Below are 135,139 nucleotides of genomic sequence, written 5' to 3'. Positions count from 1 at the left end.
GGCGATATATATATAGGAGGATGCTGCTACGCTTGATGAGTAACGTTTGACGAGTACCGATGAGAATCGTTAATGATTAATACCATTAAATTAATTTATAAAATGCTAAATTATAAAGTATTACAGGTATAATTATAAATTAGTTAAAATATAAATGTAATTTAATTAAAATATAATATTTATGAAACATTAGTTTTTCGGATAAACTATATCCTTGATCACCTAACTATTTACCCTTTTTACTTTAACCACTGATTTTTTAATTTTGTCAATCGGGTCACCTAACTATTTAATTATAGTCAATTAAGCCACATGTCGTTAAATATTAACGGAGGAGATGATGTGACAGTTAATAAAATTTGTATAATTACTCATTTAATCCTTATTACTTACACATTCTATTAATTTGGTCCTAACTTTTATTTAATTCAATAAATTTAATCCTCAATACGATGGTGACATGTGTCACTGTGTGATTGAATGTTTTTTTAATATTTTTTATTTAATAATTTTATCATCCAATCAAATGGTGTCACGTGTCACCAATTAAATGAATAAAAAATAAATTAAATCAATAACTGCAGCTGGTGGAGACTGAACCTATGACACAAGCAAAAAAACTATGCACCCTAACTACTAAGCTAGCTAAATTAGTCTAGTATATGAAACATAATATATATAATTTATAATATAGTTAATGGTAATAAATAACCTTATAAGGACTCAAACATGAAATAATTGAATAGTATGAAAATATAATATATATGCATAAATATTATAATTTCTTAATAAACAAATGTGGTTAATTAAATTACATTTAATGCAAAAATTAAAATAAAAGTGGATTCAATATGTTATAATTGAAGTGCATCATTTTACATATTTTCAATTAATAAATTTTCTTTATTATTTTAATTTTGTTGAACTAAATATATCATATTTTATATTTTAAAATATTATAACATCAATCGGATTCTAATCTTATTTAACAACTCTATATTAAAATAGACTAATTCAATAAAATCAAGTTTCCCATAAAAATTTCTTCTAATATATAATGAATAAATAATAAAATATAGAATTCTTACTCTAACCGGGATTGACTGATATAAACAAGTCAATGCATAAACTAAAATGTTTAATATGATAAGCCCTCAAATATCAGGAAAATTCTAAGTAAACGAAACTCTTAGTTATATTTCAATTATAATATATTAAAACTACTTTATTTTTATTATTTCATTAAAATGATTTAAAATATAAATAAAATACAATCACATATTAATTAGTTATAATATATATATATCATATTATCGTATTATTCAATTATTCCATGTTGGAGTTCTTATTAGATCATTTTCCTTTTTTTATCGCTATTAGTTATATATATTATGTCGTGATAAGTTTGACATTTGATTGGTGCAGCCTAGTGGTTGGGGCATTTGTTTTTTCTCCTCATGTCTTGGGTTCAAACCCCACCAATAGCGATTATTAATTCAAATTATTTTCTATTCATTCAATTGGTGACATGTAGCACCATTTGATTGGATGGAGAATCTATTAAATTAAATAAATAATTTAAGAAAAAAACATTCAATCACATAGTCACACATGAGGATTAAATAAAAGTTATAACCAAATTAATAGAACGTGTAAGTAATGAGAACTAAATGTGTAATTATATAAATTTTATTAACTATCATGTCATCTCCTCCATTAATATTTAACGGAAGGTGGCTCGATTGACAAGATTTAAATAATTAGGTGACCCGATTGACAAAATTAAAAAATCGATGGTTAAAGTAAAAAGCGTAAATTGTTAGGTGGTCAATGATATAGTTTAACCTAAAAACTAATGTTTTGTAAATATTTTATTTTAATTAAATTACATTTAGATTTTTAACTAATTTATAATTATATATAATTTAACGTTTTTTAAATTAGTTTAATGATATTCATCGTTAACCGTACTCATCTACGCTCGATGAGCGTTGTAGAATTTTTCATATATATATAAAGACTTTTAGGGGTATTTGGTTCGCGAAAAAATCATTATCAAAGGGAATAATTTTTCGGAATTGTATTTTCACATATGGTTCACAGTAAATATTATTACCAATAGTAATAGTTTTTTGTTAGAATAGTGGAAATGACATTACTTCCAAATTCTTAGATATTACACAATTTCCACAACTTTGGATAAGAGTAAACCTAAAATAATAAATTCTTTTCATATGAATCCTTTGTAATTCTTATTCATCATGTTTTACTCAAAATTATAAAAAAAATCATATACAAAGGGTTTGATTTAATAAAATACTAATAAATTTGAGTTGTTAAAATTATTTTATATTTTTAATACTTGAATTTTTTTATAATTTTATGTGGTGCAAAATAATATTATTATAAAAATATAATTATTTAATATAATACTTGACTTTGAGTTATTAAAAAATAGATCTTATACATTAAAAAATTGTTATATTTGTTCACTTGATACTGCATAATATTTTTTATATTATATTATATTTTATATAAACAAATATGATATTTATGAAAATTATTTAACTAATTATATTAATTATATATGTTAAATGTATTGTTTTCTGAAAAGTTAGATAGTGTAACTATTAAAATATTTCTATGAATTTTTATTTAAATATTTAAGTTTAACTTGTTGAAAAGAACTATTATAATGATACTTTGGTAAAATATACATCCAAATATCGTAACCTCACAATCCTTCTAAATAAACCAAATGAGGTAATATAATATTCTTAGAGTAATATTGCATTACAGTAATCTTATACTCAAAGATAATCTTAAATTCCATGAACCAAACGTCCCTTTATTGTAATCCTTCGAGGCTCATTTTTAGTTTCACTTTTGGTAAAATTATGCTTTAGTCTTTGAACTTCTTATTTATAATATATATGACTCATTTAAATCCAAAACTAACGTGATGGTTACTAATTGCATACGAATCATAATACTCATTAATTCATGTTTAGTTTTGTTTTTACAAATTGGATATTTCATCCCTCATACTCTAAAGTTTTTACAATTTTATCCAAATCTTAAATTTGACATTTCTTCACTAGAAATAAGGCATTATACCTCAATTTGTGAAATAGTATAATCTATTTTAATAATGAACTTGATTTTGTTATTAAAACAATATAAAAAAAATATTAGGATAGCATGAATTCTAATACTAAGATTTTCGAGGTGTTACAATATTATTATTCATTAGTCAGTATTAATACTGATTTCACATTCTATTTTTTAATCAATGTTTTGAACACACTTAAATGTCGATACCCATATAACAAATATCGATATTTATATTTAAATATCAACACTTAAACTTTTTTTAAAAAAAAATTGTCTAAAGAGTATTGACGCTTATCTATCATTATGTATTAATCTAATTTGTGTTTATATTTCAAATTCTTCGTTACAATTTTCGAAAAACAATTTTCTTTTTAAAAGTTAAATTAAAATTTAAAAATAAAACGGCATTACATGTTAAATCCATCGACTTATTGAATTATATCAATCAACCATGCCAAATCTACAATTTTGTAACTTCATGGCCCCAGTTTGGTCGTTTTAATATAATTGCATGAATAATAAAAATAATACTAATATAAATTCATGAATGCTTGGTTTGGAAAGTAGGTTCTTAATTATTTTAAGATGCTTCCCTGTTTAAATCACTAATCTCCATATTACTTGAATAATTTTGGTTGACTTCCAATTGTTTTTTAATTTATATAATTTAGCCTGGAGCGGTGCAACTCCACAAGTACCTAAACAATATTAATATTATATAATCTTTTCTTCTTAAAAAAGCAATATTATATAATCTTGTATTTATAGAACTTCTTTATCATCTTTTGATAAAATTATTGTTATAATTTTTATTTTCACTTTAAAAGTAAAACCGCATATAGGGGGTCAGAATGCGATTGATCCGAGTCGAATTAGTTGAGGTGACGAGTTTTATTTGATTTTTTTAATTGAATCGAGTTGATTCGTTTAAGTTTTTGTCTAAATTTAACTATAAATAGTGATAATATTATGAAATTATTTGATCCTAAATTAAACGGTTTTCTATAACTATATACTATATATACATATATTTCATATTTTTTATATGCGATATACATATATCATTTAAAGTTGAGGGACTTAATTCGAACTTGAAAACTAATACACTAATTACTAAAAATTTCAAGTTATTCAAGTTTTATTTCATAACTCGACTCAAAACTTAAAAAAATTGAGTCGAGTTTATAAAATTATGAGTCGAATAAAAAATTTTAATAATTTTTTCGAACCAAGTTTTACTCACACTTAACAACACATATGACATCAGCCCATGAAACACACACACACACTCTCTATTTGACGAATTTTAAATATAATCTTAATCTTACCTAGAGATGAGGGAAATAGACTCTAGATAAAGCAATGTGAGTACTCTTAATGACTCTAGAAATCATAACCAAATATTAAAAAAATAGTTTGATCAACCGACCAAATGTGATTGTGCTTCCCTTTATCTATTGATTTTCTTATAAATTTTATAAAGACAAAGTGAGTTAATTTGTGAGAGAAGCATAATAATAATTAGATTCTAATATATTTCTCCTATTCCATCTTAATCATTTTCCACATTCAAAGAACGTCCCATCCACGACCCAAAGGCAGGTGCAACCACTAAAATTCTTCATAGTTGTCTTAAAATGCAAATTCTTTTATAAGCGGCTGCCTTTAACTTGCACATTAAGACTTTGTCAAAAAAAAGTAAGAAGGAATTTCGTATACTCGAAAAGACAAGCTGTCATTTGCAAGTCTTCATGTTCATAAAACAAACTCCAACCGTTAAATTATCAAGAAACTAATCAAATGTTACCCTTCTTATTGAGAATGCATGTTCTTGTTCTTCCATCTTTCTCTATATATATAAAACCAATTCCTAATTCATCATCTTCCCATTTCTGTTCCACAGTCGATTTTAGTTCCAAAAATCACCTTTCATGGCAATGCTGAAGACATTTGTATGTTTGGCTGCCACAGCCATGCTGGTTCAGTTAGTCATGACTGCAACTTACACTGTTGGAGGTGCTAATGGAGGTTGGGATTCAAGCACTGACCTACAATCCTGGGTTGCATCTCAAAAGTTTTCTGTCGGCGATAATCTGCGTAAGTCACCTGCACCTAGCTATCTACATACTATATGTTTATTAAGGTGAGTTTCAGATTGACATACCTATTATCTGCAGTTTTCCAGTATACTCCGAACCATGATGTGCTTGAAGTTACAAAGGCAGACTATGACTCGTGCCAGGCAAGCAGCCCACTTCGAACTTATAGCGATGGCAACACCGTTGTGCCTCTTACTTCTCCTGGGAAACGGTACTTCATCTGTGGAACACTTGGGCATTGCAGCCAAGGGATGCAAATTGAGATAAACACTTTAGCAACATCTCCTTCAACTCCACCATCGGCGTCTCCTGCTTCTAAAACTTCTCCCTCACCGGCAAAAGCTCCGGAATTGGCTACTGGCAGTTCATCTCAATCACCTGAAATATCTCCTTCTGCCACACCATCTGTGTCCCCGGTTCCTGAAACGTCTCCCTCGCCGGCGAAAACCCCAGAATCAGCTCCTGTCAGTCCATCTCCGGCTGATGTTACTACAATGGAAACACCTGAAACTGCTTCTTCTCCCAGCGGTCCACTTCCCTCACCGGCTAACAGGAATAGATTCCAGACATGCCTCACATTCGGATTTGGCTTTCTGCTGGTGGTGCTTTTGTCCCTCTAAGCACCTTAGGTTTCCTTTCTTCGGTAGAACCTTCAAATAATATTGTCTCTGTGATTTTTCTCTCTTTTTTTGCTGTCGTATCCTGTGTAAGGCTCAATTGTCTGGTTCATTTCAGAAATGGATTATTAAAATTATACTATACAGAGTTTTGCAAATATTTTATAAAAAAATATGAAAAGGTTCAAACAATTTTTTTTTTTATAGAAAATCCACTGAATCTTCCTATAATTTATTTTTTGGATTCTTTGATCTTCCAATATCAGAGCATATTCTTCCTAACTTCAACGTTAGAGCTTTATTAGTTTGATCTAAGTCTTTTTTTCTCTAAATTTGGGGTTTAATATTACGAGTTTTAGAGAGATTTTAAAAAATATAAATTAATAAAATGGTAGGAAACGAAGAGATAACTCATTGATAAGTGGTCAGAAAATACATTAAAGAAAGACAATGCAATATGAATGAAACTATTAAAGTTTCATCTTTGTATGTGAAGATGAAAGTAGAAAAGAAAAAAAAATGAGATGGACAACACGTGATGTAAACAATAAATTGTCTATGTTACTGTACTAATTTTGATTTAACATGTGTGAATGGTCAAAATAAAAGTAATTAAAAATTTGGATGATCAAGCTGAAAATTATTAAGTTAAAGTGATGAAAAACATAATTTACCTCTTTTTAAAAGTCAAAGAAAACAAATTTATGAAATAAGAGAAGATGAAATTAGAAAAGGAAACTTGAGATGTAAACAACACGTTATTTTTATTCTCTGTCAGTATAAAATCGTCCACGCCACCCTATTATTTATTATTTAAGAAGTGTAAGTGACCAAAATAAAAGCAATTAGAATATTGAATGATCAATTGAAAATTAATAAAGTTAAGAGAAAAAAAATATAATTTAAAATTAAAAGAAAATATATATGGAAATACGGGGTATCGATCCCCGTACCTCTCGCATGCAAAGCTAGCGCTCTACCATCTGAACTACATCCCTGTTTTTCTTAATGTCGCATTGTTTAATGTAAATCAATTTTTATACTCTGGAAGGCGCACTAAACTCGAGGAATCTGAAAAATGGAAGAAACATAAAAGCAGTTTGTTGAAACGTTTGGAATTTTCCTCAGTTTTGGGTCCCATCAGTTCTTTTCCGCTGGGTTCTTGGTATGGTGAGTTTTAAGTAACGCTTCCCCCCTTTTTTTCATGGTATGGTGAGATTGCATGCTTTCCCCCTTCACAAAATGACAAGTTAAACATTTGTTTGATTATCTGAATTAGGTGGTTGGGTCATTATTCAAATTTTAAAATATCCTCTTTTCTGATTCCTGATGTTTATCTTCTGTATTTTTTTACTGTTTTTATTATGATTTTACGTTTCGTATTCGCTTGCTTCAACATTTTCCGTTAATTTTCATGGTTTATGGTTTAATTTTATGTGCAATGAGCTATTGTGGGGTTTAAGAACTGTCCAGTTCAATAGAAAAGTGGATGATTGCATTTAATGATGATGGTTATCGTAGAGTCAGATATTCGAATATCTTAGTCATTGGAAAACTGGGTCTGCTCCAGTTTGCTTTTCTCCCTTTCTAAATGTATACTATTTATTAATGAAATACTGGGTCTTTGAATTCTATGGTTTACTTAGATGAGAAGTAGAATTAAGGAATTATAAAACATCCGAATCTAAATCCTTCACAAGTGAGCTACGACTCTTAGTTATATTAATGTTTTGACAATTATCTCTTATAATCCAAATCTTATCCGATCTCGCTTGTATATTACCTGCATGTAAATCTCTAAAATTCCTATGAGGAAATGGCTTTATGGCCTTCCAAAGTTATGTCTTGCCTTTAACTTTGATACCGAACGTGGATTCCGTTGGTTGGTCAAATGGTACTTATTTTGTTAAGGATGAATATTCTTTTACAATTTGTACGACTTCGTTATGGAAATGCAACGCTGAGCATGTCAATCCGTCGGTTTTTGTTGGCAAACATGGTTGCAATGCAACTTCTTGGACAACTTCCATCAATGCCTTGAGCCATTCTGATGGTATTATTTTATGTTTGCTTTAATCAGACTCTAATTTTAGGTTTGCATCATTTAAATTTATTTTCGTCATAGTTAACTTCAAGAATATATACAATTCAATCTGGAAGCTTTGTCAGGCCAAAGAAAATCCCCTAGTGATTATGAACAAGGGACTTTTTCTACATTTGTCATATTACCATGCCTATTTTACCCTCTTGCATAGCCCCAAAAATTTAATCCATATTCTTCCCTTCTTATATAAACTGCATTTCTCTTAGTAGTCTACACCAATTTTTCTTCCTTCTTCATTTTCTCATCTGATTTCCTTTGATCATGGGTCACAAGAAGAAGAAAATTGACAATTCTTGGTCTCGTCATATGACTTATATAAAACGCAGGGATAGCATTCTCAAGAAGGCCTCTGACTTATCTATGTTAAGTAATACTGATGTTGGACTTATGATGTTTTCTCCTACAGGGCAATTTACTAGTTTTGCTAGCAAGGGAAGGTGATGAAGAGTCTCTAATCGATAATAATATTATTTATGTTCTTCTTTCCATATGCTTGTGTTTCCAAGTTCTAAATGCATCTTGTGATAGAATTTTTCTCATGCTCTCTATAGGATTGAGGATATCTTTCTTCGTTTCTTGGACTGGTGTGATGAATGTGGACAGTACGTTTTGATGATCTTTGCTATTTTTTCCCATAAACTGATTTCACAAATAGTGAAGCTAAGGGTTTACTAATACATTTGCATCTGTCCTTGTCTGTGTTCTGCCCCTGGTTATCCCCAATTATGTCAGACCACTCGAAAACCATGAGGTAGCATATCCCTCTTTCGTGCTCTCCTTCGCCCCATTTTTTAAGACTGTTTTTGTCTTCCTACTATGCTGTATATTGCCTGTGCTTACAGCTCTTGCGCAAAAGCTTGAAGCATTTGAAGTATGAAGCAGAAATACTGGATAAAATAGGACGGTAACATGTTGTCTCTCTTTCACTCCAAACATGCACATTCCTTTTTATGCTTTAATTTATTTCTATCTCACCATCATTCTCTCCATTTTATCGTATGATCTATCGGCTGTTAACGCAATGCATGTTCAGCATAGAGGTAAACAAACTCTGAATAACTTGCTGTTATTTTGCTCTCTAAAAATGGTAGTTCCCATAACTTTCCAGTTGTCTTTTTTGGTTTCATAGGAACTTGAGAGAAAACTATCTGACCTCCACCGAAAGAAATCTGAAGCTGAGGAAAAGATGAGGTCATTATTTTCTGCATACTTATCATCACATTTTTAATGAGTTAAGGCTGGGAATTTTGACAGCTACTTGTAAAAACTTTGCTTGTTTGATATGTTTTATGTTTCCTAGTATTATTGAAAAGTACAGGTCTTATAATCCTGATATGATTCCGAAGCTCTCAATTTCTGAAGCTACTCATCGACAGCAAATTGTTATGGACGCAATTCAACGAATTGAGAAGTTGAAAGTGAGTATATTTTCACCAATGAATTTTCTCCTCATTTAATGAAGTTTAATCTCAGCGAATTTTATCCCCTTTAGCATGAAAAGCTGCTTGAGAAAGAGATTTCGCCTTCAAATCTGAATAAAGTCGAGGTAACATAACGAAAATGGGGGGAAGAAATGGGAAGGAGTATTTTCGACGTATGGTTAACAGTTCAAATATTGTTGCATGCAATAATTCCTTCCATGTTTGATTCATAGATGCCTGCACTAGTGGTGGGCTCAAGTTCGGCAGCGGCAGAAGTTACAAACTTGGAAACACAAAGGTATAGAATTTTGGCTTTTGCATATGGTTCTATGAAATTCTAAACCATAGTCACATGGATCGCGGTACACTCCGGTACAGGAACGTGGAACGGGATCGCAATTCGCTAGGTCCCTAAAATTAGGTACGAGGGGCAGACTCATTTCGGATCGCTCCGGTACGATGTATCATATAAATTGGTACGATGTACCAATTTCTTAGGTTGTTATTTTTCTACATCAAATTTTATAAGTAACTTCAAGACTTCAAATATCTTAGAGTAACTTTAATACTATAGATTTTATTCAGTAACTTCAATTCTTTAAAGTTGAAGGACTAAATTTATAATTAAACCAATATTTTAAACAGTAAAAATACAACAGTAAAAAGAGTTGGTCTGGGTTTCTGAAATATTAACTATACTTTTTTTCTTCTCACACTTCAACGCTTCCTCATCTTCCTTTCTTTTCCTTCTCTAAGATGGCAGTCCATCTTCCTTTCTTTTCCTTTACCAAATTACCTATCAGAAAAATCTGTCGACTCTACCGTCGACTTGCAAGATCGGCCCTTCCACCGTCTTCATTACCGCCCCTTCTCCTATTGAATCCTTACCCCTATATTTGTTTCTTTGTTTTTGTTGTGATGAGCTTTTGTTTCCTTTGCTTCTGCTGTGAGGGCTTTTGTTTTCTTTGGTTTGTTGTGGTGGGTTTCTTCTTTTTTTGGTTTGCTTTCATAGGGTTTATGCTTCCATTATTTTCTCTATGGGTTTTTGGTACACTAATTTCACCGTTTTGGTTCGCGAACGAACCGCGAATCAGAACGGACGAACTGAAACGAGATTCGTGGGACGAAACGCGTTCGTACCACGTTTTGGATCGCAACGTACAGTGCGTAGATCGTAGGCTATCGAGCGATTTATGTAACTATGTTCTAAACCATCTTGAATTTTTTTTACAGCCCGTAACTCATGAAATCATGTTTAAAAGTAAATAAAGGAATCTATATTGTCAGCTCAAATGTATGAATGCTGAATAAGTTTTGCCGTTGTATTATATAGGAATCAGTTACCAGATGATAGCAACGACAAAAACATCGAAGAGCTGGAACCTTCGACAAGTTGAGGACATGGCAGCTAGCGAAGGTCATATGTCTTGGAGGCATAAGTTTCGAGGAAAAGTGCAGCATCATTGTGGATAGACTAAGTAGCCCGAAAAGTTTATGGTTTTCGTAAAAGTAAACATGGTTAATAGTTTTAGCCTAGTCAAGCAGTTCCCTTCCTCAACAGTGTTTGGGTTTAAACCTTAAATATCCCGTTACCCTACCTTAGACTTCTTTTTATGTAAGGAATAAAGAGAAACTTATTAGTGTGTGCCAGTAGTAGTTCTTGCAATCTTGTACTCCTTGTCTGAAGTCTGAAATTTTGGAAATGGCAAGATTTATGGTTATTTTGAATATGCTTTTTTGTAGAATATTGATGGCTCGCGTTGAATTATTCTGACCTTCTCACCTTTGCCACGACCATGTTGATCGACTGAAAAAGCTCCCATGGCCATACAGATTAGGTGATTACATGGGAATATTTTCTCAATCAATAATTGTTTTGAATTTAATCATTTCAAGTAAATTAATAAACATCTAAACACATTATGGATTCAATAGTAAAAGGAAATATTATTTTTCTACTCAAATTCAAGCAACTATGTTGATAGTTTTTTAGCCAAATATGAGCTGGTTTATACCCTATTTTTTCTACTTCCCCATCAAAGGAATCCTAGAGACAATAAAGAAATCTAAAGGAAGATAAAGAAAGAAACAGTAAAGTAGAGAGCACTGTCTTGACAAAAGAAGCTTTTTGTGGTTTCTTATAGCATTACCAGCTAATCCATTTCAATGCACATGCTTTACAACTTTAACATTCTTTATATATCTTTTTCCTAAACCCTTTCTCCCCACCCCTCCACTCCTCTAACAACTCACCTTTTGGCTATCAGTCTTGTAACCCATCACCCTTTGCATTCTAAAGAACCAAAAATGGTTAGATTCGGAGGCGTTGTGGTTTGTCTTTTGATAGTGGCCATGGATGTTGGAGCAGGCATCCTTGGCATCCAAGCTGAAGCAGCACAAAAAAGGTCCCTTGAAATTGCCAAATATTGTTTGTAAACTCTATCATCAACTTACTAAATCACGAGGTTTTTTACAGGTGAAGCACCTGAGGCTGTGGATATTTGAGTGCAGAGACCCCAGCCGTGATGCTTTCAAGCTAGCGTTGGGTGCAGCGGCGTTGCTGACTCTAGCCCATGTTATTGCTAACCTGCTCGGCGGGTGCATGTGTGTTTGTTCTCAGCAAGAGTTCCACAGATCTTCCACTAATACGCAACTCTCGGTCACATGTCTCATCTTCACTTGGTAAGACAACATATAATATCTAAGTTTTCTTCAGTTGGTTATTCATTTTACGATCTAAAATTTTATTCATGTACATCCTATATACTAAAGTCCAATATTATTAAATATATATAGGTTCATCCTGAGTTATATTTTTGGATCCGTTATTGCGTTCAAGCAGCTCTAACCCGAAATAATAATATTTTATGTTTTTTTGGGGGTGATCAGGATAATATTAGTGGTGGGATTGTCGACGCTGGTGATAGGGATTCTATCAAACGAGAAGTCCAAGGCGTCGTGTGGCCTGACGCACCACCATTTCCTGTCGATCGGAGGGATATTGTGTTTTGTTCACGGGCTGTTTTCGGTTGCATATTACGTTTCTGCCACTGCAGCTAGTGAGGGAAAGTAAGAAATGTCATCTCTGTAAAGCAACTTTTTAAATTTATTTTATAAACCCACAACTTTAATGATGTGTCACTTTCGTCCTACACGTAAAAACATTTGTAAAATCATCTTTTGATGCCACTATTAATGACCGCTGATATTGCTAAAAGCTTCTTCGTCTTTCTTCATTTTATTATCCCCTCTTTTTGGCAATCATTTAAGTTTACATATTTGTCACCATTTACTCATGGAATTGCTTTTCTAAAAATGACAGCCCACGAGCATTATATGAGATATATAGGAATGAAAATGACAATGAATCGTAGTTTGTTTCCATTTAAATTTTGTTTTTATTGTGCAACATTAAATTTGTATTAATAGATTGTTTGATGATTATAAAAATCATATTGGATGGGTTGATATGGAAAGACAAAAATGGACCTGATAGTTGAAAATTTGATACCGAAATTGTCAACTGATTATCACTTCAGTGTGGCGTCTCATGAACATCAAGTACATCACCTACAACTTTGAATTTGTTTAAAAAATCAATACTTAATTATATGTTGTTTATCTAAGGATATTTATTTAGTGTAGCGGTGAGACTGGTTTCGTTACTTGGACTTCTTTAGTTCGATAAACAAAATTGAGGAATAAGCAGGCCCGGCCCAATTTATGTGTTAGATGGGCCTTAACCCATGGCGGTATGTTTGAGGGGCACCAGTTTGCATTGGCGGCAGTAGCAGCCAACAACCACGTGGCTGCAGCAGTAGTCCATTACTTATACGCGTGACGTTCAGCACCTGGGTCCAGCCCATCTGCCATTGCCGGTCGAAATTACTAATGTTCGAAGGTGGAGACGTAAAAAATAAACATCACAATGCAAGCTTATAAGTGAAGTTTAGCAATTAAATAATCCCGGAAAGGAAAGAGAACCCCTACACCATTATTATATTAATTATTAATTAAAACAATAAATGATCCTTAAACTAATATTTGAGTGATGAATAATGTAAGAAATTACAATCCAAATATATGCTTCTTGATGTTGCGGTTAAAAATTTAGAGAGGTTAATTAATTACTTTGAAGAATATAGGGAAATTGTGTTTAACAATGCTATTAATGAAGCTAAAGAAATAGCATATAATATTGGGGTTGAACCTCAATTTCCTAAAAAAACGCATTTCTTATAAAAAAAAACAATTTGATGAAATTCCAAATATCGAAAGGGAACAACAATCTTCTCAATAAACATTTCGAAAGGATTATTTTATTATTCTTGTAGATATGACATTTGTTCAATTGAAAAGTAGATTTGAACAAATGCAATATTTCGAGTCTATATTTGGTTTTTTGTTTAATGATTCAAAGTTAATTTCATTACTTGATGACGAACTAAAAAAATGTTGTTTAAATCTTGAGTCCAATTTGACAAATGGTGAAGAATTTGATATTGATGGAAAATATTTATTTATGGAGTTACAAATTTTACAGAAAATGTTGTCGGAACAAAGGTGAAAGTCCATTGACATCTATTCAAATAATAGAGTTTGCAAGAAGAATGGATATGTTCCCTAATGTGTTGATAGCATATTGCTTCTGCAGAAAGAAGTTTTTCAAAATTGAAGCTCTTGAAATCCTATCTTCGAAGCACAATGACTAAAAAATGAAAGATTTACTTATATTTTAGATGATATTTGTAGCCTTGTAGGTTTTGGTTTGTATTAATATTGATATTGTTTTACTATAATTTCTATTACATTTTTGTTTTAAAAAATATTATTTATGTTTTGTCTATTATACGGTACAAGTATAGGGAAAAAATTATTATCTCGCCCAAGGCATTAGAACTCATTGGACCGGCCCTGGGAATTAGTATATTTTGTTATTTATTTATTTTATTTTATTTTAAATTATCAATCAAGAATTAATGATATTTTTGAATCTCAATTTTACCAATATATTAAATAATTATTTTTATGAAAAAATTGTACATATATCAAAGAACATGTTCAAAATAATTATTTACAGACTAAAATTTGGATTTTAAAATATGGATGAGACTTAAGTATTTCGGAAGATATTTAGGTATTTTAGATGAGATTTGGATCACACTCGCATCAGGAACATACTTTAAGTGATCCCACAAAACCAATACTAAGACTTGAGTTACTCTCGCATTAAAAACGTACATTTGACTATCCTACTCCTCTAGAGTATTTGAGTGAGCCTAGGTCACAAGAGTGTTAGAGCAACATCCGACTAGCATGCATTATGTTCCTTGACACGACTCTGAGGATATTTGATAACCCATCGCATATAACCAACGATCGTCATACACAAATAAGTTGGGTTTTTTTTTTATCGTTTCTAGAGTGTCAAACAAAGACATTAGTCTTCTGAAATTTTACCTCTTAATTTCTTATGTTTACCACATGCATATCATTAATAATCACATTATTAGTTAAGTTCACACTTTCAAGATTACTATTGCTCTACTGTAACATTTCTAGATTCCACGCTTGAGTCTCATGTTAGTAGTCAATCATATTGCTAAATAAGCTCTTGGTCAAGAGTTGTATGTTCGATCACATATTATTAGCTTCTCATTCTCAAGCTATCCTTTTTCAACTCATCACACAATCTAATATGCTATTTGACTCTTCTCGAGTCCTTTTCGATATCTTGAAGTCCACTAATCAATCATCATTGATGTATCGATACCAATACATGAGTATTAGTACATACTCATGGCTATCGATACTCTCCTTGAGTATCAATATCAAAAACAATCTTAAAGTCCACTAAAATACCCTTGATATCGATATCATAACATGAGTATTGATACTAACTCTACGATATAAATACTCCCATTGAGTATCCATACCAATTTAAATATCAAAGTTGCCCATAAATTATCATGGTATTAATATCAAACTCCTGGTCTCGATACCAGAGGAGTAGTATCGATACCAATTTATTTATGAATGCATACTCCTTTTAATTTTCTTTCAATTATTTCTTTATTTATTCGGTTCTCAAAATTTTTATATATATGTATTACTCGTATTTTTAATTAGTATATTTATTTCTCTGTTTTTTAAATATCATGAAAAGTGTGTTAAGTCCATAGCATCTTTTCTTTATATATCATGTCACTCAAAGTAACGACGTGGTATAATAGTTCATATGCACACATATTATGAATCTGAGTTTTCTTCGATTCACACTCCATGCATAATACGAAGGATAAAATCTCGGCTCTAAAATCCCGTATAAACACCTTAAGAATACAATATATATCCTATTGAAGAGTTCATCATCAACTATCTAACGAATCACACTTCACAAATTTCTTTTGAAGAAATCGAAAACACCTCTCCACACTGACCTTATTTTCACTTAATCAGAAAAGCAAATGTCAGCAAACATCACCATTTCCGAGTTCACTAAAATGTCCTATATGAACCTGGATCGAGGGAAACAAACAACATCGAATCAGTATACTTTTGCAAAAAAAAATGTAATAAATATAGAAATAAAAACCATCGAGGGAAACAAAGAACATCGAATCAGTATACTTTATGCAAAAAAAAATGTAATAAAGATAGAAATAAAAACCAAAGGGGTGAAAATTGCAAAGCATATGCAAGATGATATGAGTAACATTGCAGGGAAATAGTCACAAGTTAAGTCCTTTGTCCCAGTGGGTTGTGGGGAACTGGTCCAATTTGTCTTTACTAGGGGCATCACGAGCAATCAAATTACATCACATTTACATCCTGTTTTGTGGAAGGGAAAGGTCGCCATCAAACTCTAAACTCAACGAAACAAAAGAAATTTCCAGTTTAAATTAAAACAAATAATTAAAAATTTCTTGGGTTTTTCTTAATGGAAGCACAGATTCGAAAAAAGGATGGCCGGCTGAGCACCTTCCTTAACCTATTTTCACCCTCTTTTATACATACATACATACAGCCACTGCTATTAGTAGACGAGCGCAAGTGAAGATTTGAGAGTGGAGGAATAGACTAGTTAGCAATTTCCCAATTTGGCTTATGAAATATTAATGACCAAAATGATCTTTTTAAATAATTGAATGACCTCTATTGTACTTTACCCTTGAATATTTTGGCTGCATATATGCCTTCATGGATAAATCATTATGTATAGCGATGGATCTAAAAATATTTTTTAAGTTAGACACACGTTAATAACATAAAATTTTTAAAAAAAATAAATAAAATTTTAAAATAATATCATTAGTAAAATAAATAAATAATCAAATAAATTTAAATTTTAAGATAAACATTCAAGGACTGTTATTATATATAGGCTTAAAGTTAATCTCAAGTCTTTCTTCATCTCTCTTTCTATTTCTCTCAACACATTAAAAACCCTAATTAATTTCCTTGCACCTTGGTCCAAGTTCATCAAAACCTAATTATTATTTTTAGCTTTATCTAATTTTAGATCACTTTTTAACAAAACCCATGAAAACTCAGGTAAGAGGAAATGGTGCATCCATTTACCGTCAAAATCCTAGCCTTTTGAACACGCCTCAGGATTCTATAACTGGAGCACTCGAAGGATGCCTTGGTAGTGCCCTTGAGAACAACGATGTGACTTTGGCTCAGCAAGTCATGTGGGTGCTTAACAACGTCGCTTCCTCCGTCGGCGACACGAACCAGAGGCTCACCTTATGGTTCTTGATGGCACTCATCTGTAGAGCGTCTAGGGTTTTCCCCATGGCCATGGATTTCAACGGCGGAAGCATGTTTCAGAGGAGGCTGATGACTCTCACCGAGCTAGCCAGGTATGTGGATTTAATCCCTTGGCACCGTTACGGGTTCTGTGTATCCAACAGTGCCATTTTAAAGGCCGTCCAAGGATGCACGAAAGTTCTTATATTAGATTTTAGCATCACTCATTGTATGCAGTGGCATACTCTACTAGACGCACTAGCTAAGAGACCCGAAGGGCCTCTGTCGCTTCGAATCACGGTGCGTCTTGAGGCCACAAGTTCCTTCTTTGCTCAACATGCCGCAAGAGAAAGTCGGACACCAATTGACGAATTTCGCCAAGTTTAAGGACGTGCCTTTTGAATTCCATGTCAAGGATGACCCTTGTTTGTTCAGTGCGAATCACTGTTGACTCAGTTGACTATTCCCTAGCTAGTCCTTAGGGAGGACGAAGCTTTGGTCATAAACTGCCAAAACTGGCTACGCTATTTGTCTGATGAGACAAGAGGGCACGGTTTTTCGCTGCGAGATGCTTTCCTCAACATAATTAAAGGCCCCAATCCTAGTATTACAATTGTGGTCGATGAGGATTCTGATTTAAGCGCACCAAGCCTCAGTTCGAGGATCACAACATGCTTCAATTATCTTTGGATACCCTTTGACGCATTGGATACATTCTTGCCCAAAGATAGTTCCCAAAGGCTTGAATACGAATCCAATATCGGTCACAAAATCGAGAACGTCATCAGTTTCGAATTGTCGCAACCGTCTTTCGGTTGAGTTCCGGAATTGGGCTTCGACTTGAAAAATGTGGATTGGAGTCGCCACCGATCATTTATTTAAAATAAATGGGTTGATCGGATACCCTATTTCTTACCTGATCTGCGTCTTTCCAAAGATTTGTCGGGTTCGGGAGTCGGTTACGGTCAAGGAAGGATTAACACCCTTGAATCGTCCTTTCGGTACTACGTAATTTCCATTTGTCTTTGATTAAGAAAATTGCAAGTTAAATTAAAAGGTAAAATTTGATCCGAATTACTTACCCTTAATGAGTTTACGGAAATACCCTTAAGAAATAAGATTTTAAAAGAAAATAATAATAATAAAAGAAAGTAACAAAATTAAAGAGTAAACCAAGGAAATAAATGAAACCAATAATAATAAACATAAAATAATTGGATGAAAAAAAAAATGAAATTGAATAAAATAAAATAAATGAATATAAAATATATATACAAAAAGAATAAAAAAGTAAAGTGTTTTTTTAAAAAAAGAAAAATAATAATAAAACAAAGAAATTAAAAATATAATAAAATAAATAAATAGTATAAATAAAATAATAAAAAATATATATAAAAATAAAAATGTATGTATATATAATAAAATACTAAATAGTAATAATATATAAATAAATGAAAAAATATACATATAATATTAACTAAAAAATAGTAATTATAGAATATAAAATAAAATAAAGTAAAATATATATATATATAACGTTAGGAAAATATAGTAAAAAACATAGTAAATAAGTAAACATAGATAAAAATAATATATATATATATATATATAATAGGAAAAATATAATATAACGCAAAGAAAAATAAAAAAATTATAATAAATAAATAAATAAAATATAATTAAATATATACATATATACATATAAATATAAGGGTTAAATTAAAATAAAAAATGAATTATGGGTCAAAATTAAAAGTCAATCGAAGAAAAAAATGACAAAACACACGGATCCACACGATCCGTTTATAAAAATCTGAATAGTTTTTCAAAAACACAAGCCTCGGGGACTAGATCTACAAAAATAGATCTCGAAAATGCCCCCGTGCATCGACCAAAAACACTTCTCTCAGTTTTCTTTCGAAATCAGAACACAGCAAGGGTAAGGAAAAATAACATGCAAAGGTATGAACTTTACCTTTCAAAATATAAATGCTTCGAAAAATGGCTACGAGTTGCTTGTAATTTTTTGCTTGGTATTTCGTATATCCTCCTCCGAATGTGTTACAATAGTGAGTTACAATGACTATTTATAATGCTTGTGGATCATATCTTTAGGAGTTTAAATAATAGTAGAACACTATCCTATTTTTAGGAGTTTGAATCCTAGTAGGACGAAAATGTGTGTTGATAGCTGCCCCTCTTTGCCCATAGTCGTGTAACGGGGATAAGGCAAAGATTAAAAGACACACTTTTCGTTCAGTGGAGTTGAAAATTGAATCTGATGTTTCAATAACTCCCTGTCGAATTGAGTTACGAATGACTCCTCCATCGTGAAGTCGAGTTCATCTTGAAATGATATGAAATTGAGGCCGTATTTCAAAATTTGAATCAGCACGTGGCTTCCCGTTGCCCTTCGGTATTCTTCTCGGTTTAAAGACCTTGGATCGAAATCGAACTCAAAAATCTTCATTGACAGATAGCTTTTTCTTGACTTAAGCTATGCTGCTTGAAAATGGTTGCTTGTCACCTAGGCACGGCTAACCCAGGTCCTCTTCTCGACTTGAAAACCTCGACTGCAATCGGAAAGTAGTGCGATTGATGTGTCATCGAGCTGAATGGAATCGAACTCTACAATTTTGATAGCAGATAACCCTTCTAGCCTTGAGTTATGTTGTAAATGATGTGCCTTGGAGCTGAGCGTAGTCGAACTCGAAGATCTTTGTTGACAGATAATTCTTCTTTGAATTGGATATCCCTCGTCGTGAAGTTGAAACTGCAGGTGGACCCTTCGTCGTGAAGTTGAGCCTGGAATTGGATATCCTTCGTCGTGAAGTTGAAATCCAAGTAAGTAGCATTGTTCCGAGTCCAATATCCTCCATCATGAAGTTGAAATTGGCTCTGGAATCGAGAAATTGTTTGTTGACAACCAGCCGTCCATTCGTTGTGAAGTTGAACTTGTGTTGTCTCGAGTCCAATATCCTTTGTTGTGAAGTTGAAATTGGCTCCGAAATTGGGAAATTGTTTGTTGACAACCAGCGGTCCCTTCGTCGTGAAGTTGAACTTGCGTTGTCTTGAGTCCAATATCCTTCACTGTGAAGTTGAAATTGGCTCTGAAATTGGGAAGTTGTTTGTTAACAACCAGCGGTCCCTTCGTCGTGAAGTTGAACTTGCGTTGTCTGGAGTCCAATATCCTTCGTTGTGAAGTTGAAATTGGCTCTGAAATTGAGAAGTTGTTTATTGACAACCATCAGTCCCTTCGTCGTGAAGTTGAACTTGCGTTGTCTGGAGTTCAATATCCTTCGCTGTGAAGTTGAAATTAGCTCCGAAATTGGGAAATTCTTTGTTGACAACCAGCGGTCCCTTCATCGTGAAGTTGAACTTTCGTTGTCTGGAGTCCAATATCTTTCGCTGTGAAGTTGAAATTGGCTCCGAAATTGGGAAATTGTTTGTTGACAACCAGCGGTCCCTTCGTCGTGAAGTTGAACTTGCGTTGTCTCGAGTCCAATATCATTCGCTGTGAAATTGGGAAGTTGTTTGTTGACAACCAGCGGTCCCTTCGTCGTGAAGTTGAACTTGCGTTGTCTGGAGTCCAATATCATTCGCTGTGAAGTTGAAATTGGCTCTGAAATTGAGAAGTTGTTTGTTGACAACTAGCGGTCCCTTCGTCGTGAAGTTGAACTTGCGTTGTCTGGAGTCCAATATCCTTCGCTGTGAAGTTGAAATTGACTCTGAAATTGGGAAGTTGTTTATTGACAACCAGCGGTCCCTTCGTCATGAAGTTGAACTTGCGTTGTCTTGAGTTTGAAATTGGCTCTGAAATTGGGAAATTGTTTATTGACAACCAGCGGTCCCTTCGTTGTGAAGTTGAACTTGCGTTGTCTGGAGTCCAATATCCTTCGTTGTGAAGTTGACATTGGCTCTGAAATTGAGAAGTTGTTTGTTGACAACCAGCGGTCCCTTTGTCGTGAAGTTGAACTTGTGTTGTCTGGAGTCCAATATCCTTCGCTGTGAAGTTGAAATTGGCTCTGAATTTGGGAAGTTATTTGTTGGCAACCAGTCATCCCTTCGTTGTGAAGTTGAACTTGTGTTGTCTCGAGTGGCACGATATCCTCCGTCGTTGAGTTGAAATCGCGGATGGCCACTTCATTGTGAAGTTGAGCCTTGACTTGAATATCCTTCGTCGTGAAGTTGAAATCCAAGTATTGTATGTTACGGGTGGACACAATTCCCTTCGCCGTGAAGTTGAAACCGTAGAGACCCCTTTATTATGAAGTTTGGCTTCGAGCTAGATATCCTTCGTCGTGAAGTTGAAATCCACTCTCGAGCAAATTGTGTTGTTTCGAGAGAAACTTTCAATCTGTCAAGTTGGTCGAAGTGTAGCTTCTTGCTGCTGAGTTAAGCAACCAACATGAATCTTTAAAGGTGTTTTTAAATCGAGTATCATTCGTCTTGAAGTTGAAACTTGACTCTAAAATCTGTAAAAAAATTATGTATGTGAAAAATGATAAATATGATGCTCTAAAATGTATGCATAAGATGCATGTAACATGAATTGGTTATATTTTATCTCCTGAAAAAGGTCTGATAATTTGCATTAGGATGTTGAATCCCCAAATGATACCCCAATATCAAAAAATGCCCCAATATTTGATGTTGAATCTTCAAAGATGCCCCAAATGTTCCTTATTTCTTGCTTCAGCATTGATTCTGAGCATGAGTTTTGTGTCTAAGAGTCACATGTCTTTACCAAGATCCACTCTAGAGACTGTCTTGTTTGAAAAATGATTTTCTTTCTCTTTTATTTTCAATGTTCTGAAAATATCAATAAAGAGTTTCGAAAATGTTTAATCAAAGTTTTGAAAATATTGTCTCTTTCACGGTTTTACAATTGAGACGAATCATAAAACTAGAGTTCATTGGATATCAAATGTTTAATTACAAGTTGATCCTTCAATAATTATAGCTATTTGACACGTGCCAAGATCAAAGCTATCTTTGGAAATGGTTAAGTAAGGAAAAGATAAAAAGGTCTCAGTTATTGTGTTGGTCAAAGGTTTGACATTTGATGCTCAAAGGTTTGGCATTTGATGCTCAAAGGTTTGATGGGGTGATTGCATGCCCTCTACTGGAAGTGTTCTCCGACTCCCGCTTTCATAGTCACATTTGAATTGTGCGATGCCTTATCAAGGAATTTGTGATCGCCTCAGTTGCACAATTTTTATATTCGAGCCGTCTTTTCAGGTTTTCAACTCGAATCATCCTTTGGTTTCAAGACGTTATTCAGGATTTACGTCTTGAACCCCCCTTTGTTATTTTTCTCTACCATGCATTAATTACATTGTTTTTTGCAAACAAAGATTAATCCTGATGGGCGGAATGAAACTTGAATATATTCTCTTCTGTTTAGAAATCCATGTATGATTAGAATGGACTTTTAAGGCACGTAATTTAGGCCAGGGTTCATGGTTATGAAAGAAAATGATAAATAGGCCCAAACAAGTGTTTCAGGGTGTTGAACCAATGATCAATTCATTCTGATGCCTTCAATCTTTCTCAAAATTTTTCTCTCTCTTGATGCTCTATGATCTTCGAGTGAAGTGATTCAGTGATTCGGGAATGATTGTGCTTGATCAATCTCATAGTTTGAAGCTTGATGTACCATTTGTCTTTAGGGAATCTTTGCATGCGCTTTTTTGTCCCTTTTTCTTTTTGATTTTTGTTCTTTTTTTTTCTTCTTTTTTGCTTCTTTTCTTTTTTGTTTTTTTTTGTCTTTTTGTTTTGATTGAATCTTCGCACTTGGCATTTGGTTCACCTTTTGGTATCTCATCTGAATCAATGTCTTTGCTCATGTGAGCATATTTCTTCCACCTTGCCCCCAGTGTGGAGGGAGATCCTTGGTTAGGGTTGAATCAGAAGAAAAATACTACAGGCTCAAAAGGGGACACAAGGGATATATTTTCTCCTGTTGTGAAGGGATAAAGAAATAAAGTCGTTCATCATTTCATACATGTAAATCTTCACAGAAGAGGTATCCCCAGGGGGATAGATTTTCAAGATTAATTCTATTCATATGAAAACAATATAATTAATGTATGATAGAATTATTTCGAATGAATTCTTCTTTTTTCCCAGATGTCTCAATGTTCAGGCTCCCTACGAGATGCCCCAAGTTGGTTCTTTAGAAGAATGCTCATGTTAAAATGAACAACTCAATGCCTTGGGTTTTAATGGTAAGAAAGGTTATTTTTTAGCCTAAAAAAGACAGTGGTGTGATCTTATAGACTCAAAGAAAGGTATGAGTGTATCAAAAAGATAAATGCAATGTTCAAGAATTTCAAAAAGATGTAATGTCAAAATTTTATCTTTTGGTAATGACCACGAGTTATTTTGGGCAAAGAATCAAGGTATTTTATTACGGGGTTTGAGACAGGTAAGAAAGGTCTAATCTTTCCATATGTCAAAAATCTATAATTCTTGAAGAATTAAAAGAATCATTAATTCATTTAATATTCGAATAACTAAATATTAAAATTTGTTCAATTCCTTCACCTTAGAAAGCAGTATAAATTCAATCATTTAAAAGATTAAGCAAACATGAAAGATCAAAGACGTGTTCAAACAAAACAATCCTCTAAGTGCAAATGGTATATGCCATGCCCCCTTCTTCGGCAAGCGCCTTACAGTTTTCAGAGGAATGTTTAGGGCTTCTTATGTGGTAACAGCTAACAACTTCAACATTGTAGCCCTTAGGATATGGGGATTCTTTTCTTATATCATCTTGGCAGGCTTTGTTCTACAATCAGCTGATCAGGCTCCCACTGTATTGTTTTTAGTTTTTTTCTTTTGATGTTACAATCTTGCTTCCATGTGGTGTCATGTGGTTAAAACCACTTCATCGAATCCTCCATGAAGAAATTTCATGTTTATGAAAATGCTTAAAAATGAAATGTAAATGCACAACGCAAAATGAAAAAAAAATGCATGAAATGTTCGAGACATTGATCCAGAAAAGTGCCCATTATTATAAATAATCCTTATTTCGACAAAAATGTTTTATCTTGTAAGAGAAAAAAAAACAATCAAAGGTACATTCGGACTAAATCATCTAGACCCCGAACAGCTTCCAGCAGGTTGACAAGTCTTCTGTTTTCATATGTCACTGGTTGTATGCCTTGTTGGACCACTCCAGCTTCCCTTGCCAGGCCGTGTAGATGGCGAGTTGCCTTCTGTACTCGATCCAGGAAATCTCGGATGACTGCGCCTCTGGCCTTCACCCTTTGTTGTGCTTGCTCCCAACGGAAACGCCACTGCAAACCCCCGTCGAATGGCACTATCTGAAGGTCACTCGCTTGCTTTTTGAAGCTATTGCTTTACCATCTTTCTCATGTTGTTTCTCCAGATCAACCATTTGGATTCTCAGGAGTTGTCATTGACTTTATCTTGGTACCCCTTTCTCAAGTCTTCAAGCTCAAAATAGACTCTTTTCTGCTCAATTTTCAGTTTGTTTGCTCTATCTTTATGAGAATCGGCATCTAGTTTCCATTGATAACGTTCAGCTTCAAGTTCCTTAACTCTCTATTTTAGTTTATTATTCACAGCTTCAAACTCTGCCTTGACTATCTCAAGTTCAGAAGGGACAGGCCTGAGATGTTCCTCCATGGTCCGAGTGTCTTCACAGTCTAGCATCGAGATGCTATCATTCTTTCTCAATCTTCGCCACTCCATATAATCCGGAGTAAGCATATCTCTGGCAGCCACGACATTCATCCGGGATACTTTCTTTCATGACTCGGCTGCCTCTTTGATCCTCTTCTTATAACTGTCACCGTGGTACACAAACTCTGATGTAAATAATCCGTATGTTGCTGGGATAAACTGACGTGCCCCATACTGTCTAAGTGCCAACAACAGAGCATACCCAACTGCACCCCAAAGTCCAAGTAAGGTCATAGTATCAGAATCCCCAAATCAGAAAAGAACATCATTGAGGAACAACCAGGGGGCACTCCAAGTAATATCCCGGTCCTGAAGATGATTGAAGACATTCATCCATTCTTCCTTCGAAGCGCCTTCATGCCATTTCATAGTGATGAACTCTCCCAATGGTGAATAGGTAGTGCTGAATCGGTGGTAGGCAACCCCGTTAGTATTCCATAAGTGGTTGTGAATCCAGACTTGAAGGAGCTGAACACATCCAATGAACCTTCCTCCATCAGTTCTTCTGCAATGATTAAGAGACCGAAAGGTCTTGGCTAAGATGGTCGGCACTGGGTTGACTCGCCTTGGAAGTTGTTCAAATAGTTCTACTACGGTTGCGTCGATGCACCCCAAGGTCTTCGGAAAGATAATCAAATCGTACAGACCCAGTGCAAAAAGATCTATAGTCTTCTATTCATCAGGGTGGTTCTTCATTAGTTTTTTTATATGGATCCACTCGATTCCTTCCTCGCTACCTTTGTGTCGGAGTCGATCAGTCACCCACTTTTCATCAACCCCTGCAATCTTGGCCAGTCCGTTCTTTAAAGGTTGACCCTTGATATATTTGATATATGCCTTCTCTAGTATGATGCTTTCGCAGTATAGTAGTGTGATATTCTCTTCGATAGTGGGCACCATGTCTTCCCGGTTAAAGGTGAAGCAACTATATCCCGGGTTCAAGAATTGAATCAATACTCGGAGCAGGGGCTCATCAGTCTTGACATGAAGTAAGATGGCAATATCACCATATCGTTAGCTGAACTTTTGCTTTTGTCATTCTTCCAACTGTCCCAAATGTTTTGCAACTCTTGGACATCATTCTGTTTCAGGCTGATAGAGGCATAGCTAACCAGCTCTAACACGTAGTTCCCCTGAAGACTGTCTCCCTTCTTTTTCTGAGTCATCTCGGACCATAGTCGTGCCTCGACGTTCTTAATCTTTTGTATTACAACACCTTTGTCCATTAATTCAGATTATTTTGTGTGTAACAAACGCTTTTTAAGTATCAATAGCCTCTTGTTATGATGCAAATGCTAAAAAAACAAACACAAAGGCAGAAATGTTAGTAAATTAAATAAATAAATAAATGACGAAAGGAAAAAAAGACATGGTTAAGGTAAAAATATCCTAGGTTTCGGAAATGTGGTTTCGGGGTAGGCTCTAATTCTCCATGGTCTCCCAGTTTAGGTTCTAAAAACGGTACTCGAGTTCTCCTTGCCGGTGCCCCCTTGGGCTTGCCAGACCCTTAGTCCTAAACCCATCAAAGGCTTGTGTGGACTAAGTTAAACTTGAGGGGACACATTCCCTTGTGCCTGCACGGTGAATAAATTCACACGAAGACATAAGGTATATGAATCTCGAAGGCTACTAGCTAGGCCCGCACGGTGAATAAATTCCCACGAAGGCGTCGCTTTCACCCCCACTTAAAGCAGGGTTTGTATCTCGGGTTTAGAGCCTTAGATGAAAAATCTTTAAGGACTGAAATCATTAAAAAAACGGTCAGTACAACTATTTACTCGAAAATATAATCAAAAGTAAGTAATAAGGATTGAAATGTTACCTTAAAATTTAAACTTACTTTTTTCATTAAAAAGACAACTGGAAATTACCTTAGCCTGACTCACTTACCTATCTCCCCAGCGGAGTCGCCAAGCTGTCGTAACCGTCTTTTGGTTGGGCCCCAGAATTGGGCTTCGACTTGAAAAATGTGGATTGGAGTCACCATCGATCGTTTATTTAAAACAAATGGGTTGATCGGATACCCTATTTCTTACCTGGTCTGCGTCTATCCAAAGATGTGTCGGGTTCGGGAGTCGGTTACGGTCAAGGAAGCATTAGTACCCTTGAACCGTCCTTTCGATACTACGTAATTTCCAGTTGTCTTTGATTAAGAAAATTGCAAGTTAAATTAAAAGGTAAAATTTGATCCGAATTACTTACCCTTAATGAGTTTACGAAAATACCCTTAAAAAATAAGATTTTAAAAGAAAATAATAATAATAAAAGAAAGTAACAAAACTAAAGAGTAAACCAAGGAAATAAATTAAACCAATAATAATAAACATAAAATAATTAGATGAAAAAAATGAAATTGAATAAAATAAAATAAATGAAGATAAAATATATATACAAAAAGATAAAAGGTAAAGTGTTTTTTTAAAAAGAAAATAATAATAAGAGCAAAGAAACTAAAAATATAATGAAATAAATAAATAGTATAAAAAAATAATAAAAATATATATATAAAAATATAAAATGTATGTATAATATAATAAATACTAAATAGTAATAATAATAAATAAATGAAAAATAAATATACATTAATATTAACTAAAAAATAGTAATCATAGAACATAAAATAAATAAAGTAAGAATATATATATATATAACGTTAGAAAAATATAGTAAAAAAGCATAGTAAATTAGTAAACATAGATAAAATAATATATATATATATATATATAATAGAAAAATATAATATAACGAAAAGAAAGAAAAATGAAAAAAAATAATAAATAAATAAATAAAATATAATTAATATATACATATATACATATAATGTAAGGGTTAAATTAAAATAAAAAATGATAGGGGTCAAATTAAAAACCAATCGAAGAAAAAAATGACAAACACGCGGATCCACACGACCCGTTTATAAAAATCCGAATAGTTTTCAAAACACAAGCCTCGGGGACTAGATCTACAAAAATAGATCTCGAAAACGTCCCCGTTTATCGGCCAAAAACACTTTTCTCAGTTTTCTTTCGAAATCAAACACAGCAGGGTAAGAAAAATAACATGCGAAGGTATGAACTTTACCTTTCAAAATATAATGCTTCGAAAAATGGCTACGAGTTGCTTGTAATTTTTTGCTTGGTATTTCGTATATCCTCCTCCGAATGTGTTACAATAGTGAGTTACAATGACTATTTATAATGCTTGTGGATCCTATCTTTAGGAGTTTAAATAATAGTAGAACACTATCCTATTTTTAGGAGTTTGAATCCTAGTAGGACGAAAAGGTGTGTTGACTCAACCTTCCATTTTGTGAAGACACCATTAATGAAGTTAAATCCCTTTTAGATGAACATGCTAGTGGATGGGGCATGAAGAAGGAAGAAGATATATTGGTTCTCACATGGAAAGGTCACAATTCAGTGTTCGCCACGGCCTGAGCCTCGACCGAGTTGGAGGATTGAAACAGGTGTGGACATAAGACCAAGAAAAACGTCAGTGGTCCGGTTGACACAGCAGGGACAAAACAGGGGGCTGTTTCTCTCTGTGTCGAAAGGCTTCAAATGGGCATAAGACAAAGGAAAATGCAGAAATTTGTGGATAAATCATGTTTCATACCATTTACCATCCATCTTATTTGGTATAAATTAGGCGACTTTAGGTAGTTATGTATTTGGTTCAGAAAAAAAAAAAGCAAGGAGAGAAATGTACAAATATGAAATATAATTTGTCTTTGTATGCAGATAAAAGCCGCTCTCTTTGTCTTAATAGATTATTATTTGGTTCAGTTATGGTATATCTATGTATACTATTAAAGTCTTTTAAGATTGAGAAGAAACGTAGTCCCTAGGGTTTTTTTTATGTAGAAGGATTTGTAACTTTTTTACGTGCAAAAATTACATGTCGTTTTGAGGAGGTTGCAACCACCATACACCAGTAGTTACTAAAAGCATAGAGTTTCTAACAAAGAGAACCCGAACAACAAAAACTCTAAATCCACAAGACAAACAATAGAAGAAAAACAGCATGAATAACAGAACAATAAAACTGCAGATTGCCTACAAAACGGAACACTGCTCCAGAGTAATTTTAATCAGTGGTCACACACACGCTCACATCCACGATGAGGTAAAGGTGTTGAAGAAGCTGATTCACTACCACGCTTTGAACATAGATTGTCTTTGCGTACCTCATTTTGCAAGGTAATCAATCTGTCACTACATTATAGTTTCTACCGAGATGAACAAATTGGATCTTGTCAATCTTGCGGATCAGTCGATCAATATCGACAAAGGTCGACCACTAACTCTACGGCCGTTGAAGTGGAATATCAATCCAATTCATAGTCATTTTAGAATCAGATTCTATCAACGCCGCCGCCTTTCCTGCAATATAGTAGGACTAATGAATTTTGAATACTTTATCCGTATCGAGTAGCACCAAAATCTAATTGTTTTTCATTTTTAATAAAATGAAATATTTTAATCTAGAAAACAACGATTATAGATTGGCCACTATAATATAAGCATATCATTCAAAGATGCACAACTGAAAAATCTTCAAGTAGGCTCGACAAAATTGGCCATCAGTTCTATCGTATGTCAATTATTCGTGGATAAATTGGAGTCATGGGTACCTTCCTCTGAGAGATATGACTCTCATCTTGACATGTTGTGATTTGAATTAGGAAAAATATGTCACGTTCGACGAGCATAGTTGAGCACAGTTAATGATGAATTATATTAAATTAATTTATAAAATATTAAATTATAAAATATTAAACGTATAATTATAAATTAGTTAAAAATTTAAATGAAATTTAATTAATTTGTTTAATTCCACATTTAGTCCTTATTACTTACACGTTCTATTGATTTTGTCATAACTTTAATTTAATTCAATAAATTTAATCCTCGATCTAATAGTGTCACTGCGTGATTGGATGATTTTAATATTTTTTTTTATTTAATAAAGTTTCCATCCAATCAAATGGTGTCATGTGTCACCAATTGAATGAATGGAAAATTAATTAAATCACATTTAATGCAAACAAAATAAAATAAGAGTGAATTTAATATGCTATAATTGAAATGTATTATTTTACACATTTTTAATTAATAAATTATCTTCATTATTCTAATTTCATTGAACTAAAATGTATCATATCTTATATTTTAAAATTTTAAAACGTCGATCGGATTCTAATCTTATTTAACAACTCTATATCAAAATAGACTAATTCAATAAAATCAAGTTACTCCTAAAATTTTCTTCAAATATATAATTACGTAATAAAATATAAAATCTTACTCTAATCGGGATACAAACAAGTCAATGCATAAGTTAAAATACTTACTACGATAAGGCCTCAACTACCAGAAAAATTCTAAGTTAATGTAGCTCTTAGTTATATTTCAATTATAATATATTAAAATTATTTTTATTTTAATTTTTTCATTAAAATGATTTAAAATATAAATAAAATGCATTCACATATTAATCGGTTATAATATTTGTGTATATATATCATATTATCGTATTACTCAATTATTCTATGTTGAAGTTTTTATTATGTCGTTTTCCCTTTTTTTTATTACCATTAACTATATATATTATGTCTTGATAGATATGTCATTTGAATGGTGTAGCCCAGTGATTGGTGTGTTTGCTTCCCCTTCTCATGCTTGGGTTCAAACCCCACCAACAATAGTTATTGATTCAATTTATTTTCTATTCATTCAATCGGTGACATATAGCACCATTTGATTAGATGAAATTTTTTATTAAATCAAATAAAAATATTAATAAAAAATCCAATCATATAGTGACACATGTCACCATCTGATTGAAGATTAAATTTATTGAATTAATTAAAAGTTAGAACCAAATTAATAGAATGTGTAAACAATGAGGACTAAATGTGAAATTATAAAAATTTTATTAACTGTCACGTCATCTCCTTCATTAATATTTAACGGCATGTGGCTGGATTGACAAGATTTAAATAGTTAGGTGACCCAATTGACAAAATTGAAAAATTGATGGTTAAAGTAAAAGGAGTAAATAGTTAGGTGGTCAGTGGTATAGTTTACCCTAAAACTAATGTTTTATAAATATAATATTTTAATTAAATTACATTACATTTAGATTTAAAACTAATTTATAACTATACGTTTAGTACTTTATAATTTAGGGTGTTCATCCACGCTCGACCAATGTTGTAGAATTTTTCTATGAATTATACGATGATAGAGATGCTTGTAGTTTTAATACTACGTTCATGATGCACTTTGCATGATCTATAGCCTTAAGAGTGTCTAGAAATGCATGAATTAAGTTACTTCAGTGGTTAAAATTATGGTTGTTATCCTTAGAGGTCATTTGTTTGAATATCATAGACTGTAAGAGTATTTGAATTTTCATTGTCAAATCAAATGATTGAGAATCCTCAGAACATATATTACCTTGTAATCACCCTGAATTAATAAAAAATTTGCCTAAAAACTCTTTCATGTCTTAAAATATGTTGTTCCATGCTTCATTTCATGTCCTTAAATGAATGATTCTAGATTCAATTAAGTTGTTCTCATGTAGTAAATTAAGATCTAAAACTAATTTAGTGCATGAATTCAGCAAAAGTTTGAAAACTTCATAGAGAAAGTTTTGAAACCTTTGTTCAGAGTGCTAAAATGAACTGTTCCAACCTAAGGGTTTCGAAACCCCCTCTCACACTCGTCAAATATTTTATTTTTAACTCCAAGACTATAAGTTCTTTGTATACGTTCACAAGTTCCGGTTGCATTCAAATAAGCTTGTATGAATGTTTTCACTCAAATTAGTATAATTTACTTCTTGTTTTCTTAATGACCTCTTCGGTTTAATGCGAATCCTAAATGTATACTAATTGAATTGACCATAAGTTTTCTAAACGCTTTAGTTGTATTCTCCAAGACCAAAGGTTTTAGTTTCTCACTCAAATTGCTAGAAATTAGTTATGATAGATGTTGTGATATTTTTTTTTCTCATGTTTGACCTTTGGATCAAGTAAGGGATGCTAAACGATCACCTGCTTTAACCACTTTTATCTCTTAATTTTATAGTAAATAATATGATGAGAATAATTATTACACAAAGTAATAATAGAATCATTCATCCTAAACGATGACTAATGATCATGTTTCATTTTCATAAATCATACTTCATTTGAGAGGACATATTTTACTCTTTAACGAAGATATAATTTTGTATCAATAATTACAACTATGTCATTCATGATTTATACACCAACCTATCAACTATATCGTCCAAAATCCATTTGTATTCTCGAAGCTATTTCTTCTTCCCCTAAAATGCAGAATGGGATGGTGCTGTGGTGAGCCCAAATCACGTAGACTATGAATCTATTGGTGGGTTTGATAGAATCAAAGAAGCTTTGTATAAGTTGGTTATTCTTCCTCTTAGAAAGGCCCGAGCCTTTTGCTTACGGAAAACTTTTGGATCACTAAAAAGGGGTGCTTTTGTACGGACCACTGGGGACAAGAAAAATCATGCTTAGTTGCTTACTTGCTTATCAAAGCCATTGCAAAAGAATCTGGGGGTGTCTTTACCAGTGTTAGAATCTCAAATATGATGAGTAAATGGTTTGGCATCGCCCTAAAACTAGGTAAATATGGTGGGATTTCTTTTAATCCTTGTTATTCAATTTAAGGCCTCCTAAAATTATATTAATGCTATTATGATTTTTTAAAAGTTTAGATGATTAAAAAAAATATATTTATTCTTATTTTCTTCAATTATTGATAATATATATATCTTGTAAAATCAAATTGATTTTAAAATTAACTGAATAAAAACTCAAAAATCAGATAAAACTAACATAACAACAATGAAAAACTGAATGTCTGCACGTATGTTTCTGCAAAAGATACAATCTGACAAAAACTATCCACTAATCAGGTTTTTATTCTTGGAGAGTGTCTGTCAGTAGGGATATGGAAATGGCAACTCAAATTGTGTTTAGTTGTCAATCCGGATTTAGAACGTATAGCTTGGAGTCTTTATTTATCTCACCTACAGATGATTACCCTATCGAGCAGGGATGATGGCAGAATCTTACGATAGAAGAGTAAATTTATTAAACTCTAAAAAATAAAAATATATTATAAATTAAAAATTATAAAAATATTTAAAATAATTATTAATTTAAAATCATTAAAAAGATATTATCTTTCGTCGTCACCTTTCAATTCATCCCTAATATATCGAGTACACCCATACAAGATTATGGGGCTATGATTAGGAATCATTGGCGAAACATTGTGGGGGCCAAAGAGATCATTGGTCATCCCTTTTATGGGGTCTCAACCGAGTAGGTATGCCAATGTCAACCATGTATAGGATCTATTGGCATGGTAGAATAAAATAGTCTTATTTTCAAGCATTTCAATATTTAGGTAGAGAATGGAGGTATGATATATAGTTATCAGTTTGAGCATTTTAACATCTATAGGTAGTATTTCTGTTATTTTGTTTTCGCATATATGTAAGGGGCGGACAGTAGGCAGAGTTTGGACTGATCCACAGGTAAAAGTATGTGTGTAAAGACACCATCGAGGGTTACCCCTACAACGTAGTCAATGGTGTGGGGTGAGTATAAGCAATGTAATCCGATGCTTTTTAATAACAAATTATTTTTTCTCAACGAGAAGTTGAGGTCGACTATGTGTATGCGCTATGCCCCACGATCTCGACCCTTGGCTTGGGAAACTTTATGTTTGAGATAATATTAATGCACATATGGTTATTTATTGGATATATTATCGAGGATTAAGGTTGACTTAACTTGGGAAGAGCCCCTTTTTAGGTGTCTCACAGACTAAAAACCTAGTTGAAAATGTAAGTCCGAGACACTTGGTATCAGAACAAAATAGTTCGTGGCAAACAAAATGAGTTCCTTATTTTCTTTGAGGATTCACGATGAGCACTTCGACGTTAGAGTAAGCAGGGGAGACAGAGTTCATACCGAGCGCTTCTAAAGGGGAGTATGCATGATGATATGATCTTACGTCGAGCGTTCTAAGGTGTGGAATAGGCAGGGTGTTCTTGTTTCGTGCCGAACGCTTTAACGTTGGGAGTAAACAAAGAAGATAGAGTTCATGTCGAGCGCTTCCAAAGGGGAGTAGGCAGAATATCTGATCTTACGTTGAGTGCTCTAACATGTGGAGTAGGTAGGGTAGACAGTGTTTATGTCGAGCGGTTCTATAAAGGTTGTAAGCAGTATGATCTAGTCTAATGCCGAGCGCTCTTGCGTGTAGAGTAGGCAGGGTAGACAAAGTTCATGTTGAGCTATTCCATGAAGGGAGTAGGCATGATAATATGATATTACGTCGAGCTCTCTAGTGTGTGGATTAGATAGGGTGTTTTAATGTCACGTCGAGCGCTTCAACGTATGGAGTAGGTAGCGTAGACAGAGTTTATGTTGAGCTGATGCTTCATTGTAATCTCAGTGCAAGAATGCTTATTTTTGTTGTTAACATCGAGGCGTTAATTTTTGTGGCATGGGGGTGCTGGAAAGTTTGTGTTATGATAATTTATGTTTACATTCTAGTGGGTCAGTAGACTAGAACAGAATTGAAAGTTTAAAAGTCGAATTGGCGACACTACAAGCTGAGATGATTTTGGATGATCGAGTTAAAATGATTGAGGTAGCTCAAGTTCAACTCTCATAGTCATTAAAGGAAGTTAAGGTTGAAGCACTAAAGGCTATTAGTTATGTGTTGGAGGCGTTCGAGGAAATCAAAGCTCAAGTCAATTTAATTCAACTTGTTGTGGGTAATATGGGTTCGGGCTCTATTGATATAAGACAAAGAGTCAAGGTACCTGAACCTTAGCGGTATAGGGGAACTAAGGATGCCAAAAAGTTGGAGAATTTTTTGTTTAATATTGAGCAATATTTTAGAGTGATACAGGCTAACTCCGAAGAGGACAAGGTCTCTATGGCCTTGATGTATCTTGCAGGAGATGTCAAATTATGGTGGCGGTCCAAGTTTGATAACAGTGTGTGTTCCATCAACTCATGGGATGACTTGAAGAAAGAATTGAAAAAAACATTCTTTCCAGAAAATGTGGAGTGTAATAAGCGAAAAATGATAAGGGTACTAACACAAACAGGGACAATTTGTGAATATGTGAGAGAGTTTGCGACACATATGTTGGCCATTTGAGACATGGTTGAAAATAAGAAGATGTTTTATTTTTTGGAAGGGCTAAAATCGTGGGCTAGAACAGAGATTCCAAGACAACGGGTAGGAAATGTGATTGAGGCGATGAATGTTATTGAACATCTAAGTGATTATACCAATGTTGCGACTAAGCGAAGATGCCCCTATCAAGAAGAGGATAACTTGTTTAGGGACGATGGTGATATGTATCTAAGTAATGGGAATAAGGTGGCTAGAAGAGATTGAGCTTCAAGTTTGGGAGCAGAGAAAATACATTTTCTCAATCCAACACTAAATACATCAAGTTATAGGTACAAGCAGAATGGTGAGAAACTGGGGCAATCTTTGGATTCGTATCCTATGAACGAATATAGGTAGAATGGGGAAAGACCAAGGCCACATTTGCTATTTATGTAAAGGCTCTCATCGGTCGACTGATTATTTGCATAAGAGTGCATTCAATGCGTTGGTGACACACATTGAGGGATGAATAGCAACAAGAACCGCCTGAAGAAGATTGTGACAATGGGATAACTAGAATGAGTTCGATTCGATTCTTATGTGTTTTTCAAACTAAAGTTAGCAAGTTGAGGAAAAAGCCAGGTAGGGGCCTCATGTGTGCGGACCTTGTATTGAATATAATAAATTCAAGGTCTTAGGTGAACACTGGAGCAACCGACAAATTAATCTCACCTGAAGAAGCTAAGTGGTGTGGGTTGAAGGCTACCAAGGAAGTAGGGCACATAGAGACGGTGAACTTGTCCGCTGTGTCGATATGTGGGAGCGATAAGAAAATGAAGATAAAATTGGAGTATGGGAGGGGGATGTTGACTTTACCATCTCTCATATGGATGATTTTGATGTTGTGTTAGGTCTGGATTTTAGGATATGAGCACGAGTTATTCCGATACTTTCTACAAGTTACTTTATGCTGTTGGGAGAGAGCCCATGTGTAGTGCCGACAACCTTATTGCTGAAGATGGGAAGGAAAAATGTTATCATATAAGGAGTCCTCGACTCAACGTCAAAAGGGAAATATTCAAGTAGCACTCATCGATAAGGAAATCGACTAATTGGTTGGGGTATAATGTATTGGTCATCCTTTTTATGGGGCTACAACCGGGTAGGTACGCCAATGCCAACCATGTATAGGGTCCTATTGGTAGGGCATAATAAGCTTATCATCTTTTATATTTCAATGTTTAGGTATAAATGGGGGTAGGAAATATAATCCCCAGTTCGAGCATTTTAATGTCTACATGTAGTAATTCTTTTTTTTTTCGTATATATGTAAGGGTAGATAGTCGGCAAAGTTGGACTGATCTATAGGTAAAGGTATGTGTATAGACACACCATCGAGGGTTGCCCCTACAACCTAGTCGATGGTGTGGGGTGAGTATGGGTAATGTAATATGATGCTTTCTAATAATAAACTATTTTTCCCAACGGGAAGACTGAGGTCGGCTTAGTAATCTCTATGGTGGTGATAATACTAATGCTCATGTGTTTATTTGTTGGGCAGGTCATCGAGAATTAAGGTTGTCTTGACTTGGGAAGAGCTCCTTTTCAAGTGTTGAACGGACTAAAATCCTAGTTAAAAAGTAAGTCTGTGACAACTTTGCCCCAACCATTTTTTTTAATTATTAATTAATATTAAAAATATATTTTTAAAATATAAATAAAAAAAATTATTAGGTCTCTCAACTAAAAAAAGTGTATAGAAAATAAAATATATTTAACTCCACTATAATAAATTTTTAGTTATGCCCTTATGATCATAAACATAATTATAAATTTATGTTTGTGAGTGAATATCTAAAATTTTAGGAAGAGACGAATTTATAAAATTTATACCTAAAATTTTATAGAACAAAAATAAATTATCAATTAAAAATATAAAAATTTTAAGTCTCTCGACTCCCATCCTTCTTTTTCAATTCATCCCTAGATATAACGCGATCAAGGCCAGACAATTCCACTGACATAGGAACTTCATATGGATGCATGGTGAGGGTAGTTTTGTTACAGATTTTATGGAGCTGGATAAGAGTGAGCCCCAAAATCAACAAACATGGAAATTGGAAACGTGCGACCGTCAAAAACTTTCCACTTCGGCCTTCTCATTTGTGTCATTGCTTCAAACTTCCAAGTATTGTAGCAGTCACCTCACCTAACCTCGCAGCTTCTCCCAAGCATTTCACGTGTGCACAGTGTGACAAGGTCGAGCAAAAATTCGACTCAATACAAATTAATTTTGAATTATAAATTTATAAATTCGATTATTTTTTTTAATTTTGAGTTGGATTGCAAATAAAACTTAATAATAAAAATTTAAAGTAATTAATAAATTAATTTTTAAATTTGAGTCGAGTTTTTTGACTCTATATAATACATGATTCATATATAAAGAAATATATATGTATTTAATATTATTATAGAAAATCATTTAAGTTAAAATCATATAGTGTTATAATATTATAAATATTTATAATTAAATTTAAACATAAATTTGAACAACTCAACTTAATTAACTTAACAAAATTTCAAATAAAATTTGAGTTATAAAATAAGATTTATCGACTCAAATAGTACATTTTTTAACTCGATTAAACTCTATTCGATCAAACATTCATCTTTAGCGACAACTCCCTCCTTGATCACCTTTATCAAAGCACCTCTAAGTTTCATCTACACACCTCTACAAATTCAATTCTTTTTATATTTTTAATGAGAAATTAAATTTGAATATGTTGAGATCAGAAAGGAGATGATGGTTTTGAATGATTTATTAAGTGGTTCGAAAATCATTGGCTAATCGGAGATAACAAGTTTAGGTAGAGAGTCGGTGAAGGAGTGGGGTTATAGGTTAAGAATTATAAGGACACAATTAGACTTTGGTAAAAGAAAAAATTATTATTTAAATGAAATTTTAAAAGATCAAATTATAATCTTATACGCGAGAATCATTAATTTGTTCATTGATTATTTATATTATTTTATTTTATGTAAATTTTAATTCTAATATTTATCTTGATACTATAATAAAAAAATGGAAATTCTATACGTTATTATCACTACTAGATAGTCCGGTGTCTCTGCCTCTATTATTACTTATAAGGTATTTCATTTAAATAATTTGTGTGCATCTTTATTTATTTTTCTCGATAAGCGATCAAGCCAATCGTCTGGTGGACATATATTGGAAAACGCCGAATGCGTTTTAGATTTTCGATTGAGAGCGCACAGTTCCATAAGTGTAGGACATGTCCCAGAATACTTGATTTGTTTCTCTTGATACCAATGTCATTTTGACACACACAAAAGAAAAAAGAAATCTCATCGCAATCGATAAGACATGTTCACTTGAACATGCGTGCACTCTACCACCTTATTACTGCGTCTGAACTGCATCCACTGTCCAATACTTTATTATTTTTGGTTTCTTTTTTCATTCATTATTTGACAGCAGACTGTCCAAATAGGTCCCAACAATAATTACTACTTCACTTGTGTAAGAAAAGCTTCTCTGAAGATTTTTATTTCTATATGGTTTTGAAATTAAATGGAACGCCAAATTTACATTCAATGAATGGATATTTACGGTGATTTTTTTCAATAACCTAGTCAGTAAAAAATTGTTTAAATTGTACATTCGAAAAATTATTTGTTCGAATGAAATAAATATTATAATACACATCAGAGTTACACTGGGCTCTTCGCATCTCTCCAATGTCGCATGGAATACCATACGACTCTCCCCTCTCCAGATCACCATGCGTCTTTCTTCAATAATAAATTTATTATATATATAACCAAGTAAAAAATCAGCCTATATAACAAAGTAAAAAGTTTATATTACCGCAAAAAATCACCGGAAAGATGCATGGTGGTCCGGGAAAGGAAAGTTGTATAGTGTTTCATGTGATCCTGGAGAGATGCGGAGAATTTAGTACGACTTCAACGTATACGATAACATTCAACTCATTTAAATAAATAATCGCTCGGATGCTCTATTTGAATAAAAAAAAATCGACTACATTATTATAAAAAAAATAACGGATATTTACTTGTTTTGCTTTTGCATAGGTGTTTTTACGATACATGAAAAAAGATTTTACGTACAAGCTCATCATTTCAGATCCCTCTCCGTATATCTTTTCTGCAAACAAGCATCATTATTGGATTCGAAGGCTCAAATCATCAGTTTTTTTTATTAATTCTTTATTCGTGTGAATGCATAAAATTATTATTTAATGAAAAAATAAATATTTACATTATATTTTTTACTCATTTTAAGTGTATAAATTTTTTTTTATGTTTGAAGATTTATTAGATTTTTGTGATTTGAAGTTTTTGTTCAAAAATTTTAACTATAAAAAATTATTATTTTGATAAAACAAATAACCTACTTCAAAATTAACCTCATTACATAGTCTTGAAAGAGATAAAAATATTAATACATTGAATTTTTAAATTGATTTTTGTTAATTTCAAGAGAATATAATGAAAAAAATACAATTATATGAGAAAAAAAGATGAGTGAAATATGACCGATGACAAGTAGTGTTTGACTAATAGTAATGTTTGGAAAGAACAATGCCAAAAATTAAATTGTTTAAAAATTCTGAGGCGATAAAATATTAAAGTTTAGTGCTTAAAATGATGTCCTTTTGAGCGTCAATAGTCATTGCCAAAATAATATCGTTTTAGTGTGGCATACAACGTCAATAATTATTAATCATGTCTTGACCTTTTATGACTTAAAGATAAAGTGACATAATTAAATACAAACTAAATTTGGTGTTATATCGATAAAATTAAAAATTTAATGATACAAACGAGTAAATAGACAATTTTCAATGGTATTTAGAGTAGTTTACACTAAATGTATTATTTTTCAAAAAGTTCCAAAATTTTTTAATCTAAAAAATAAATTTTAAACTCATCGACCATCCATCTTCGATCGTGCCGTTATTAAACATCCACTCACCCTTATTGCTTGCTCTCTAACTAGTCGTCGTCCTTGTCAGTGCCCTAATATCCTAAACCCGAAAACCCATATTTTCCCCATCCAGTTGTACGTTTCCACCCGTCCAAATTATCTCCGGCTAAACCCTTAATGAATAGGAAATGACCTTAATTTCCCTGCAGTCCAAAAGCATAGTTGTACCAAGCAAAATTTCATTGCTCGGAGCTAATGCTTTGGTACGACAGGTGTACCAAGCAAAGGGGCTTGGTTCAATGCGACAGATGCTCTGATTTTGTGGGATTGCAACGATAAGGGATGACGGAGGGGGTTCGGCAATTGTAAGGGTGACGGCGACAACAGTTGATGATAGTAAAGGAGTTCAGTTTTTTTTTTTTTTTAAATAAAGTTCTAACAAAATTATAAACGTAACACTGTCATATAATAATTTTTTACAACGGTGATATACCAAATATTTAAAAAATAACGTTAAAATAACTACTATAAACAAAAAAATAATCCAAATATAAAATAAAATAAAACATATCATGCATTACATACATATCAACTTGAAAATATATGTGAAATAAATGATTAAAAGTCCAAATACAAAGACTCAAAATAAAAAGTAAATTTAATTCCCAAAGTAAAAGTAGAGTCCCATGTTGCCTTCACATCACATGTAACACATTTATTTCATTATTTACGAATTCCATAAAAATACAATCGCACGAGTGATATATAAATTTTACATAAACTTCAATGACTTCAGTGATAAATGAATTATTATTATTCTTAAAGATTATAGGTTCGATCACCAACAATACCAGTGATATGAGCCATTAATATCAAATGATGAACATATAATACGTTATACTTACCTTATATTAATAAAGAAAATCACTACTTAAAACATATTCTTTCATATAACATCTCATGCTTATTTATTGTCATTTTAAAATAATTAATTTTAAGTAATAGTATATCATATGTACATATAAATAAAGTCAACACATTCTTTCATTATTGACATAGTAACTCTTTTTTATGTGTGAAACGAAATATCAACTTATAACATCAAACACTCGGATCTCCTTATGTCGTACTTAAATTGTAACTAACATTTCCAAATTAAACTCATCATTTCTTTATTGTGATACGTCCTACAAAAATCATGATTTTCCTTTAAATCATTTCATAGCACGTATCATAATTGTTAACAGTATATTTTCCAAGGGCAAATATTCATTGATACATCACTTTTATGCTAACAAGCACCTATCTCATGCTTTTATAATTAAAATTATTTCTCGACATGATATTCATGAAAAAAGAAGAAGATTAAAATCATGTATTTTCATGCATAATCATTTCTGAACATGCTTTTCATAAAGTTAACTTTCTAATAAAAAATAATCCAGTTTTAAAACCTATTGGTTTCAGAACTTAAAATAGCGATTTAGATTATTCTTAAGCTATCATACTTTCTACAACTGTGCTAATGAGCAGTATCATAGACTACTCATTGAATCAACTTTAGCTCGTGTCAAGAACTTAATTGATCTTCATTTTTCCCTTTGATTTGCTTGTGGGACTTTAAACACACACTAGAAATCACATAAACACGTCATTATCTATTGAAAATTACTCTAAACATCACCAAAATTAAAGATCTAGAGAATAATCTTAAAAGACCTTAAAATGTATTTTTCGAACCAATCAACCAACCCCCAATTTTTCTGTCATCCGATCCTCATTGCTGGATGGTCATATCATTGATACTTTTGTTTTTCGGATGCCACATACCGTCAACTATGTTTAAAATTAGGTGGTTAAAAACTCTCTCTTTTAAATTGTGAATTCAATGGCTATTAAAGGTAAATATTTTCTTTCATTGTTTAAATGAGAAATGTTCAAATGGCACACATCTCAAGCCCTTATAAGATTACATTTCGTTGGAATGAAACTGCCCCCACAACTTTGAATTTGAAACTTAAAGACATGGAAATGTAACCCCACAGTTGTAGTGTCCAGCTGGCTGTGGCATCTGCAAAGTTTTTTTTCAACAAAAGCCAAAGAAAGGGCTTTGGAATATCGAATAGTAGCGAGCAAAGAGGGGGTTTTTTTTTTTTTTTTTAAATTTCGAACACATACTGCCAGTGACAACTGGACAGCTAAGAGCAACAGCTGTATTTCTCGTCGTGGCTTCCTTTCATTGCATCAAAATCTGCAAACGGTCACTTTCGAAACCCAGACAACTCCTGCCACACTGCTCTGCCTTGGTCCCACCTAAACTATTGGAATAGTAACGGTTACGTTTTTCAAAAATGTTTCATGTTATTTGCTTCATGAACCCTCGAATTATAGCCTATTTTTTTAAATTGGTCTCAAATTATACAACATTTGGATCGAATATTTAAAGTAAGAATCAAGTCATTCTATTATTAGTCCATCAATTAGCTTTCACATAAATGTTTGCTCAATTTTTATATACAGCAAATTTAAATTAAAATAATTTATTTTGTAGAGATTAATTATGAGAGTGATTCTCTTAATCAAAATTGTTTTATCTACAACATTATGATTTGAACTCCTAATTACTTAATAGAATTAACGTCTCATCTCGCTAGATCTACATATAATTGAAAAATAAAATATATCATTATCTTAATGATTAAGTGATATTTGTTCTATGTTATTCATAATTGTAATTCGAGCATTATCTCAATTATAAATATACTTACGATAATCAACGGTTGTTTATTTAAGAATTATTATTTCAATTGTTTCGACGTAACATGTCAAAAAAGTAATCCTCTTACACATTATTTGATGCTTCCTACTTTTTTCTTTAATATTTAATATTTTTATATTTTTATTTATTAAGAAAATACTTATTTATAATTTTACTTTTTTATTGTAAAATATATTTTACATCAAATTCAAAATAACATTTAAACTTTGAGGTTGAAACTAATTTCACTAATTGACCTAATTAATAAAACATATATATTCTTAAGATTTTTATGGTAAGAAAACCACAAGATTTTGAAGTCTAAAGACCAATATAGAATCTAAACAGTAGCATGAAGATATTTTCTTGATTTAACCCAGAATGTATATTTGAAAATCTCACGTGGATAAAATATCTCACGTGACGTGGCTTCTGATGTGGCCATTGAAATGGGGAATCCTGCCCCCATCTGATCCTTTCGAATGAAGCCAGTCGAATTTTTGGCTATAAAAATGAGAACCCACTCTCAACCTCTGAGTTGAAGCTTCACTCATCTCCTTCTCCCTCCCTCTGTTTTTTCCATGGCTGTCTCTTTTAAATTGTCTGCGACTATTGCTTTCTTTGTTGGACATACATTTTTGGGGCTGGGTAGCTCAGCGAAGTTTGATGAGCTTTTCCACCCTGCTTGGGCTAACGATCACTTCATCAATGAAGGAGACATCCTTAAGCTCAAACTTGATAACTTTTCTGGTAATCTTCAAATTAAAAGTCCCTGTTTTTCATCACATTTGCATTCTGGTGCTGCCCATTGAGCTATCAAATTGTTACTCTTCTCATTTCTGCATGATATATACTTAAAGTTTTGTTCTTGTAAAGCTAATGAACTTTGTAGGCTAATGAAAATGTTGGGTTGATGATATTAGGTGCTGGATTTTCGTCAAAAAGAAAATATTTATTTGGCAAAGTTAGCATGCAGATTAAGCTTGTAGAGGGCGACTCTGCTGGGACTGTCACTGCATACTATGTGAGTATTGACTTTTGATATCTAATTAAACAGTATCAGAACAATTAAAACATGACTAAAACCGATAAAAATATAATTGAACAAGATAAAAAAAGACTGTACGATGGGTGGATAATAACTCAGTTGCGTACGTATGGAAAGTAATAGCCGAGGGTCCCCCATTCAATAATATATACCTATCTAATGAACAATTTTCCCGGTTGAAGACAATCAAAAGCTGGGCTTTTCCTTTAATGTGCGGGCTAGTAATACTATCAGCTACACGGTTCTATTCGCTCGTGACTCACTTTAAAGTCAAATTCATTTTCATTTATTTAGCCTTGTCCCCATTGTGGTCCACGACACCAATGATGTCCTAGTAAGGTGTCTTTGTTTTCCCAAAGCTTTAGTTGGACTGTGTTAATCTACTGCGACTTGCATGTCTCGCTCAGGCGTTTCATCAACTTATCATTAAATTGACCTTACTAGATTCATGGGGTTGATAATGATTTGTTATTGACATGATGTTTTCTTTCAACACAGATGTCATCGGATGGTCCGTATCACAACGAGTTCGATTTCGAGTTCCTTGGCAATACCACCGGTGAACCTTACCTTGTTCAAACCAATTTGTATGTGAACGGTGTGGGCAATAGGGAGCAAAGAATGAACCTTTGGTTTGATCCCACCAAGGATTTTCACTCTTACTCCGTCCTATGGAACCAACGCCAAGTTGTGTGAGTATATAAGATATATACGTAGATACGATATTTTTATGTTCTGATTGCCCTCTTTGTTTGGTGAACTGTAATGGGATGGTTAAAAGTCGGTTCCTTTCGTGTTAAATTCTGACACTTTGCGGTTTGCAGAACTATACAAAGGACAGACCTTTATAGAAGGAGCCACTTGTGATATGTGATAAGAGTTGTCGTTCATGTATTGGCATTAACATGGGCATTGTGTTTGAACTGTAGCATTCACTGTATTGGGGACCTAAAACTCAATTCATCTTGGAAATTACCTTTGGATATTTGCATTGTTTTTTAATGGGTTTTGGAGTTGTTTTGACGTATGTATCTGTTTTTTTTGGTACCAGATTTCTTGTGGATGAGACCCCGATAAGGGTTCACACTAACATGGAACACAAAGGAATTCCATTTCCGAAAGATCAAGCCATGGGTGTGTACAGCTCGATTTGGAATGCTGATGACTGGGCCACAAGGGGTGGCCTAGTGAAGACTGATTGGAGCCATGCCCCGTTCATTGCCTCCTACAAAGGCTTCGAAATTGATGCGTGTGAGTGCCCAGTGTCGGTGTCGGCCGATGAGATTGCCGACAAATGCAAAAGCAGCGGCGAGAAGAGGTTCTGGTGGGATGAGCCTACAATGTCGGAGCTAAGTTTGCACCAGAGTCACCAGCTGGTGTGGGTTAGGGCTAACCACTTGGTGTACGACTATTGTTCCGACACTGCTCGGTTCCCCGTCATGCCTGTCGAGTGTGAACATCACCGCCACTAGTTGTGCGTGGCTTTTAGGGGCTCTTGGGTACATTGTAAAATACGTTATATGGCCTAAAACATGTTATCCCATGTTTTTATATTTTGATTCTCGCTTAGGTTTCTACGTTGTATGATATTATCCCATAGTTAATGGTATAAATCTTGCGGTACATTAGTTATTCAATTATTATTATTTTTTTCGTTTTCATTATTTAATTTTTAAAAAAATTATATCTCTTTTTAAATTTTAGTCGCATAATTCATTAAAAAAATAACAATGATACCAATTAAAAAATTGTTCGTACTCTTGCTCTAGAGTGGGACATGTTTAAGACAAAGCTAAAATACTCACGAGATGTCATATGGGGGGGACCAAAGAATTAAATAATGGTAATAAACTCTGGCGTTATGCAACCCCAAAAGGAGGGTTATGTGAACCCTATCCCCTGCACCATCCATGATTTTCAATCATGTTGTGGAGAAAGCACTCCTTTTTGATGGTATGAGAGTTTTGAAGCAAAAATCACATGTTTTTAAGACAGAAACTAGAGACAACATTGTTAAAGCCGGTGTTGGATCAGTTTGTGTAGGGTCGATTGATGGGAGAAAATTAGAGCAGAAAACGTTAAGAAGTAGGTCGTTGATAGTAACACTTGTTTTGGATTCATTTCACAAAGTCAGATTATCTGTTATCTTATTGACTCTTAACCCTATAATTCCTCGGGAACAAATAGATCTCGAAATAATTCTACTCCTTTTGAGAGCTAGTGGAAATAATAAAAGAACCTTAAATCATCTCATTATGTGCCATTTACAAGCCAACTATTACAATTATTAATTGCATGATGAGCAGATGTAGGATTTTGTTATACTAGTTCCTTGGTAAAGTTATACTCTAATATTGAAGCATGTTACTCCTCAAAGAAAGTCATCATGATACATTATGTTGATGGGAATAAATTTGGTGTCGTCCATCATTGATAATTAACCCCTTATGATTTAAATGAAGAATTTTGATCAATGTCAGAACGATCTTTGGTTGATATTTTTTTATATAGAAGAAAAAGTGTAGAGAAAAGTATATCATTTTTTTCTTTAACTATAGTATAAATATCTCTATTTTAGAGTAGTTGGTGTCAAATTTATGATCATCATAACTATCAAATTTTTTTAACGAATTATGCATAGTTATAAAAAATTCAATCATAAAATTGTGGTCATTTAAAGAATACAAGACTATGGATATGCAATAAAAGAAAGTATTATTTTCGTGTGATGTCTTTCTCAAATTATTAAGGTAACATTAACTGATTTGTATTTTATGTATTATCGCAATGGATATTTATCGGTATAAAAGATAAGGCATCAAATACAAACCTAAATATAAAAGGGTGTGTATCCCATACAAATCATGTTGTATGATGAAAACGTGGGGCTAGCACACCTACAATAATTTTTGCCCTTCCCCATGATGAAAATGCTCACAATTGTCCATAAGTTGCACCATTAACTCGTTAAAGACGAGATTTAGCATGATGGGTCCTAATTTTTAATGGCCACATAAAATATCAACGTAGTTGTCAGTGACTTCATCTTTTGTATGAGTCAATGAACTAATAAATCACCTTTTAACATCATTGATGCTTAATCTCAATAATTCGAAGCACTGATCCCGTGGAAGAAAGAAAGAGGTAAAGGAACAAATGTGATGGCTATCTACCTCTGGGCCATTATTAATGATGATGGATGGGGGTGTAAAAATAAAAAAAAGTTGAAGTGGCTGCATTTGACAGAATCAAATGATTTCCTTATGGGACCCCTCTTGGTAATACAGAAACTTTGGAGGCAGTAAATGTTACACCTACCCACACCAAAGGTGGGGAAAATTATTAAACACAGGGATCGAGAATCATTGCAATGTCAACCTCATCAGGGTTGCAGTCTATATCCCACTGATGTAGAACAGCTATCTGCATTTTAGCAGCAGCGTTTAACAGTATAAATAATGACCCCATTTACAGAGTTTTGAAAACTTTACCGGGATTTCTGGTTTAATCTCTTAAATTACAGAAATTGAATTGTATTTATGATTTAAAATATAAAGGCCCTTTCTACTATATATGAATGAGCATTTTATCGAGTGTATAGGGCCTTTCTACGTTTTGAGGGATAGCCCGTTTGTCAGATTTGGTTTGGGGTTTTGACCCATCAATTATTCGTTTCTCCTTTTGTAAGGACTTTAATTTCGCAAGAGCGATCCCGTTTTACCTGGGAAAAAAAAAACGCAAATAACCACGAATAGTTGTAAGTTGTAACTTTAACAAATGCTATTTATATAATAGACATCATGTCAAAATTATTCTCAACATTTAATCAAATGGCTATTTTAACTTTTTTTTTCTGAAATATTTTAATTTTTAGTTAAAATAGTTCATATTGTATTTAAATCGTTAGTTAATTATCAGTTAATGTGTGTTGCTAATGTGACATTCTACATGTATATAAACAGTGATGAAATTATAAATATTTTTAGGTGTGTGTATATACATATTAACAAAATAAAATTTTTATATGTAGATAAACATAAATAGAATTTTAGGTTGGCACAATTAATAAAATAGATAACAAATAGAGAGAAATTCAAATTTTAAGGTGATCAAGTGTGTATATGACAATATACTTAATGATGTGTTACATATCACATCATCATCTTGGGTGATTTAATATATGCTATGTTATCATAGTGGATAGTTCGTCACATGTTATTTAATTATCCTAGGCGGCATGACATATGACATATCATCACCTTATGTGGTGTGACATATGTCACGTCTTTACTTTGAGTGATATGACACATGCTATGTTGTTACCTTATATAGTGTGACATATGTTATATCATCATCTTGAATAACGTGACATATGTCTTATTATTGTCTTGGATAACGAGCCACGTGACAAGTTATCACTTTGGGTAACATGGCACATGTTATATCATCGTTTTAAGAGACATGACACATGACGTATCATCACTTAAAGTAATGTGACACACGTTACATTGTCACTTTGAGTGTTGTGACATATGAAACATCATTTGGGTGATGTGGCATGTGACACGCTAATAATTTAACACATGTAAAAATTTTATGTCAGTAACAACGTTAACTATTAGTCAATTAATGATTTTATTTCAATAAAAAATATTTTAAATAAAAATTAAAACATTAAGGAATAGAATACTGTATAGGAAAAAAGAAAGTAAAATAATTATCCGGATAAATATCAGAGCTAATTTTGATACGTTTAAATAAAGATAATAGATGGTAAGCATTGTGGTAAAGATGCATATAGGATAGTTGGCACACAGCCAAAAATGACAACCCCACGCTGCACAAGTTGTTCAAATATTGTGGCTCTAAATGATGCCATATTTGTTGTGAATATGTTTGTTGATAATGCTCCATCAGTACAGCAGAGAGACAGAAGTAGTCCGCATCGATTTCGCTTTGTAACAACCATAGTCGCCATGGATGATCAGTTTTTGTTTTGGTTCACCAAGTTTGATATGGTTTTGGCCAAGGCTTGAGGTCATGTCCGCAACATCATTATCTGCATTAAATGCAATGGAGCATCATGCCCTCAACTACATGTTTCATCTTCAACCGCAACTGCTAAGATTGCCTGGACCATTTTGCTCTCCTGCTTTGGTTTTATGCCAAAAGTTTATTCCTTTTTAAACACATCTTTAAGAACCCCTTGGAGTTGGACATTGTTACGTCTACCATCACAACATAATCATAATGCGACCACAAATTGAGTGACGATGCCAATTTATTGTTATAATTCAGTTGTGAATTTTTATGGTTGCGACTTGCCACATGAGATATTTATGAGCTCCTTTGTCAATGCCATCCTTAGGTATGAATGAATTGAGTGAGTTATCGTCTATAAAATTATCATATATTATTTTTTTATTTTTTATTGATAATATATTTTTATCTTCCTAAATTTTTATTAGATCGTTATCTCCTAAAAAATTTAAAATTCATTTTTCCTAGTATAGAATCGTGTGTATGTTCCTATCGTTAAACATGCAGAGAATTATGATAGAATGCAGACCAAACAAATAAATCAAATCAGGATTTACTCCCCCAGTCATCGTTTTCTTTCTTTTTCTTTGATTCTTAACTTCTTTAAACCTAAAAACTGAAGACCAGAGTTTAGTTTAACGAATGATTTGATAGAGACCAAAATTGCTATTAGAGCAAGAAAGTTGGATGGGACAATACGTCTTCCTGGTTACATGTAGTTGTACTTCTGCTCAAGTCTGTTTCTGAGATTTTGATAACCCTCGGGTAAATAAAAAATTAGACATCTAATTAGTGATTTAAATTATAGTTTGCATTTGTGTCTTTGGTAGCATTGTGTTTGGTCGCATTGTATTTATCGCTATTGTGAACATAATTGATGATATTGTAGTCACTACAATTATCAGGATTGTAAATTTTCAATAACATATGCTATTATGGACATAACTGTTGTGGATATCGTTGTTTCGGACGATGTCGTCGCCACTACATAACGATCGTAGTTTTAGTTACATACCGTAATTTAAGTTATTGTTCACAATAACAAGTGTTGAAAAAAAATTTAAGAGTAGATTCATAATAACAAGTATTGAAAAAAATAGGTTCCTAATAACAAATATTAAAGAAAAAGTAAATTTTAAGAACATTCTCTTAATAAAAAATATTAAAAAAATTATACCTCTAATAAAAAGTATTGAAAAAATTAAACTCATAATAACAAATAAATATTAAAAAAAATTAAATTTTAAAAGTATGCCCCTAATAACAAATATTAAAAAAATTAGACCCCTGATAACAAGTATTGAAAAATTGGATCCTTAATAACAAATGTTATAAGAAAATATTGGCAAAAAGTTAGACAGTTATACAAATATTAGAAAAAATAAATTATAAGAATATATCCCTAATAATAAAATCTAGAAAAAAAATTGAACCTATAATAATAAATATTGGAGAAAAATTAAACATTTTTATTAACGGGTCACGTAACCAAACTAATTACATTCAACTTTTAAGCTACTAAAACTTAAAACAATAACGTAAGTGATCAAATTTTATATTTTTAAAATTTGATTAATAAAAGTTTATAAATATGAAAACAAAGTGACCATTTTTGTAGTTTACCCAATCTTTATAGATTTAGTCTCGACTTTCCCTTTGGTGGTGGCACAAGGGATTGAGGTTTGGTGAAAAAATGGTAATTAATTAGGTCGCAACACGGCCCTACTTCTCCTATGAATCCCCAGCTGGACCGCAAAACCAAAAATATCAATCCCAAACAGTTTTTTCAATGTATATAACCCTAAACAGTAACAAACCCAAATCCCCTGCACCTAAAAAAAACAAATCCATGAAAGCAAAAAGGAAGAAGATGGGCAAAACTCACGAGATATTGTTGTGAAAAAAAAAAATTCACGTGATAATATTGTCTAAGAAATAATTGTTCAAATGGTGTGAATTATACAGTGCATGGATTGGTCGCCATGCAAGCCAAACGAGATTATAGGTCGCCATACACTCGGTGCGACCTTGTAGGTCGCTATGCAAGCGGCTCGAACTCTTCCGTGATTCTGCTGAAATCATGACAAAGGTGGCTCTGCCTCCCTCACCCCTGTCTCCCTCATGCATACAATAATGAAATCACGACAAAAGTGTTCTATACGAGCTGTGGCGAGAGGATGAAGCTTTGCTACGAGCTGTGGTGAGAAGATGAAGCTTTGCATGCGCCATGCACGTCGGAAGAGGTCGCCTGCATGCAGTGGGGAGCAGGCGAGCATGCAACGGGGAGCAGGGCGCAGGCGAGCATGCAATGGGGAGCAGGGCGCAGGACAAGGTCGCCCAGCGTGCATGGCGACCTACCATGTCGCCTGGCGTGCATGGCGACCTACAAGGTCGCCCGGAGGGCATGGCGACCTATGCTAGGAAGCTGTCACGCCGTAGGTCGCCCGAAAGGCATGGCGACCTACGGCCAACACTGTGCAATTCGTCCTATTTGAGTAATTAATATTGAGAGTATGTTATATCGTTAAATAAAAAATTCGAGAATGTTATCTCGAAAGTTTTGCCGAAGAAGATGTTCTCACAAAATAATTTAACTTGGGTCGGTGGGTGGAATACAACTCCCTGGACCAATATAATACTATACTACTGCTCTCCATATGCTCACAAAATCCAGTTTTTGGAACTTCTCTCATCTTTCCATTGCACAACAATCAAAAGCCCAACCAATAAAAATATTGTTTTTAGACTTTACATAATTCAACCCAGTTGTTGTCTAGCGTCATCTTCTAAAACTTGCACATATTACTCACCATGTGTCTTTCCCTCCAGCTTTCACTTTGCCTAGGTTGAAATAAAACGTAGACACTCTAACCGACACCCATTCCCCCAACCTATTATTTTTCTTGAATAAATTATGTATTTTATCACCCACATGTTATTGTAGTTTTATTTTTATTTCTCAATTATTTTATTAAAATCATTTTTAATGTTATATTTTAGATCTATTTTATTCATCTGTCACTAAAAAATTAATAATAATATTGATATATCATATCATTATTTAAAAAATAAAAAATTTACTACATCAATAATTTGTTCATTTTAAAAATATCAAAACGAAACTAGGAGAATAAAAAGAGTGATTGAATACGTTCTTTTATTATTTTCTCTCTTCCCAAACAACCAAACCCTATCTTCTTTTTTCCGAACGTGATTACAACAATAGGACCCACACACCAAATCCTTAACCATTCACTCTCTTTATAAATAGATTCACCAATCCACATCAAATGAAACATCGCCGAAGGAGTCGAACGACACTGTTCCAAAGTTCAACGTTGCACGATTATTTTCTTCACAAAAGCATGGGTTGGGGCAAGGTTGTTTTAGTTTGCTTGGTTTTGGTGGAGCTGTTGCTTCTCCATGCAACGGCTGACCAAGAATCCGAGGTGAAACTGAAACCTTCTGAGGTTGATAAAAAGGATGAGGCAGGGTGGGTGATTTCTAGGGAAGCAAATCGTGAGCCTGCTGAAAGTCCAGCGGATGAGAGCGGAGAGGCTGAAGCACCGGAGATTAGAAGGCTGGGAAAACATCATGCATCAGATATGTCAGCGGCAGGCGGTGGTGTCATCATCGGCGGGATCTTTTTCACTGCTATTTTCGCATCTGTTTTTGCCTACATTCGAGTTACAAGAAAAAGGGTATCATAAATCTATAGGCAGAAATAAAGGAGTGATTTTGTTTCATCAGTAGAATAGGAGGTATCTGTAATGTTATGTAAATATCATATTGAAATTGCATCTTTATAGCGTCAAATTCTGTTATACATACATACATACATACATACATATTATGCAGGCGAAGTTTCCTTTCAAAATCATCGAGTAAAATATTTATTTTAACCGTTTCTATTTAGGGGTACAGGATTAAGGAATGATAACTCTTACTCTTAATACCTAATGATTTAGGAAAGATAAAAGATATCAATTAAAAACTTTTAATTACTTATTTTAAAAATTGTTAACTATTAAATATAATTTTTTATACTTAACAGCAAAGTGTATTAACTTGGTGGAAAGGGAAAAGGAAAGTTTAACTTTAATTAATTATGGCAGCACTATAGGAAAAGGAAAGTTTAATTGACACACAAACTTGGTGGTCACCGTATATATTATACACGGTGCAATAAAAGCGGCAAACTGCCAAAGGTTGTTACCATGGCGCGTCCCTAAATAAATTGGTCATACAGCAAACAATTTATAAACGAATGTTTAGCAAGTTTAAACAGAACTAAAATCTCTATATTATTTTTGGTGATACTCTAATTTTTTGAATTACTTATTAGTAGCCTATATATTAATTATTATTAATCAACTAGTCCATCGGTCTATTATGAGGGCGACCATCCTAATCTAATTTGTAAGATTTAAACCCTGACTTTATTTAAAAAATTTAATACCTCATCATTTTAGACCGATTGATTGTTGGTTGATAATTCTCAAATTTGATAATTTTTAGATGGTTTATATATATATATATATACATATAATTTATATAAAGGCTTAAATGCATCATTGTCCCTAAAGTATATCATTTATACCGAGTTGTACCTTAAAATATTTTTTGAGACGTTTTGAAACTTAAAGTTTAAATCGTTATCTTATTTCCACCAACGGTTAACTATGTTAAAAAATATTAAGGGTAAAATATATATTTAGTCACCCAACTATTTATAATGGACTGTTTTATTCACTCAACTATTTTTTTGGTAACCTAATTATTTTCTTTTTCAAAATCATTCCTGAACATGTAGAAAGAACAACATGGTCATTAGCAATTCTTCTTCGTCCATGAATGTCCAACACTCACCATTAAAAATTAGACAATTTTATCAATTAAAATCAAATACAAGTTAACAAACCTTAAAAAAAGGCATGCAACTCTTTTCCCTTTCATTTTCTTCACCAAAACTTAACTCCACTCTCTTTTTCGCTCTTCAAAACCCTCCTCTAAAACTCGCCTTTCCAGTGATGCTTTTGAGGTTACAAGAGTAAAATTATCCCTTTGCAAATTAAAAAAAAAAAATCTATTCATATTCTCGTGAAATCGTCACGGAACTACATGTATATTCCGTCAAAGCAAACATCGCATTGGGTGTTGAATTGATTGATTTATATAATCCTCTTCAAAGCTTTGACACCTTCTCTAAATGAATATATACTTAAAAATTTTGTATATTAAACCTGGAGAGTAGCTCCTCTATCTTTTTCTTTGAAAAACAAAAAGTGTGTTGAGCTAGGCAGCCACCTTTGCTAAACAAAGCCTCATGCCTTGTCATCTAATTCAAAGAAAGAAAAGAAAAAAATGTCTCAAAATCTTACAAAACCAAACAACAGCTTCACTTGAAAGAGATCGCCGCTATGTACTTGTGGATTCCTCATAATTCTCGTCGTCATAGGTTTCTACACTGTCCATCACCCACCCAGAAATCCCAAACATACCTTCATTTTCCACCAATTATTCCTCTCTTCTGCCTCCAACTACATTGTCTCCTCCTACCTTCCACCCTCATCTCGCCGGCACCAAGCCTTCCCTCGAAACCATCCACTACGTTAAATTCCACTTTCAAAACCTTTGCTTCGAAACCCACTGTACCATTTCAGACCCTTTTGTCCTACCCTCCATCTCCATGCTTATATTTCAATGTATTTCAGTAACGACACCAACATAATTGCATAGTGATGGTTAAAAAAGATGGCGATTTAGGTAGAGACGCCGTTTAGGGAATAGCCGCATAGTGGCGGGTATATTGTTTTAGTGATGATTTTGAAAAGAAAAATAGTTTGGTGAACAAACAGAACAATAGGAATAGTTGAGTGACTAAATATATATTTTACCCTTGGCTTTTTTTAAAAGAATTAATAGTTTGGGGCAAATGAGAAAACAAATTAAACTTTAAGGGATAAAACATCCCCAAAAAATAATTTAAGAGTAACTCGATATAAACAATATAGATATTGATACATTTAAGCCTTATATAAATTTTGAATTAAAATGTACTTTAGTTTTGGTAGTAAATTTAAATTAAAATCAATATTTTTTAAATGTATTAACTTTACATTTTCTCTAAAATTTAAAGTGTTGATAGGGCAATTAACGGTATTAATATAATAGTTTAAATTGTTGATTAGATAATTCACGTATAAATGATGACATGATTGAATTTAAGAGTATAATTAATTTTAGGGTAAAGTATAGTAATGGTCACTGAACATTTCTGAAGCTTGCATTTAGGTACCCCAATTTTTAAAACTTGCAATACAGTCCCCCAACATTTATTCCGTTTGCAATATGGTCCCCCAACTTAAATAACTGTTAGAAAATAAGGGTAAATTATATAAACGGTCATTGAACTTTTTAGGCACTTGAATTTAGGTCCCCAACTTTTAAAATTTTCAAAACAGTCCCCCAATAATTTTATTTTCTTATTAAATATAGATGTATAGAAAATATAAATGATTCAATTTATATTTAAATGTATGAATCATTTATATTTTTGATATATTTTATTTTTCTTGTATAAACTAGTATTTAAAATATGTTTATATTTTAATCAAAATATTTCAATATACGAATAAAAATATATTTATATAAATGTATATTTATATTTAGATGTATAAATAAAAAAATATATTCATATATTAATGTATGAATCATTTATATTTTTGAATATTTTATTTTTAATAAGAAATTAAAATTATTAATTATATTAGAAATACTCAACTTAAGATTATATATATAATCATGAATTATAAATATGAAAATATAAATATTAAATTTAGTTAAAATATATAAATCTTAAATTTATTCTTTTAAAATATTGTATCAACTAATATTTAAAAAATATATTAAATCTATCAAACAATTTATCAAATATAATATTTTTTATTGTAAAAAAATATAATATTTTCCCATCATTTATTGCTTTCAAATTTTTTGCCGAAGTTCAAATCTCATTATTTCCGTTTTCCATTATATTCTTTTTTTCTGGCATTGGTCATACTATTAGTATATGTATTATTGTATATCTCTTAACACAAACGATGGTGTTAGCTTAGTGGCTCCACCCTGTATCTTTCATTTGCGTGACTCAGGTTTGAGTTTGCCCAAGACCCAAATTTTACTTCTTTGTAACTTAATTTCTTCTAATTAGGTGGTGACAGGTGTCACCAATAACATATATCATGATCATGTGTTAACATATGTCAGATCTGGTTAAATGATTAATTTATTAAATTTTATTTAATTTAGGACCAAATTGATAGCATATATAAATAATTAGGTGGTGACATGCGTCACCAATGACACGTGTCATGATCATGTGCTAACACATGTCAGATCCTAATTAAATGATTAATTAATTAAATTCTATTTAATTTAGGACCAAATTGATTATATAAATAATAAAGATTGAATGTATAATAATGTCAATTCCTTTTAACTGCCACTTCATCATTTGTATCAATTGGTAACGACTAGTGGCTTAGTTGAAATAGTTAAATAATTATGTTGTATGATTGATAAATTTAAAAGATCGATGACAAAAGTAAAAAGGGCTAGATAGTTAAGTTGTCAACCTAGTAGTTTACACTTTTATTTATACGTCAAAATAACATTTTATAAATTTAAAATTCGAATTATTTTTAACCTCTTCTATATCCTAACTACTTTTTTAATTAAATTTTTTTTTCAACAGATAAGAATTATACTATTATATTTATATAAAAAATACGTATCACATGAAATAAGATGAAATAAATAATAATAAATCTGACATAATTGAATTAATTGAATTATTTGGAATTTAGGGTTGAGAATGAAATTGAATTACTTTGGAAATTGGGGTTTAGAATGAAATTGAGGACTGTTTTGCAAGTTTTAAAAGTTGGGGGACCTAAATTCAAGTGTCTGAAAAGTTCAATAACCTTTTATATAATTTACTCTAATTTCTAACGGTGGTTTAAGTTGGGGGACCATATTGCAAACGGAATAAATGTTGGGGGACTGTATTACAAGTTTTAAAAGTTGGGGGACCTAAATGCAAGCTTCAGAAATGTTCAGTGACCATTACTATACTTTACCCTTAATTTTAACTAAAATTTTAAGAATTTATTTACTTTTTAATTAAAAAATTAAGAATAAAAGAAATAGTATTAGAATATGTAACAATGGTTGGTTCAAGTGGTAAGTAGTTTGATATACAGAAAATCCCTACTAGGAGACTCACCCACCAAAGTCAGGTGTGCGACGCGAGTAAGTCCGGATTAGTGAAGACAAAACCTTAGAATCGGGAGGGAAACCATAAAAAAATATTAAAATTATTAGAATAAAAATATTATCAAAATAAAAAAAAATTATATTTATTTAAATTTCATTTATTAAGGTTATTTAAAGTATTTTTTAAAAAATAGATTGATTAGAATATAAAATCAAATAAAATAAATAAATTCATCCTAAAGATAATATAATATATATTTGAATTAAAAGTAATTTTAAATTATTTAAAATCCATTAGTTAGTCGAGTGATAAATGATATTTATATTGTCTTTTCTTATAATACTTCTCCGTTTAATGAAAAATTTTAATATAAAATTAAACCATAAAACTTTTAAAAATCCTAAATAATGATGCTTTTCATTTGATTTTAATGAAAATTTCTATTTTAAAAAATAAAGTAAATTAACAGATAATAAAATTTTCCCTTTTAAGTGTGTAATCGAATCTAAATAAAGATATGTAAGAATATATCAAATCTAGATTTATTAGAATTAAAATAAAATAAAGTATAATTTTAATATTTAATCTTCAGTCAAATGTATATTTTTATTAATTATATGAAATATTTATTTATCATTAACATTAAACTTTTAATATTTATTATAACAGTGTTTTATTAAATTATTGAATGAAAAGCTGAAATTAAATTTTAACCTATACAGTAATAGAGTTTAAAACAAATTAACGGCATCACTAACATGTAGCTAAATAAATAATTATTTATTTGACCTAATTTTAATGCAAACAAACTCTTACGCCTTTATCGTTATCTCGTTACTTCACTCTTTTGAAAAATTCAAACCCTAATCTCTCAACACAGATTTCAGTGGAAGGAGAAGAAGGAAAAAAAAAAACAAAAACAAAACCATAGTTTCAATGGAAACAAGAGCTGCGAAACGAAAGAGGTTTTGGTTTGAAAGCGAGAATGGGATCGACAGGATCAGTGATCTCCCAGATGTTGTTCTCCATCAAATTCTATTCCATCTCCCAATCAAAACCATAGCACAAACAAGCGTCTTATCAAAAAGATGGAGATCGTTGTGGATATCGTTTCCTGATCTTGATTTCACCTCCATTAATACAATTGGAGTTTATTCGACGAAGGTGAACCCAGCGAGTACGGTGAAACGATTATTAACACCACCTCATTCTTTGTCTAATAAACGATTGGACTTCATTAGCCAGGTATTAGCTATCCGCGACAAGCATTCCGATCTAAGGATCCTTCGTTTCCGTGCTCCTTTGAGTTTTTCACGTCTAAATGGCTTGATCCGTCTTGCCGTAAGGCAAAATGTGCAGGAATTAGACGTAGAAGTCACCACCGACGATTACTTTAATTTCCCACGAAGCGTTCTCACCAGTGAATCCTTGCGGGTCTTCAAGTTGAGATCTAGTTATCCCGGTTTCCGGTTACCGCCTCCCTCGGTTATGAAAGGCGGTTTCCGATCACTCCACACCTTATCTTTGTCTCTCGTCATCTTATACACCCAGCCCTCGCTTTCGGATTTGTTCACGGATGCGTCGTTTCCTCGGCTCAAGAAATTGAATCTCGATACATGCTTTGGGTTGAAACATCTTAAGGTCAGTTGCTTGGTCCTCGAAGATTTGACACTGGAGAAGTGTTTTCAGTTAATTGGGCTGGATGTTTCGGGTGCAAGATTAAAGAGATTGAGAGTTGCAAGCTGTTTTGATGCAAAATGTGGGGAGAGTTGGGTGAAGATGAATGCTCCAAGCTTGAGAAGTATGGTTTGGGAATATAATTCAATAACGGAGAACAGCTCGCTGGAGAATCTGATATCGGCGCACGAGGCCTCCATTGGTTTCTTTGTAGTCGGTGAAGATCTCAGTGTAACAAAGATTCGGAGTGTGTCTAATCTTTTATCAGGTCTCTCCAGACTCCACAGCCTAACGCTTGAGAGCGAGTGCGTTGAGGTACATTAACTTCTCAATTCATGGATTGCTTATTGCACGTACTGATACAAGATTTGATTCGAACCTGAAAAGTTATATTAAAAATTTAAAAGATACAAGATTAGATCATAGTAAAAAAATGTAATAAAAAATACCTTAAAATACTTGGGGATTTGAAATTTCCAGATAGTACGATCGTGCCCCATAACACCCTTCGATCTATGTTTAATTGACTATCATGTTTAATGGAGTGTACTATCTAAGGAGTAAATTTCATGCATGTTAACTATAATGATTAATGCATTGGCAGATCATTAATACTAACATCAGTAAGTGTTGAGTACATTAGTAAGAAATATTTTACTCTCACGGAGAAAACACATGTTTAAACTTTGGAGATGATGTTATTGGAAGGGAGAATCACAGTCTCGAACATTACACAAGTATAATGAACATAAAAGATACTAAAAATTATAATAATTGATACCAAATAGATTAGATTTAAACCGCATGGAACTTATATATAGGGATTATTATGTAGCAGGTGTTGTCAAGCAGGAATTACATTGCAAACGTAATACATCCATTCAACCATCTCAAATCTCTGGAACTGCAGACTGGCTTCAACAGAGATAACGTCCCCAGTTTAGCTTATCTTTTCAAGAGCTCTCCTACGTTACACACTCTAATTCTCAAGATCCTCAATGATTACAAGATTGAAAGAAGAGTAACTGCCCACAAATTATTATCTTCTTTTTTGTTTTACTTCATGTTTAATTTAATCACATGGTTGTTCCACCTTTGTTCTTTTTTTGTTTTCACTCATTCAGAAATGGAATAAGGACTTGTGGGACATGCCTACCTCTGAGGAAGAACAATTCTGGGAATCCCAAACCCACGCTTTGAAACCCTTGCTAAACCACCTTAGTGTAGTGAAAATCCATGGGTTCTTAGAATGTGAGAATGAAGTTAGCCTAGCAAAGTTCTTGTTGAAGCACGGGAAAGCCTTGCAGGAAATGACCCTTTTCTCGGGACACTGCAACTACAGAGATTCCCTACGAAGACAAAAGATTAGGTCACAAATGATGGGATTTTCGCGGGCCTCCTCTAATGCAAAGATTCAATTTCTCTAAGCCTTATTTGCTTGTATTAACCAATCAAGGTCCTTTGAATTATGTGGGAAACAATGGATGTTTGATGTAGATTTGCAGCATCAATGGCATTGGCAACTTTATTGTGACTTCTACTAGTTTCTTCAGCAATTGTTGCATTAAACATTTGGTATTAGTAATGAATACACACAAAGAGAAGATAATAATTGCAGAGCGGAGGAAGAAACAGAGTTATACATTTGACAATAAAAGAGAAGATCATTAAATTCCTTTACCAATATTGAAGTATGCATTGTGTTAACTATTAAGATATTGTAACGAGTAAAAAGGGTCTTAAGTTAACATAAAATCATGTTAGAATCCAGCAGTTTTGAGCTCTTGTTCGAGTATTTCTTCGAGCAATAAGCGGGACTCTTCCATCAATCCGGGGCTTAATCTGAACATCAACACACAAAATTCCATCTCATTGAGAGCCCCGTCACCATCAAGATCGCCTTCCTTCACCATGCTTGCAAGCTCGTCATCTCTCAAATCTTGCAAGCCAAGCATTGCCGCGTTGCTCTTCAAGCTGGCCGCAGTGATCACCCCTTTGTCCCTGTCCATCAACACCTTGAAACCATTGCACAATTCCCTCATCAGCCCGTCTCCGCCCAGCTTCTCAGCCATCGCCGGCAATAAGTCCTCGAAATCGGGTGCTGTTTTACTAACCCCCCGCCATTGAGTGTTGCTAAATGCTAAATTGCTAATGACTATGATTATCCGCAAAGAAACTAATAAGTTGCTACTTTCTAATGTATTGAGATGCATTGGGGTTTATATAACAAGGGAGATGATAGATGAGGAAATTAAAGAGGTTTTTTCCTGGAAAGAAGATGGATTATGTTTTCCTTATGTATGACAGCGAAGGAACACGATTCTTTACTTCGGATCAGCTGATTCATGCAAAGCTGGAAAATAAAATAAAAACAAAAACTCTGCTTCGGGGAAGCTGTTGTCCGCACTATTTTCTAATGTTACTTAACCAAACAGGGTCATGTGTGAAATTTCATGGGTAATTTACTAATTCATGACTTAGAGCCTAAGGACTTTCCGGTTGAGAATAATATGCTACATCTTTCTTGGTAGCACTTCAGAATGCACGTGAACATTTTTAGTATTATTTTTTATCTGCGTCAGATAGAGGCAGCACATCCAGAATGCATGTGAACATTTTTAATATTATTATTATTTTTAATCTCAATTTATCATTAAATAAATAATAAATTGAGATCTAAACAATTGAATAGTTTAAACTACAGTTAAAAAGTAATAAAAAGGAATTTTGTCTTTGGAGGTTGAATTTGGTGTGTGTGCGATGTCAATTAAAAAAAAATATTTTTAACAAATACTATCTTATAATTACTTAGACTGTTCAAAAATAAAATAAAATTTATTGATTTGAACTTTGAATTATCAATTATAATAGAAAATAAAGTCAACTATAAAAATAATAGATAATACGTAGCTTTTCTCATGTGTCACGCATGCATGGATGTTGGCATTAATTAATGGAGAATGGTCTTATTTTTGCACATGAAATGTGGACGGGAAGGGTATAAATGTGGTGCCCGTATAAAAACATCCATAATTAGATAAACCTAACTTGATTTATAAGTGACACAATAATTCCCAATCATGCTTTCACATTTCCCACAATTGAACAACTAACATCGTAGCCTTTGTATGTGTGAATACGCAGTAACATTCAAATCTTGGGCAAATAATTAAACGATGACATTATTGATATTAATGATATAAACAAATATACAAATCAATATACATTTAAAACATGAGCACCTTGTGCTATACGATTACGGAGAGGAAGTTAGACAAGTGAAGGCAAGTACATGACATGTGGAGAACAAAGGAATCGCATCAATAGCAAGCTCCGTTCAAAACGAGGCCTTAACACAACAAGGGTCATCTCACCAATATAGAAAGCAAAATATTCCTTCACTAACCTTTTATTAGGCCTTGTGCATTAATAGTGGGGGAAGGGGGTATCTTTGATCATCATCTTCAAAAGAGAGGGGTAGTCCTAGACATCATATAGGCTTGAGACACCAGGTCAATATGACTGAAAGAAATTAACCAAGGAAGAGAGTGTCATAACTAGCATACTCCACTCAATACTTCATGACCACATGAGTAGTACTCCAGCCTACCCCCAATGAAGTCTTATCAATGGAAGGACACGTTATTGTGATTACCATGAGCAGAGAGGATAAGGTTGTGTATTCCTCGAGGGTATTATGGGGACAACAGTCAGGATCACCTGGACAAGTGAGACTTGAAACTTGAAACCTTCAAAATCCAACGCCTCATTGTTAACTATTACTAATATAAAAACAGAAAAACAAATGATGTCATCCCAATTTTTTTGCATAGTACAAGGATGAGAACCGTATTTTGATCAAGAACAATAACAATAATGAGAGAGCATTCTCAAACTATCGACATTCTTCGATAGAAAAAGTGGTTTCACTATTAGTTTCTGCATTACTGAGCTGTCAGAAAGAGATTTCATTGTCAGGTAAGCTGGCTGTTTAGGAATGGCAGGGCTTAAATTTTGGGTGCCAAGCATGAGCACAACATCGGCCATGGTGGGGAGCTCACTGGGATCTTCCTGCAGGCATAAAAGCCCAACATGTACGCACCTTATAAACTCACTCGCATTGCAACTCCACCGTATTGTCTCATCCATTAAATCCAATGCCTTGTCCCCTTGCCACAGTCTTCATCCCTGGACCAAAATATTCAGAGCTGCATTACTTGGCAATGGTATGGGGAAGGAAATTAGTCAAAGATTAATTCATATCTACTTGCATAATCAACAAGGCTGGGTGCATTTTCCACCTGATAAATTATCATGTTCTTTTTTCCGCTAATGATCTCGAACATAACTACACTGAAGCTAAAAACATCGGATTTTACCGAGAAAAATCCTTCTAATGCATATTCTGGCGCCATATATCCACTTCATTTAGCCACACTCATTATGATTAAATTCTGCCTTTTACTCACTTTGTTCCCATTACTATAACTGTGTTTGATTCGGTTTCTTTTCCTTGGATTATCCTCCCACGGCCGAAATCGGATATTTTCGGGTTCATCTCCGCATCCAATAGTATGTTACTAGTTTTCAAATCCCTCTGAATGATTCTCAATCTGGAATCTTGGTGAAGATAAAGCAATCCTCTAGCGATTCCCAAAATGATGTTGAAGCGTACCGACCAATCCAATTGCTGGCTTGATCATGATTCACCTTTACCATAAGATACATCATTCATCCCATAACATGCCTTCACGTACATATAAAATGAGGAAACAGTGGAGGTTATAGTGGCTAATTACCAAATAACAAAGAGTCTAAGCTTTTGTTGGGCATATATTCATTGAGTAGAATCTTTTCTTCTCCTCTTATGCAGTATCCCAATAGTCTCACAAGATTCCGATGTTGAAGTTTAGCGATAAATTGACCTCGTTCTTAAATTCCTCCAAGCCTTGTCCTGAAACACTTGAGAGCCTCTTTACAGAAACTTCTTCACCACCTTTGTTCTCCATGTGTAAACCGAAGCTACAGCGCACAAAATGGTCATCCCAATTGGCAGAGATATTCCAAGGATCAAAGGGAGTGGCTTGCTTTTATCAGGAGACCTTACCAACTGTCCAGCTACTGCAATAATAGGGAAATTGCAGTAAATGTAACACAGGTCTACGCATCAAATTGAGTACTAACCTTGAGACAATTCAAAGCCGAGCCATCCCAATGAAAGGTTGAACCGCAAAGGCACCGTCTTCGTCCATTTCCCGTTTCATTACAAGTTGAATGCGGCCAGTCCTTGCAGTCTGCAGATGGAGTACAGATTGGCTCCGGCGGTGGCTTCCAACTAATTTGTACATCAACCATACCATTTAGTGAAGAATCAGAAGTTGTCAAGTTGCCAACATCTCCTCTGCAGTTGCTGATCACATTGAATGGTGATGATCGATCGAACTGCAAAATTCTGCTTGCTAAAGAATGCATAGCATAACAATTAGTTGCCTCTTCGGTCTTCACTTGGATGATAAATGTCCGTGCGTGACGATTGACTGTAACGACACTATAGTTGCCATTAGGTGCCATGAAACTTAGTCTGTATTGTTATTACAGTAGAAACTAAAGTACATTGGATCACCGCATTTTGGTCCGGTACTTGGGGGATAAGGGACCATGTTTGTGCCACAAGTCTCACAATTTTTAACTGTTGTTTGTGCAAAGTAGAAAAGACAGTAAATCCAAGTTGAGTATTTTTCCATTGCTCATTGGTGCAGAGTAAAGTACCAGACAGACAGCGCTACCAGTGCGTGGAGATCGTAGCTGCGTCTTGACCCTCCTGAAGATTTTCGAGATCCCCGACTATATCAAACATGAAGTAGTGGAGTCTCTCTGGCCAACAAATGAATAAGGCTGGCACTGGCGCTTCTTGAGGCACTCTTCCCTGCATTCTATTTCATCCTTTGCCTCACATGATGAGTCTGAATCTTCCAATTTCATTCTTTTAAACGTCAAGAAGTCATTGCCACATGATGATTTATAATTTCTGCAGCAACCGTCCGAAAAATATCCGGCATACCATTTCTCCCAGAATTTAGGTTTGGAACCCGGCAAACATTTGTGGAAACCTACTGTTGCCCGTACAGATGCCAAAGTTGCCACAAAATTTGAACTTACTACAAACATTCTTTGGCTCCAACCATATCAAGGACCAACTTTTATTGTCTGTACCCAACTGCCAATACTGCAAATAACCAGTAGAATTTATCACCATTCTTTTTCTTGGTAAACTTTTATGTTACCCTGGCTAAAATTCATGAATCTCACTGTTGCAGAAGACAGTTCATCTGATTTATTGATCTTCTTGTCTAGTAAACTTGTGCGTCACCCTGGATAAAATCCAAGAATTCGACTATTGTAGAAGGCAGTTCATTTGATTTAACGATATGACATGAATCAAGCTTACTTGACCTCCAGTAAATGTGCTCTTCTCCACTACACAAGCTGCTTTCTCCCTTGTGGATCTTGCTTGAATGGGAAGTTAATAATGATTTACGTACTAAACTTGTAGTTATCCATTTTTTAAAAGGTGATATTTGATTAAGAAAATCTAATATATTTACAATAATTCGAGGGGGGATCACGGGCGAGTGCAGCGCAAGTCCGCAAAATGGTAAAATCTTAGCGGTTATTAAGATATCTTTTTGCCTTGGCCAGTGATCATCAAGATTAAATACGAAGCAGCAAATCAAGAGAAGACAGCGAGATAACACCAGCCGTACACGCAATCGACCCGAATCAACACCAATCCACGTGGCTAATCCTTGGCCCTGAAGGAGGAAGAGAATCTGAATCTCGGGCGATCAACTAACGACACGTGGCAACACGTGAGGGTTCTAACCGAATGAATGAAAAACATAGCAGAGCAGAGAAGTGGTTGTGCACAGCCACCGCTTAATAACAAAATAACAAAATATTTTCCAAACAAACGGAGGAAACGAGCCAAAGGGCGAAACAGAAGGTAAAGGGAGCTAAATTTAATGCCACATATAAACAATACATTACAACATCTGGCTCATCTTCCCACCACACCCCCTTTACCCCCCTCACTTCCCTTTCTTTCCATTTCCGCTATTACTTTCTCCTCTTCTACAGTGCCCTATATCACAATTTTACCCCTATTTTTATTTTCCAATTTGATTATTACATATTAGATGAAATGAAATAAAAATAAAAGAATTTACTTGTAAACAAGTAAAGACTGCAAAGGAAAGACTGCACCAAATAAGATTTATCAATGACTGCACGTGTAATATTTGTGGTGTTGTTATGGAAAATCGAAATCATTTGCTCTTTGATTATCCAACTGCTGCTTCTCTTTAGGCAACAATCTTCTCCCTTAGTGGTATGAATGGTTTACATAATCACTACTTGTCATGGAATGATTTCTTAGTTTGGGCCTCTATGTTTTGGAAAGGTAAATCGCTGATCACTTATATCTTGAAGGTTGCTTCCACCGCTCTAATCTACATCCTATGGGAGGAAAAAAACAAAAGGATCTTCAAAGATAAATCTAGAACTTTTGAAGAACTGCTACAAGCTATTAAGGAAACAGTTGGTTTGCAACTAAAGGTAGAAACCTTATTTGATGTGTAAATATTACTTTATGTAGAAATTGAGGTATTGATTGATTGTTGTTTATTTTTGTATGTAGGACAATCTCTGTATTCTGAACACTGATTTTTTATAGTATGTTTTTACTATTTGGGTAATAAAAATCAAATTATCCAAAACAATAAAAATAAAAGAATTTACTTGTAAATAAGTAAAGTATACAAATAATCTTTAATTACATAGTGTTGTTATTTTTAATTTTTTTATTATTTAAAGTTACAAAATCAGATTATAGAGTGTTATTTTATTGAATCATCGCCCAATTATTTATATGTTCTAAAATTATTTTTTTCCGTTAAAAAAATGACAGCTGCCTAAGTTTGATGTTATCCGTTGACTAATATATGATAAAATATGATCTAAAATCATTTAAGTTGTATTTTATGGATCAACTCTCTGTTTACATTACACTATCAAGCTAATACTTGAAATATTATATTGTCGAGATAGTGATTGAAAGTAACAATAATACCATCACACATAATTAAAATATATTTTTATTATATTTCAATCAATATATTAACTTCCAGTTCATACAGTTATTTTTTAATAAAAAAATAAATTTAAAATATATAAATAATTGAGTGATAATTTAATAAATATTAATAGTTTAGGACTAAATAAAATATTCCTTATACTCAAAATATCATTCTATTCTTTTAATAATATGATTTAATAAAATAATATTATAATTAGGACGCCTTTTATGTACTTTATCTCTTGTAAATTTGTTTCTTAATAACCATTTCGAATGTAACAAAAAGGAACACAAAGCAAAAGGATAGAAAATTCTTGATTGGATTATTATTTTGTTTTTAAATTTTATTCAAACTTATGAACTTAAATAATGTAAAAAGGTGGAAAATGTTAGTTAAAAAGACTGTGCAAAGGTGAAAAATGTATTTTTGTATAAACAAAAAAAATAATTAAATTAAAATAGTTGTATTTTTTTAGACACAATGTTATGTAAGTGGTGGTGGTACTGCCAGCTTGGTTGGTAAACTGCAAGTATTTTAATGGTAAATTTGTAATTTAGAGCAACAAGAGGGCTGTTTCTACAAATCACTGCAGTTTGATGTTTCCATTCTCTTCCTTTCCAATCGTCCATTCTCTGCATATATACAAGAAAGAGAAAATTGTTGTCAAAAAAGTTATTGACAAAAAATATTCTCTTAGAAAACGAAAGAAGAAGAAACCGGCAGATAGGCCAAGCCAAAGCATCTCTCTCTGATTTTGGTTGAAAGGAGCGAAATGAAGAGCTGTGAGCTTTGCGATTTGGTGGCAAGGACTTATTGTGAATCGGACCAAGCGAGTTTGTGCTGGGGCTGTGATGCTAGAGTGCACGGAGCCAACTTCCTCGTGGCGCGGCACGTGAGGTGTCTTCTCTGCCACGCGTGCCACTCTCTTACGTTGTGGAGAGCCGCCGGTTCCAAGCTCGGTCACACGGTCTCCGTCTGTGAGATGTGCGTCAATGGCGGTGATCGAGAGGGCAGAGAAGCGGAAAATGAAGAAGACGAAAGAGCTGTTTCTGATAACGACGCGGAGGAGGACGGAGACAATCAGGTGGTGCCGTGGTCCACAGTTGCAAATACCCCTCCGCCGGCTTCAAGTTCATCTGGTAGCGAAGAATATTCCGTTGGCAGGAGAGAGGACTGTAAATCAACAAATTTGTTTCCGTTGAAAAAATCGAGAGAAAATGCTTCAGATCTTCGTTATCATGTTGGTTTTTATTTTTTCTTTGTTATTTCATTTTAAATTCTCATTCTTATTTTCCTTCTCTGTGTTGTTTAATATTTTTCTCCGTTTTATTTATTTGTCATTGTTATTTGCAGGACGAACTGGATCCATTATATCCTAAACGGAGATACGGTTACCGTACTGTTTCGTCGACTCCGTGCAGAGTGGAGGATGAAACCGTCGACGAGGCCGTTTCAGTTGATTCTATAAGGATGTTAAAAGAACAGTTGATCAAACAGGACGATGCCGTTCAGTTACTGTCCGATTCGAGTGATTCGACAGACACGGCGAGTACATAGTCATTAAGGAGTAAAAAATAGAGCCTAAAAAAATCCAGTAAAACTTCTTTAAACCTGTTAGTATTAGTAAGTGCCTGGCTGTTTGATTGAGTTGGATTGGCCGTGAGATTTCTGATGATCTAACCTATTCTTAACGATAGTCCATGATTATTACTCTCTGATGGGATTTGTTTACCCTGTTTTGATAGTTTTGTGTGCTGATTTACCGAGAAGAATTTTACTTGTTTGATCTCTGGGTGAGATTTTGTAATCTGACTTTTTACCATTATGTCATGTTTATTGGATTATCGTCTCCAGCCAACTGTTTGTTTGTAATGTTGTTGTCTTAATGATATTTGTTAAAATTTTAGGAGTAAATAAATTTATTAATTTTTAAAGAATAAAATATTTAAAATATATTTTAATTCAAGACTTTTAGGTGCTCGATTATCCTTTTTAACCCTTTGTTGTCTATCTCTAAATGTAGAGGAAAACGAAGGGGGTTTGATGTTATGCACTTAAATTTGCAGTATTATCGGTTTCATATAAGTTAATATTGGCAACAGCGGACGAAAATTGAGCTGAGCTTGCCTCGTGCCTGCTGCACTGCAACTTCTCGATCGCTTCCAACGAAACCTCTATAAATAACTTTCTATATATTAAAAATAATATCCATACGAGTCTAACATTTTGTTTATAAAAAATCTAACGATTTCATATTTTTTTAATCACACTAAACTAAAAAGTAAATAATTATTTAAAAAATAAAATTTTAAAATGTATTAATCGAGAGTAAAAAATCTTCAACCTATTTATAAGTGGCAAGCATTAACTTGGGTGCCACGTGTTTGAGTATTGCCCCGCAAGCTCATTTCATGTATCCAGAGGCCACAGCCATGCGATTTGAGCTAGAAATATCTTGAGTCTAGAAATATTTTTTTAAGGGGAATATATTTATATATTAATTATATACTTTTTTTTATAAGATGAGTACGTATAGTTAAAAAAAGAAATAATTATTTGAAGAGATGATGTGTATATCCTCCTTTCTTAGTGTATCCTCCTCTCGTCATTACAAGTAATTTTTTTTTTGTTAAATAAAGGTCGGTGGTTGAAATGAGGAGAGAAATATGTATATATATCATGGTTTTAGTTGTGAGTCATGGCTTTGTTTGTGTTCAAGTTACGAGTCATGGTCTTGTTAGTCTTCGAACTCGGTATTTGTTCAACAAGGAGTAGAGGGAAGATATTTTGTGACAGTGTTAATAATTTTGTAGGAATATGACACTCAAACTTCCACAACCATGAAATTTGGAAAGGAAGTAATACAATTTGGTAACTTTGTGACATAGAGATGTATGGGCTGCCAATCGCCATCACATAAGGTGGGTGGGGGAGGCTTTCTACTTTACATTGCAAAACTATAAAGTAGAAACTATATTTACAAATGGAATAATCAAACCATAAAAGGAAATTGTCATAAAATATGGAAAGAATAGTTGAAGTGGTGGGGGCATTGGCGAATTAGCAGTGGAGATTTCTTGGATTCTTGGGGTGGAATTTGTGGTGGTTAGAAGTGAGTATTGGAATCGAAGAAAAAAAAATCAAATTAGCTTTTTTAATATCATTTAAATTTAATTTAAAATTAATTTCAGTTAGAGTGATATAATTAAATTCAAATTGAATCAAAAACATTCATTCAAGCTCTTATTTAAGTTTAAATATAATTAGTTATAATACCATGGTACTAGTTTGTTTTAATTTATATAACTCTTTGTAATCATATATATGTTTGCATAATTACGTAAGATTTGTAACATTATTCAATAAATTAAATATATCTAAAACTATATGATATACTTAGAATATTATTTGTTAAAAAAGATATTTTAAGAATAAAATATTGGATAAAGGAGTCAAGAAATTGGTAAGAAGAAAAAATTGTAAAGAGTTACAATCGGATGACTAAATTGAGTAAAATATAAAGTTGAGATTAAATTAACTAAAAAAGAGAAAATTTGTTTTCAAAATGAAAAATTGAAATTACGTAAGTATTCTATAGTGGTAGAGGAACATGTGGGGCTCAAATTTGGTAAAAATAAACTTTCAATGAATGAGGAATTAAGAAACAAGGAAACCATACAAAGCTAAGTGACTAAATTGAAAAAAATATTAAATTTATTGAAAAAATTTGAAGCTACATAGGTGTTATTCATTGATTGAAGAGGATGTGGTTCGAATTTGATTAAAAAACCGAATTCAATTTAAACTAAAAATCCAAACTAAAATCTAAATTCGATTCAAACTTAAAATCCAAGCTAAAGATTAATGGACTTACCACACAAATTGCAACAGGACTGTAAATTAGTCGAGTCGAGCTCAGGTATTGCTAAGCTCAACTCAACTCAAAAACTCAAGAGCCTAAAATCGTCAAGCTTGAATTGAACTTAAAATCAAAATTTGAAGCTCAACTCGGCTCGAAAGCTTGCGAGCTTAAAATTTCAAACTCGACTCGAGCTCGAAAAAACTTGAACTCGAAACGTTCTCAACTTAGCTCGATTGAAGCTCAGACTCGAGCTTGAAAAATCTTGAACTCTTCTCAAACTTAGTTCAATTGAAGCTCAAACTTGAGCTCAATTCAAGCTCGAACTCGAGTTTGAACTTGAATCATAAGTACATGAAATTCTTATGTTGTATTAAAAAATAACATATAAATGTTAATATTATTAATAATTTGATTTAAAAAGGGTAAACTATATCAGATACCACCAAACTTTAGGCATTATATCATTTAGAATATTGAACTTCGATTTTCGTTTCAATTATACCACTGAACCGTTAAATCATTAACGACATGATGACGTGGTTGACGGCTACCGATGTGGTAGACGGCTATCAACGTAGACACCTCACCAAAATGACGTCATTTTGATATGGTTGTTAACGATTTAACATTCCAGTGGTATAATTGAAATGAAAATTAAAGTTCAGTGCTATAATTGACAAAATTGAAAGTTCAATGGTATAGATGATACATAGCCTAAAGTTCGGTCGTATCTGGTGTAGATTATCCTTTAAAAATTAAAAATTTTATATATCATTTTTTTGAGTTGCTGTCGAGCTTTTTGAGTCGGGTATCAAGTAACTTACTTTGACTGGTAGAACTCGAGTCGAATCTAGTTCAAGTTCATTCGATTCAAGTGTTGACCGAATCGAATTCGAGTAACTCACGATCTATGTCATCTTATTTACCATCCTAACTGCATATATACATATTTTAAGATGGTGAGATTGCTATGATGAACTTGGCATGGTTTTTAGTTCAAAGAACATAATTGTCCAAACAAGAATCGGGTAAAACACTCCCAAGCAGTGCTACTACGAAGTGTTGGTAGTTGGACATTGTTCTCGGCTGGAGTCCAAACACTTAATGATATGAATGAAGAGAATAACCATTAAGGAGAAAGAAATGTCAACATCCTCCAATTCCAAACCCAAACAATTAATTATACATTAGAGGTGAAGATATCCAAATGTGGATTACATTTATTCAACACATTGGTGCCAAGTTTCAGTGTCAATATATACTTCATTCTGCCGCAGGCAAGCAGTGTTTTAACCTCACAAAAAAGGAAGCAACCTAAGTTCCAAAACTAAAAAAAGAGTAAATAAATTAACATGTAATTATGGTTTACTGTTAAGAAATTCTAAAATTATCCTTTTTCTATTGTGACCTTAGTTTCTATAGTGCTCACATCATTTAGATTTTCTGATATTTTTTTTTCTGATACATGTATCACTATGAATCTTGGTGGAGTTTGGACAACCAAAAGAATTTTTACATAATATAGGGTCCAATAGAATTATACGTCGTGTTTGAACCTCATTTCATTCTTTTTCATTACCTATTGCGAGAAATCATATTTATGTACCTTAAACATTTGTAAAAGTCGGAATCAATGTATCTTTTGTAACCAATGCTGATATGTGAACATACGATTATGCATGACAACATTGATACTTGAGAACTTAAAAGAAGTCACAATCGCACCACCCTTCTTATAGATTTACCTTAAGATAGTTTGCTTAAATACCTTCAAGATGTCCTAGCATCTTCGTAATATGAAACGAATCTTATGTACGAGAAACACTTAAAACCAACATCCCTTTGAGACTACAACTTTCTTTAGTAGGTCTACTGCTAATTTTATATATAAAATATTTTTTGATTCATGTAATTAAGGGCTTTTCCCTTAATTTCCTGAAAATATGATTTTATAAAATATTTTTAAAATGGTGATTTTATGGGTCTTCATTGTATATAGTAGTGCTTTAATTGATTCATTGTCATTAAATTTTAGATTTTATTATAAAATGGACGCAACTCCATTAACTGTTGTTAAAAAGGTGATATGATATACTAAATTAATGAAAATTATTCCATTTGATCTTTAATTATAACTAATATACTAAAGTGCTAGCATCAGAAAAATCTGAAAAACACTTTTATGTCCTATACTTGCATCAAGTCGTAGAGAAAATACGCAAAATCCTCATAATACATGTGTCAATAGGCAATGGCAGCTCAAATCCACACTTTTCCATGGGTGGTGGATAACCATCTTGGTTGTAGATATTGTCTGCAACAAAGGGCTAACTCCAGAGATCTTCACTGCTTTGAGCTTCGTATATTTCCGAAGGAACACAAGCATCTTCTATAATAACATTAAAGCCGGACATACAACTACTGTCCGAACTAGAGGACAATTCAGTAGCTGAAAATGTTGCTGGAGACAGAAGTGAACAGTCTAACATCATGTTGGCAGGAGCATCAACAAGGATGCTTTCAGCTCCACTTTCTCCAAAATTCTGGGTGGCTTCACCTGGAGACAAGTAGAGCCGCCTTTCACATCGGATGTTGTCAGATTTTGCATTGTACGCCTCACTAGATGGGAGTGCCACTGATTTTTTTATTTTGTTGTCTGTTCTTCCAGGTAAGCTTTTGGCGGTGGCGATGGCGATGGTGGACCATCTGTGTACATAAGAAAACTACGTCAGAGATTGTTGCTTAAAATATTCTTGAATTCGCAACATGATTACATAAGAAATCTAAGAAGAAAAAAAAATCTATCTGTTTTGATATCCAAACGAAATAAAGAAAACATATATAAATTATGTAAGGAGAGGGAAGTTTCTATCAAGGTAAAATGAATCCTCCAATGGTCTTCGCAGCAGCATCTTCACGTTCAAATCAAGAGTTAACATTTTGAATTAAATTTATGTTGTTATATTAAACCTGAATAATTTACAAATACAAATATTTTATTTACACATAATTACGACAGAATTAAAGTAGGTAAAATAGAATTTGATATATGCAGCTTACCCCCTTATTTATTTAAATAAATATTTTTAAACAACTGTAAATGAAACACCAATTTTTTTATATCGCTTCTATGGTTCACTGGCATATTATTTTATTTAAGCTATTATTTTCTTTGTTTTAACATAATGTTTATATTATTTAAATTTTTCCTCATATTTAAAATTTATTCTTATATCCTCGTATATACTATACTAACAATCATATTAACAAAATTAAATTCAATTAACATATTTAAATTATTATTTATAAAAACTTTTTTAAAAAAAGAGAAAATATCCACCTAATATAAAATTACTTTACCACTTTTATTCTCGTCAACATTATCAATGATCATACATCATCAACGTCAACAATCTTTTGTATCCAGGGACGGAGTTTAGATATATGAAAGGGGATGTTATCCTTTCAAATATTTTGGTGACTCGGGTGCAAGCCATTAGTGCCAGTGGTTTTGGCTGGAGTTTATTCATATTTTTATTTTATTAATGTTTGTATATTTTTAATTAATTTCGTTCTTAGTTTGAGAGCCATTTTGATCGTTTTTGTATCAATTATTGACTATAATCGTTTATTCTAATGTTAAGTTAGAATACTTATTTTTTTTTAATAAAATAATTTTTTGTCGAACGAGAAAAAAAATAACTTCTATTAGTAGAGTGTGAGAAACTATCTTTATAATTCCTTTGCTAACCAAAGCATCAAGATAACATTATAATCCCTCCTCTAACTGAAGTGTGTAGATAAAATTGTAATCTCCATCAAGATATTTCCCTTGAGATGTCTTTGTTGGTAAAATGAATTCCCCGACTAATATACTCGAGATGCGAGATCACTTAGAACATATACTACTTTATACTAATTTCAAATTGATCAAAAGAAATGAAAAGCAATTTTATGTCCTATACTTGCATCAAGTCATAGAAAAAATATGCGAAATCATCATAATAGATGTCGTCAAAAGGCAATGGCAACTCAAATCCATAGTTTTCCATGGATGATGGATAACCATCTTGGTTGTAGATATTGTCTGCAACAAAGGGATTATTCCAGAAATCTCCACTGCTTTGAGCTTGGTATGTTACCGGCGGAGGAAGACAAGTATCTTCAACAAAGGAGGGAAACTCAGTAGTTGAAGATTTTGCTGGAGACAAAGTTGAACTCTCCAAGATCATGTTGGCCGGAGTATCAACAAGGATGCTTTCAGCACCACTTTCACCTTCAGAATTCTGGGTGGCTTCACTTGGACAACTAGACTCGCCTTTCACATTAGATGTTGTCAGATTTCGCTTTCCACGCTTCTTTAGATCGGAGTGCCAGTGATTTTTTATTTCGTTGTCCGTTCTTCCAGGTAAACATTTAGCCATGGCGGACCAACTGTAAACACAATTACGTCAGAGATTTGTTGAATTCTCAAGATGACGATTACATGCTTGCATAAGGTTATTGTAAATATTTTAAGTGACCATTTAACTGGATCTAACCTGTTTCCAAATTGTTTATGTAATTTGATGATCAATGCATCTTCTTCTTCAGTGAAGTTCCCGTGTTTTACTTCAGGCCGTAGGTAATTCATCCATCTTAACCTACAACTCTTTCCGCACCTTTCAAGACCTAAAAAAATACAAAACAAAAATTATTCTATGAACATGATCAAGAGATTATTTACATGAATCAGTTAACAATTAATTAGCTATTAAACGACAACTAAATTAGTTTTTTCTCTCAGAAAAAAGGACAAATTAGATGAAGATGATTGCGTAAGAAAACCAAAACAAAATCTATCTCTTTTGATCTCCAAAAGAAATAAACATAACAAACGCTAAATCCTTAACCAGAAACACTTTCTTTCCGTGAAAGAATGAAACTATACCAGCAATTTTAGGAAGTTGACGCCAGTTCCTTTGGCCATGTATCTCGACAAAAGTCCTTAGTTTATCATCTTCTTCGGACTCCATTCACCTTTCTTTAAGCCATTTTTATCATAGAAGGGAGCTCTCACCATCTTCCACCACCTCTTCCTTTCTTTCGGTTATAGTAATCTTCTCTCTTCAAGCTGCAAATACCCTATGGCGATTATCTAGATCTGGTGTGTTACAGATTAAACACAATGCAAGCGGGCCTTCATTATATACCCATAGCCCTGACTGAAAAATAAAACGTGTTCAGATTAGTGATAGACTTGCGGCCTTTAAATTAATGCTACCAGTAATTTTATACAGATCTATTTAGGTTCTAGAGGATATTCTGAGAAGTCTGATCACATGAAATGACACAGAAGATGCATATATATATTATATGCCATTGGTAATTATATATATATATATATATATATATATATATATATATAGAGAGAGAGAGAGAGAGAGAGAGAGAGAGAGAGAGAGAGAGAGAGAGAGAGAGAGAGAAGAGATTATTGAAGTAGAGGGAAGCTTCTTTCATGATAAAGAGAATCCTCCAATGACCTTCGCAGCAGTGTCCTCTTATCCACTCATGCATTTAAAAATGCTTCCGAAATGAGTTCTTAATTTTGTTTCAAGTCTCTGTGTTCCTACCTTCTTTGTCAACGTGCAATTTTTTGTTCCTGTACATTTGTCACCAAGTTCAAATAATGAAAAAAATCGTGTTTGAGCTTCAAAACTTAAAGCTATACTATGCTAAAAATGTATTTATCGAACGACTTTAGTGATAAAAATGAATGTTATTATCTTTAGAAATTTCAAATTCGAGCAGTTACAATTATAATGTATGCACATTATTAATAATTAAAAAATTTTGAACATATATTTCATTATTATCCTCCTAAATTATTCAAAAATAAGCTTTAAGTACATTCTATATGCAATTTTATTGAACTCAACTCCTTTGATAGTTTGAATTTTACTAAAAGAATATTAAATTAAATCTAATTTTTTAAAAAACGAATTGAATAACTTACCACCAAAAACGTCTTATTTACTACGACCATAATGTATATAGCATATATTGGGATATATGCATCTTTACTCTTTAATTTCTTCTGTAAATGAATATATCCACAATTTTTACTCTAAATTCTCTTTTGTCCCTTCAAATGAGTTAGTGGTTATATTATCTGAAACTTAAATTTATTTATCAAAAGCTTTCTAAAGAAAAAAAATGTAAAAAATGACTTGGCAGGTCGTCGTCATCATCATGATATGATCATAATAATAATATAATCTGATGACTTATTGAAGAGTAATGACAAACAAACAGAAGATGGCAGACAGATCTGCACGATACTGGTTTAAGAGGTAAGTTAATTTAATCCTACGAGGATGAACTAATTCAATTCCATTTATTATTTATCAACTCAATAAATTTCATTTGAGTAATGCTATTTCAATTCTATTATGCATATTTTTCCCCTTTGTTTTTATGATGTAAGAGTATTATATTTTATTGAACAATTCGAAACCATGTATCAATTTATATATAACCGGCCAAATTTATATTATATTTAATTTAAAATAGATTTTTTTATATTTTTATTAATAATAAATTTAAAAATAACGAGTTAAAAATATTGACAAAAAAGTCAATAAAATACAGATTTAATGAGACTAGAAGAATAATGTTTTTAACTTTTTATAAGTAAAACTTTCAAAAAAAAAAAGCAAAAAATATATAAATATGATACATGCGACTTTTTAATGACCACTACCACGTAAATATTTTTAAAAAATAACTTTTAAAATGTTAAATATCTTCTTTGATAAAAAAAAAGTAATTTAAACAAATAAAGTAAACAAAGATTATAATTTATGCACTTAATTTTGTTTTTTCATTTAAGTCTATATTATATCTAAATTGACGCTAAGAAAGGAAACGTGTATGACCTAATCACCTGACATCAGCTGCGCTGATCTAAACCCTTAGCACGAACAATATTTTATTTATTATTATAAGTATGATTAGTTGCAAATTGCAATATTACATTACTAACATTTAATTTCACAGGTCGATGTGATTAGTTTTGTTTTTATATGTCAAATTATTTATATGGGAAAGTCTATAAATAATCGATTTAATTTAAGATTAAAAAAATAAAAAATTGACGCAGTCGAAAATATTATTAACGTGTATAATATTTTAAGTTGATGGTAACCTAAAATATTATGAAAAATTTAATATTTTAAGTTGCGCCTAACCTAAAATGTTATTTTTTATAAAATTTTTGGTCGCATTCATCTCCGCCGTTTTTATCCTAAAATCACCGGGTTGTACCATATAACTACCCCAATTATATTATTTTATGTGCGATTAGAATTTTTTTTATGATTTATATATTTATTTATTTATTTTGATGTTGCATTTGCATTTTTCTTTTAAATTATATATAATTATTTTATTTATTTTCTTAAAAAATAAAAATTTCACTGATTTATATTAAAAATCACTATTTACTTTTATATACATTACTTGAATTATTTAAATTTTTAATCATTAAATCAAAAGATATTAAAATTTAAGCACTTAAATATATTTGATTTATATTTTTTGTATGTTTACTAATATTATATTTTATATTTTTATATAACAATTTTTATCACATGTTACAATCTCATCAATGGTTAAACTGTCATATCATCATATAAATTATAAAAATATATTAATTTAAATGTAGGATTAGATAAAGACATGAATATTATATAAAAATATAAAGTATAAAATAATTTCTCCGGTAGTGAACTGGTGATATAAATTAATAATTATCGTTGTTGGTCTGCACAGTATTTTAGGGATAAGTCGATGCAAGTAAAACAAATAAATTAGAGCAGTTTGTATATATACATTATCCTTAAATCTTAGAACTCAAGAGGTATGAGCCAATAGAACATATCCTGTTCAAGTAAGGTCTTAACATTATCCTTAAATCTAACCAAAAACAAAAACAAAAAAGAAAGTATATTTGCAAACATAAAATATTTAAAATATTACTTAAATAATTACTTGAAACAGTTCTCAACATCGTCATATATGGATTTGGTCATTTTGTTTTGTTTTTTTTATTGTTGACATATATTTTGATATCTTCGAAAAATTCTCAAAATATTCTTTTTCAATTTGTAGTGGCTATTGTTTTCTTTTATAAGTCAGTTGAATGTGTATTAATAATTCAAAGCATGGCTAATGCTGGCATTAGATAATGAATAAAGGTCATTAATCATCATATGGAAGTAATGCATAGACGTCATTGCTGATCATACATGGTTTTACTTAGAATATTAAAAGGAATATCGTTTTATTTGGTAAAATTGGTCCAATAATTTAAGCGGATTAATTATTTGGCCCAATAAATTAATCCTAAATTTATTTTGGAATTTACGTTAAATGCTACTATATAAGACAAACTCATCATGCCCACATGGCGAGTTTGCCTAAATATTATTTTTAGATGGATCTAGGTATGTAGACCCCAAGAAATCTAGTATTATATTAATTTTCTTGGAACTCATCATGTAGGCGTAAAGAGTTCCATTGAAATATATTAATTTTTTTAATTAAAATATTTTCTAATCGTTACATGAACGTTGAGCAATGAGTAGAATCCAAACGGTCATATTGGAACTCGTCATGTAAGTGTGAAGAGTTCCGTGTGATTTTGAATTTTATAGTTGTTTATGGCCGTTGGGTTTATTTTTATAAATAGGAGTTTGGATTTTAAGGTTTGTATTGTGATTTGTTGAGCAGAAAAACAATTGAGAGATTTCGTATTGATGATGTTCATATTTCCTCAAATTGAGCTCACTGTGGTAAATTTTTTTTTTATATTTTTAAAAGTTCAAATTACAATATTAATGTTGTTGTTTTGAAAATCTTATTAATTGTTTGAAATTTATATTGTAGGAAGAAGAACAGGACATTCGCCATCGAGGAATGCAAAATGATGAGCCACATCAGCGGACTGTTATTTATCTACAACAATTCGGATTGTATCCTGCCACATTTATTCATGGTTTTAGGGTGATGCATGCATTGATTCCAACGTTGATTGAACGTTGAAAACTTGAAATTCATATGCTTCATTTTTCTAGTAGTGAACCAACGATTACTTTGGAAGTTGTGGGTAACCAATTCAGTGTTTTGATAAATAGTGTGACATTGGTGAGACATAGTAATTACAAGTGAGATGAGATTTGCGAGCGATTATTGGGAAAGGTACCACCAAAAGATGTGACAAATGGGTTGCGGGTATGAATGATGTTGTTGGAGAGTGAATTTAAAGTAAATGAACATTCTATCGAGAAAGAGATGATATTTGTAGCCCGAGCATATATTCTTCAATTGATTGGAGGGGTATTGTTACTAGATAAATTCGGGAATTTGGTGCACACTTGGTATCTTCCAATATTAGAAGATTTCATTGAGTGTAGTCAATATAGTTGTGGTTCAACAGTTTTGGCATTTTTTATCATGAACTTTGCAACGCTACAATCGTGATAATAGGTCAAAAAGTGGATGTAGCGGGTTGTCTAATCTTACTTCAATCGCGAGCATGCATCTCTTTCTGTTTTTGACGTCAATTACAATAGCTCTGATTGAGTTTCTTCTAGCTGCAAGGTAATTTTTAAATTTATATTATTAATTAATATATTTAGATATTGGATTTAATAATATAATTGTTAATTTGTATTTATTATGATGTTTAGATGACGACATATAATTATCAATACAAAGTTGGCGGGTTCAACGGAAATTGATGTACGAATGAGGATCGATATTGTCGGTAGACATGTGGTAAATATTCCAAATTTTTTGTATAACTTTTAAATTAAGAGAATTTATTTTTAATTATACTAATGTAGTATGTTTACAATTTAATTGGAATCTTTATTATGAGTCAGAGATCTAACGATGTCTACCAGAATTCTTTTTTGAAGGATTAGAGATGTGGTGTGCCATAACGTCGTTGCTGAGATCCATGTCGTGGATAGAGTATTGCGATAGTTTGGGTCCCATCAGCCGATTCCAATGTAACTCTATAACATCGATGAACTCCACAAAACTGATATGCGTGGGAAGTATATTGCATACATTGAGCAATGGAATGAGAGGTATTTATATGTGCCTAATCATTTTGAGATTGCACCAGATGATCTTGATTTCACAATATCTCTCTACTTCTGAAGCAAATGAGAAATCATATTTAACAACACCTGAAGATAGAGCCGAATGGAAAGAAATGAAGGTAAAACATGCAAAGAAATCATCATCATCAACAACATCTTCTTATGCTTATGCGGATCATTTTGCATCTCAAGCAAGTTATGATTGAAGATACTAAATTTTTTATCCATATTATTATTATTATTATTATTATTATCATTATTAATATTATTATTATTATTATTATTATTATATTATTATCATTATTATTATTATTATTATCATTATTATTATTATTATTATCATTATTATTATTATTATTAATTTATATTAATATATTAAATAATAATATTTACAGGCCCAATTACAACTGGACCGGTCCAGTTACAAACCAACCAGAACCGGTCCAAAACTAACTAGAAACCCTAAATGTGTGATTTCCAGTTAGGGTTTCCTAAACCTAATCCCAGCCGCCTCATCATCACAGCCGTTGGATCTGAGAGATCCAACGGCCCACACTCATCCAGCACAAACCCTAGGGTATGTACCCTAGGGCCACGCGGCCGCCGCTGCTGCTGCTTCCAGAAGCCCTCACCGCCTCCGCCGCTGCCACGTCCCGAATGATGCTTCCAGAAGATCAACGCCACCGTCCATGCAAGGCTACAGGGTGATCACCACTGGTAGTCCGTGACTCACCGAGTCCCCCCTCTTCGGACCGGTCCGAGACGAACACCGTGGTGGCTATAAAGCCACCACCCACCTGAAAAAAAAGACAGAGACGGAGAGACAAAAAGAAGAGACAGAAACAAAAAATATACAGAGAAAAACAAACTATACCAACGATCTCAGCAGCAAAGAACCAGAAGGAAAAAAAAAGAGAAAGAAAAAGGAAGAAGAGACTTACCAAGGAAGCCTTGACCGTCGCCGGAAACACTGAACATCGCCGGAGAACCAATTACCGAAGGTATATTTACAGATCTGCTCCGATTGGGAGCCATTTAAGGAAAAAGAACATCGGAACCGTCCTTAGGACGGTCCGATCTATCTATTAGTATAGAATAATTTTTTTCCGGCCACCGGATGCGGTGGCCGGCGATGACATTCACGTGGCACACGGTGGCCGACCGGTGACCGGCTTCCCTCCGGGGGAAGCTAGAGAGAGGCAGAGAGTTTAAAACTCTCTCGGTTTAGAGAGAGAGAAGGAAATGAGGAATGAATGGTTGGCCCTTCGGGCCACCGATTTGGACATTTATCCTTCCCGAACGACGTCGTTTCGGGAAGGACTATGCGCGTAATTACAAAATAGTTAAATCCCTTCCGCAGTCCTTCATATTTGTAAACTTTACATTTTGGTCACTAAACTGAATTTATAAGAATTTTAATTCGGTCTTTGAATTTTAATTTTATTCATTTTAGTCTTTTTAATTAAAATAATATATTTAGGATAAATGACAGATTTAATCCCTTAATTTTAATAAATAATTTTTTAGTCCCTAGTTCATACTTTTAATTTATTTTATTATAAAATTTGAATTTTAGATAATTTTATTTTGGTCATTAAATTATTAAATTAGAAAAAATATATATTTAATCCCTATGATTTCAATTAATTAGGAATTAGATTTAGTTTTATCTTATTCATAATTTAGTTATTTATTTTATATGTTTTCATTTTATTGCTTAAAATATATTGTTTTAGTGGTATTTTTATTTTATACTGTTAAATATTTTTATATATATTCATAAATATACATATAAATTTTTTTAAATATTTGTTTTTTTTAATATCGAAGAAAAGGACAGTCTTAATACAACTGGATGTCCTATTCTGATATTTTAAAATTAAAAAGTAAACAATATTATTTAAATTAATATTTATCAATATCAAAGAAAAGAGCTGTCTTAAGGTACCTAGAAGTTCTTTTCGGATATTTTTAATTAATATTTTTTTAATAGAATTATAAATTAAATATATTTTTGCATTTTAATAGAGACAATTTATAATTAAAAAGTACCAATTTTGGGCGTTGTAGGGGTGCTAATCCTTCCCTAAACGTAACCGACCACGAATCCCTTTTTATTATTAAAAAGAACGAATTTTTGGTTATAAAACGCAGATCAGTTCATCTTTTAAATATGGTTTTCTTAAAAACTATTTTAAAAGAAAATTTTTAGGTATTCGACCTACCTAATCCAAAAGATCGATGGCGACTCACAAATTATTTTCAAAATTATTTATTAAATTCCCCGCCAAATTTTAATATTTCGTTCCCGGACGAAAACCGGTTACGACAGCTTGGCGACTCTGCTGGGGACTGGTCAAACTTTTAAAAATTAATTATAAATTGTCTCTATTAAAAATTAAAAAATTTTATATATTTAATTTTTAATTCTTTCTTTTCAAATTTTTTTTTATATTTATTATTTTTATAATATTTATATGTTTTATTTGCAAGTATTTTATTTCAGTATTTATTTTTATGTCAAAGTTTAACATTTCTCCTCACACACACTTGCATTGCATAACAAAGCCTATAATTGAGTTGTCCCTTTTAAGTGAAAGTGAAAGCAACGTCTTCGTGAGAATTTATTCTCCGTGCAGACATAGCAAGTAACTTTCGGGGTTCATATGCTCTCTGTCTTCGTGAGAATTTATTCTCCGTGTCAGGCATAGAGAAATGTATCCCCTCGAATTGAACTCGATTCACTTTAGTCTGTAATGGACTAGGATTGAGGGTTAGCAACCCAAGGGGCACTAACAAGGACAATTTGGGTACCTTTACTCCTAGTTCTGAAACCCTGCATATAAAACCTTAGAAACTCTTCCAATCAGAAGTCATGCCGAAATTTTGTCCAAAATAGGTGTACACACAGGAGAAATGAATTATGTCTTTCCTGTTAATTTATTTTACTGTTTATTTAAATTATTTAGAAAAGCATGTTTAAATTAAATAAATGTTATTATCCTTTAAACTAACTTATTTTCTTTTTGTGTGTTCTTTATTTTTCTGTTTGCATAGCATAATACAGGATAAAAGACATTGATCCTTGTGTTAATAGTCTCATTGGAAAACCTTCATCCATGGGATAAAAAGGGTTCAAGTCAAGTAATTCTAAACTCAGAAGTAAGACAGTGGGCTGAAGATTTACAAAGACAAGAAGGAGATAGTCTGCCAGATGATTATGTATCTGACTTGGCCAGTTATGCTTCAGTTTCACTAAAAAGAAATGATCTGCAAGATTTGCGAGGTATTTGGGAAAGTTGGGATTCAAAAAATTGCAGTTTTATCAGACTTACGGAGACATCCCATATTTGCTCTATGTTGAAGTTGATGATGAATTACTCAGAGCCCTAGTTCAATTCTGGAATCCAGGGTACAATTGCTTCACTTTCAATAAGGAGGACTTGGTCCCTACTATTGAAGAATATACAACTTTGTTACATTTTGAAGGTGCTTTGGAGAGTCGAATATATTCAAAGTCAATTAAAACTCAGCCCTTTCGAGTTAAATTAGCAAAGATTGCTGGGGTACGAGAAGAATGGGTAGCATCCCGTACAAAACAAAAAGGCGAAAGCGAAGGCATTGCTTGGACCAACATCAGAGAGCTTATTCAGAGTCATCCAGACGCTAAAGTACGATTCGATCTATTTGCTCTGGGTATATATGGTATGGTCATCTTCCCAAAAGCATTGGGATATATTGAAGCTGCAGTAGTAGACTTGTTTGAACAACTGCCAAAGAAGATTAACCCTGTTTCTGCCATCCTAGCAGAGACCTTCAGATCGTTAAATGCTTGCAGAAGGCTAGGAGGTGGACGATTCTCAGGTGTACCCAGTTGTTATATGTTTGGATCCGTCATTTCTGGAGGATGGAAAAGGTTTCATACCGACGCTTCAATACGGATTACTCACCATTAAAAGAATTTCTAGAGCAGGAATGGCCGAAAGAAATTAAGAAGGATATGTGGATTAATGCCTTTAGAAATCTGCAAAGCAATGACATTGTTTGGCGAGCCCCGTGGCAAATACAAAGGGAATTCTTTTACAAATGTGGTGATTACAACTGGATAATGCTGCTCGGATTATGGGGAGGAATTGGATATGCACCACTGCTGGTTATAAGGCAGTATGAAGGTCGTCAATTTGTACCTGTCACTGCTGGACTACAGTCATCTGAGTTTGCATTCCACAGCAAATTATAAAAGAAACATCATGGAAGCCGTTACAGCTTGGAAAAACAACTTTTTGTATCCGAGCTAAAGCAGCAAAAGAAATGCTAACTCCTGATTATGAAGAATGGAGATTTGTCAGGAAAAATGAAAATATTCCTCTACCAGATCAAAATGAGGATATTTCTATGGTGATCGCATCAAGGTGGTTCCATCAGAGATTGAAATCCTGAGAGCTGAGTTTGAAGCAGAAAGAGATGGCTGGTCGAAAGAATTAGAGCAAATGAGACAAGATAAAGCTATGTTGGGGGTTGACATTGACTTTCATTCGTCACAATGTGCAATATGAGAAAAGATAAAAAAGGTGAGGATGAGTACAGAGCCTTACAGAAAGATTACCAGGATTATATAAATCCCGAAAAGCATCAGGACCCAGCCAATCGACGGTACAGATGACCAGAGAATTGAATAAGAAAAGACGAGTTGAAGAGTTGAAAGGAAAGAATATTGTCTACTCAAAAACCTGGAAAAGGAAAGCAAAAAATGGAAGATTTCGAGGTTGACAGGAGAGAGCGAATTATAAAACACAAGGCTGAACACCGTGAGATCATGAATGAAATGCAAAGAAAAGAGATCGAGCCAAAGATTTAGAAGAGATGAAGAATGACATCTTTGTTAAATTTGAAGGCGAGAAAATAGCATGTTCAAGGGATTTGAATCTGAGATGAACCAGTTGATTGCTGAACTTGAAATCAGAGGCCAAAAGATGGAAGAATCCAATGTTGAAAAAGAAAATGGGAGCTGGAAAGGAAAAATTTCAATACCACTTGAGGTAGAACAGGAGATGGCTACAATTGGATGCAAAGATGCAGAAACAAAGATGTTCAGATCCAGAAGCTTAATCAAAGAACGCAAGAAGCACGAACAAAACTTGAAGAGGATTTGGATCAGTCTAGAAACAAAAACTCAGAGTTTAATGCTTACATTTTGCAACTGGAAGAATCATTGTTTCAAGAAAGGTTCGTCTAGGACCTAATGATCTCAAAGAAAGTAATGAGGAAAATGCTTCACTGCGAAGACGCATTAGAGATCTTGAAAAAATTCTGCACAATTGTCAAGTCAGAATCACTGAGTTAGAGCAAACTCTTGAAGGAACAACTGAACGATGGCAAAGTCAACTGAGTTCTATGTCGAAAGAAGTGAAGAAAGAAGCAATATGGTGTTCGAGGCCATGGTGCAAATGAGCGAGGTTGCCAGATATGTTGGGGAACTAGCTGTTGAAGCCGAAATAATTGAGCATCACGTTGATCCAGTTTCTAAGTGTGGAAAGAAGGTGTCATGGTTAATGAAGGAAATTATAGAGCTTAATAGGAAAGCTATGCCTTATCTGTAGTTCTGAAATATTATAAAGAAACTTTTGTATGCCGATGGAAGTTGTTCTATGACAGTTAACTTTTTGGGATCAATGTTTTTTACATACATGCATTTTGCATACATTCATCATTCATTCATAATTTTCGCTATGAATCATTTTATTTATTAAGTTAAAATTCATTAATTAAAATTTAAAAAAATAATATTAAAAGATTTTTCAATCGCAGTTACTCTGGCCAAAAGAGAAATACTACATCACTACGGTACTAGACAAGCTACTAAAAGAATTATGGAGGATAAAATACAGCGTATTGAGGAACAGCATCATAAGAACAAGAAGAAATGAGAATGAAGTTGGAAAAAATTGAAGCCAGCATTGCAAATTCACAAGACAATATGATGAAGAAGATAGAGGACATGTTTAAAAGGCAGGCTACCAGTGGAAAAATGCATGAAAATCCTGTATCTTTCGACCAAGAACCCATATCCTCTAGGTTTTCACCAGAACCAATTTATCACTCTGGTATTACCCCTATACAAATCAATGCTCGTACATCTGCATTACAAGAAGCTAAACCACATGAAGATCAACAAGTGGATCCAACATCTTCAAGCAAAAATCCGCTTATATCAGATATGAAAGTAGGGGATCTTAATACTGATCAGTTGATCCCAGATTTAAATGAGCTGAATGAGAAACAAAAAGTAAATGAAGAACTGACCAGACAGATCAAGAGCTTAGAAGAACGAATGAAATCCGTGGAAATAACTGAATCGTTCTATGGGTTTGATGCTAGTGAGTTGAGTTTGGTTCCAGACTTAATTCTTCCCATTAAGTTTAAAGCTCCCGAATTTGATAAATATGATGGTACTACATGCCCTTCATCCCACATCACTATGTTTTGTCGAAGAATGGCAGGATATGTGAAGGACGAGAAATTGTTAATTCACTGCTTCCAGGATAGTTTGACAGGACCGGCTTTAAAATGGTATACTCAATTGACCAAAGCCAACATTAGATCCTGGAAAGATTTGGCTAAAGCATTTTTAGAGCAGTATCGCCATGTGACAGACATGGTCCCTGATAGATGGACTCTCCAAAACTTGGAGAAAAAGAATAATGAAACATTCAGACAGTATGCTCAGAGATGGCGTGACACTGCGGCTCAAGTTCAACCACCTTTGTCAGAAAAAGAGGCCACAGTAATGTTTGTCCATACATTGAAGGCTCCTTATTTAAACCATTTAATGGGGAATGCAACCAGAAATTTTGCAGATTTGGTCATTTCTGGAGAATTAATTGAAAATGTCTTGAAAAGTGGCAAGATTGAATCAAATGATGGGTCTAGTTCCAAAAGACCTACGTACCGGAAAAAGGAGAATGAAGTCAACAATGCAATTCTTACAGCAAGGATTCATCGAAAAGTGTTACAATAACCCAGCCAAGGGTTAAGAAAGAGGAAACAAACACTAATCGAGCAGATTCCAGAGGATCTCGAAAGGAAAATGAAAGGTTATCTTTTACACCTTTACCAGTACCATATGCAGAGATCTATGATTCGCTGTTAAAAGCAGATGTTATAAGGCCCTATCCTTTGGTTCCCAGCAACCACCATTCCCTCCTTGGTATGATACAAAGGCACACTGTGTTTACCATGAAGGAATTACAGGACATTCTATTGAAAACTGTCTAGCATTCAAAAGGGTGGTTCAAAATTTGATCAACACTGGGAAGTTGGAATTCAATACACCATCCGCATCAAGTCATCCATTGCCAAATCATGGAGATAAAACGTGAATGCAATTCAGGAAGAGAACAGAAGAAAGCAAAGACTGACATTTCTGAAATTAAATCTCCTTTTGTTTGGGTATTCCAACAACTCTCTGTAGCCGGTATAATTCCACAACAATTCAGGCCAAAGCCGAATGAAGGTAAGAATTATTGTGAATATCAGGAGCAAGGGCATAAAATTCAATTATGTCTTGAGTTTAGGAACTTGGTGCAAAAATTGATGAACAACAGAGAAATACAATTCTTTGAAGAAGAACCCGGGAAAAAAGAAGATGATGTTTGCTCATCAGAGGATTCTAAACCAAATCAAAGAATAAATGATCCTGTGATCATTAATGTGAAATCATCCACGGTGATTCCGGCACCAATAAGGCCAAAGTAGTCATTACCACTCCTCTACCATTTCCATACAAAGATACCCGCATGGTACCTTGGAATTATACTACCAATGTTTCAATGGTAGGAGGATCTGATTCTCTAGATAAAACAGAAGAGAAAAAATAGAGTTTGAGTACAACATCGACATCTGAAGCAGTGAGCGAAGTCGGTTTCTTTACGAGAAGTGGGAGATGTTACTCTCCCGAAACATCTAATGCTTCAGAACAAGTGAAAGCAAAAGGAAAAGCCATGGCAATACCTCAGAAGGTATTTGAGGATGAATCCCTTCCAGCATTTAATGAACCTGTGACAGAAAAGCAAGCTCAAGAATTTTTGAAGTTCTTGAAACATAGTGAGTATAGTGTGGTTGAACAACTACACAAACAACGAGAATTTCTATCTTGATCTCTTGATGAATTCAGAAGCACATAGAAATGCTTTGATGAAAATCCTCAATCAAACATTTATCCCCGAAGATATCCCTCAAACTTGACAGAATTGTGGGACATATAGCCGCCGACAATTACATAACCTTCACAGATGAAATACCAGAAGGCGGAATGGGATCAGTAAAAGCTTTAAACATCACGACACATTGTCATGGTCATGTTGCCAGGAGTATTGATTGACAATGGGTCTGCCCTCAATTTGATGCCTCAGTTACACTTCAAAGAATGCCTCTGGATCAATCACACATGAAGAGTTATCAAATGTGGTACGAGCATTTGATGGTACTCAAAAGAAGTGCTTGGGAAAATGGAAATACCTTTGTTAATCGGCCCAGTAGTGTACAATATTGACTTTGTGGTGATGGATATCCACCCCACATATATTGTCTATTAGGGAGGCCATGGATTCATTCAGCAGGAGCCGTTCCTTCTTCATTACATCAGAAATTGAAATTTGTTGTGGATGGACACTAATATGTGTCAATGCTGAAGAAGAAATCATTGCGTCTATAACAAGCAATGTTCCATATATCGACACCAATGATGAAGCTCTTGAATGCTCTTTTCGAGCTCTTGAATTTGTAAATACAACCTTTGTTGCAGAAGGAGGAAATTCCATATCCCAGATTGTCTGATTGCACCAAGATGACGTACAACAAACTTTAGGCATTGGAGCTAAAACTGAGAGGTCTAGGAAGAATCTTCAAGGGATTTCATTTCCCTCATATAAGATGAAAAAGACCGTTTTGGGCTGGGGTTTAAGCCCAATCTTCAGCAGAAGAACAAAGAGATGAAAAGAATATGTGAGACAGAAAGGCAAAATTGAAAGGAGGAAATCCTTTGGAAACACATGTCTTTCCCACAGTTAAGACAACATTCAGATCAGGGGGAACAATTAATGTGGAACAGCAACTTGTTGAAGCCTTTAAAGAAGAAAAGTTATGAAGACCAAGACATAGTTGAAGAAGCTATGAATTATTTATCACATGATCGCGAATAACAACAAGACTGGCAAGTACTTGGATATGATCGACCATGCCTTCCTGGAGAAACACTCACCAATTGGACACTGAAGATCTTCCTATAGTTTTTAATATTAATGCAGAGTATATTCAGAACTAATCTTTATGTTTAGATCAAAAATAGAAACTTTTTGTTATCTTGTAAAGAATTGTTAAATAAGGAACTTTCTTTAAATTTTCAGATAACAATCATTCTTTACATTTTCTTACATTTTTCATAATTTATATTCTTTTCGGAAATGTTCCGACTTAAATTTGCAGGTGTCACCGTGTTAATAGCATGTTTATTCCTAGATTTAATCCAGTGATAAATTTAGAGCAGCCTATATTCTGGAAGAAATCAATGGTTGTGAGGATGAACTGGAATGTGATGTTCCTACTGAACTATTAGATTGGTAGAAAAAGAAGACAACAAATTCTACCCCAAAGAAGAGGTTAAGACTGTGAATTTGGGAACATGAAGAAAGAAAGAGGTGAAAATTGTACCACTCTGACAGTCCAGATAAACAAGAATTGATAAATCTCCTTCAAGAGTTCAAAGATATCTTTGCCTGGTCTTATCAAGATATGCCTGGTTTGAGCACAGATATAGTGATACACAAGCTTCCAATCAATCCGGAATAAAAACCATCCAACAAAGCTCAGAAGAATGAGGCCAGAAATGTTGTACAAATCAAAGAAGAAGTAATGAAACAAATCATGCAGGGTTCCTACAGGCATCTAAATACCCAGAATGGGTACCAACATTGTTCCCGTACCAAGAAAAATGGAAAAGTTCGAATGTGCGTGGATTACAAGATCTCAACAAGCTAGTCCGAAAGATAGCTTTCCATTACCCACATAGACACACTGGTGGACAATACTGCAGGGCATGCATGGTTTTCATTATGGATGGTTTTTCAGGATATATCAGATAAATGAATCCTGAAGACATGGAAAAGACGACATTATAACCATGTGGGGCACATTCTGTTATAAGTGATGCCATTTGGATTGAAAAATGCAGGGGCAACATATCAAAGAGCTATGGTAACTTTGTTTCATGACATGTGCACAAAGAGATTGAAGTATATGTAGATGACATGATTGCCAAATCCGAACGAAGAAACATATTCAAATTTGAGAAAGCTTTTCCAGAGATTGAGGAAGTATCAATTAAAGCTAACCCTGCTAAATGCACTTTTGGGTAACTTCCGAAAACTTTTGGGATTTGTGGTCAGCAAAAAGGAATCGAGATTGATCCAGATAAAGTAAAAGCAATTCAAGATCTTCCACCACCCAATACAAAAAAAGAAGTTCGAGGCTTTTTGGGAAGATTAAATTATATATCTCGGTTCATTTCTCAATTGACTGACAATGATCCAGTGTTCAAATTACTTCGAAAGAACAATCCTGAAGTCTGGAATGAAGAATGTCAGGAAACTTTGGATATTATTAAGAAATATTATCCAATGCCCCCATTTTAGTATCACCGATGCCTGATAGACCATTAATTCTCTATTTGACGGTCTTTCGAAAATTCGATGGGATGTGTACTAGGACAGCATGATGATCAGAAGAAAAAAAAGCTATTTATTATCTGAGCAAGAAATTTACCGATTGTGAAGTTCGATATCCACCAATACAAAAAATTATGTTGTGCTTTGGTGTGGACTACTCGAAGACTCAGACAATATATGTTATACCATACTACTTGGTTGATATCAAAACTTGATCCTTTAAAGTTCTTAATGGAATCACCAGCTTTGACAGGCAGAATGCTATGGCAGATGTTATTATCTGAGTTTGATATTATCTATGTCAACCAAAAAGCGATAAAAGAAGTGTCATAGCTGATTTCTCGCCAGTCGTGTATAAATGATTATCACCTTTGAACTTCAATTTTCCCGATGAAGATTTGTTGTGCATATCCATGAATGAAGAAGTCAGAATAATGATGAATTTGCAACTTGGAAGCTTTATTTTGATGGAGCATCTAATGCTTTGGGACGAGGAATCGGGGCAGTGTTAATTTCTCCTGAAAATGTTTATTATCCCTTTACAAGCAGACTGGAGTTCTTTTGTACCAATATATGGCGAATATGAAGCTTGTGTCATGGGATTGAAAGCAGCTATAGAAAGAAAAATCAAATTTCTCAAGATATATGGAGATTCATCGTTAATGGTGTATCAATTGCGAGGAGAATGGGAAACAAAAGATCCCAAATTATTGGAATACCGAAATTTTACACTCGAATTATGAAAGAATTTGAGAGTTACCTTCAATTATCTCCCTCGAGAAGAAAATCAAATGGCAGATGCTTTGGCTACATTAGCTGCTATTTTCAGGCAACTAAGAAGGTTTGATATGATGCCAATCAAATGCAAGTATGAAATTCCTGCACATTGTTATAGTGTGGAAGAAGAGGTAGATGGTAAACCATGGTATCATGATATCCTGCAATATATCAAAAATCAAAGTTATCCACCAAATGCATCAAAATTGATAAAAGACCTTGAAGAATGGCTGCTGGATATTTTCTTGATGGAGAGATTATGTATAGAGAAGCAGTGATCAAATGCTGTTGAGATGTTTAATACCAATGAAGCTCGAATGTCGTTGAAGAAGTACACAGTGGAATATGTGGAACACATGCAAATGGTCTTTCCATGGCCAAAAAAATAATGAGATATGGATATATTGGGCTACCATGTACACAGATTGCATTGATTACGCAAGGAATGTCATAAATGCCAGATATGCAGACAAGATTCATGTACCCCCTCTCCTTTACTGTAATGACTGCGCCTTGGCCATTTTCTATGGGGAATAGATGTCATTGGGGCAATCACACCAAAAGCATCAAATGGACATTGCTTCATCCTTGTGGCAATTGATTATTTTACCAAATGGGTTGAAGCTGCTTCATACACCAATATTAAGAGATCCACAGTCTGCAAGTTCATAAAAAGAGATAGTTTGCCGGTATGGTCTACCAGAAAGGATCATTACAGATAATGCTCTGAACCTGAACAATAAATGATGACCGAACTTTGTGCACAGTTTAAGATCAAACATGCAAATTCAGGCATATCGTCCAAAGATGAATGGGGCAGTTGAAGCAGCAATAAGAACATCAAGAGAATCATTACAAGACCACTGAAACTTACAAAGATTGGCACGAGAAGTTATCTTTTGCTCTATATGCATACCGAACTACTGTTCGAACATCTACTGGGGCAACGCCTTTTTCTTTAGTCTACGGGATGGAAGCAGTCTTACCATTGAAGTTGATTCCATCGCTCCGAATATTGAGAGAATAAAATTGGATGAATCTGAATGGATCCAAGCTAGAGTTGATCAATTAAACCTTATTGAGGAGAAAAGATTGAAAGCTATTTGCCATGGACAGATGTATCAGAAACGGATGATGAAGTCTCATGATAAGAAGTACATCCAAGAGAATTCCAAGAGGGTGATCTAGTATTAAAAAGATCTTGCCTATACATAAGGATTTCCGTGGGAAATGGATGCCTAATTGGGAAGGGCCATACGTTGTGAAAAAGCCTTTTCCGGAGGAGCGTTGATCTTGGCAGAAATGGATGGAAAAATTCTGAAAAATCCAAAACTCAGATTCTGTCAGAATATTATGCTTGAAGAAGAAAAAAGAGAAAAAAAAAAAGAAAAAAAAAGAAAAGAAAAAAAAGAAAAGGAAAAAAAAAAAGGGGTCAAGGTGAAAACCCGCAAAGGCATCTTGTAAACAAAGGAAGGATTTGAGTGAACCTGAAAAGGCGGCTCAAATGCAGGTTGATATTAGGCATCCGGCAATTGAATTCTCTTAAGATTTTGGTAGTTTGGAAGAAACTTCACATCTACAAGCATTTCAACAACGTTTGAGATCTTCCAGACAAAGGCTTACATCATTACTCTAAGTTGTGTCAACTTGATTAATTTAGAAATACTTATGCTTATAATTTGTTGAGACATTTGAATTTTTATTATTCTTATGATTGCCAGAACTTTGAATACAATTCATCTATTTCAAGTTCAATTTATTTGAGATTCATTTATTTTTGGAAATTCAATTTATTCTTTCTATTGAAACATAATTTTGAAATAAATTAAAGATTTCTGAATATCACTTTATGTTAATACTTTTAAATACATGGAATACAAAATAAGCAAATCATCACCATCTTGAACAATAAGGGTGTATGCTAGATATAACCAACAACAAGGTCGTATCCGCCAAATCTACTCATCAATTGCTCCAACCGATCACCATTCAGTTCTTGCACATCTGTTTTCAAAGATATACTAAAACAGTAGAAGATGATCTTTGTAGTATTGATTCCAGCAAAAAGAAACAAGACATTGATATCACTAGGAAACATGTTTCTATACAAATCCTTGTATATGGTTTTTTAAGGAAACCTAGAAGCATTTCCACCTCATCAGGTTCAAATGGAGTAACTTTATTCCTTCCAACCCATACTAGATTCCATTTTCAGAACTCATCAAGAACATACTTCTGGATACTCGAAGGTGGCTCATTGTCATAGGCTTCAGAAGCCTTACAGACCCTTTCTGTCAATTCGACACTTCCTGAACATGTTTATAAACAATTCAACCTTTTATATGTGCTCAATAGCATCTTCTGGAAGTGTTCTTTGAGTTATCTGATCTGGTTGGACAGAACATAGCATCTTCTGGAAGTGTTCTTTGAGTTATCTGATCTGGTTAGAAGAACATAGCATCTTCTGGAAGTGTTCTTTGAGTTATCTATCTGGTTAGAAGAATATAGCATCTTCTGGAAGTGTTCTTGAGTTATCTGATCTGGTTAGAAGAACATAGCATCTTCTGGAAGTGTTCTTTGAGTTATCTGATCTGGTTAGAAGAACATAGCATCTTCTGGAAGTGTTCTTTGAGTTATCTGATCTGGTTAGAAGAACATAGCATCTTCTGGAAGTGTTCTTTGAGTTATCTGATCTGGTTGGACAGAACATAGCATCTTCTGGAAGTGTTCTTTGAGTTATCTGATCTGGTTAGAAGAACATATCATCTTCTGGAAGTGTTCTTTGAGTTATCTGATCTGGTTGGACAGAACATAGCATCTTCTGGAAGTGTTCTTTGAGTTATCTGATCTGGTTAGAAGAACATAGCATCTTCTGGAAGTGTTCTTTGAGTTATCTGATCTGGTTGGACAGAACATAGCATCTTCTGAAAGTGTTCTTTGAGGTATCTGATCTGGTTAGACAGAACATAGCATCTTCTGAAAGTGTTCTTTGAGGTATCTGATCTGGTTAGACAGAACATAGCATCTTCTGGAAGTGTTCTTTGAGTTATCTGATCTGGTTAGAAGAACATAGCATCTTCTGGAAGTGTTCTTTGAGTTATCTGATCTGGTTGGACAGAACATAGCATTTTCTGGAAGTGTTCTTTGAGTTATCTGATCTGATTAGACAGAATCAAGCATTGAGTTTAGAAGATGAATTTGCCAATAGCATCTTCTGGAAGCGTTCTTTGAGTTATTTGATCTGAAGAAGTGCATCAGCAGCTTTAGTCATTTGAGCAGCACGTATAAAATTTATCAATTTTATAATTGATAAATCTGGACCACATTTTTACATGGATATTGAAGTTTCAGCACTCTAGAATCCCATTCTTGTCAAGTATAACAGTTTATTTTCTTCATCAGAATTCAAGATTTCTTGGTATTAAAAGAACTATCGATATCTGTGAAGTCATCTTTGAAAGGCCACTTCATAATCAGATGAGCTGTTATCAGAATCAACATGTTGCCTGAATGCAAGCTTTTCAAGAGCTTATACAATTGAGTTTTATTCTCAAGAAATTTTTGTGACATTATATCTACCTCTACATTTGTCAAGGGATAGATTCTCTGATTTTGAAGAAGAAAGATTTATTGGGTTTCTACAACTGAAGAAATATTCAGTTCACCAATCTGAAATCAAATAACTTAACATTCATGCATCATTTTAGGTGTTTACAAAAATAGGTGCATTTTCATTCATTTTTATTCTTGTTGAATTTTTAACAGAATTTCAAAGATTTAGCAAAGATTCAAATTCATCAATTTGATGGATCATCATTTCCAGAGGAAAGTTCATAATGAGAAGAATTCGTCATCTGAAGAAGGAAGAAGAAGTTCATAATGAGAAGAACTTGTTCAACCTTTTGTTTGAATTCATCAATTTGATGGATCATCATTTCCAAGGGAAGAGTTCATAATGAGAAGAACTCGTCATCTGAAGAAGGAAGAAGAAGTTCATAATGAGAAGAACTTGTTCAACCTTTTGCTTGAATTCATCAATTTGATGGATCATCATTTCCAGAGGAAGAGTTCATAATGAGAAGAACTCGTCATCTGAAGAAGGAAGAAGAAGTTCATAATGAGAAGAACTTGTTCAACCTTTTGCTTGAATTCATCACTTGATGGATCAACATTACCAGAAGGTTCATGAGAAGAACTCATCTGAAGAAGAAGGAAGAAGTTCATAATGAGAAGAACTTGTTCAATCTTTTGCTTGAATTCATCATTTGATGGAACTCATCCCCAGCAGAAAGTTCGTAATGAGAAGAACTCATCTGGAGAAAGAGAAGAATTTATTCAACATCTCCACAATAATCAAGTAAAGTCAAATGGATAAAAAATTTTATTATCTTTTTATCTTTGCCCTATTCTTGTTAACACAAGAATGAGCAAAGAGGGGCAGCTGAAGATACTAAATTTTTTATCCATATTATTATTATTATTATTATATTATTATCATTATTATTATTATTATTTATTATATTATTATTATTATTATCATTATTATATTATTATTATCATTATTATTATTATTATCATTATATTATTATTAATTTATATAAATATATTAAATACATAATAATATTTACAGGCCCAATTACAACTGGACCGGTCCAGTTACAAACCAACCAGAACCGGTCCAAAACTAACTAGAAACCCTAAATGTGTAGATTTCCAGTTAGGGTTTCCTAAACCTAATCCCAGCCGCCTCATCATCACAGCCGTTGGATCTGAGAGATCCAACGGCCCACACTCATCCAGCACAAACCCTAGGTATGATACCCTAGGGCCACGCGGCCGCCGCTGCTGCTGCTTCCAGAAGCCTCACCGCCTCCGCCGCTGCCACGTCCCGAATGATGCTTCCAGAAGATCAACGCCAGCCGTCCATGCAAGGCTACAGGGTGAGTCACCACTGGTAGTCCGGTGACTCACCGAGTCCCCCCTCTTCGGACCGGTCCGAGACGAACACCGTGGTGGCTATAAAAGCCACCACCCACCTGAAAAAAAGAGACAGAGACGGAGAGACAAAAGAAGAGACAGAACAAAAAAAATATACAGAAAAACAACTATACCAACGATCTCAGCAGCAAAGAACCAGAAGGAAAAAAAAAAGAGAAGAAAAAGGAAGAAGAGACTTACCAAGGAAGCCTTGACCGTCGCCGGAAACTGAACATCGCCGGAGAACCAAAATACCGAAGGTATATTTACAGATCTGCTCCGATTGGGAGCCATTTAAGGGAAAAGAACATCGGAACCGTCCTTAGGACGGTCCGATCTATCTATTAGTATAAGAATAATTTTTTCCGGCCACCGATGCGGTGGCCGGCGATGACATTCACGGTGGCACACGGTGGCCGACCGGTGACCGGCTTCCCTCCGGTGAGGGAAGCTAGAGAGAGGCAGAGAGTTTAAAACTCTCTCGTTTAGAGAGAGAAGGAAATGAGGAATGAATGGTTGGCCCTTCGGCCAGCCGATTTGGACATTTATAGTCCTTCCCGAACGACGTCGTTTCGGGAAGGACTATGCGCGTAATTACAAAATAGTTAAATCCCTTCCGCAGTCCTTCATATTTGTAAACTTTACATTTTGGTCACTAAACTGAATTTAAAGAATTTTAATTCGGTCTTTGAATTTAATTTTATTCATTTTAGTCTTTTTAATTAAAATATATTTAGGATAAATGACAGATTTAATCCCTTAATTTAATAAATAATTTTTTAGTCCCTAGTTCATACTTTTAATTTATTTTATTAAAAATTTGAATTTTAGATAATTTTATTTTGGTCATTAAATTATTAAATTAAAAAAAATATATTTAATCCCTATGATTTCAATTAATTAGGAATTAGATTTAGTTTTATCTTATTCATAATTTAGTTTTTATTTTATGTTTTTCATTTTATTGCTTAAAATATTTTTTAGTGGTATTTTTATTTATACTGTTAAATATTTTTATATATTCATAAATATACATATAATTTTTTTTAAATATTTGTTTTTTTAATATCGAAGAAAAGGACAGTCTTAATACAACTGGATGTCCTATTCTGATATTTTAAAATTAAAAGTAAACAATTATTTAAATTAATATTTATCAATATCAAAGAAAAGAGCTGTCTTAAGGTACCTAGAAGTTCTTTTCGGATATTTTTAATTAATATTTTTTTAATAGAATATAAATTAAATATATTTTTGCATTTTAATAGAGACAATTTATAAATTAAAAAGTACCAATTTTGGGCGTTGTAGGGGTGCTAATCCTTCCCTAAACGTAACCGACCACGAATCCCTTTTATTATTAAAAGAACGAATTTTTGGTTATAAAACGCAGATCAGTTCATCTTTTAAATATGGTTTTCTTAAAAACTATTTTAAAAGAAAATTTTTAGGTATTCGACCTACCTAATCCAAAAGATCGATGGCGACTCACAAATTATTTTCAAAATTATTTATTAAATTCCCCGCCAAATTTTAATATTTCGTTCCCGGACGAAAACCGGTTACGACAATGATGTATATCCTCCATATCATGCTTCAATGGATAACCGACCAGAGTAGGTAGGAGGTTCATGGATGCAGTGCCACACTATCAACCACCTTCGAAAGAAGCTACGGGCACATGTGATCTATTTCTATATGCCTAATCATCTAGTGATTTTGGTGTACAATTTGAGTCAACGACGTTAATGATGACATCAAATACATTAAATACTCTATCATTATCACCCGAATGTGGAAATCACAGTGGTAGACTGATGTACAATACACAAGTTCAACAAGAAGCTAACACAGAAGAACATGACGAAGGCGGACGACCACAAAGAAATCGACGAGCTCGACATCATTCAACCACTCTTCGACATCGTCAAAAATTAAGAAAATATAAGTAAAATTTATAATTATTAGTTATTGTATTTAGTATAATAAAATTTAATTATAAATTTGTAATAAAATATTTATCAAATAAAATAAATTATCAAATTTTAATATCTTTTTAAGTATTACGTACTTAAGAATTTTTTTAACAAAAAAAATACTTATATTTTAATAACAATAGTTAATTGTGGAAAAAAAAAATGAACGGAATTCGTTACTCCCCAAAGACGAGTTCCATGTAATTATTCACTTTTTTTAATAAAATACTTTATTGCTGTGCAAAATATTAAAATATGTTTATTAAAAAATAAAAATTATATATATATATATATATATAATATATATATATATATATATAGTGTTTTTGGGGAAAAATGAGTTTATATAATTTGTATTTTTTAACTAACATTTATTCCCTTGTGATAATAATTAACACAAATATTTATTATTTCACCTATAATTGTATAATATATTTTTTGAATTAATCTAAATTGGGTATTTTAGAGACGAGGTCGATCAATCCAGTTAACTCCATTCGCAAATGTCAGGATTTGAACCCTTAACCTTGCTTAAGAAATCTAGTGTCTCATCCTACTAGACCAACTTATAATGTCGTAGTCAAAAGCAAAATAAAAAATGTAAAATAATGTAAAAACAAAATTTGCTTTTACAAAGATAAATGTAAAATATTATAAAAATTTGTTTTTATACATCAGATAATGTCGTAGACAAAAACAAAATAAAAAATAAATGTATATTTTTGTTTTTACACCATACAAATTTTAAATTTTAGTTTTTTAAATTTTTAAAATTTAAATCTTATATACTAAATAGTAACCTCAAATCTTAATTATTTTTTAAAAGAAAACAAGAAAATCAGCGTTAAGCTTATTATTTTCCTATTTGACGAGGAAATGCAAAATATTTTCAAACATTTCTCGATAACGATATAAAGTGTCGTTGTCGCTAAGAAAAGTATATTGAGTTTGTTAATGTACATGTTTTTTTTAAAATAGTCTATAATAATTATAAAATATTATATATTTAGAATGTTTTTATCAATTAATAATGCATATAATTTTACGGATATAACTGATCAAACTTAAAATCTCTGAAAATAATAATATTTTTTATTTGTTAAAATCATTTTTTATTCATTAAAATCACTTGATAGATTACGTCTTTATTAAATTTCTTAATTATGTTAAAAATATTCTCCCTCACACTGTTTGGTGTATAACTACTTTAAAAAAATAACAATCTTTGATTTTGTTTTCGACTAGGACAATGTTGACGAGAGCAAGATACGTAAATGGATAGAAGAAGAGATAAAGTCATTTTTTATTTGATTATTAGCTCAACCCTTTATTTTTATTTTTCTTGGCAGATATGACCAGAAGATATAATTATATCATTAATATACATCTCGACAACATAGCCAAGGAATTAAAAAATGTAATTGCAACAGAAATCTGTCGGCCTCAAAAATTAGTTAAGAGTTGTTTCTCATTTTAAAAATAAGGTAAATTATATAAATGATAAATAATATTTGAGTAATTTTTTTTTTAACTAAAATTTTAAAAATAATAAATTAATCACCAACATTATCAGTTTATAACGATTCGATCACTCATAATTAACCGTTGTTATTACAATAATAAAATATTGACGTAGGTGTTAAACTAGCTGGCAAAGCACGTTTGACTTCTTCTTTCATAGTATAACCTCATCTAGAAGAAAATCAAATAACATTATTTAATGTTAATAAACACAAAAGAAGTTTAGCAGAATAATTTTTTAGTGTTAATTCAAGAAGAGCATGACAACAAATAACCTGCCAAGTGGAAAACATTCTACCAAAGAAGATCTTGAATAAAAGACCTCCATATTGCAGGACTGCTTAGCTCTCCAAGCTGCTGAAAGATCATTCTCTAAAGTCTTCGGTCATGATTATAATCTCACCCAGAGCAGTAAAAAAAATGAATTCAACTCCTTTTACAGTGAAATTTCTCTTGTTGATTCTCTCGAGTGAACCCCTTACAAACGAAGGGTAAGCTTCATACTCTCTAACTAAGATTATCCATTTATTGCTATTGTTGTTTTCATTTTACAAACGAAGAAACAAGAGACGGCGACACGGACAATCTTTAACCCCGACAACGAGTAACGACGCAGCAACCTCGGTTGTAAGGGTTAGGTTGCGCTCTCGGCTGGCAGTTATATATAAATATGATGCTCCCCTATGGAAGTAGGGCACGATGTCCTTTTAAAGAGCTTCATAGTTTTATGTATTGTGTTCGTCGTTTGCAATATGCCTGTTCAACTCTAACCATCATCCATGTGTTAGCCATGCGCGTAGTCGTTGAGCCCTGACAACTGCCGAACTCGTTCGTCATCTTCGTCGGTACCCAGCTCAAGCTGCACGCCTTTTACAGCGGAGGCCAACATGACGATGATATGAGTATCGGTACAATTATTATTTAGTTCTTAAAATTATAGAATTTTAATAATAGTAAATTTTCTTAATTTGACCTTAAATATATTTTTATGGTTGTGTTCTTACTATATTCAAATCCTATCAACTAGATCATATTAGGTCGTATTGTTTAGTATGAGATAATATTCACTTCACTAACCTAGAAAGTTCTCCCACTTATCTCAGAGATTGTTGAACACAATTCATTTTCATATCAGATCAATAAATGAGAGCTTTCCGTTTAACGCTCTAATCCAGAACTGCCCCGGCGGAGAGAACATTAATTATAATAGAAACAAAGGAAGATGGTGAGAGCTCCCATCTATGATCAAACTGGAATTAAGCAAGGTGCATGGAGTCCTGATGAAGATCATAAACTAAGATCTTTTATCCACACATATGGGATTTGCATATGGCATATACTTCCTAAGCTTGCTGGTATACTTTCTATTCCTTTCTGATTTCCAATGATCTTACAGTCTTATTGTTCTAAACTGTAAATCTAAAATGAAAGAACTTCTTTCTGGATATTGATTCAAGTTCTGCTTTTTTTTTTCTGGATATAAAACAAGGAGAGAACTTATTTCATTATCAAGTCTGAACTTTATTTTTATATTATTTTTTCCTTTTTTGTCAGCACAGGTTTCATATTTATCTAATCAGGTTCGTTTTGGTTTTTTTTACTAGGTTTATTTTTGACGCCGGACAGAATAGTGATTATCCTGCAGGCGCTCCAATAGATGATTCTCAAGAGAAAATTCACCCAAAAAAACCAGGGAAAAAAAGTCTCTAGGGTTTAATAAAATATTATAAAATCAAACAATGCCCAAAATCAGTCCACAAGCCGGACTGTTATAGCCAAAAATCGTCTTTATTCGAATTTTGCCAAAAATAGAAAAATCCCAAAAATCACTCTAAATTGAAATTCGAAATAAAATAAGCAATCTCCAAAAAATCCAGCCTAAATCGGATTTAAATTGACTTCCTAATTGACAATCGAAATATTACCATGAATAGTAAAAAATATCTAAATCTAGTGTTTCGGAGGGGAAAACGGCAGAATTTGAGGTTGAAAAAAAGGCCACGTGGAGCATAGCTCATGTGGATAGCGTGCGCGTCGAAAAGAGCTTTCCGGATTGGGGTCTTATGCGCGATTCTGACACATGTAGCCAAAGTTATGACCAAAAGACTGAAACATACTCAAAACGACCCCAATGAAGAACATGTCACAATCAATTCTCGGTTTTGCGCTGATCTGCCAATTCATGGTATCTCAGCGTCATCAATGTGCAATCTGACAGTTCAGCATCATCTGTCTCGGATCCCCTTGCATCAATTTTGTTTGTTAAAAAGGGAAAACCTAATTAAATTTTCTTAGAATTTGGAAACGATAGTTAGGGTTTTGATACATTCTAATGAAGTGTAAGTGCTTTTTATATATACTTGATCAATGTTCATAAAATGATATTGTATTCCTTTTTTCTAAATTTTCTTGAGGTCTTAAAAGGTACGGACGGAGTTGCAAGTTAAGGTGGAAAAATTACCTCCAGCCTCAACCAAAACATGGGAACTTCACTAAAGAAGAAGATGCATTGATCATCAAGTTTCATGAATAATTTCGAAACCGGTTTGATCTAACTTTAACTTTTTTTCATTATTCAACAATATAGTTAGCCAAATATATGAAAATTTTAAGTAATAATATTTGATTTATACAGATGGTCTGCCCTCGCTGCAAGTTTACCTGGAAGAACAGACAATGAAATAAAGAACCACTGGCATTCTCATCTGAAGAAGCTTACTAAGCGAAATCCGACTACATCTGATGCGAAAGACAACTCTTGTTGCCGAAGTGAAGTCACTCAGAATTCTGAAGGTGGAACTGAAAACACCCTTATTGATACTCCGGCCAACATGATCTTAGAGAGTGCATCCATGTCTTCAGCAATATCTTCAACTGCTGAATCGTCGTCCTCCGGCTCCGGCTTAAATGTTATTGCGCCCGGTGTAGAAGATAGTACTTATCTTCCTTCTACATATATATATGAAACTCATAGCAGTGGGGATTTCTGGAGCGAGTTTTGTTGCAGACAACATCTACGACCACAGCCAAGATGATTATCCATCACCTTGGAACCATCGCCTTTTGCGACATGTACTATGATGCTCAGGCTGCTGATTTACTCTTTCAGTCGATCCGAGGATGGCCATAAACTTGCTTTTTCAGATTTTGGATGCTATAGGTAGCACTTAGCATAGATTATATACCTAGTTGAAGTTGTCTTTTCGTTTGTTTTTCAGTTGTATAACTGAGAGTATAATGGAATGGTCCTTTGATTTGGTTTCAAATCAATGATCTTCTACAGTTTGCTGTTTTCTGTTTCTTCAGTTAATCTATTGCATGTTTCGAGCCCCCACCCCAACACTCACACACAATAATAATCCTAATAAACAGATGGAGGCTTAATTTAGGGTTTTAGAAAGAAAACTTGGAAACGAAATAGGGGGTCAATGCATTGAATAAATGGAAAGATGCAAAGTGATTAAAGAAAAGGAAATGTACAAAGAACAACTTAAATATTAAATAAGGGGATTGAAGACTGAATTTAGGGTTGGTTTAAAAAAACTGTATGTTCCCACAGGCAGTTCAAATTATTCTAAATTCTCAAATGTGAATTGTTTCACTTTTGGTTGTAACAGTAACAGGTTGGATGAGTTAGTACATACATACATTGTATTTTCATTCATAAATGCATTGCATAATCAATGACTTAAGAGGAAAGGGATAGATACGTAATGGTTCATGAATACTAAACATGGTCAGAATTAGTTAAGACGTTTAAATATTTAATTTCAAAGTTAATCTTGATTTAATAAATATTTAAATTATTATTAGACAAAAAATGTAGGTCAAGGCCTTCATAGTTTCGTCACGTATAATAAACATAATAATACTAACGAAAAATTTCAAAAATGGACACCAAAATTTTAGGGTATTTGTATTTAGTCATCGGATTTTTAAAACTTAAACAATACTGACATGGCACTTTAGATTCATCTTCTTCCACGAAAACCCCAAGTTTCTCAGATTAATTGATAGACACCAATATCCTTTTTGCTTTCACCATCATCGTTTAAGTTCTTTTGATTGTTGTCACCTCTAAACAAAATGTCCTCCATAATTAAGATCCCACGACCATTAAACCATTCATCACCATCATTTACCTGAGTTCTAAACACCATAATCATGAGCCACAACTACAATCCACCACCAAACCAATCCTGAACCACTTTCATCAATTCAGTCACCATTCATAGTCAACCATCAATGTCAGTCGTAATAAACAACAATAAGCAGAAGAAAAGAAAAAGAAAACTGCTTATCTAGGTCTTGGCGAGTTGTTTGGCAAGAAAATTAACATAGTTCAATTTTCAAGCTTTTAATTTTGAATAGGATTTGAGGAGATTAAAAGATTTTCTGAAGAGTTTGAACCGAGGGAAAGAAATAGAAGAATGATAGAGGAGTAGTTTAGTGATCTTTTCGACTAGATAAACTATCAGACATGGGCAGAATCGACGGCAAAAGGGTGAGCGAAGGCTACCAATTTTAGGTATGAGAAACTTAGAATTTTTTTGAGAATATGATTTTAACGTGTCATGTCAATATTTTTTAACGACAAATGATGACAATTTGAATAATAAAAGAGGATTAAAAGTCCAATAATTATATTACAAGTTTTAAAAATTGAATAACTAAAATACAAATATCGTAAAAATTTGGTGACCATTTATATTGTTTATTCTATTATTTATTACCATTTGTTCGAACTTTGAAGAATTAATTATTAAAAATTTATTGATTGAGGGATAAGTCTACAACAAATGCCGCACATTGATATGCACTAATATAAAATAGAGTACATTTTATAATTGGTCATTAAACTGTCTTAAAATGATTTTTTTTGTAATTGATTTTTTAAAAATTACAAAATAAATATTAAACTTTATATTTTGTATAAAAAGCAAGCATCGACCCTTAAATATTGTTAAAGAGGTGACATGTCATGCTAAATTATTAAAAAAATATCTCATTGGGCCCCTCAATCATAACTAAAATTTTATTTTTGATATTTTTTAATATTTTAAACAATAATTTTGAAAAAAAACATTTTTAAAATATATGGATTTCATAATTTATTTTTTAAATTATAATTTTACGAAATCTTTGAAATTTTATCATATTATTAAGATGTGTGTATATATTATTAAAATGTATGTATTGATGCGAATAACTTATTATGATTTCTAACTTTATTAAAATGTGTGAATGCAGTAGAGACGAACAATTATTTATAAAACATTATAAGCATTTTTTGATCATGATGTGTTTCATAGTAGTATTGCCACTATTATTCTTCTGCGAAAACTAAGAGACAAGCACGGTAACACCCAACAGATCAACAAAATCCAACCTACAATTCAAAGCGATGAAGTGATTCGTCTATGTCGATACCTTGAAAAAACAAAGGCAAAGGAAAACAAAAATTCCCTAACTCCCCAATTCATGGAACAGACAACTTCTTCTCTTATTGGTCTCTGGTTGTAGCATCCGACATTTCTCATTTTCCATTCTTTTTCCCTTTTTGTTCTGTTATCCGAAAGAAAACTAGCTCTCATCATCAACAGTGTTTGATTTTCCGAATAATCACTGATTTTTCCATTTTCACTTTCTGAACATGAAAATTGCTGGTCGAGCATATTGACTGCCGTGTTGCAGCTGTAAACCATCGAATCATCTCTCTCCTTCCCTGCCGCTTCCATCCAATTGTCTATTGTAGCATTCTAACAGGTTTTCCTGCACGAGAATTCATTACCACTAATAGCAAAACATTAATAAACAAACCACATTGTACTGCAATGTCACCTTATGTATGTATAAACAGCCGGAAATTGCCTTGTGATAGCTGGGGAACAGCGAGGGAAATAGTTCATTAGAGGCAGACAGAAGCGCCGATGCTGCAATTATCGATGGCTTGAACTCTAAAACCCTTTATATCCGATTGAGCTTTGAAGATGATTTCAACAGCTCGTGCACTGAGAGCTTGCATTAACGAAGGGTCTTTGAGGTTGAAAAACGAAATGAAGAATACGAAAGAGAAAGGAGTTATCGAACGCATCAGCCATTTTAATGCTCCCAAGATTACATATTCCATTCTCTCTACCGTTTGTGCATCAACATGAAACCCCCATCGGCCTATACGAATTTTCCACAACCACACGTATAAAATTCGTCTTGGCAACGTTAAAACATCCAAAGTTTAAGAATTTTACCTGAACGTCGGTGAGAGAGAACTCGGTTTCGTCATCTTGGCAGCTAAAGAGACACAACAGACTGCAACAAGTCGTAAAACCCATGGCTTAGGTTGCTGCGGTATTGCTTGGCTTGATAAGAACCGGTCGAGATAATTGACGGCAAGATACGATATAAAAGGGTCGAATTTGCAAGCAAACTGAAAAAGAAAGCAAACTTATACCACAAAACGAAATGAACACACGAATTAGACCCCTATTTTAGTACTTACCTGTGAGATTGAACAATAGCTTCTCGTCTGAAACAAATATCAGCATCTGTAGCTTTGAGTGTAGGCAAATCATCAGATTCAGCTAGGAAGAGGAAAGGGGAGGAGTGAGTGAAGTGGGTTAATGGGTTTTGAATATTGAACTCCATGTGGCGTTGACGGAGAGCAGCGTGCTATTATTTCTTATGCTGTTTTGTATGGACATCTCTTCTTTTCTCGCTTTTAAGATTCGTGTCTTTTCTTATTAGCAAGTAATCAGAGCAGATAAGGTTCGTGTCTGTTCGTATTCAATCCTAATTATATTATCTTTCTGATAAAAACTTATTTAATGTAGTTTTTAGTTTTTATATTTCCTATACTTTACTTTTATCGATTGTTGTTGTCCATGATATTAAATATATAAATATTTCTTATATATTAAATATTTAAATTATGAATTAAATTATCTACTACAAAATTATATTAGGAGAATCATAAGTTAAATTTTAAATAAATTGAAAAAAAATGAAATAACTGAATAATAGGTGTTATATTTGAGCTTGGGTTCAAAATTTTCTAAATGGAGTTATTTAAATTTTAAATTTAATTTTTAATTTTTAAATAAGTTCTAATTTTTTTAATTAAAATTTTAAATTCGAGTTCATTTTACTGCTTTTACTTTAGCATACTGAAAAGTCATATTATTTTTCCTAAAAAATATATAATTAAATGAAGAAAAAGAGCTTCTTAAACTGTCGTGTTCCTTAATGTTCAAAACATGTTTGTCTCTTCCCTTGTTCTGTTTCAACTTTCAATCTGAACGTCTCTACCTGGAGCTAGAGTGCGAACACATGCCTAAAAGTCTACAGACCTAACTATCAAATATGAATAAAGTATACAAATGATCACTCGATTATAATATACTTCTTTGTCAAGTCCTCAAATTATTAAAAGTTATTAAATGGTCACACGACTATTCATATATTTTAAGCTCATAATTTTTTGTTAAAAATTAGTGATTGTCTAAGCTGAACATTAAACTGCTAACTGGGATATGATAAAATCATATTAATGATGTCTATTAGCTCCGTTGTTGCTTTTAAGCACTGACTCGACGATATATTGTTTCAAGCACTGACTCAACGACATAATGTAAATAGAGAGTTGATCCACAAAATACAACTCAAACGGTTCTAAAATTATATTTTATCATATCTTAATCAATAGGTTAACGTCCAGGTCAGACTTCTGCCAAATTTTTAATGAAAAAAGATAAGCTTGAAACATATGAATAATCGGTTGGATGATTATTTTGTAACTTTTAATGGTTGAGACTTAACAAAGTAGTGTCCTAGGGGGTCATTTTATAACTTTTAGTAGTCGGAAGACTCAACACAACAACGCCATATAGTTGGAGGATCATTTGTATATTTTACCCATAAAATATAGTGTTTTCTTAATAATAAGGCAAACTACATGTTTAGTACCCCAACTATCACTTTTGTTCTGGATTGGTTACTCAACTATATTTTTTTCAAAATCATGCTTAACGTTTAGTTTTGGTTTCATTTTGGTCACCCATATTAAAAAATCAATAGTGATGTTGATGGGTCACCATAAGATAATGCTATATCATCATTGAAAAAAATGCCCCATCATCAGTTTTATTAATTTTTTAAAGACGAGTAACCAAAATAAACTAAAATATAACAATATATATGATTTTTTTTTAAAAATAGTTGAGTGACCAAAACAAAACAAAAGTAATGCTTAGAGTACTAAACTTGTAGTTTACCCTAATAATAATAAATAAAACAGCGATAGAAGGTTTGAGCCAGAATCTCACATGCACCTACTTTTGAAATTATGTACTGTTCCCATGACAATTCTCCAACTCTCGAGTTATCTCATTTAAGTCACCACTTTACAATACGGAAACCGCTTGACAAATACCAATTCATTTGAAGTAGACTCATTCGTTACTCCTTAGTGCTTCAAATCCACATGCAGCCGCAGCGGACTTTCTTTTGTTTACTATAAAGTTTGGGAATAAGGACAAAGATTTATTAATTATGCATGGATCAACTATAATAGATTTAGTTTCATGTGCTGTTGCTTTCAAATTAATGACAAGTGGTGGTGTAAAAAGTTGAGGGTACAAGGCAATACTTATCCATGTAAATTGGTGTGCTAATTATTTGATAAGTCGGCCACAATTGTATGGATAATTAGCCTTCAAATCTTAACAATTGGTGACAATTCAATTAATCACGTTGGTTTATGCGGTTGTAATAAATGTGATTTAATAGTTTAGTTCATTATTTTAATATGATGTTTACCTAATAAAGTTCCAGTTTGTTGGGCCTGCTTCAACTTCAAGGTTGCTGGTTTTTCCTTTTCCTTTTATCTTCTTCGTCCTTGATGACAAAACACAACGGATTCTTTCTCGAGATCGCTGCAGGAAAATGTCTAAAGAAACGTCAAACAAGCTCATTTTCTTTTCTTTTTACTTTTGGAATGCCCTATTTTTTTTATTGGAAGCTTAAAACGATAGTAATGTGTGTGTGGAGAAGGGACAAGAAAGAGACACACACACACATTCAAATGCAGTGACACGATGAGTGCACGTTTCACGCCATGCCATCATGCAAAACAACATCATCATTCAAAACAGCATCATCATTCCCCGTCTCTTTGGGTCATTTCATTCCACGTATTCTCAGTTTATAATTTATTATCTCAGCTTGTGGTCCATTTTTCGACATGGTATTTCTGATAAAATCAAAAACCTACTTGCACCAGTTTATATCATTCAACCATGTTTCTTGGGAACATGATGTTGCTAGCATAATGAGTTAGTGAGCATCAATGATCACGCTCTAACATTGCTCGAGCTCCAGGGTATGCTGCATGGTGTGCATGGAGAAGATTCAAGAAGCTTGTAGTTAAGCTCATAGTTGATGGTGTATGCTGGGTTGCAGACAATCAGAACCATAGGTTGTTAGGCTGTTGTTACACGGTTATATTTGTCAAAGTCTATTAGGAAGTTTGCTTCTTGGTTCAGCAACCAAGTGCTATATAAACCATGTAATTCTTCATTGGTTTGTCAATGAAAATGCAGTAATTGTTTTGATATAATGGCACCTTTCTCACATGGTATCATTCGCCGATGATCCTGCGGCCATCTTTATTCCGCTTGCATTTGTTGTTATTTTCTTTCTAAACACCGATCAGTCAACGAATTCTCAACCACCGTCTGTCGCTATCCACCGTACCTGATCTAAGAGTTGATTTTGTTACGAGGAAATCACTGGGCTTGATTGATTAATCTGATGCCTCAACGCCAATGTTTCTTCCATTTCAATTCAACAATGGTCAATTCATACTCTGTATGCTATCTTGAACTCATTCCCTTCTTAATGGATGCATGCAAACTTCATTGGGCTGTCATTGTTCTTCAACTGATGTTCACTGGTCTCGGTTTACACCAAATGAGTCTAAGTTTACAATGTTCCTTATTATCTGTTGTGTATGGACCTGAGTTTACTAATGAGGTTTGGTATACTTTTTCAATTTATCGAAGGTTCTCAATCTTGTTTGCTCCGCTTGTGGCAAACCATGCCGATCCAAAACAAAAAGCGATTTGCATACAAAACGAACAGGGCATACCGAGTTTGTAGATAAGACTTTGGAGGCAGCAAAACCAATCAGCTTGGAGGTCCCAAAGGTAGCAATGGACTCAGAAGAGGCTGTTGATGTAGGTAGCACCAGCCGGTCTGAAGAGATGGTTGTGCCTAGGGATGTAAATGAGACGAGATAGATTGCAAGCTACTCGAGATCGACTCGATCTTGGCTCGATAAATACTTGGATCAAATAGACTCGACTCGAGCTCGAACTCGACTCGAGTTCTTAACGAGCCGAAACGAGCTACTCGATACTCGACTCGAAAAGCTCGTGAGTAGCTCGAAAAAAATGTTATATTATAATTTTAGATTTTTTAAAATTACATTATTAAAAATACATTATTGATGAATAAATATTCTTGAATTGAAAATGGTTAAAAATTATTTTTGAATAAATTTTCTTATATTTATTTTAAATTAATAAAAAAATTATTTATCTAATGACAAATATTTAATATATTTCTAATGATAATATTTGTAATAACTAATTTTTAAAATTTTTGTTATATTTTGAGGTTTTGAGTTCAAATATCATAAATATCAAGAGTTTGAACATTTAATATCAATATACTATATTGTACTTACCTCATAACTAATTTTTTATTTGATAATAAATATAATATAATAAAAAATATGATTCAATTTAAATATTAATAATTTAAAAAAATATCAAAACAAGTATACTCTCGCTCCTTTCACTAAGCCATCTCATTCCTTGTAATTATGTGATAAGGTTTAGGGTTTAGAGTTTAGGGTTTGCAGTTTATGTAATATGATTTAAGATTTAGGGTTAGGGTTTAGGGTTTATGTGAAATGATTTAATGTTTAGAGTTTAGGGTTTATATATTAGGGTTTAGGGTTTATATGATAGGATTTAAAGTTTAGAATTTAGGGTTTATGTGTTAAGGGTTAAGGGTTTAGGGTTTAAGTTATACACATGAAGGTAACATACAAATTATGCAAAATGATGTTATGTGACTCCTAAATAAATCATTCGCATACTTATACATAAACATATCAACATGCAAAATAAATATACACAACTAATTAAAGAAAACAATCCTAAACAAGGACTAAAATAAATATACAAAGTTGGAATCAAACCAATGACTTAAATACAAAATACGTATAAACTATAGGGTTTTATATGCAATTGATCCTATTCGGTTTAAGCTAAAATATTTCCTTGACTAGGTAACGAAAGAAGAAAATCCCATTGATTAAAAAATGAAACATATGTAACATCATACCACATCAGATTACTTAAAAATTGAGGTTTAGAAGGGAGCAATTTCTTTTACTTTCTGTGACTTATAGGAAGACTTGACACATAAAAATAAAGCAAAGTGGCCCACTATTTTATTAAAAAGAAAGGAGTGAACAAGGTGACATAGATACAATAAGCAATTTACAATGCCATAGAGTTTCAAAAGTCGAGAACAAGTCCTAGATGACTGAGAAAATCATAATCATAGATGATAATGAAAACCCAATAACAGTGAGTTTCTACTGTTAGGAAAATAAGTCATACCCACTCATTTTACTTCACAGGCTTTAGTCACCAGCTTTTTCCATCAGTGGAGAAATTTGATTGCTTTGGGTATAACCATGTCACCGCCAGCGACACATACTCTGTTTCTGAGTTTAAAACAGTTCATATAGCAGAGCATTTAATAATGAACTCTCTTATCGCTTTTGAATTGTAGGCCCTCCATACCCTTGAGGGCAGCTTCGTAGTTCTTGGCATGAGAGGTGTTTCTCCTAGATGATGCCCGCCTGGGGTCTCCATGGCTAGCATCAGTTGTACGAGAACATTGGGGGTCAACCTCACTACCACCAAAGCTTCACGGCTGCTATAAGCTACAGCATGCCTTGAAGAGGATCCACCTTTCTGCCCCATACTTGGTGCAAGTAAAATTCAAATTAGAACTCAAAGAGAAGGAATCAAATGTGATATAACATTGGTACTATCAAATGTAAATAGGACTAATTCATAGGAGTGTGTGTATGTAGATGCATCCTCAATGAAAATGAAGTAAGACAGTAACTGGAATGCTAGACTGTGCTCGATCCATGAGATAATCATAAAAATAAAAATACCATAGTGTCTTTGGCAACTGCATGACCATTTACAACTAGATTTTTCTGCTTCACCTGACTTCTAGAATTCAAGGGAGTGTGTGTGTGTAGATGCATCCTCAGTGAAAAGGAAGTAAGACAGTTACTGGAATGCTAGACTGTATTCGATCCATGAGCATAATCATAAAAATAAAAATACCATAGTGTCCTTAGCAACTGCATGATCATTTGCAACTGGATTTTTCTGCTTCGCCTGACTTCCAGAATTCAAGGGTCCTGATGATATCCGCCGAGAGGAATACCAGAACATAAACTATACATGAGAATCCTAATAAAATGATTAAACAAATCATTCCATTTTCACTTGTCAAAATGCAGCAACTTCAAATCATAAATCACAAGTATTTCTTCTCTGTTATGAAATGATTCTTGCTCAGATAAATTTTGTTTTAACTCTCACTCAACGTATTTCAATGCAAAACCCGAAACAAAAAATCCAGTGAAAGAGTTGAAAGTTGAACCAGAAACAATGGTGGAGAGCTCTGTGTTGATCTTGAACTGAATCAGGTAATAGACCGTAATGTTGGGGATTTATCAGGTGGAGAGCTAAAGAGATTTGCTATTGTTGTTGTTTCCATACAGAATGCTGAAATATATATGTTTGAAATACACTGTCCTATGTGAGTTGATATCCCACATCGGTGGTTCTTGGAGAATAAGGGGTAAGTCGAATGTATAAAAGGGGATGGGTTTTACCAAAAAAATATTAACTCATCCTCGAGCTTAAGTCGAGCTCACAATCGAGCTTGAATTGAGCTTGAATCGAGCTCATAATCGAGTTTCAACTGACTTTGAGTCTCGAGCTTCAGTCGAGCTCTTGAATTTTTTTTACTTCGCGCCTTTTCGAGTTCGAGTCGAGCTTGAAAATTTTAGGCTCACGAGTTTTTGAGTCGAGTCGAGCTTATGTTTAAAGTTTTCGAGTTCGAGTCGAGCTTGGCAATATTCGAGCTAGACTCGGCTCGTTTATACCCCTAGTTGTGCCAAAGGTTGACAAAAAACTGCTTGAAGAATTGGAAGCGATGGGTTTCCATACCGTACAAGCAATACATGCTCTCCACTTTTCTGGTAACACAAGTCTTGAGGCTGCCGTGAACTGGGTAGTTAAGCATGAAGCTGATCCAAACATAGATGAGATGCCCAAGGTATTTGTCAATAAAAATACTGAGGCACCTAAACCTTCTCTTACACCAGAACAGATGAAGGTCAAAGCACAAGAGCTAAGGCAGCGAGCTCGGAAAAAGAAAGAAATGAAGGTGAATAAGAAGAACGAAAGAAAACATCGCACTTCCGATTCAAATTAGTTGTAATGTATCACACTTTCGTTTCGGGTGTTCATCTTTCATCAAGAAGGTTGAATGTTAAAAATTAGTTGTAATTATTTTTAGAGCTTGTTGTAATAGTGTGTCAAGGTCAGAAGAACAAAAGAAGAAGAAGAAGAGGGAATGCTAGCATAATGAGTTAGTGAGCATCATGATCTGCTCTAACATTGCTCGAGCTCCAGGGTATGCTGCATGGTGTGCATGGAGATTCAAGAAGCTTGTAGTTAAGCTCATAGTTGATGGTGTATGCTGGGTTGCAGACAATCAGAACCATAGGTTGTTAGGCTGTTGTTACACGGTTATATTTGTGAAGTCTGTTAGGAAGTTTGCTTTTTGGTTTAGCAACCAAGTGCTATATAAACCATGTAATTTTCATTGGTTTGTCAATGAAAATGCAGTAATTGTTTTGATATAATGGCACATTTCTCACAATGTTGCCGCTGTCAATCCTCAGTCCCTGCAATTCATGAAGCAAAAGACTGGCTTACTGTTTGAGGTTTCACAATTACTGCATTTTTATTTTTACTTTATGTTACTGAAATTAGTCAAGGATTTCAAGTTATGAAAAGTCTAATTTAAGCTGATAGTGTCAAGTGGCGTCAGTACCCCTTCAGAAGGTGCCTTCTTCACTTCCTGCAAGACTGGAATATAACTTTGTTGCACTCAAAACGACCACGATCAATTAGCACGAATGGAATAGAAGCTAGGGGTAAGACGAGTTGCAATATGAATACCCTTCATTAGCGGTGGAGGCTGGTAACCAGTCTCACATCACAAATGAAAATATGTTAAAATTGTCCGGGGTCTTGGAAAACCTCAACAACTAATCTCGCCATCAACAATGAAAACATTATACTAGAATTGGCGGGGCTTGGGAACCCTCGATATTCGTGCTCTTCGACATTTTATTGCTGCAAAAGGATCCCATGTTATTTTTTTTGCCAAACACGACTTTGTTATGGTTGGAAGAAGAAACGACGAGGAGGGAAGAGATTGGGAATGGGAATGGACGAGAGAGAGAGGATTTGGGGATGGAGGCTCGAGGTTAGGGATTAAAAAATATGAATTGGAAATTAAAATGGAAGAGGGAGATGATTATGTTACCTGATGAGAGGAGCAGGCTAGAAGCACAATGGAGCGGCCTAGATAGGTTGGCCCAAATGAAGGCTAAAAAGGGAAATGATACAAAAGCAAATTTGTTAGCAAAAAATGACAGCTGGTAGGAATTAGATTCTCAGTACTATTTTTGTAACTAAATAAAATACCTGTTGTAGTCATCTTTTGCTCATGAATTTAATGACTGAGAAATCATTTCTGTAATCTCCATTCTTCTTCTTCTAAAATCCCAACTTCTTCGATAGTTTCTTCTTCTTATTTCCCAATCCACAACAAATTGGTATCGAGAGCTTCAGTTCTGGCAAGTAAATCACGAGCATGACAAAGAAAAAATAGAGTATGGAGGTAGATTTAGCTGGGTTACAGAAACATATGGAAGATTTGACAACGTTGGTGAAAAAGGGTAACGATGATTCTAATCCACCTAAATGGTGGGAAGCCCAAGAGAACATAATTACTACAATGGAGACTAGAATGGCTACCAACCAAGGATATGTGGAAAAACTCTTGAAGATTTTAACTGGCAGAGATGGAGAACAAGAGCAGTCTGAAGGTGATCAGGTAAACACTCCTGATAACTCTAAAGATGGGGAGAAAAATCCTGTTTTGGTGACTATAGTAAAAGATAAATCAAGATTCACTTATAAAACTGATGAACCGGGAATATTGAAAGACAAGCCTGATGCTTGTTTAGCCCTTAAGAATAGTTCTAGGCCTGAGAATCAAGTGGGTGAAAACAGTAACAATAGACCTATTATAGGAATGAAAGCTGAAAACAGGGGACCAGGGAGTTCTTTTATCAGTTCGGGGTCAATGTGGCATAGACCTAAAATTGATTTACCATTTTTTTGATGGGATTAATCCTAGGGGTGGCTTCAAAAATGTATGAAATACTTTTCCATTTGTGGTGTTCCTCTTGAGCAGAGAGTAGAGGTAGCTACTATGTATTTAACAGGCAATGCTGAAATATGGTTTGATGGGTATATTATGCAAAAACACCATGTTAATTGGCATGAATTTGAGGTTGATCTTTGTCACAGATTCAGTGATAAATCATTTTCTGATATTGTAGAGGAGTTTACTAAACTGACTCAGAAAGGGTCTGTGGAGGATTATCAAGAGAAATTTGAGGAGTTACAACCTCATATGTTACTGCAGAATCCTAATTTAACCGAGGAATTTTTTGTGTCACTTTTTAACAATGTTATTAAAACCAGACCGGACCGGCCGGTTCGACCGATTGAACCGTGAACCGGTGGCCTGTCAGGTCCGATTAACTCTTAAAACTGGATTAGCACAGAACCGGTAAAGAACAGGAAAAACCGACTGAAAACCGGGAAAACCGGGGTGAACCGGCTGAAAACCGGGGTGAACCGGCTGAAAATCGGGAAAACCGGCTGAAAACCGGGAAAACTGGGGTGAACCGGCTGAAAACCGGAAAAACCGGTTTGAATCGCTGGTTCACTTTTTTTCTTTAAAAAAACAATTAAACCAAACGACGTTGTTTGTTCAGCGAGCCGAGTCAAATTCGAGTATTGCTGAGCTCGACTCGAACTCGAAAACTTTAAAAGTAAGGTCAACTCGTCTCAAAAACTCACGAGCTAAAAATTATCAACTCGAAATATAATATTAAAACTTGAAATCGAATAGGCTCGAACTCAAAAAAAAAATTAGAAGTTTGATTAAAGCCTAAAATTTGAGCTCAATTGAAGCCTAAAATTTGAGCTCAATTGAAAACGAAAGAATAGTTCGCTTTGTGCTCACCAAAAGGATCTATGATTTTGAATGTCAAATTACCTCTATTATTTATAGAAGTAAGTTGGGATGCTCTTCTATGTTTCTTAGCCATGTGGGATTGTTTTGTTCTCATATTTTTACTCTTTAAACTTTTGGGATACTCTTCTATGTTTCTTAACCATGTGGGATTGTTTTTTTAAAACAATTAAACCAAATGACATCATTTGTTATGATTTTTTTAAACCCCAATTTTATTTTTTCGATTATAGTTATATAATTATATTTATTATTTAATATGTTTTACCTTAAATATTATGTTGTAGTTGATTTGAATCATTTTGTTTCACTTGATTTTATGGTTTTTCATTTATACATGTTATGACTTGTGATATTTTTATACCTTTTAATATTGTAAACTTAAAAAAAGTGTTACATATAATATTGCTTTGAATATTATGTAAAATTAAAAAAAATATTATTTTATATAAAATTCGGCTCAACCGCGGTTGAACCCGGTTGAACCAGTGAACCAGTACCTTCATCGGTTCAATGTCCGGTCTGGTTTTGAAAACATTGCTTTTTATTAGTGGACTCAGGGATGATATTAAGCATAGGGTCAAGGCTTTGGATCCTAAGAATTTGCCTGAAGCATGTAAGCAAGCTAAACTCTATGAATTGTCTGTGGAATTTGAGAACAGAAGGTTGAGGCCCTCTTTTAAACCCCCACCCTACCCAAACCCCATTACTGTATCTAAATCAGCTTCATTACCAATGAACACAAAACCTACAGCAACATCAAATCCTAAGCAGAATCTTATTGAGTACATAATGCAGAATAACCTTTGTTTTAAATGTAGAGAAAAATTCTTTCCAGGTCATCAATGCAAAAACAGACAGCTAAACATGATTACTGGAGAAGTTGACACTCCCTCAGTAGAAATTTTTTCTACAGACTCAGATCAGTCCCCACAAGCAGAGGAAGAAACACTGGAAATATCTATGAATGCCATTACTGGTTCTATTGGTCATACCACATTGAGGATACAAGGATCTATTCAGGGTAGACCATTGAATATTCTAATAGATAGTGGGAGTACACACAGTTTCTTGACTCCTAATTGGGTTGATGCTGGTATTCAAATCACTACTCCTTATCCTTTGGCTATTATTGTGGCTAATAGTCAACAATTATTCAGTTCAGCTAGATACAACAAAGTGAAATGGCAAATGCAAGGCCATACATTTACACATGATTTCAGACTGCTTAAGTTGGGGGAAGTGACATGGTTTTAGGAGTGGATTGGATGAAGTTATTCAGTCCAATATTAATGGACTTTAGTAACATGACTCTAAGTTTTGACCATGGAGGGCAGAGGATATGTATTCAGGGACAACATCCTTCAACTGAGCTGCAACAAATTTCAGGAGCTACCTTATTGAAAATGAGTGCAGGGGATTCTGATCTTATAGGTCATATTGTCCTAATGACTATGACAGGGCATTCTTCTTCCATTCCTATTGAAATCCAGCATCTACTGGATAAATACATACCAGTTTTTGATGAACCTGTTGGTCTACCTCCCCAGAGGTCTCATGACCATGCAATTCCACTTAAACCTAATGCAAATCCTGTTAATCTAAGGCCTTATAGATTTCCTTATAATCAGAAAGCTGAAGTTGAGAAACAGATAGCTACTATGCTAACTTCTTCTATTATTCAACCTAGTAGGAGTCACTTTGCCTCTCCATGCCTTCTTATTAAAAAGAAGGATAACACTTGGAGATTTTGTATGGATTATAGGAAACTTAACAGTATGACTGTTAAAGACAAATTTCCTATTCCTATAGTGGAGGATTTATTGGATGAGCTGCATGGGGCAATTTATTTCTCAAAGATTGATCTAAGGTCTGGTTATTGGCATATTAGAATTAAACCTGAAAATATTTACAAAACAGTCTTTAGAACACATCAAGGCCATTATGAGTTTAAGGTAATGCCTTTTGGCCTTACTAATGCTCCTGCTACATTTCAAGCTCTTATGAATGATTTGTTTAATTCATTCCTTATGAAGTTTGTTTTAGTTTTCTTTGATGATATCTTGGTGTACAGCAGCAGTATGGAAGATCATGTTGAACATTTACAGTCAGTTTTGGAGGTTTTGCAAAAGAACCAATTATTTGCTAAATTGTCCAAGTGTTTTTTTGGACAGACCAAGGTAGAGTACCTTGGCCATATTATTTCTGCTATAGGGGTGTCTACTGATCCTAGTAAGGTGGAAGCTATGCAAACTTGGCCGAAGCCTAAAACCCTTAAATCTCTCAGAGGGTTTCTAGGTCTAACATGTTATTACAGAAGATTTATTCGAAATTATGGCATTCTTAGCAGACCATTGACATTACTATTAAAGAAGGATGGCTTCCAATGGAATTCTGCTGCTCATACTGCATTTGAAAATCTTAAGAAAACTATGTGTTCTACTCCAGTTTTAGCATTGCCTGATTTTTCTAAGAATTTTTTCCTGGAAACAAATGCTAGTTCTGGGGGTATTGGGGCTGTTGTTTCACAGGAAGGATGACCAATTACTTATTTGAGTAAAGCTTTAAGCATTAGAGATTCAACACTATCTATTTATGAAAAAGAATATCTTGCTATTCTCTTAGATGTGTCAAAATGGAGGCATTATTTGGAGAGCAGTCCATTTGTTATTAAGATAGACCATGAACCCTTAAAGTTTCTTTTAGAGCAGAAGTTGACTACAATTATTCAAAAGAAAGGGTTGACAAAGCTTTTGGGGTTAGACTATACTATTCAGTATAGAAAAGGAAAATTAAATGTGGTTGCTGATGCTTTATCTAGAAGGTGTGATGATCAAGCTAAATGTATGACTATAGGAGCAACAGTCCTAATTCCTACTTAGGTCCAGGAGATTGAAGACAGTTATCAGAATGACTCTTTAGCTCAGAATTGGATTTCAATTCTAACTGTTAATCCAGCTGCTGACAGTAAATGGAAATTGTCTAAGGCTGTTCTTAGATATGAAGGGAGAGTTTATATTAGATCTAATGGAAGCCTTAGAGTGCAAATTATACAGACTTTGCATAATTCTCCCCTGGGGGGACATTCAGGAATACAAGCTACCAATTACAGAATAAGGTCAATTTTTTATTGGCCGAATATTAAGTCTATGGTTATTGCTTTTATTAGATGTTGTCAGATTTGCCAACAAATTAAAGTGGAACATATTCCAAAGCCTGGATTACTACAGCCACTGCCTATCCCTAATCAGGCTTGGGAAGTCATAACTATAGATTTCATTGAGGGCTTACCTACTTCACTTAAGAAAAACTGTATATTGGTTATTGTGGATAAATTTACCAAATACAGTCATTTTCTATCACTATCTCATCCCTATTCTGCAGCAGAGGTAGCTAAAATCTACTTGGATAATGTGTATAAGTTGCATGGCCATTCTAAAGTGGCCATTTCTGATAGAGACAGAACCTTTACTAGTATATTTTGGAAGGAACTAATGAAACAGTTGGGTACTAAGACCCTTTTCAGTACTGCTTATCATCCTGAAACGGACGGACAAACAGAAATGGTTAATCAATGTTTAGAACAATATCTTAGAGGGCTTTGCTTCTATCAGCCTAAGCAATGGGCTAAGTGGTTGTCTCATGCAGAGTGGTGGTATAATACCACTTATCACTCTGCCCTAAAAAATTACACCTTTTCAGGCTTTGTATGGTTACAAACCACCTATTATGGTTTGGACCACAAAAACTACAGTGCAAGCAGTGCAAGATATGATCACAAGCAGAGAGAATATCAGACAATTGGTCAAGCAGCAATTGGAATTAGCCAGCAACCGTATGAAGCAACAAACAGATAAAAACATATCAGAAAGAGTTTTTCATGTGGGGGATATGGTTTACCTGAAGCTCCAGCCATACAAACAGACTTCATTAGCCCTGCGAAAAAACCTAAAGTTAGCAGCGAAATATTATGGGCCATATAAGGTTCTGGAAAAAATCGGTGAAGTGGCCTATCGATTACACTTACCTGATTCATCAAAACTTCATCCAGTGTTTCATGTAAGCCTTCTGAAGAAATTTATCGGGGATTCCTCTATTGCTGCAACAGACCCTCCTGCAATAGATGATGAAAGACATTTCAGAGTTAAACCTCTAAGGATTTTGGCTAAACATATAGTGAATAAACACAGCAAACCAGTCACTCAGCTTTTGGTTCGATGGGAGAATCTTGATGAATCAAACGAAACATGGGAAGACTATACGGTTTTAAAATCTCAGTTTCCTGGAACTGATCCTTGGGGACAAGGATCTTCTCGTGGGGTGGGTATTGTTATGGTTGGAAGAGAAGAAGAACGGCGAGGAGGGAAGAGATTGGGAATGGACGAGAGAGGGGAGGATTTGGGGATGGAGGCTCGAGGGTTAGGGATTAAAAAATGTGAATTGGGAATAAAAATGGAAGAGTGACAGATGATTATGTTACCTGATGAGAGGGAGCAGGCCAAAAGCACAATGGAGCGGCCCAGATAGGTTGGCCCAAATGAAGGCTAAAAAGGGAAATGATACAAAAGCAAGTCTGTTAGAAAAAAATGCCAGCTGGCAGGAATTAGATTCTCAGTACTATTTTTGTAACTAAATAAAATACCCGTTGTAGTCATCTTTTGCTCATGAATTGAATGACTGAGAAATCATTTCTGTAATCTCCATTCTTCTTCTTCTAAAATCCCAACTTCTTCGATAATTTCTTCTTATTTCCCAATCCACAACAGACTTCGACAACATCAAGTCGATAATCTTAAACAAAGGTATGAAATGAATGGATTTGGTATTGATCTTAGTCCAAACTGTACGAGTTTACTGTTTTTTATGGAACAAAGAGATGACTATTGACTTGTTGGCGTACTGAAATGTTCATATAGATGTGGTGATTGAAGATGGGAACGACCAATTTCGTTTTACTGGTTTACATGAATATAGTGACCGTCAGAAGAAGGAGAAGACTCGGAAGCTTATTGATCGTATCTGAAATAACTCTTCTTTACTTTGGTTCCTTTGGGTGATTTTAATGAGATTCTATCGGACATGAAAAGCCGCCGGGGGGGGGGCATTGACCTTGGATTGACATTAAAAATTTTAGGAACCCTTTATGGTGGATTTCCTCCGGTTGCTATTATTATTGATTATACATAATTATAGACATTGTCATTGTCATTGCTATCACTGAATCAATGTAATGATTATTTTTGCTAAATTCTTAGTATGCTAGTTACGTATATGATTTTATGTGTATTTAAATGGCATTTGAATCATATTTGAGTTGATTAGTTTGTTTTGTTTAAACCATGTTAAATATGACTTATGTTATACTAAATGATCTTTGGAGATTAAGCAAGATACGTTGTTAAAGTAGTAAGAATCAGACCTAGTATCAATCTATAATTAGGTGAATTTGGCATGAGATCATGCATAATTCATGATGAAACTCGATGATAATATGGTTGATGTTCATATGATTAGTATGCATAGTTATTTTAATGAATCATATGTGAATATTTTATATTTAAAATATGTTTTGATGTAGACTAATGAATCATACGTGCTAAATGGTGCATGGTAGAAAAGGTTAAAGACATATTTTAAGGTTGTATTTGATTATTTAGTGTATTTTGTATCGATATCATACAAATGATATCAGTGTCAAATTAGTAGGAGTATCAGTATCAATTTTGAGAGTATCGATGTCATAACCTAAAAACATATTAAAATATATCATTTTAGTATCAAGATTAGATTATCAATATCAATAGTCAAATATTGCTATCGATATCCAATAGATGATCTAGGGTTTTTGCATACCAAATTGATATCGATACTAACTAAAAGTATCAACATTATTATATCCATACAATATCAATATTCATATATTGGTATCGATACTAATCGCTTAAAATAGCCAAATCATTATTTAGCCATCAATTGTACAAGATTTATGATATCATCTCTTAATTTGTAATAATTGTGTGATTCTATTTTTGATCTCTAATGTTAAAATCTTTAGACATTAGTCCGTAAATCATAAAGTGAACTAATTGACCATTCGATAATCCATTTAGGACTAATAACATTATCTATATTGTAATGTAACATTGTCAATCTAATTAACAAATAGATCAGTTTGAGGGTGTTATATCATTCCTGCAAAGAACAAATTAAAATGTTGAGGATCCAAAAAAAAATAACCCCTTCGTATATATAAAAACAACACCATAACAAAACTTATAAATACCAAATCTTGAATCAAATTAATATAACTTAAAAAAATTAATTATCTAAATTAGACAATTGAAATATTGAGGTTTTAAATTTTGTTAGAATTATCTAAATTTAATATATCAAATCAATAAATTGGATACTGATAATTTAAAAAAATAAATTTATGTAGGTTAATAATATTAATCATCTAAACTTTAACATGACTAGGATTCATATATTTAAAATATAATTTAAAATTTTCATAAAAAATATATAACTTTATTTTTTATAAATTTAAATATCAGATAAATAATAAAATTTAATTTAGATTTAGATAATATTATTTAAATAATTATAAATATTTAACCGAGTATTATTCCTAGTTAATGTGTATTTCAAATTAATTCAATTAATGTTGTAGTCCGTACCAATTTAATCATAGAGGGAGAATTAAAAATAGGGTAAAGTATAGTAATGGTCACTAAATTTTTCTAAAGCTTCCATTTAGGTCCTCCAACTTTTAAAACTTGCAATAAAGTCCCCCAATATTTAGTCTGTTTGTAATATGATCCCCGACGTTACACTGTCGTTAGTACGTTTGTAATATGGTCACTAAACTTTTTAGGCACTTGCATTTAGGTCCCCCAGCTTTTAAAACTTGCAATACAGTCCTCAATTTCATTATAAACCCCAAATTCCTTTTTTCTTCTCATTTCCTTTTTTGCTTATCTCTTCTCATTTTCAGCATAACTTTTCAGTCAAGGATGCATGAGAAATTCTAATCTAACTTTGAATTATGTGGAGGTGCTGACTTGAATAAGGGTCCATTGAGAGAAGACCCGACCAAGGGACTATCGAGACCATTAACGATTCAAGGTGTAATGTTAGATACAAGTCATCTCAGGTGAAGCATAGATGTTCGATGAAATGATTGTGAGAAAAAATGGGGTTCGAAATGCAGAGTTGGCAAATACTACTAAGATGAACTAAGTATCATTGTTGAAAGTCACCAACAAAGTTGTAATTATTTTGTATAAATGACATATAATAATTTATTCGTTTAATCCTTATGGTTAAAGATTTTCCAACAGATGATCAAATATAATGAAATCCCAAACAGCTTATTCACCTCTCAGTCTCTTTCGCTCACATGCACTCTCGTTTGGTTTTTTGTTCTTTAATTTTCCGCTATGTAAATTGTAAACCCAAGCAATGCTCTGTCTTTTAACTTTTTATTTATAAAGAAAAAATGGAGGAAGAATTGTTGGAACGCAACACCGATTGCGTTTATTTCTTAGCCTCTCCCCTCACTTGCAAAAAGGTATTTATTTTCTCTTTTGGGCTATCTGAAAGTAAGTTTTTCCTCTTTCGCACTTTCCCATTTTCAACTCGCATTGTGTGTTTTTTGTTGAAATTTTTATGTTTCTGGAACCGCATGTCAATGATCTGGATATTCAGTGTTAGTTTTGAACCAAAACCATCTAATTTTCTTTCTTTCTTCTTAATCAAAACTTTTAGTACTCTTTATGAAAGATATTCAGTCCATTCGAATAGAAGTGAAATAGGGTCATATGCTAAATTTTTTGAGCTTTTTATTTGATTTTTCTTTAAATCAGGGAATTGGTTGTGAGTATCGACATAGTGAAATCGTTAGGCTCAACCCGAGATGCTGGTGGTACTAGTTTACTGGGAATTGTATTGATCCGACCTGTGGTTTTCGGCATCCTGTGAGTTCGTATTCTTTTTAATAAGTTCATGTTGATTATGGGACTAATATATCAACGAATTAGATTTTTTTACATGTTTTGGAAATTTATAGTTGAATTGTATTGAATTATAGCTTTAGAAGACAATTCTGCATGCATGCAACTTGAAAGACATCATGACAGAGTAGTATATTCGGAGCAACTACTTGACCCTGTCATGATACCTTTCGAGTTGCAAAAGAGACTGAGAGGTGAATGCGTTGTTTGAGATTTCATTATATTTGATCATTGTTGGAAAATCTTTAACTACAAGGATTAAACGAATAAATTATTATATGCAATTTATATAAAATAATTCCAACTTTGTTGGTGACTTTCAACAATGATACTTAGTTCATCTTAGTAGTATTTGTCAACTCTGCATTTCTAACAAAACTTAGTTACGCTGGAAATTAAAAGAGAGAAGCGAAAAAGGAATTTAGGGTTTAGAATAAAATTGAGGATTGTGTTGCAAGTTTTAAAAGTTAGGGACCTAAATGCAAGCGTCTAAAAAGTTCAGTGACCATATTGCAAACGTACTAACGGCAGTGTAACGTCGGGGACCATAATGCAAACGGACTAAATATTGGGGGACTGCATTGCATGTTTTAAAAGTTAGAGGACTTAAATAAAAACTTTAGAAAAGTTTAGTGACCATGACTATACTTTACGCTTAAAAATAATATGAATGTTTTGGGAGTTTAATAGTCTTTGGCCAATGCATATCCATTGCCGCAAAATGTGTTCGAACAAGGTGGTTGATTATGGCGAAAACACTCATCACCTACGACTCTACAAATTCAACGCAGCATATATAATATCTCAACCAAGGGAATTTGTCATCACTCCCCCTCAGTAATCAAGAAAAGAAAAGAAAAAAACTGGTTTTCTTTTTCTCCATATGACATAATCAGAAGTGGATATTTTATTGATACCAACAGTTTAACCTGTTTAAAGAATCTCTTCTGACCCTGAAAAGGATCTCTTCTGACAAGTAAGTTCAATCTCTTCATTTTCTGTCTCTAACTTTTTGTTTTCGATTTCTTTTACGATTCAATGTTGTTTATGTGTTTTTACCCAGAAATTCTCTCTCTTTTTTCCTGCGAAGTTTGGATTTTTCTAAACTTGGCTTTTAGTTATGTATAGGGAATTTGATCATGGGTTCTTCTGGTTTGAATAATTTAAAGGTTTTTGCTTTGTATAAACCCAGTTTAAGGATTTGTGATTGTGGATTATGAATATCAATCTTATGTTTTGCTTATTTCACACTTCATACCCTGCGAATTCCACATAAATGATTGTGAAACTGAGCATTTAGATACATTAAATACTTGACTTTTTTATATATGATTTTGTTGACAGCATTAAATCTGACCACCGTTAGTTGGATATTAAGCAGCTTTGATTCCAAGTCGTTGTACGAGGCATTTAATAGAGAGCAAGTATGGTGTTCCCTGATGAGGCTTCTCAAAGGCTTGAGGTTTATCATTCAGCTTCCTGATTCCTCCTGAGTTTTTAACTAAGAGAATTTGCAGGATGAATATGTTTTTTTCTTCCTGTCATACAGGGGAAGAACATGGCGATAGTTGTGTGTTGGCTGCTCGGGAATGGCTGCCTCTTTTCTTGGAATAGTATGCTGACAATACAAGATTACTACTCTTATTTGTTTCCGGTAATTTCAATATCATTTTTTTTAAATGTTTGTGCTCACTTTCCAAATTATTCCTCATGGTTGTGGCTTTGTGACGGTGTTCGATGATTATATAAATGCATCTAAAACAATGTGCAGCTGGTTTTGTTTCAATATGCAATAAAGGAGCTTTATAAGCCTATGACTTGAACAGATTTTGTTATCAATCTGTATTCTTTTGTGAAGTAGTCAAATATACATTTCAACGTTCTAGTCATGACTAAAACATTGCATAGATCATTGATACGATAAAAGGTCATTGATACATAAACGTTTAGGTCTTTTAGATTACCTTTGTAACAGAAATGAACTATTAAGCATTGCCACTTTGTCAATCTGATTGCAAAATTTGTTACCGGTTTTACTGCTGCTGCTAACTTTTCGAACTGTGGGATTTCTTCTGTCTTGCTGTCAAATTCTACATTTTTACAAATAATGCTACTTTATCTTGCTGAGCACTTCTACTCTTCATAGTTGCTCTGCTTTTTTAGCTTGAAATATGCATAGTGATAATTATAAATGTTATTGTCACGTAACCTAGTTTCTTTTCCCATGTGCAGCATTACCACCCATCTAGGGTCCTTACTCTTGTTTATCAGCCATTTGCACTTGGAACACTGGCAGTACTGGCTTACAACGAGGCAAAAATAAACACTAGAAGAAGGAATTTATTTGGATATATTGTTTTTCTTAAGTTCCCTTGCGGTTGTAGTTGTAAGTTCCCTTGTGACTTATTGCTACATGATAGGTTTACATTGAGGATTGCTATTGAAGCCTGCTTGTCTTTTTGGAATCTTTCATATGTTCTTGACTCATTAACTCAAACTTATAGTTTCTCTCCCCTATGTTTTATGTATAGTTGGATTTAGCTACCTCTGGTAAAGGAGGACTTGGAACTTTCATAGGAATTTGTGTCATCAGTGGAGCTTTTGGGGTTGCAGATGCTCATGTGCAAGGTGGAATGGTTGGAGATCTCTCCTACATGAAACCTGAATTTCTTCAAGTCAGTATAAAAGATCAACGCTTTCACATGTCATTGAACTCCCTTTTGGCTGAATTTTCTGATGACTAAACTTTATGTTTTCTTTGTTATATGTTCTGGATTCCTCAGTCATATGTTGCTGGTTTGGCTGCATCAGGGGCTCTAACCTCTGCTTTGAGATTAATCACAAAAGCAGCATTCGAGAATTCGCAGGGTGGTTTCCGCAAAGGAGCCAGTAAGTTTTAATCGCCTTGTATTTAATTCCTTATCACAAAAGGAAAAACATCTTTCTTGTTAATTATAGTCTAAGGATCTGAAATTTGAATTAAACTTAATAATTAATCAACAGGCAAATCATTAGTATCCCTTACATTTTTGGTTTATTCGAGACTAATAATTTCACTCTCTGTGGCAACCACATCTCTGTGCAGTTCTGTTCTTTGCCATCTCTGCATTTTTTGAGCTTGTATGTGTTCTTCTCTATGCGCATGTATTTCCAAAACTATCGATTGTGAAGTACTATCGCTCGAAGGCAGCCTCTGAAGGATCTAAAACTGTTGCAGCTGACCTGGCTGCTGGTGGCATCCAAGCATTACCTGGAAATGTATGTCATTCTGCCTACTGTCATTCCTAAGAAACGTCCTAGTATTTTTCAATTCATTATGTAAGAAGAATCAATGTCTTCTGCAGGATGAGGTAGACACCAAGAAGCAGGAAAGGCTGAGCACCAAAGAGTTACTAATTCAGAATATCGATTATGCACTCGACATGTTTCTGATATACGCGCTGACACTATCCATTTTTCCTGGATTCTTGTCTGAAGATACTGGAAAACACAGTTTAGGCACATGGTATGTTATTGTCTCATTCGATCTAGGTGTTTATATGTAGCTACAAGTTACACCAGATTCATCATTGACGTTTCAGGTATGCCCTCGTTCTGATAGCAATGTACAATGTATGGGATCTTATTGGGAGATACATTCCACTCATAAAACCGTTGAAGCTCGAATCGAGGAAAGCTCTCACAACCGTGATACTTTCTCGTGTATTATTAGTCCCGGCATTTTACTTCACTGCTAGATTTGGCGACCAAGGCTGGATGATCATGCTAACAAGCTTCTTAGGCTTATCTAATGGTTACCTCACAGTCTGTGTCCTTACTTCTGCACCCAAGGGCTATAAGGTTTGTTACAATATTGTTTATGCTTCAATTTCTTTAAACCTGAAAGAAAAATAAAAAATTAATGATTTTTTCTTTTTTTATAGGGACCTGAGCAGAATGCATTGGGGAATTTGCTTGTTTTGTTCCTGCTAGGAGGCATCTTCGCTGGGGTAACTCTCGACTGGTTGTGGCTCATAGGCAAGGGATGGTGAAGCCTTGGTTCTAAGCTGGTTTTAGGGATTAATTTATTTAAATAGCAGCATATGTTTATAATGGGCTCATTTTCTGTTTAGGGATATATACAAATCTTATCTTTTATGTCTGTTTTACTACCTATATTATAAGTGACATTCCTAACAACATCTTTAAAATTCAATTTGAATTATGAGTGCAGTCAACGCTTTATGATTCGAATTTAATCTTACTAAATAATACTTTTTTAAAAAGATGTTTAAAAATTGTTTTTGTACTTTATTTAAATATAAACGATTGTATTCTGTAGTTAACTTAAAATTCTTTTGTCTTCGCATTTAGGGTGAATATTTGATTAAGTTGAGTTAAATTTTTTTTAGTTTTTTGAGTTGATAAGTCTTATTTTATAACTCAAATTTTATTTGAAATTTTTTCGAGTGGAGTCGAGTTTATGAAATTTGAGTCGAGCTGAGTTGTTTGAGTTTTTATTTAAATTTATTGTAATATTTATAGTTTAAATGATTTTCTATAACCATATAAGATATATATCTTTGTATTTTTCATGTGATATATATTATGTAAAATTGAGGGATTCAACTCAAATTTAAAAATTAACCCACTAGTGATTTCAAGCTCAACTTGAATTTTTAAAAAATGTGAATTGATTTTAATTTATGAAATTATCAGTCGATAACATCAGCATGCAAGGAGGCTTGGGTTCCTCGTGGAGGTTGATGGTAAACAGTAAGTCCTAAGGTGCCATTCATGTCAATATGAGCAAGGCTATCTGCAGTGGCGTTGGCTTCACGATTAATATGGGAGATTTTAGCGCTCCATTGATGCTCAAGTAAGCGACGGATATGTCGGACAATAGTCCATTCATGCAACATCGGACAGGCGTTTAAAGTCTTAACCACGTCATGGTTATCAACTTCGACTTCGATGTTCCTGAATCCGATATCCCAAGCGATTGTAAGACCATCAAGCACTGCCCAAAGTTCGGCATTATGGATATTACAACGGCCGATGTTTCGATGGTAGCCGATAATCCAATCACCATTAATATCGCGTAGCACAACTCCACTAGCGGCCACCATAGTTGTTGGAAGAACAGCTACATCCGTATTTAGCTTGACCGAACCCATGGTGGGGGTACGCCATTGTTGTTTCTTATAATCGTGTCTGTCACTCTGGGATTGCTTCCTTGGAGTTTCTTTAATCGCCTGCGCCCAACTCCAAGCCGAGTGTATAGTCTCCATCATTGAGCGAACTTGTCCATTGAAAACAAAAGCATTGCATTGCTTCCATAGAAGCCAAACTAGGATTCCAAACAAATGTCTCCATTGAAAAGCAGTCTGGTTCAAACCTACATTATGTGAAAGATTAGTAACCAGCCAATCAAAAAGAGGTGGGGAAGGAGGTAATCCCAAATCATATGAGCCTGAGGGGCAGTCTCGAATGACATGGAGAATAGTCTCTTCGCAACCACCGCGAATAGACAAAGGTGATCCGAAGACAGCACGTCTCCTCCGTTCAGAGTTCGTCATTACCCTTTGATGTAAAATTAACCAGAGGAATTGCTTCACTGTTTGAGGTCCGTCATACTGCCGACATTCCTCCAAATTTTATTCCGATCGTTCCAATTGTTTTGCTGGAGATAAGTGAAGGCTGGACTGACGGTACACTACCCAGAATGGTCCCAACTCCAGTTTGGTAGATCATCGCCAAAATCATCACGAGGAGGAGGCATAGAGACGATCCATTGAACCCTTCATCATCAAGGCTTCGCCGTAGCTCATGGGTATTCCAAGACCCCTCGCTTGTGACAAAATCACGGACAAAAGCTTGGGGATTAAGGATCTGGTTTTGGTTAACCAAGTCAGCGAGGCGATCTTTGCCGGGTACCCACACATCGTTCCAAAACAACGTACTTCTAGCATCACCAAGCGATCAGCAGTTGTTCACATAAATGGAGTTCCAAACGTGGGCAAGAGATTTCCATACGAAAGAGCATTTTTTGGTTTAAACGGAGAAAAAAAATGACCCCTTTATTAATTAATTTCAGTTTGACAGTTTGATCGTGTTTAGGTACGGGTCGATTTTGCTGGTTGTTGATAGTTAATTTATAAAATTTTAAATACGAGTGAAAAACATAATATATAACAAATTAAATCAATTTATTACGTTTTATATAGAAAGACCGATCATAATCTAAAAAATGGATTTGATGACATTTTATGTATTGCTTGTGGATGTTAATTATTTTATGTTGTATCAGAACTTTTTACCAAGATAATTTTATAAACTGGGATTGGTTTTTAAATCTTTCCATAGCTCGACCCGAATCAGGTTTAATCCAGGAGATGTAATGTGCATTCAGTCTGAGGATTAAAGCTATAAAACAACAATATCATATTCACATAAAGTCATCTATATTCAAACTCTCTGGAATTTCAAATTTGAGCAAGCTGCTGGAGCTTTCCCTCTCATCATCCGTAATGCTGTTGTTGATAAATGTGGAAGATGAATTCAAAGGAGTTGACCTCACTGAACCAAATCTCCCTTCAATCGATTGGAAGTTTGAGTTTTCAGACACAAGAGGAACCGTTGGATTTGGTGCACACTGTACATAATTCGTCTGCAAAAACCCTTCTCCGTTGGGTTCCATTTGGCTTGGCACGGAAGTACAAGGAACAGCAGCAGACACAGAGACTGTTGAAAGATTTTGTTGGTGGAGATATTGTGATAATATTTGTGGGTTTTCTTGTTTCAATAGTAATAAGGTGTTAGCTAGGCTTAGCAGTTGAGAATTTAGAAGAGATCGGTTGCATAACGCCGAGCTGAGAATCGAGGAAAGGTCAAGAACATCAAGGCGTGGAGCGTGCGTAACGGGATCGATCCCGCTTCTTAGATGCCTCTTCCTTATATGTGTGTTCTAGTAATTCTTGATTTCATTGTCGGTCCTCCCAGGCAACCGAGCCGCAATAGCCGACCATCTGGACATCGAAAACAAAACAAAAGGAAACCATGTAAGTTCCAAGACCATTATTATATGAAACACAAAAACCAAAGACTGCATGCCTTACTTGTTGCCCAATACACTGTGTAGTTGAATTATGATCTCTTCTTCAAACGAAAACCTTCCCCTCTTGATATCAGGTCTAAGATAATTTGTCCATCTCAGACGACAACTCTTTCCACATCTCTGTAGCCCTATAAAAAGTTGGAACAAATTCATCATCGGATCCTGAAAAACAATATAGAACGATGAATACAAGAGGAATAATAACTTGATATTACCTGCATTCTTGGGAAGGGTACGCCAGTTTCCAGGGCCGTAAATCTGGATATAATTTGTAAGCTTCACATAAGATCTTCCTCGGGAGTCCAGGGACCTTTCTTGATGCCATTTTTGTCACAGCAAGGAGTTCTTCCCATTGATTATTTGAAGGTTTCAAAAAACGGTCCGCGACCGCGATTTCGTCCTCGATATAACGGTTCGCCGCTGTCCGAGTTACCCGCGACGGCCGTAATAGCGTCCGCGACGACCACAATAGCACCGCGACGGCCGCAATCACGGTAAATCTGAAATAATCGAAAACGCGACCGCGATTTAAAACATTGTTATTTGATTTCACTTGTAAAATCACTATGACAGTATGCGGCGGATGAATGGATCCCAATGGAACCAGGACCTCCATATATATATATAGTTGGAAACAATAGAGTTTACGAGATTGAGGTAAGTGGGATTCGGTGGCGTCCTCCTGACACGTACCTTCTTCTATGTATTATTCCTTAATTTGTTGTATAAATAATGCGAACATGAATTTAAATATAAAATAATTATATATACGGTGGATCCACAAATATATTAGTATATATGAAAAAACAATAGTATAAAATATATCTCATGCATGCACCACGGATATCTTACAAGATGTCGTTGGCGTATGAGTTTCTTGTTTAAGCCAAGTTCCACTGCTTGTAGGACCCTTCTTTGTAACAAACCAGTAAATATTGAGCACGTAGGCGTAGCAGGTAACAACCACGTGTCCCTTCTACTTCCAACTACAAAGTCAACCATCCCCGCTTCTCTCTTTTTTTAGTGTTTTTTTGGGGGGTTGGAAACTTGGAATACCATACTACAGTCTACAGCTCCATGGTAAATGCTTAATTTTGACAAATGTTACGCTTAAAGTTAATTTTTAGGGTAAATAACATGACCAAAGTATATTAATTCAGACATTACCATTAAAAAGATCTGTTAAAGATCTTAAATCTTATTTAATAGTGTCTCCCTATTGATCCTGTAGAAACATCTGGATCATTTTCTATAAAAATAAATACTATAGATAAGCTTAAGAAATTTACGTGTATCGTGATGACATACATGCATGCAAGTTTTCTATCATTTTTAATTTAAAAAAAAGGCTTTGGACGTCATTTTTCATATTTGTGGCTGCAATGTCACTCCTGGAACTTGGTCGGAGAAACTTCATGCAATAGGTCATCGCTTGTCAGATCGATTTAATAGATATGCTTACATACTTGATAATAGCAAAGGTAATTACATGTCGCTAATCTAAGGTTTGCTTGTGCATGGAAAAGCACTTCCACATCTCCAAAGTTGACCATAAAATATTTTACATATATAAGTAATATATTGTAGTTATATATACAAATTTTGTTTGTTAATTTCTTGTTGGGAGGTGTCCAAGTTTGTCCATCAAACTTTAAATATTACTAATTTCTTTTTCAAGAGTTCTCATTTATATTCTCATTTCAAGGTTTGATCAAAGGAAATACATTTGATAAAGATGTCGTAAATGGTGCATACCATGGTCCGTTATTAATACACTTTATACAATTTCTTTTGTGGTTAAATTAAAGCATATATTAGGTTAATGATTTGATAAACCCTCCCCTGGTTAGATTGATAATGCCGGTAGTTTGCATTTGAGGACCAGTGGTGGCGCCTGGTGGCGCAACGTAGAGATGGAGAATGCATGAGAGATGTACACGTATAGGATTAATAGGAGTTGTTGAATTAGATAAAGGCTGGCGTCAAATGCAACAGTTTTGGACACCACCATGATGAAACCTTGATGTGTATGACATTAATCAATCACAAACATATAGTTTTAATCCCAAATGTCAGTGCTCCTACACATATGACTCAGTTTCGACTAATATGTCTTCGAATTCTTTTGTTTAAAATGGTCAGTTACCGATAACTGAAAGAGTATATTACTAAAGTAATGACTAAATTGAAAAGAGTGTGGAATTGAGATCCTCGCATGTCCATTAAACCTAAAGAGTGTGTAAGCGGTATTTGGAGGAGACTTGTCATATTATTATAATTTTAGTGTATATTATATGTAGACATTATTAGGAAATATGTTAAAAAATGAGTATGTGTATTTAATAATAATCTTATAAATGATTTCATGTATTAAATTTTATGAGTAAATCTCAAAACCCTTACTTTCCTATTACCACCAAAATTAGGGATCAAAAGTGTATTTCTACCATCTTGTCTCTATTCTTTCACCTTATCACTAATGTTTTCATTGTAGAGAGAGAAAATCTAAATTATACAAAAACCCTTAATGTTAAATTCAAATCAAAAGATGTGGAGATTTTAAAAGTTTGTATACAAGTCATCATCCAAACTTGATCAAATTGAAAATCTAAGCAAGGTATC

The 135,139-nt window shown here is 33.6% G+C and overlaps 8 protein-coding genes, 2 long non-coding RNA genes and 6 pseudogenes across 12 annotated transcripts; 9 read left to right on the top strand and 7 right to left on the bottom strand.

Moving 5' to 3' along the window:
• The first annotated feature begins 5,045 nt into the window (after positions 1-5,045).
• On the top strand, positions 5,046-5,890 carry LOC120134131 (uclacyanin 1-like). Its single transcript, XM_039150603.1, has 2 exons — positions 5,046-5,211; positions 5,292-5,890. The coding sequence occupies exons 1-2, from the start codon at positions 5,046-5,048 to the stop codon at positions 5,831-5,833; spliced, it is 708 nt and encodes a 235-aa protein (XP_039006534.1). The 3' UTR covers positions 5,834-5,890.
• Positions 5,891-6,962: 1,072 nt separating this feature from the next.
• LOC120134132 (agamous-like MADS-box protein AGL66) lies at positions 6,963-11,074 on the top strand. The gene is made up of 11 exons (XM_039150604.1): positions 6,963-7,000; positions 8,261-8,371; positions 8,486-8,536; positions 8,667-8,685; positions 8,777-8,838; positions 8,968-8,974; positions 9,064-9,125; positions 9,253-9,352; positions 9,427-9,480; positions 9,589-9,653; positions 10,689-11,074. The coding sequence occupies exons 2-11, from the start codon at positions 8,295-8,297 to the stop codon at positions 10,750-10,752; spliced, it is 561 nt and encodes a 186-aa protein (XP_039006535.1). The 5' UTR covers positions 6,963-7,000; positions 8,261-8,294; the 3' UTR covers positions 10,753-11,074.
• Positions 11,075-11,571: 497 nt separating this feature from the next.
• On the top strand, positions 11,572-12,586 carry LOC120134187. 2 transcript variants are annotated; one of them, XR_005517154.1, is made up of 3 exons: positions 11,572-11,760; positions 11,832-12,037; positions 12,245-12,586. XR_005517154.1 is itself a non-coding variant. In XM_039150669.1 (3 exons), the coding sequence occupies exons 1-3, from the start codon at positions 11,663-11,665 to the stop codon at positions 12,426-12,428; spliced, it is 489 nt and encodes a 162-aa protein (XP_039006600.1). In that variant the 5' UTR covers positions 11,572-11,662; the 3' UTR covers positions 12,429-12,586. The 2 variants fall into 2 exon arrangements, 1 of the variants encoding a protein (XP_039006600.1); XM_039150669.1 differs by having other exon boundaries at positions 11,572-11,770; positions 11,841-12,037.
• Positions 12,587-16,897: 4,311 nt separating this feature from the next.
• LOC120133814 (scarecrow-like protein 32) lies at positions 16,898-17,494 on the top strand. The gene has a single exon (XM_039150333.1). It carries the CDS (start codon positions 16,898-16,900, stop codon positions 17,492-17,494), a length of 597 nt encoding a protein of 198 aa, XP_039006264.1.
• Positions 17,495-43,289: 25,795 nt separating this feature from the next.
• LOC120134004 (xyloglucan endotransglucosylase/hydrolase protein 9-like) lies at positions 43,290-45,409 on the top strand. Its single transcript, XM_039150485.1, has 4 exons — positions 43,290-43,490; positions 43,664-43,764; positions 44,287-44,480; positions 44,840-45,409. The coding sequence occupies exons 1-4, from the start codon at positions 43,322-43,324 to the stop codon at positions 45,258-45,260; spliced, it is 885 nt and encodes a 294-aa protein (XP_039006416.1). The 5' UTR covers positions 43,290-43,321; the 3' UTR covers positions 45,261-45,409.
• A 12,546-nt stretch (positions 45,410-57,955) lies between these two features.
• Positions 57,956-60,210, top strand: LOC120134063 (putative F-box/FBD/LRR-repeat protein At4g03220). The gene is made up of 3 exons (XM_039150542.1): positions 57,956-59,098; positions 59,622-59,804; positions 59,908-60,210. Exons 1-3 carry the CDS (start codon positions 58,043-58,045, stop codon positions 60,208-60,210), a joined length of 1,542 nt encoding a protein of 513 aa, XP_039006473.1. The 5' UTR covers positions 57,956-58,042.
• A 259-nt stretch (positions 60,211-60,469) lies between these two features.
• Positions 60,470-60,996, bottom strand: LOC120133812 (calcium-binding protein PBP1-like). Its single transcript, XM_039150332.1, has one exon. The coding sequence runs from the start codon at positions 60,994-60,996 to the stop codon at positions 60,544-60,546; it is 453 nt and encodes a 150-aa protein (XP_039006263.1). The 3' UTR covers positions 60,470-60,543.
• Positions 60,997-62,641: 1,645 nt separating this feature from the next.
• On the bottom strand, positions 62,642-64,354 carry LOC120134777 (annotated as a pseudogene).
• Positions 63,636-64,089, bottom strand: LOC120134070. 2 transcript variants are annotated; one of them, XR_005517148.1, is made up of 3 exons: positions 63,968-64,089; positions 63,769-63,901; positions 63,636-63,645 (listed from the first exon to the last, which is right to left on the bottom strand). It is a non-coding gene; the product is annotated as an uncharacterized LOC120134070 (long non-coding RNA). The 2 variants fall into 2 exon arrangements; XR_005517149.1 differs by having other exon boundaries at positions 63,769-63,904; positions 63,968-64,060.
• A 3,265-nt stretch (positions 64,355-67,619) lies between the features above and the next one.
• Positions 67,620-68,485, top strand: LOC120134218 (zinc finger protein CONSTANS-LIKE 1-like). The gene is made up of 2 exons (XM_039150694.1): positions 67,620-68,158; positions 68,272-68,485. Exons 1-2 carry the CDS (start codon positions 67,691-67,693, stop codon positions 68,473-68,475), a joined length of 672 nt encoding a protein of 223 aa, XP_039006625.1. The 5' UTR covers positions 67,620-67,690; the 3' UTR covers positions 68,476-68,485.
• Positions 68,486-74,720: 6,235 nt separating this feature from the next.
• On the bottom strand, positions 74,721-75,901 carry LOC120134217 (annotated as a pseudogene).
• A 26,224-nt stretch (positions 75,902-102,125) lies between these two features.
• On the top strand, positions 102,126-103,984 carry LOC120134776 (annotated as a pseudogene).
• Positions 103,985-106,299: 2,315 nt separating this feature from the next.
• On the bottom strand, positions 106,300-107,548 carry LOC120134775 (annotated as a pseudogene).
• A 1,030-nt stretch (positions 107,549-108,578) lies between these two features.
• Positions 108,579-128,560, bottom strand: LOC120134168. The gene is made up of 3 exons (XR_005517153.1): positions 128,447-128,560; positions 113,377-113,388; positions 108,579-108,593 (listed from the first exon to the last, which is right to left on the bottom strand). It is a non-coding gene; the product is annotated as an uncharacterized LOC120134168 (long non-coding RNA).
• On the top strand, positions 126,796-129,496 carry LOC120134167 (annotated as a pseudogene).
• A 2,676-nt stretch (positions 129,497-132,172) lies between these two features.
• LOC120134773 lies at positions 132,173-132,870 on the bottom strand (annotated as a pseudogene).
• Between the last annotated feature and the right edge of the window lie 2,269 nt (positions 132,871-135,139).

The sequence above is a fragment of the Hibiscus syriacus genome, unplaced genomic scaffold (assembly GCF_006381635.1).
Source record: "Hibiscus syriacus cultivar Baekdansim isolate YM2019G1 unplaced genomic scaffold, ASM638163v2 tig00110597_pilon, whole genome shotgun sequence".
Classification (NCBI taxonomy): Eukaryota; Viridiplantae; Streptophyta; class Magnoliopsida; order Malvales; family Malvaceae; genus Hibiscus; species Hibiscus syriacus.
Note: the sequence above shows the minus strand (reverse complement) of the source record. Positions and strands in the feature narration are given on the sequence as shown.

Excerpts from the sequence above, each read along its gene's own strand:
- LOC120133814 (XM_039150333.1), top strand. The coding sequence starts at position 16,898 with ATGAAAACTCAGGTAAGAGGAAATGGTGCATCCATTTACCGTCAAAAT.
- LOC120134063 (XM_039150542.1), top strand. The coding sequence starts at position 58,043 with ATGGAAACAAGAGCTGCGAAACGAAAGAGGTTTTGGTTTGAAAGCGAG. Across the intron at positions 59,099-59,621 it reads TTGAGAGCGAGTGCGTTGAG|GTGTTGTCAAGCAGGAATTA; the intron begins GTACATTAACTT and ends ATTATGTAGCAG. Across the intron at positions 59,805-59,907 it reads ATTACAAGATTGAAAGAAGA|AAATGGAATAAGGACTTGTG; the intron begins GTAACTGCCCAC and ends TCACTCATTCAG.
- LOC120134131 (XM_039150603.1), top strand. The coding sequence starts at position 5,046 with ATGGCAATGCTGAAGACATTTGTATGTTTGGCTGCCACAGCCATGCTG. Across the intron at positions 5,212-5,291 it reads TTCTGTCGGCGATAATCTGC|TTTTCCAGTATACTCCGAAC; the intron begins GTAAGTCACCTG and ends TATTATCTGCAG.
- LOC120134187 (XM_039150669.1), top strand. The coding sequence starts at position 11,663 with ATGGTTAGATTCGGAGGCGTTGTGGTTTGTCTTTTGATAGTGGCCATG. Across the intron at positions 11,771-11,840 it reads CACAAAAAAGGTCCCTTGAA|CTGAGGCTGTGGATATTTGA; the intron begins ATTGCCAAATAT and ends CAGGTGAAGCAC. Across the intron at positions 12,038-12,244 it reads ACATGTCTCATCTTCACTTG|GATAATATTAGTGGTGGGAT; the intron begins GTAAGACAACAT and ends GGGGGTGATCAG.
- LOC120134218 (XM_039150694.1), top strand. The coding sequence starts at position 67,691 with ATGAAGAGCTGTGAGCTTTGCGATTTGGTGGCAAGGACTTATTGTGAA. Across the intron at positions 68,159-68,271 it reads CTTCAGATCTTCGTTATCAT|GACGAACTGGATCCATTATA; the intron begins GTTGGTTTTTAT and ends TGTTATTTGCAG.
- LOC120134132 (XM_039150604.1), top strand. The coding sequence starts at position 8,295 with ATGTTAAGTAATACTGATGTTGGACTTATGATGTTTTCTCCTACAGGG. Across the intron at positions 9,353-9,426 it reads AACGAATTGAGAAGTTGAAA|CATGAAAAGCTGCTTGAGAA; the intron begins GTGAGTATATTT and ends TATCCCCTTTAG. Across the intron at positions 9,654-10,688 it reads ACAAACTTGGAAACACAAAG|GAATCAGTTACCAGATGATA; the intron begins GTATAGAATTTT and ends TGTATTATATAG.
- LOC120133812 (XM_039150332.1), bottom strand. The coding sequence starts at position 60,996 with ATGCATCTCAATACATTAGAAAGTAGCAACTTATTAGTTTCTTTGCGG.
- LOC120134004 (XM_039150485.1), top strand. The coding sequence starts at position 43,322 with ATGGCTGTCTCTTTTAAATTGTCTGCGACTATTGCTTTCTTTGTTGGA. Across the intron at positions 43,491-43,663 it reads CAAACTTGATAACTTTTCTG|GTGCTGGATTTTCGTCAAAA; the intron begins GTAATCTTCAAA and ends TGATGATATTAG. Across the intron at positions 44,481-44,839 it reads TGGAACCAACGCCAAGTTGT|ATTTCTTGTGGATGAGACCC; the intron begins GTGAGTATATAA and ends TTTTGGTACCAG.